Here is a 128,127-nt window from a genome sequence, read left to right on the forward strand (position 1 = left end):
TTCCAGACGACTCCAGAAGCCTCCATCCAGCCTTCCAGGCAACTCCTCACTCATTCCTTGGGTAAAGAGACTCGAAGAGGCCTAATTGGGAGCAGTTTATGATAGGTGGGAATATTAGTAAGGCACTTAAGAGTTATTAACACCTTTTATGAACCTCATTGTTTAAAACCCTGCCATGCTTAATCATTTTAGCACCGTTAAATCAGTATTAACAACACCGCCATGGTTTGCACACCGAAATGTCACCATTTGATAACACTCATGAAATGCAATGACTTGGGAAATCTGGGCAGAACAGGTGAGCTCTCAGCTTCCTGCAAATGAGTCTTCAGCTCTGGAGGCCCCAAAATAAAAAGGAGAGTGGCCCTCCTACCGAGGGCTTAGAATATGCCTCGCACCCTATTGCTTCTCAGCCATTCAGCCATCACTAGAGCAGATATGTGGGGACAAAGCCCCGGAGTGCAGTTTCCAGGCTCTCGGCCTCACGTGGAAAGGTGCTGGCTCGGGTAGTAAATGGCCATCGGCTGTGGTTGGATGGCCATCAGCTGTAGCCGGTGAGCCATTGGCCACTGGTGTGACTGCTGTGGCCACGCTAGCAAAAAATGGGGGCTAGCAAGAAGATGGTGGCTGGCAAGAGTGGAATGCAGTTAGCACGGCGGAGTGCGGGTTGCAGATTGCAGAGAAGTGGACAGCAGGTTGTGGATTGTGTGGCTCCTGCTTCCTATGTCTCCCGCCTGGGCGCCAGCGAGAGTGTGGTGGTGTGACTCCCCTACCTATGGCTCTGTGGGTGTTCCTGTTTGGCCTCACCATGTCCTGCAGTCTTATGTGGGGAGCGGGAGCAGAGACCCCGCAGGCCACCCTGCACAACACATGGAGCAGTGAGCAGGGTCTCCCGCATGACTCCCTGCATGACATAAGGCATCCTGCCGGAAATCACCCGTGAACCCCACTTGGAAGAATACCCTAGAAGGTAGGCCTGGGAGGGACCTACAATCACGAGGATACCTGATGGGCACTGTGTGAACCGAGTCACGTTTTTATCTTTTTCATGGTTGTCAAACAATATAGACTCTGTCTTTCTGGCCTCAGCCCAGAGCTCCCATCCTCAAGAAAGCACCCCCAGACCTGCAAATCCAAAGCAGGTCCCTTCCTCTCCTTCTCTGCTTTTCTCAGACCCTTTTACCTCCAAGATCTGCTATTATTTGAGGTCAATTGTTTGTTTGCTCGGTTACTGCCTGTCTCATCTTACTTCCACCGCAATCATTCAGCCCCTTAGCACTCAGACCCTGTGAAGAGGCAGAGCCAGGATTTGAATTCAGGTTTCTCCCACCACAGCGATTCTCCCCTCTGTACCCTCCTCCAGCATCATAGTCAAGATCAAGGCTCTAGAAACCATGCTGCTGCTGAGTTTGAGTCTTGCCCTCTGTATTTCACCTTGGTCAGCTATAAACCAGGTGACAATGTCCAGCTCCTGGGCTTATCCAGGCATTCGATGGTCTGCAAGGATTGGAACTGTGCCCCATGCAGGGTAAACACTGAATTAGCCATCACTATGTTATCACAATTCTCCAGTTCTCAGCAAGTACCATGGTCCCCAAAACACCTTTCCAACGGCAAATCCAACCTGGACCTCTGGCTTCCCCGTGGGGCCAGCCAACACCAGTCCTAAGCGATTTCAAACTCACTGACTCCTCCCAGCAGCCCCAGGAGGCACGTTCATTTATTGTTCCCATTTGAGAGATGAGACCAAAGCACCAAGGGGCTTAGAAACGTGTTCCAGATAACACTGTTGGTGATGGGAAGAGCCCAGATTCACCCTCGTGCCCTTGATTTCTAGAACCCCCATTAGAATCGCCGGGAGGCACTGCCCCTTGAGTAACCCTTTCAGGCAACAATTCCATAAAGGGCGACGTGCAGGGGTGTTCTCTGCAGTGTGGTACACACAGTGGTGAAAAGCAGACACAATCTATGTGTCCATCCACAGGGGATAGCTCAAATAACAAATGCTGCATCCAATCACGAATGCTCTGCCACCATGAAAGATGACGATAAATCTATATTCAACAGCATGGAAAGCTGTGACAGCTCGTGGGAGAAAGCAAGCCACTAAACAGCCTCCGTAGTGCATTCTATTTTTGCTTCAGTATATATTTAAATATATATGTATATCCCCCCTCCCCGTGTGTGCAAATATGCATAGAAATGAGACTGGAAGAAAACGCATCAAAAATGTTAAAAGCAATGTTTCTGGGCAGTAAGATTCTGGATCCTTTCCACTTTCTGTCTTATAATTTTGGTTTTCTTTCTTTATTTTTATTTATTTATTTATTTATTTTTGCCATGAGCATGTATTGCTTTTATAATTGGGGGCGGGTGGAGATGTAAACCACGATTTATTTTATAGCTACTTTCATTTTGCAAAATGTACAACTTGCTTTCTGTACATAAAGGACAGACCATGGGCGCCTCGCTAGATCCACAGAGAAATCACCCCCTTCGTCCTTCCTGCTGCACGTGTTCTAGAATCTGGAGGAACCGTTATTTATTCAGCCATCCCGCTCCTGATGGTCAAGGGGATGGGATGTCACTCCTATGATTACATTATGCTGTAAGACCCCATCTTTCCCGCAGACTCACTCTAAACGCTTCCTCTTCTCACCATCTTTGAAGAAGCTCCCACCGTGTTCCCCACAAGAGCCACGAGGAAGTCAACTCTACCAATATCCTAATGGACCTCGGACCTGATGCTTTTGCATCCCCACACCTTGATTTCAGGTGAGACCACAGCCCCGTCAGTACCTGGATTTCAGCCTGAAGCAGAGGCCAGCTAAGCCACGGCCAAATTCACAACGCACAGAAACTGTGCGGTAATAAATGGCTGTTCTTTAAGCTGCTCAGTTTATGGTAATTTGCTACACAGCGATAGGTAACTACAACAAGGTCATTCGTTCATTCATCCAGCTCAGCTCTGCTAGATGGGGCTGCAGGACTTAGCAAATAAAAATACACGATGCCCAGTCAAGTTTGCATTTCAGTCACATTTGGGACCTACTTTTGCTAAAAAAATTCTTCACTGTTGAACTGAAATTCAGATTTAACTGCTCATCCTTATTTTATCTGGCGACCCCACAACTAAACCTCATGCAAAACTCCTGAGCAGAGAGCTGAGCCAATCCTTACCTTCTGCTGGGAAGGCCTGTGGAGCAGACCCAGGGGATACCCTGGAAACAGCTCGAAAGGCCAGCTTGGGAAAGGTGAGAACCAAGCCCTGAGCGCCTCTTTTGTAACCCAGATTCTCAGCACCAAGTCCACCCGTCCCTAAATGGAAGAGTCCTGCATTGTAGCTCTCCTGGGCCAGAATGGACCCAGAGCCTGCCTCCAGCAATCCCAGCAAGGACAGTGGGTGGCTGCAGCCCTTTGCACCTATGTGCCCTGTCTCATGGAAATTGGGCCCACCCCTACCACATGGCTCTGCCAGGGTGACTCTGCAGTTCTGCTCACAAAGTTACAAAGGTAAGTAAGATGCAGTCTCATCCCTCAAGGGGGTTATGGTACAATAGGGGACAGGAGGCAGATACCGTGTTTCCCCGAAAATAAGACCTCGCTGGACAATCAGCTCTATGTGTCTTTTGGAGCAAAAATTAATATAAGACCCGGTCTTATTTTACTATAATATATAATATAATACTGGGTCTTATATTAATTTTTGCTCAAAAAAACACACTACAGTTGATTGTCCGGCTAGGTCTTATTTTCAGGGAAACATGGTAGAGAGAAAGAGAGAGAGGGAGGGAGAAAGGGAGGGAAGAGGGATTCATATGTGCAAACATCTTCAGAGGAGCATTATTCACAGTGGCCCAATAGCGGACGCAGCCCAAAAGTCCCTCGACAGGAAACTGTATAAACAAACTGTGGTACAGTTACACAATGGAATACTGCTCAGCAATGAAAGGAACAAGCTGTCCACACACACCCAATAACAACGAATGCTGAATGAAGAAGCCGGCTGCAAAAAAAGAACGTGTTGTATGACCCACACGTATAGAGTTCCAGAACCATCAGTTTAATTTGTATTTTAGAAAACAGGGTAGGGGGGCTACCTTTGAATGGGAGGTCGCGGCCAGAAGGGGTACAGGGGTTTCTGCTGGTCGTGTCCTATTTCTTGATGTGCGTGCTAGTCACATGGCTGTGTTCTCTTTGGGAAAATCCACTCGCCTGGTCACGTGCACTTTCCTGGAGGTGTGTCGTATTTCAATAAATAATGGCATTGTAAAAAAGAGGCAGATTTATCAACAGGTGAAAGGATCTATGAGCTGGGGCATATCCACGCAGTGGAATACTACCCAAGAAAAAAAGCAAAAAACACTGCTACACACAACATGGACAAATCGTGAAATAATTATAACGAGTGAAAAAAGCCAGACCCAAAAAGCACATACTGCATGATTCCATTTATATAAAACTCTAGAGAATGCAAAGTAATCTGTGGTGACAGAAGCAGACCAATGGGGGCGGGAGGGGGAGATTTCCAGGGGGCACAAGGAAACTTCAGGGGATAGAAGGGAGGTGTCAGAGTGACCCCAGAATCATGGAACAAGGGACCGGGAGTGGGGGGATGGCACCTATCGTCACAGTTGTCATTTACTGCCGCATGTCACCAGCTGCTGGAAGGCAGGGCCCAGGGCTGTATCTGAGCACCACTGTCTCCCTGGTACTTGGCACAGGGCTGGGCATTAGGACCCAGTACTGAGGGATGAGTGCTGTATCACCAGGAGAAAGTGTTCTCCTCTAAACATAATGTGGGCTGCAGGGCCTGGTCCCACTGCCCATCTTTGGGGGTGCGTGTTTGCCTGTGTGTTTCTTTGGCCAAGCAGTCACTCACAGCAGATCCAGGGCAGACGGTGAAAGAAAGGAGGGGTGGGAGGGTGAAAGGGCCCAGCTTGCATGACTGAGGCCCCACAGAAGAGAAGCTGGCTTCACTGGGCACTCCCCACATGCTCCCACTGTACCTGCCTCAGCTCCGTTAGTGCCTGGAGCACCTTAACCAGGTCAGTACTAATACTATACCCATTTTACAGGTGAGGAAACTGTGACGTGATAGGAAAGAACTCACGCTCTAGAGCAGAGGACCCCACCCCAGAATGATGTTGCCCCCTAGTTAGGGTTGGCAGAGTTAGCAGAAAAAAATATAGGACACCTGGTTACATTTGAATTTTGATAAACAATGAATCATTTTTTGGTATAAGTATGTCCCCAAATATTGCATGAGATATACTTATGCATATTTTAGGGACATACTTATACTAAAAAGGATTCATTGTTAATCTGACATCCAAAGGTAACTGGGCGTCCTGTATTTTATCAGGTAACTCTACTTCAAGCAGATAAGTGGTAATGTCTGGAGATAGTTTGGGTTGTCACTGGCATCTTCGTAGGGACATGAGAACAGACCCCAGGACGGAGAGTTATCTGGCCCCAAATGTTAATGGCGACACCACTGAGAAATCCTGACCTAGAGTTAGACTCAGGGACCTGCCATTATGGGGTGAGAAGGCAGGAGAGGGAGACCTGGGGTGTCATGCCTCACGTGGAAAGCTCACAGATAGAAACAGAGAGCCCCCCCCCCAAAAAAAAAAAGAAAGAACAGGCCCCTCGTTGCACACCCTGCATGCATGTGTCTGACGGTTGCATTTGTCAGGAGTGTGTAAGTTGATACAGAGGGGTCTAAAAGTAAATAAATAACCAGAGAGGCCCAGATTAGCCATCTGATGGTTTCAGCATGGAGATCTGGTACAGCTTGCTCTAAGCATCCTGGTTTCCTTGGATATGTTGGCTGCGCATTAGCTGTCTCAGGCCAAAAATAAAAGATTTGTGAGAAAGAACCCACAGGAGATTGCTGCTACCGCTGCTGTAACAATCGTCATTTTAAAAACCAGGCACCCCAGCCTCTGGGACAGAGGAAGGCTTAGCTCTCTCTTCCTCGTGTCACAGGAGAGTGCAGGCAGGGACAGAGTGGACGATGGAGCGAGACAGGTGTGAATTCAAATCCAGACCCTTGGTGTAACCAGACAGCTTTAAGCACACGATTTGTCCTCCCCAAGCCTCAGAGACGTGCCTTCCCTGTTCAGTAAGAGGGAAGATGCACCCCATTTCACAGAGTTGTTGGCACCAAGTGTGGCCTAGCACCGGGAGCTGCTTCCAGTTCTGCCAGGATAGGTGGGCACAGACGGCCAGGGCACGCACGGATGCAGGCACCACGAGACACACAGAGATTGCCGTGGCTGGCAGAGGACACACATCATGCACCCACATCCCCATGTCCACCCTGGCTGGTCTTCTGATTCCAAACGTGAGTCCTTCCAGTAACAGGTAGGCACATCCATTTTAAACTCCGACAACCTGGATTCAAGTCCTGACGCCCATCCAACTGGGCATGTGACCTACGCTCTCTGGGCATCGTATTCTGTGGGTTCAATAACGAGGCCCACATCATAGGGTTCTTGTAAGGATCTTGTGAAATGATTCCGGTAGAGACCCTAGAACAGAGCTCAGCGTATAGTGGGAACTCAGGCGGAACTCAGGGACAGTCCAACAGGAGGCCCGGGCCCTCGTGCTGCCCTGGGGTCCGTCCTGTTCATGGTTGTCATCCATCACTGAGATGAAACCCGAGAACCCATACTGGGCAAGTCTGCAATCCTTCCCAGGGAGAGTGAGAGGGGGCGTTCTGGGGCTGGCGGGTGAAGCTCAGGGTTCAGGAAGTCTCCTCCGTGGTCAAAGAGCAAATGTGAGTCCTGGCACTCAGCTTCCTGAGGTCCGTTCCAAAAGTCAAGGGTGACAGCCCCCAGAATGGCTACAATAAAAAGAGTGGCAACCTCAAGTGTTGGTGAGGGTGTGAAACACCAGAAGTCTCAGAGTCTCTGCTGGGGAGATTGTACATGGGTACAATGCTATATCTACTAAAGCCAAGTGCAAGCCCCCCCACCCCCGACGAAACATCCCAGCCCTGAGTGAATGCGCGGCAATGCTGCACAGGTGTGCAGTAAGCACGTGAGACGCCCACAGTGCTCCTGGCAGCCCTGTTTGAAAGAGCCAACAGCTGGAAATGACCAAAATCAACCAGGGAATCAGCAGGAGCATGGACGCAATGAGGTATGTCACCAAAGCTGCAAGGGGAACAAACGTCTGTGACAGAAATGCCAATGAGTCTCCCAGGCTTAACAGTGAAACAGTCAGACACAAAATAGCGTGTGGTCTGATCCTGTCAACATGATGTTCAAGAGCAGGCGATGCAAATCCACAGTGAAAGAAGGCAGAACGGGGGTGACCTCTGCAACAGGGTGGAGTGGGTAGTAACTGAGAAGGGACGGGAGGGAACTTTCTAAAGCGGTGGAAATGGCCTCTCTTAAAAAGTCATCGAGCTATCTACTGCAGATTTTTCCAGATGTGCACCCTATCACAATAACAAACACACAGTTGCGGGGTGGGGAGCCAGAGCTGCACAGCAGGTGGCAGGGTGGACCTGTGAACCAGGACTCCCAAGGTGAGCTGCGGAGACAGACCAGGCCCGTAGGTGCCTTTCCCTGGGCGCAGCTGGAAACTCTCCTCTCTCCATTCGCTCTGGGGAGACCCCATCCAGCCACATGCACTCTGGAGGACATTGCAGGACCGTGGGCCACCGGTGGGGAGCTGGGACCACTTCATGGGGTGGGACACGTGCAGTCACGTGGGACTCTGCCCTCAGAAGGGGCTCTGAGTTCTGCTATCATCACCTTGACATTCTTAATAATTTTTGAACAGGGAGCCCTACGTTTTCAGTTTGCACTGGGCTCCACAAATTACGTAGTAGGTCTTGGTTGGGCCGACGTGATGTTTAGCTAGGTCCTCAATTTCTGAAGGATTGTTCTGTGGCAAGAGAAGCATGTTCACCCTGCCAGAAGCATGAAGTTATGCGAGTCATAATGCAGGGGGACGTCAGCTTAATAAAGGAAGAACAGTGACAGTGGTTCTAAATAAGCTGCCTCCCAAAGAAAGATGAGCAGCCCATGTGATGGGTGCCTGCTCTGTGCCAAGCATCTTCCTGCATCATCGACTTACCCTTCACAATAGGAGGAAATATTATTGCCCCATTTTTCAGAGGAAGAAACTGAGGCAGGTGTAGATGACTTGGCCAGCATCACTCAACTGGCTAGCAGTGAAGACGGGATTTGAACCTCAGTTTGAATGACTCCCAGTTGGTACCCACCATCAGAGTTTTCAGATACTCCAACACCAGGATCCAGTGGAGAAGCTTTCTGCTTTGGGAGACACGACACTTCAGAGCTCAAGGTGGACACTCTGGGATTTCAAACACAGACAGGAGGTGAGGAGAAGAATGCCAGAGCACTCACCCACACTTGCCTGCATGCCAACCCCGAGGAGGCTGGTCTTCAGGAGTGCCTGGCCCTACCTGCGAGCTTCCTTCATGGTTAGACCAGCAAACAAAGACACTCAGGTGCTGGCAGGCACACGTGATTAAAACTAGTTGTGTGTGATGCAATAGGGAGCAGTGGGGACTGTGTCGACTTATGTAAAAAAGTTTAGAAAACTTTTAAACATTAGGCAGGCACCACCAAAAACACTGCAGGCAGGCTGTCTCCAGGTAGTGAGTGCTGGTTTAGAGGGCAGGACCAGGTCTGCCATGCTCATCAGTGTACTCCCACCATAGCCCAGCACAGGGCCTGGGATGCCCCAATGGCAGCCAGTCTATTCAGCCCCCTCTGACCTCTGCCATACAGCAGGGCTGGGCAATGCAGTGGGTGGAGGGACCCCAGCTCACCTGGCTGTGCCTCACCCATCTGATATCCTACTCTCTCCCTTCTTCTCTTTCTTCCCAGTAGCACGGGCCTGATTTATGAGAATTTTCTTAGAAAAGAAAGATTGAGTGCTGGATAAACGTTGGGAAAGTGCAGACGTGATTAAGATCAAGGGCTCTGGAAATAGGCCTAGTTTGAATCTAGCTCCACCCCCTCTTAGTCACAGGATCTTAAAAAAGTTACCTGGCCTCCCACTGCGTCAGTTTCCACATCTGTAAAAATGGGAAGAATGGTAGCACCTAACTTGTCTTTTGCGAATATTAAATTAGAGAAGACTTGTAATTTTTGGAACCGTAAGTCAGATGAGATGTCATTTTATGAATATTAAATTAGGTGCTAGAAATAAAATGCCCATGATGCCTTGCAGATAGCAGGCATTTAATTAATATTAGCTGCTGTTTTTCACTGCATGAAGCTCCCATTTATCAAACACACCTACTGTGTGGCAAGCACTGTGCTAAGAATTGGCCTTTGAGATAATTATTCAAGAAATATTTATGGAGCATAAACCGTAGGGCAGACCCTTCACAAGGCATTTGGGTACCTCCCCGCCATCACCTCTTCCCTGAGGAGCTCAGGTCAGTGTGGGGGAGACGGAGTAAGAACTATGATGGAGCAGAGCTGCGGGGGAGGTATGGTTAAGCCACTTGCCTATGGTTACACAGATAGCAGTGGGGCGGGGGGAGGGGGGAGGCAGGTGCACAGCGTGTCTCTGGTGGGTTTTACCTTATCCCACCACACCCTGCCTGGCACAAAGTAGATGCTCAGTAAACGTCTGGCGAATGGAGGAATGCCACTGGATCCTCATAAGATCCTAAAAGGTACCTGCCGATACAAACAGGCCCCGGACCGCAAGAGGCATGGAGGATGGCGTCCACCTATGCCATTACGAGGAGTGGACACCAGCCCGATGCTCAGCGCCTGCGGCCCCGCCCTCCCGCCGCCACATGGATTTAAAACCCACGCTGCCGCCCCGATCCTGCCCCTCTTCCGCCATTGGGCGAGACAGCCCGCACTTGTGCCCAATCGAATGGCTGCTCCCAGAATCCGAACTTGGGATTGGCCCGACCGTTGTGTCATTTCGGGCTGCTCGTGACGTCATCGGTGTCTGGCACCCCTGCCTCTTCTGTGTCTTGACTGGAATTAAAGGAGCCGCAGGGAAGACGCGGTGTCGCTTCAAAGGCGCTTTTAAGTAACCTTTAACATTTTTTTAAATTTACGTTTGTTGCAGAAAATACAGCAAACAATATAAGGGGCATGTACATCCCATTTAATCCGTTACACAACGCTAACCACTATTAACTATTTGGCATTTCAGTCTTTTTTCTAATAGTATAATTTTACTTGTACAAAATTGGGATCGGTTCTACAGCCTATTTTAAAATCTGCTTCATAAAGAACTTTTCTTTCTATCATCAAATAATCTTTGCAAACATCGTTTTTAACAGTTGGATTATCTTTGACCTTCTTTGTAACCAATCCCCTTTTTTGCCCTATTTTTGTTGCATTTTTGTTTTTAAAAATGAGGACAGGATCACGATTCTTGCCCATAATAATCAATTCCTGGTTATGTCCTTAAGATATGTCGTAGAAATGGAACTAGAGGCTGAGGACACTCATGCTATTAAGGGCCTAATGGTCCGTTGCAAAATGGTCTTGCATTCCTTCAGTGGATGTGTACTGATCAAGTATACGTGCCCGTGCCCGCTGATGCAGCAGCTGTGGCACAGCGAAGAACAAGAGCAGGTAGCCCGTGGCCCTTTCAAAAATACAGTGCCATTTTATCACCTGTGAAGCCGGCTCCTGGGCACGTTTTCCCAAGCCCCATATGAGCACAGGGCTCCCTGCAGAGAAGGTCGGGTCTCTCACTCTGGCAGGGGACGGCACAAGGAGGGCAAGGGTGTTTTCTGGGTGCCATTCCCTTGTGGGGCCTGTTGGGGCATCATGGTGCCCCACTCCTCTGGATTCCAATAGTGCTAGTCTGGTTCTGGAGATGCTGGGGACATGTGAACATCTGTTCCTGGGATCAGACACTGGGGACATGCAGGGCACAGTCCAGCTGGGGCGAGAGACACCGAACTGAGCAACTCACAAATTCATGAACAAGTACCATTTGGAATCACTTCTCCAAAGGGAAGAAGGGGATTCTAGGGTTCCTTAGGATTTTGTTCCGGCCTTGGAGCTCCTGGAGCACAGAGCAGAGATAATTATTAACTTTTTAAGAGCTTGTTTCTAGCCAGGACTGATGCTAAGTACCACCCAGGTAGTTTCTCAAGTAGTCCTCCCAACAGCCCTCTGAGTAAGTGCCTTTGTGATCTCCATTTTAAAGATGAGGAAACTGAGGGCCTGAGTCGTTAACGCTCCCAAACGAAGTCGCACCATTGGAAGTGGTGGCACATACTTTTGTGACCTCAGGTTTGGGCATGAAGAATTCAATGTGTGGGGAATGGATCAATGATGAGTGAGTCCCCAGAGGGTAAACTCTGTGAAGGCAGAGCCTGGTTTGCCACAGTCACTGTGTACCCCCAGGGCCTGGTGCAGCACCTGGCTGGCAGTAGGGAACCGCCTTTGTGCACCCGTTGCTGGCCCAGCCCAGAGCCAGGCGGACCCAGCCCTCACTACGCCCTCTGTGACTGGCCTGGCCTTTGCCCTCACACTCAGCCCCTTCTTCACCAGCATCCCCTCAAACCTAGCCGCAGGGCGCCAGGTACCAGCCTGGCCCGAATGCTGTCTATGCCACCGAGAAGCTCAGTTTTACATTATTAATCACTCCTGACAATAGTAACATGTATCCCTCATGAGAACAGAAACACAGAAAATTTCTTCTGGGGTATTTCTGGTCCATGAAATCAGCTTGAATGATGAACAGTTCCTTCTGGAAGTGCTTCAGACATGGGTTGAACATCTGGAATCTTCCAAACCCCTCTCAGGCTCATGGCAGAAAAGTCAGCTATTCAGTTATTTGTGGTAACCAAAGACACTGCAGGGCCTGGGCTGGGAGTCAGGAACAGGATCCTGGCTGAGCTCTGCACTTCACCACCAGCTGGACCTTGGCCAAGTCACGTCCCTGTCTGGGCCTCAGTTTACCCATCTGTCAGAAGACAGGATTTGGCTCTAATGTTCCCTTCTGCCCACCCCTCATCTCCCTACCTGTCCCAAAGCCCTGTCTTCTCTGTAGAAACGAGTTCCCTGCTGGAAATGACAAATCAGAGGGGAGAGGAGGAGATGGCTGCCCTGATGGGAGGGTTGGGGGTGTGGGTAGGAGATCTGTGGCCAGTTTAGCAGAGCTTCTTTGGCTTGCTGCTGGAAAGCTCTACCATGTGACATTTGTCCAGGAGCTAAGCTCCTGTATCAGCCCCTAAACACACATGACACAATCAACAAAACACACATATCCCCCACAGCATGAATACACATACTTGTACACCCAACACATATATGCAACACACACGTGCACCCATACCCCCACAACACACAGACTACACACACACACCCTCACTGTGAAATACTGTTTCCAGCCCCACTTAGGGGCCGAGGAGACACGAAGTGACCTGCCAAGGTCACCCACGTGGGATTCTGGCAGTAAGTGCCCCGAGTTGCTTCTCTGAATTTGGTCTTCACCTTCTTGCCTCCTGAGCCTACTTCTGCCTTACCCCTCCCAGCAGAGGTCAGCTGGGAGCCTCCAGGGAGCCCATGGGACGGTGTTGCCTGAGTCCATAGCCAGGCCAGGGAAGATGCCAGCAGAGGTGGCGGGGATGGAGGAGAGGGCAGAAACCCCACTTGCTGAGGCTGGCTCTGGGGCCCAAGTATGTACAGTCACATCTCACTCCACCTCACTCATGGGTCAGTGTCCACATCTGTCAAATGGGAATAATATTAGCTGAGCCCTCATCTGGCAGTTGACCCACTGAGCTAACCCTGGCTGGCTATGGAATCCGGATGCATGTCTGCTGAATGATGAAGCAGATGATATGCAGTGGCTAGGGAGGGCCTGGCACCCAGCAAACATTAGCTCTTGTTAGTGTTTAAAAGCAAAACAAGACCAAAACAAAAAACAAAACAAAACAAAAAACATGAAGTCCAAAGATGCAAACCTGGGAACGTTGACAGGCCAATTAAACCACAGGCAGGACTTGGGGAAAAAAATGACTCAGCTGGCAGGAGTTTCCAAAGGTGGTGAGTCGGAAGGAGAGGTTGTTCAACTGCTCGAACTGCCCGAGACTGCTTCTGAAAAGGCGGCTCTGTCTGCGGGCCTCCGGGCAGCAGGAGGTGAGGGGAACACGGCTGGACCTGAGAAGACTGGGTCTGCCTTGTTCCCACTGCCCACTGTCAAAGCCGGCCCTTTGTTGACTGAGCCGGGCACTTTCCACAGTGCCCAGCAGACACAGTCAGGATACAGCCAGCCACCTTCAGCCTTGGCCAAAACCCACACTGGCTGCCCCAGGTTCCTGATTTGCTGCCAACAAGGGCCTGGCACCCAAGTAGGACTGACTACAGGATTTGGGCCCCTTGTTCAAAAATTACTAATTATTAAGAATTTCAAGATGGTGGCAGTGGAGCTTAAATCAAGCACGGGGCCGTGGTTCCTCTACCAGTAGTACCCCGGAGCCGGCCTTGCCCCAAAGCCCAGCCCAGCAGGTATGTGCCACTGGGAGCAAGGCCCCCTAACCAGCTCAGACCGGACCTTCTCTCTCTAAAGAGTCTCCTGTGGCAGAACCAACCCACACTTGGGGCAGACAGTGCACGTGCTGTCTGGAGGCCTGGAAAGGCGTGTCCCTTGCAGTTGCCTGGGGACACACACACTTTTCACAATCCCATGACCTGTAACCGGGTTGGGAAATATGTCCCAAATGCCAGACTTCCTGGAATCATGAGGATTCCTTAGCTCCTCTTCCACCAGGGATGTTGGCCTGGGTACCTGTACCCCTGGCCTGGGACTCTCTCCCAAAGGTCCCACTTCCCCCAGAAAGGCCACCCTGGCCCCTTGGGCTCCAGCTGTGTCCAGGCCAGGTCCCTTTGTATTTTTTCCAGCTCTTGTCTCTCTCTGAAGCCATCACCTGGACTTCCATGTTTACACACTTCTTATCTGTCTCACCTGTAAGAACATGAGCCCCGGGAGGGCAGGCATTTGGACCCAGCCTACGGGAGATGCTCAGTAAATATGAGAATGAATAAAACGCCACCTCCTCAGGGTGGGCTTCCCTGATTACCAACCAGGCCTCTAGCTTATCATTCATTACCATAGCTGAAGTGACCTAGTGTACCCATGGGTTTGCATGTGGGCCTATAGTCCCTCTTGCCTTCCAGAATGTCACATGAGGACAGGGTGCCCAGTGCCCAGTACAGAGCCTGGACCTGAATAGGGAGCATAATATTTACTGACTGAATGAAGGAAACTTCTTTCCCTGACTTGGACACAGGCTGGCTCCGCAGAGGTGGTCCACCCCCAATACCCCTACTCCCCGCAGAGTGAGCTCTCCCACCTGGCGCATTAACACCTCTTCATGTGCCAGGACTGACCGGGGCTCTGTGCCCCTCATTGCTAAATCCCAAGCACCACACAGGGTGGGACCTGGTATCATCTTTGGAGATGCAGTTATGACCACCACGTCTGACACCCCGTATTAGGCCTCAGGAAGAACTAACTTTGGAACCAGGGCAGAGACGACTAACCAGTCCCAGGTACCACCCTCAAAACAGCGGCAGCACATTGTAGACACTCAGTAACTGTGATCAGTACTGTTGCTCCAGACAGATCAACCAGAGGTCAATGTGGGTAGGTTCCTTTTTTTTTTTTAACTCACTGAATTAACTGGTTATTTTTGCCGGCTGGTGGTTTAACCTGGATTGCATAAAGGCTGCCTCATTTCCAAGACAATCAACGTGTGTGTTTTTCAGCTGCCAGACAGGCCAGATGTCTGCAACAGACTTTGAGGAGGGCAGGGGTTGGGCCTGACATAGCTGAATTCCTAGCATTCAGGGCTGGAGCTCAGGGAAAGTTTGTTGAGTGAATGAATGAAGGAATGGTTGAAAGGAGGGACAGTGATGGTGGTCTCCCTTGGCCTAGAAAATGAGTGGGACCGGTGGTCATCCCTAGACCCAGCTGACGTTTTCAGGGACCCCAAAGAAATGCTCAGGATCCCTGCTCGCCCTCCCCCCCGCCCCTCTCCAGCTTATCCTCCAAGCCACAGAGGCCAAATTGCAGCAAGACCTCTCCTGCACCCTGCCTGCTGCTGAAATTGACTCCTCCTCAAGGTGGGGGCTGAGACTGTCCAGCCCACAGTAGGGGGCGCGCCCTGGGAGGTAGGCCCTGAGTGCTCTCCCCATGCTGGTCCCTGGGCTGGGGACTTGTGCTAAGCCCTGCCCTTAGCTCTAAGAGTGAGCTTCTCTCCCCAAGTGATGGTCAGCGCCTTTGAACCTCTTCTGTGCTGGGCACTTGTGGGTTCCCCATAAAACTCCTACCAGTCAATCACCACTGAGCTTGAATCCTCCAGAAAAACAGTTTCCTGCCTGCCCTCCTAAGGGGGCAAGAGGCATCTTTGTGCTCAGTGTGGGGAGAGAACCTACCCACTTCCTCGGCTGGCTTTCTCTGAGTTCTGAAAGACTCTGGTCTGGTTCCAGTCTATTAAAAGGAAATAAGAACTTTGAGACCCGTTTTTCCTCCTTGAACACAAAAATAGTCTCTGTTCATTACTAAAACTCCAGGCATTACAGGGACACGTAGATGTATAAAGAACTAGAAATGTATGTGGTGAGCAGATGCCCCAAGACCTGGGTTGAGCTCAGCCTCCACCATTGTGTGACCTTAAATTAAGCAAGTGACCCCCCAGGCCACTTTGGGGGTCTGTAAAATAAGGCTAATAATATTCCTACTGTGTTTCCCTGAAAATAAGACCTAGCCAGACAATCAGCTTTAATGCATCTTTTGGAGCAAAAATTAATATAAGACCCGGTCTTATTTTACTATAAGACCGGGTCTTATATAACGTAATGTAATGTAATATAATATAATACCAGGTCTTATATTAATTTTTGCTCCAAAAATCGCATTAGAGCTGATTGTCCGGCTAGGTCTTATTTTTGGGGAAACATGGTACCTCTCAGAGTAGGTGTCAGGTTAATATTCCGTGAGTTCCTGGCACACCCTAGGCCCTCTGTAAGTGCCTGTCAAATAAATATTTAGGGAAGGGTCTAGGAGGGACACACCAAATTGCTAAGAGGTGGAGATGTGCCAGGGAGGTAGGGGGCCTCTTACTTAATATTTCAATATCTTTTTAAACCAGGAGAATGGGTTCTTGTAGCACTTTGTGAAATGAAAACTTAATGAAATAAAAGTACGCCTCCGCACTTTCTCCCGCCTCTTTTGTACTTGGGAACCGCCCTCCCCCCCCCCCCCCCCCCCCGCAGCCAGTGGCCCCTCGGGCATCAGACAATGGGTGTGGATTCTCCCCGGGCCCTGCCGGCTGGGACTTTACACAAGTCCCGGACTCGTATTTACATGACAAGGTCTTCGGGGCGTTTCTCGGAGCTGTCCCGGGCGATCTCCTGTCTTCCCCAGTCGCCTTCCTTGGGGTCGGGTTAAAGTGTGCCGGGGGCAAAGTGGGCTAAGGATCCTCGTGGGGCTGCAGATCTAGAGGCGGAGAGTTCCCTGCGAAATCAGGTAATAGGTGATCTTGAGGGCTTCCCCACCCTTTCTCTAACTTCCTTGCCCTGAGCCCCAGGAACCTCGTGCTCCTTTGAGGGTACAGGCTTCCCCCAAAAGCCTGGGTCAAGGACTCGGTGGGGGGCGAGGGGGTGGAGAACGCATCCCGGCTTATGCGGCTGGAACTGCGACCGGCTCACCCGGACCGGGGGTGTGCAGTGCAGAGGTCCCAAACTGAGTCTGTTGGGAAGGGTGCTTAGCGCTCCTCCGCTCCGCGGGTCCCGGGTCTACGCCGGCCGCCTCACTCTGGCCCTTTAAGGGCCCGCCCCCTTCCCCGTCACCCCGCCCCTTGGCCCAGGGAGGGGATGCGGGGGAACCTCGGCAGGGATTGGCGCAGCGCGCGCCCCCTCCCCGGCCCCCGCGCGGTGGGAACCGGCAGCCCCGTCTAGCGCTGACGTCAGACCGTCTGCCAGCCTCCGACCGCGGTCTCGGAGCGAAACCCGATCTCCTTGGACTTGAATGAGGAGGAGGCGCCCGGCTGGGGGAAGCCAGCAGCAGAGGCTCAGCCCCGGCGGCAGCGCGCGCCCCGGCTGCCGGCCCATTTCCCGGACGCCACCCACTGGCACTGCCGACACCCCCGGGGCTGCGGAGCGGCGGCCCGGGGGCGCAGGGGAGCGCGGCCCCGCGCACTGAGTCCAGCGGCGCCCCGGAAACTTGGCGGCGTCCCGAGCCCGGCGAGCCGGGGCGCGCCTTCCCCGCCGCGCGCCTCCTGCATGCGGGGCCCGAGCACCGGGCGCCGGCCGGAGCCCCCCCCGGCCGCCCCCGTGCCCGCCGCGCCGCCACGCCGTCCATGCACCGCTTGATGGGGATCAACAGCACCGCCACCGCCGCCGCCGGGCAGCCCAATGTCTCCTGCACGTGCAACTGCAAACGCTCTTTGTTCCAGAGCATGGAGATCAGTGAGTGACCCCGCATTCCCCTCCCCGGAGGCCCCGTCGGGCTCAGACCCTGAGTCAAAGCGCAGCTGCGGGCGGGGGCCTGGGCCGTGCGCGCGCCCTCGGGCTGTGCGCCCTGCGCCCTGGCTGCGCCCGCCGCGCCCCGGGCGCGCCCTCTCGGCTCGCGGCAGCTGGCGGCCGGCCCGGCTTTGTCCCGCGGCGCTGAGAGCCTGGCACGGCCCCCGCTACCCGTGCCCCGCCCGCAGGGACTCGGACCCTGGGCCGAGTGGTGGAGGGCGGCGGGGCGCCTGGTGCGAGAGGCTTGGGGCGGGCGGATGCGTGAAGTTTCCATTTTATTTCCCTAAGGGGCAGTCGCGATGGAGCAATTAGGCCGGCTCTATATCAACTTTGGCTGGGGGTGGGGGAGTGGCGGGCGTGTGAGACACTGTCTGGCCTGCGAGGTGTCTGGGGCTCCGGCTGTGAGTCTGGTGTGTGCGTGGCGCTGTGTGTCTTGGTCTGTGCGTGGGTTTCCGTGCGTTTGTGGAGTGTGCATGTCTGTATCTCTGTCTGGGTCTTAGCGCGTCAGTGTGTGTGTGTGTCTGGGTCTGTCCCAGGAGTGTGTGTTTCCGAGCCCCTTGCGTCTCTGGGTCTGGGTTCCTCTATTGAGTGTGTGCCTCTCTGGGGGTCCTGGGGGTTTGTGTCCAGGTGTCTGAATCCAGGGCTCAGCGCTGGTGGGTCTGGCCCAACGTGGATTCTGAGTGTGTGTGTCATTGTGTGAGTGTCTGTGTCCCCGACACACCTATAAATATCCTCTGTCTGGACAGCTTGGCTCAGTCTGACTGGGACAGTGGTTACAAATGAGTCAAAGTTTGGGGCTGTCTGTGTTTGGGGCTGCCTTGCCCTGAAAGGAGGAGGAGACCGAGGTGGTGGGGGGGCGGGGGGCGGGGGGTTGAAGCTGTGTGCTGACTCGCCCTGTACATTGAGAAGTTGAGACAAATAATCCTCTACTTCCGTCATACATAGCCCACCCAGGTGGAATTGGGTGTGTGTGTGGGGGCGGGGAATTGACTGCCACCCCCTGGCCTCTGCTTTCTAGCCTGCACCTCCTCCCCAACTGTCCTTTTGGGGACCCCTTGCCTCTCTGAGCTTCAGTGTCCCCATCCTCACTCCTAAACACCCCAGGCGAGGGGGCACACGGCCATTCCCTGCAAGGCCCAGCCTCCCAGCCGGGACCAGGAGCCAAGAGGCAGCTGCCACCGAGCCAAAGCAGTCACTAGGTGACTCATAAGCCAGTTTCCGCAGGCGGCTGCCACAGTTTGCCGCCCCTGAGCCTGTACAGTGAGGCGCAAGAGGTAAAAATAACCCATGACCGTCCCTGCTGGGGCAGGCTGGCTGGCTTGGGTGGTGGGTCCTTCCATTCACCTCGTCCCACTCCCTCCAGCCCTGGAATTGAAAGCCTCACTTCCCCCTCCAACACCTCGCCTTGCCAGGCCAGCAAGGTGCCAGGAGAACCTGACCAGAGCCAGCGTTTGCGAAATTGAGTTGCATTAAACCAGATTGCTTCCCAAAGGCCCTTTGTGAACTTGGGAGGCCAATGAAATACACGAGGATATTATTAAAATATGTTCGCACATGTTTGGAGAGAGTCTTGCTGGTGCTAAATGGATTGCTGCTTAAGTCCCCTTTGTACCTTGTTTTTATCCCCTCCTGTAAAGCTGCTTAGGGGACCTCCCGCCCAAGGGGTCCACGTTGTGTTGAATTTATCATTCTGAGAGCTGGGCACTGTCGGACATTCTGCTCTTGTCCTTCCTTTGGGTTCAATACTTAAAAAAAATTTTGTTCTAATTTTGTCCCACTTGGGCTAATCAGCCCTGATAATTCGGCTGACACCAAAGTGTCATTAAACCCATAGGCAGCATTGAGTGAGACCCTGGAGGGTATTGCCTGGAACCCTGGTCTGTCCAGCTGGCCCCCGGGGTGGCCCATTAGTCACCATGTATTTTTACACAGGCCCCCTACTTACTGGAATGAAAGCCCAGGGCAGGAAGAAGCAGTTTTAAAACGCAGGTATAATGTAACAGTTTGTTGCAAGTGCTAATCAGTTCAGTAAAGGGTCTGCTGAGAAAACCCTAGGACCAGGAGTTTCTTATACAAAAAGATAGGAAGGAAGGAGAGAAAGAAAATTTGAAGAAACGAATAGTGACCACTGGGTTCGCGTGATACGTGCTGGGTGTATTACAGGTGGACTGAAGTTGGGCTGCAGGGCAAGCAGCGTCCAGGTGGCTCCTCTTCTCCAACAGAGGAGATTGCCCTTGTCAGGATCTTTAAGCCTCCTGGGGCTCAGTTTCCTCATCTGAAAAATGAGATCATGGAGGTTGAAATCTCAAATTCTACCATCTGTCACGATGGACCTCTGCCCTCCAAACTCTGGCTGGAGGCTTCTGGACCAGAAGTGGTCCCCCCGCCAATAGTGCTGGGTCTTCGGTGTGGTCTTCGGTTGCCCCAAATTTCAGGTCTAGAAGGAGTCTTGACCAGCTCCGGAGTCACACCATCACTTTATAGATGAGGGAAGGTGGCGATGGAAAGCTTTGACCCAGGTTCCCAACCCGTGCTAGACCAAACCCAGGGTTATTTCTCATGGAGCACACACACTGTCTCTTGAATTTGGAGCTTGGGCCCCAGAATTGGTCCTCCTTGAACTTGGAGGGCTGGAAGAAATCAGTAGCATCCCTTTTGCACCCAGGAGGGTGGGCTGTGGGCAGGCTCTGAGGAAGCCCGACGTCTGGAATGGGCCTGACTTTAACAAGACACTCTAGGAGCCCCCATATTTTCTGAGAGTCAAGGGGTGAGGGATGATGTCTGATGGGAATTCACTGTTTTCAAATCACACCCCATGAAAAAATACACCATTCTTTAAAAAGCCAGGGATCTTGGGATTAAATACAATCGGCTTTCGTGACAACCCACCCAAGATGACAGCTGGGGGGTTAGTTCACTGTGGCTCGTTTTGAGGAAAGGATTCCTCGTGGCACACATTTTTCTTGTTGACCTCTTTTCAGTTCTGCATCTCTTAGAAATGACCCCCGCGTCTTTCTTCTCAGCTTTTGCTTTTGGGGAGCAGGTAGATCTAAGTGCTCTCTGGACAGACTGAATTGTGCTACCACACAGTTGTTGGCACTTGTGGCATTTCTTGAGGGCCTTGGGAGGCTCTCCTGCTCTGGACCCACCCTGCACCCCTGTGGGCAGTATCCCTGGTGGCAGTTTGGGTTTTTACCACCACTGGAGTCACTGAGCCTCTGATTCCTCTTCTCCAGCCAGTTCCAAACAAATAGTCCAAAAACAGCTTTCAGAAACTCACAGGACACCCAGTTTGCTGAGGGTTTGGCTGGCACATGCTATTCATGTCTAATACTCGAACCCAGTATCCCTGGCCTCTACCCACTAGATGCCAGTAGGAGTAGCATTCTACTTCACCCCCCAAAGTTGGAACAACCAAAAATATCTGCAGGCGTCACCAGTGTCCCCTGAGGGGCACATCGCCCCAGCGAGAACCACTGCTTTAGTCAATTATTGGTTCCTCCAAGGAGGGAGGAGGGCTGGGGGGCAGGAGGGCATATCTGAGTTGCCAGAACACAGATGATCCTTAGCTGCTATCACGCCTGTGGTCGCTCTCTAAGCTGTCACCTGCCACTCATTCACTTAGCCTTGACTGAGCACCTGTTGTGTGCAGGAAAGATTGGGGCACCCTCTAGGCGAAGTTTCCTGGTTTCATCGTGGGTTTGCATTTATTTGGAGGAGCGAGACTCGGGCACCAGTGAAAGTTGGTGTTTCAGGATTTGGGTTAAATTATGGGTGTCGAGGGCCACCTGTTTCCCTCATGGGCCCTCTCAGCTGGGGCTTTCAACCCATGTTTTCCGACTGGGTTTTAGGTTGAGGTGTAATAAGGGGTTGCATTTTGACTGGATCCAGGTCAGGCAGTTGGCCACAGCTTCCCAGGAGGTCCAGGATAAAGCCAGCTACACCGCCCGGCGTGGCCCAGGGTTAGGAGCAAGCTTAGTGTTGGTCAGTACACAGGGTAACTAATAGCTTCTGTGTGTGCACACAGACACACACATACATGCATACTCACATGTGCACGCGCGCACACACACACACACACATTGCTACCTCTCTGCCTTTCCTGCCAGCTTCCCTTTGGATGGGGAATGGTTACAGCTTCTCCAGGGCATGGAAGACAAAGAAAGGGAGGAAAGTGTGCACACACATACACCTTTCCCTGAGAGTTGTGCAGACTTATGCACTTCCCCTTGGAGAGAAAGAAGGGGAATGGAGTGGTGTGAGATGCTGCCAGGAGAGGAATCTGTGGGGAGAATGGTGGCTGCCTGTGTTCAGGACAGCAAGGTACATGTCCCCCAACCGCCCCAGAGCTGTGGCTCAGGTGTGCCCACCTACCTGCCCTCGCCTGCTGTCTGGTCTCAGCCCAGGGCCAGGGTTTTTAAACGTTTGTGGTTTGGTCAATAGAGAAAATGTAAGAAAAGGCTCAAGAGGAGGGTCCTGGGGGTAGAGCCCAGACCAGAGGGTCCGGTGGCCTTTTTGCTTCGGGTGTTATCCCCCAGAGACAAAGTGTGCAGGCACCTCGACAGCTGGGATCCACCCAAAGAGAAGTAATTCATACACACTGAATTTTGGAGGCTGTACTCCTGCCAGCCTTGGGCTCCTGCACGGAGCACGGGCTGCTGAGGGAAGGAGATCAAAGCCAAGGGCCCATTTTGTGCTTTTTAAAACTGTCGTGTACACACGCGTGTGTGTATGTGCGAGAGTATGCATGCACACGTGTGGTTAGGGGCAGGGGTGGGCGTCATGTGTGCCTGTGGAGCAGTGAGAGTGGCATCCGTTTTGCCCCAGGCTTCAGGGTGGCAAGTCCCAGTTTTCTCTGGGGTGGGCTGCACAGAACTGGGTCGGCCCAGAGTGGCTACTGCTGCTCCGCTCACCATTGCCACGTGGGCCCCGTGTGGCCAGATCTTTTGGTTTCAGGGACCTGAGCAGCTAGATTTTGTTGTAAAACGCTGGGATTTTTAAGTACTGGCAATTCCTTTTTTTTTCTCTTTCTGAGGGCCCCGTACAACCTGCCTGCAGACCTGGTTTGGCCCGCACACGGCCGTGGGTTATGAGTATGACCTATGGACAAAGGGATCATGGCTCAGCTCGGTTCCCAAACCCGCTGGCTGTGTCACTTTTTGCTGTCGCTTGGCTCATCTGTACAGTGGGGTAGTAACAGCTCTTGTGTGCTGAGGGGTTGTGAGTATTAAAGCTCTGCGTTCCCGCCCTCCCCCCTCCCGGGGGTGAGCCACACCTGTTCGTGAAGTCATGACAACGAAGCATCCTCAACCTCACTTTCCCTTCTGGCGACACTGCAAAGCTAAACCTTGACACCTCGGGGTCTTGTCAGGGTTTTGTCAGGCTGTGGCAGAGGTGTCTGTCACTACTGTGGAAAAAAAGTCCTGGAATGGCTTTCCGACAGGAGCTGGGGCTTCAGCACCCTGGGGTGGGCCTGGAACGGTTTGGGGCATCCCCAGTTTTTCCGAGAGCCACAGCTTCTCTCTTCTGTTTCCAGGGTGACTGATGGATTTTTGCTTCCACTCCTTTTCCTAGTTGGATACAGAGAGCTTATTATGTGCTAGGTACTAGTGATGCATTATTCTCAATCTTCAAAACAACGCTATTACTGATTGGTTGGTGCAGACATGGGAACAGAGAGGGTAAGACACTTGCTCCAGGTCACACAGCCAGAAACTGGTGCTCTGTACACCTAAGCTTCCTGCTCCCGTGATTTCTTCTCCACGACACCACACCGACTCCCTGAGCCCCAGTGTGTTCTTTGCAGGACTTGACATTGCAGTGGCATTTCAGATTTTGCCCTAAGACTGCGAGCCCATGATGGACCTTCCTTCAGGGAAGAGTACTATGAATCACAGAGCTTGCAGTGAGGTCTGTCCCACACTGGCTGTTCCAGGTGCTGGGACCACCAGGGGAGAACACAGACAAAACCTGCCCTTAGAGAGCTGCCATTCTGGTGAGGACACACAAGAAAACATGAGTTCACTTCAGGGAGGGGAGCTGAGAGGAAACCGAAAGGGAGGCACCCTCAAAATCTCTTTTAGGGGAGGCCCCCCAGGCTCCCAGACTGGTCACCCGTGTGGGCTTCAAGAGCACCCCATGAGGCTCTCCTGTCAGACCTGTCACTTGGTATCCAATAGTGTATAATTGGTTATGTCTTATCTGTTCCCTCTGGTCACCAAGCACCCCGGGGTTGGGGACCCTGTCTGTGTTGTTGTTCATTATATCCACCCCCAGCCCGGTAGGTACCTCATATGTGTATGAGGAGGGAAGGCGCTGGACAGGCTTGTAGAAGATTCCAGGCGGGAGAGAATAGTCCAGATATAGATTCTGAAAACCGTCCTTTTTCGGATATGTGCAGAATCCCCCCCGAGCCTCCACTTGCTCCTCCGTAAAATGGTCCCTGCTTCTCAGGTTGACAGGCTAGCTTCCTGAGCAACGCAAGTGCTTCGGGCAAAAGTATTGTTTTTGAATGTTCCAAAGACAGTTCCACTGTTTTGGGCAGGAAGCTGTGCTTTAGCCTCTGGAGGCCACAGAGCTGCAGTAAGGAGCCCCCGCAGAAACCCAGGGCAGACGTGCCTCCCTCCTCAGCCCTGTTGCCCCAGGAAAGGGCCAGGTTTCTCAGCCATCGCTTTAGGGCTGCTGAGAGCATCGAAACGACAAAAATGCATCGCCAGGGCCCTTTCCTCACCCCAGAAGGAGACTAGGGCATTTCTTTTCTGCATGCACTTGCCCCAGAGTTGGAGCGTTTTTCGGTTACTCTCCTGCCCATTGGCACCCACTGGTGGAGCTGGTGTTTGCTCCAATGTGACGGTGAGATGACACATGTTGAAAGGAGTTAGGCAGCTACTGTGACTCACCTTCGGAGGTATCAGGTGGTCATCGGATGCCCCTGGTGTTCCTGCAAATTCTAATATGTTTGTTTTTCACTGGGGTGGAGGTGGGAGGGGGAAGGGCAGGGAGGCTTGGCTTAGAACCTGTGCCTGCAATACACTTGCTAGGATGTCAGAAACCCTGGGCAGTATAGACTCTGTGTTTCTTTCCCTTCATATATGTTTTAACTCCAGTCATTTATTATTGTATCAGTGGGTTTAGGAAATGGCTCTACTGGCAGGAAAGAGACTTTAATTATTTGGTAACAAGTGTAAATTCACCAGTGGCTCTGGGATCTGAATGCTGTGTAAAGTTTGCTTCTGGCTCCCCGAGGCTGGACAGGTACAGCCTAAACCTCTGAACAGTCACGTGGGTTTGTGACACCACCTTGCCTTCTAAGTTTGGAGAAATTGTCCCCCATCTTTTGTCCCTAATAGGGACTGTGGTGGTGATGAGGGAGGGGCAACATGCCCGGTCCTGGTTAGGATTGATCCGACTTTTTGCATGACCTTGGCACAAAGTAGATGTTTGATGAACAGTCACATGGTTGGTGACAGAGTGGACTTACGGTGTTCCTCCGTTTCCCTCATGGCTGCTGGGAGCTTGCAGGGGGTTCTGCAAACTGGTGGCCCTGGGTGGGGTCTCTCTGTGGCAGCTGTCACCCTTTGTCTTCTCTGATGGGGAGTCCTTGATTCTTGGCATGTAGGTCACGTAGGCGTCCGAGGTACGAGAGTCTCTTGGTCCTTTAAGGTTTCCAGAAACTGCTGTTTCCACCCCTGGTGTGGGAGGTTGGAGTAAAAGTGACAAATCCAGCCGTGGATGTGTTGGGGTGGCAGTGATTAAGAACATAGAAATGTGTGCTTTTATATATAAAACCATGTATGTCAGTGTAGATAAATTACGTGTGTGTGTTATGTATATGATGTGTAGAATGTTTTTAAATGTGTGCATTCCACCTACCTGCCAAGGGTGGAGGCTGCTCTGAGATCCCTTCACTGGGACCCCCTCTGGTGTGACTGGGACTGAGCCTGAACCTCCCCTTGGGCTTTGCCCTGGGCTTCCTGAGGCAGGTGAAACGAGGTTCCCAGGCTCTGTCCTCAGAAGCGAGACAAGTTGGGGAGCTGAGTCAGTTTTCCAGCAAAGTTTGGGCCAAGCCAACTGCTCTGTCGAAAAAGAGATTTCTCAGTCTCAGTGGTCTTGGCTACCTGGTCACCCACTGCTCCTCCAGAGTGGATTCCCCAAGACTGCCATGCACCCCACCTGCCTTGCCCATGGTTGTCCAGACAGTGGTACGCGCGGGGCGCTGCCTTAGAGCGTAAACCCGGTGTAAGCTCAGTTTTATTCTCTCCTGTGTCGGCTTGCCCACTAGGGCCGGACGTCCCTGACAGAGGTGCTTTCACACTTTGCAGAAGCTGTCTGATAAGGCTCAGATGACTGCCCACCAGGGTTCATCCCAAGCCTTGTGGAGCGATTCATCCCAGAGGCCACACTTGTATTAGGAAGGCTAAGGCAGCATTTGCATGTAGGCACGACAAACGTTATTTCTTCATCAGCCTCAGTTTCATAGCTGGTGAAATCGCTTTGATCTAGTGATATACCTCCAGTTAATGTCAGTTGAGAGGCGACGTGAGAGTTTGACTCTTGTAGATGCTGTGTTTCAAACGCCTCATCACGAAGGGAGAATCTCTGTTCTATTATGGCAGCTACACGTAAGGAATAAAAAATAAAAGTTAATGCCAAGACGTGCACTGAAGCTATGTATATACGTGCTTACTCCCTTCACACTGACCATGTGGCTACACATTGTAAGGACTTCATCTAGGTCTTTAACCCTCTGGAGGAAAGTAGCAAGTGAAGGGGGCAGGAGGGCCCATGCAGTCCCATGCAGGAATTTGGTGGCTGCCCCCACCCCATTTTGCAAATTCCCAAACCGGCGGGCTGATGTGTGCTGTGGCTGGTCACAGCTCTAACTGCCTAAATAATTTAGCCGGTAATAATTCTGTAAACCTATGAATCAACTTTGCGCAAACACCCTGAGTAATTTCTTTGTTCTTTTCTTTCTACTTTGTAATCGGCGTCTGTAAAAGCCAAAGGTTTGGGCTTGCGGAAGGCATGATTCATTTATTGGTGTCTGTGCGTCCCCGTTATCATTCAGTCATTTCAGAATTGCCGTCGCGGTGAGCCAAGCATGATTCATCCAGGGCTGAGCTTGGCAGCCGATGGGGTCGTGGCCATCGGAGGAAACCGTTTTTTCTAATCTATTTATGGTATGGGAGAAAGAGGTGGGTGTATTGAGATGATAGAGAGGGTATCAGTTACGTTGGTGAATACAACCGATTAAATCACACCAACCAGCCCTTTAAACAGCACTCTGTTTGCTGCTGTTGACCGTCACAATAGACCGCAGCTGAACACACTCGTACCTCGGCTGTGTGTCGCCCGCGTTTATGGACCCCGGTCTCTGAGCAAGCTGACATGCGGGGACGCCCCCGTCAAACCTGGAGCAGGGTTTGAAGTCAGACGCAGAGAATGTTGCCTTTCTCAAAAGTCTGCCCGTTGGGTCCACCATGGGACCGTCTGAACATCTAGGCATAAGGCCCGGGGGCCACTCCTCGGCCCCTCACTTTTCTAACAGTGGCAGTTACTCGATGTATGCTGCTGTCACATCTTCCGATTCTTCTGTCAGGTGTGTGGACTTACACGTGGAGCTGCTGATTTTACCTAATTTTATTAGTTACTTTTGGCTCGAAATAAAATTGTCACCATCTTCCCATCAAGAGGGTAATTAGCCTCGCTTGCTGCATGACCCAGAGGTATAATTATGCATCCAGCTTCCAGTTGTCCATGTAGATCTAGGCCCTCCCTGCAAGTCCGGAATCCAAAAGCTGCTTGCGTTTGCTTGGAGACGGTTTCGTCCTGTGGCCGCTTGTCCCCTGCAGCCTCCTCTGGATGACTGTCCGTCTGCATCACTTGGCTCCATTGTGTCCTGCCCTTGGCATCACTGAACGTGGGTCTGCCTCCTGTATTGGTGAACCCTTGGCTCCTGTAACGCGTCAGTCAGAGGAGCATCCAGCCAGTGTTTATTGAGCTGCTTTGTGACTTGGAAGGTGTGGATCAGGGACCAGTGCGTGGCCCTGAGCCCAGCACACCCCTTCCTGCCCCTTCCTGCCCCTTCCTGCCCCCGCTGACATTGCTAATCCATGCCAGCATCCACTCTCGCTGCGCTCCCGTGTCCACTCCCAGTCACGGCTCAGGGTGTACTCGAGCAATGAAACCGCTGCGAGGTACGTGACCCTTAGGAGAACACCGGAAGTTGTCTGCACAGAGCCATGGCCAGTCAGGAGAGCATTGTGGGCTGCAGGTCACGCAGACGGCGAGGACTTGCTCCTGCTGGCAGCCACCAGGACTCCTGTCCGCTCCTCATGTCATGTGGAGGCCCTCTGGGCTACGCAACAAGTCAGGGATGGTTCTTTCTGTGAGTTCTAAGGATGTGCCATTACCTGGAAGTGACACAGCCTCCGCCTTCGGCTGTCAGGCCTGGGTCCCTCCCAAACCAGGTGAGATCTGGAATGAGACCCCACCCACATTCCTCCTCAGCTCTCTGGGCAGTGCTTCATGTTTCTTTCTTTAAAATCGGGGGTCGCAAGCACAAACGTCACAGAAGCCTCCATTTACCCTGCATTCTCTTCCCCCAGACGTCTTAGCCCTACCCTAAGCACATTGCAGCATTCCTTTACACGCTAGTGAGAATGAGCCCAGGACCCTCTCCCCAGAATAGACTCGCGTGAGTGGGGGCGGAGGTGGGGGTGGGGAAGAAGAACAAGCAAAGTGAGAGGCTGGGAGGCGGTCAGCATTCAGGGAATGGGCACCTAGTGCCTGCACCTTTGTCTGCTTGATCATTTTCTTGCTGTTTGCTGGTGACATTGTGGCTTTTCAAATGTCGGCAATTTCTACTGACAGTCACAGATGCTCACTGAGCACTGTGCAAGCCCGCAGCCCGAGGAGGCAGAGCTACGTACGGCATGTACATACCGGCTGGCTGCAGAGGTTACCCAGCCACGACCTGATCAGCATTTGAACTTGGGCTGTGGGGCTCGAAGCCTGTGCTTTGTCCACCATCCCCTGGGCTTCAGAACCCCCTGTTGTGATGTGAGTGTGTGCCCAATTTCAGGCCTCTCTGCCCCATCGCTCTCAGGCTTTCCAGCTGGGCCTGTGTCCTGTTTAGTCCCCTAGTCCCCTTCTTGGAAGGGTCACCTGGCCATATCCCAGGGCTTAAGGCCACAGAGAGCAGGAATTTGTCCAGTGTCGGGTTGCAGCTGAGGCGAGAAAAGGGGTCACCATGACCTGTGGGCAGCTGGGCAGGGGCTGGGCTCCCTGAGGGGGAGAGGGGAGGACGCAGAGAACATTAGGACTGGTGGGTCCTCTCTAGCCCCTTCTAAACTCTGCCCTTCTGTCCTGGCCGAATGTGAATGTCACCTGGGGGCTCTGAACCCTGGCACGCAGCCAGTCCCTGGGGATGGGCGGAGTGGCCATGCTTCTCAAAACTCCCAGGTGATGCCAGGTGTGGCAGGGTTAAGCCCCACTGGGCTGGCCCCAGGCCCATGCGTGCACTTGGGTAAACTGAGGTCTAATGAGGGAAAGGAAGACCCCAGGCCAGTTTATAGCCCAGAGCCCATGTGATACTCAGAGGAGAACTCCTCGTAATGTCATCATCACAAGGACACCCCGCACTGACGGGGCGGTGCGTGCAGGACGGCGTCCACACTCGCAGGCCTTCCCCTGGCGTCGGGCTGTTAGAATCGTCATCGTCCTAGTCTTCCAGAGCAGGCTGGTCCGTTCTGTCATGTTCTGGACCACGTGCAGTAACAGCTGAGACCCCACTGCCAGTGCCAGCGGGGGAAGTAACCCGGGGTTTGGTGGGCAGAGTAGTGGCCTGGGGCCTGTAGGTTTCTGTCTCTAGTTCAGTTAACAGCAAGGGACAAACTGGGTGGGCACACGATTCCACCAGGACCAGGAGGAGACTCGACGTCCCAGCTTCCTTTTCTGCTCCCTGTGGCTGGACGGTCATGGCCTTGAACCTGGACTTCACTTGGAGCTGCTCCCAACCTTGGCCTTCTGGGTTCTTGGCGACTTACGGGAGGCTTTCTGCTTTACCACGGGTGGCTCGTCGCTTCTTTGCAGGGGTTTCTTGGCACAGGGGATACAGAAGAGAATCAGAGAGAGGCGGGAACAGGGCACTGTGGAAGGCAGAATTTTCCAGACACGAGGTTTTCTTGTCCCTGACTCCCCACATGAGCACTTGCTCGTCTCTCTTTTCCGTGTCATCTTCTCCCCTTCCTCTCTTCTCAGTTTTCTTCTCTGTAAAATGGGCATAATTGAACCCAGGGCTCCTATGAGAAGAAGGAAGACACTGCATCAGACCTCACCAGCTGTCCTTCTCGTCCTGTTGGAACCTGTGTTTCCTCTGCTGCGATGGTTTATTGAGGTATAATTTACAGACACAGAGTGCACAGTCATAAGTATACACATGGTTGTGGCAGACGTGTGTGGGACAACAGTCCCGATCTAGACATAGGACCTTCCTCTCGCCCCGCCCTCCCAGTCTGTACCTGCCCCCTGAGGCCCTCAGTGCAGACTCACTCACCAGAGATCACATTTTCCTGGTATAGAATTTGCATAAGTGGCGTCCTGCTCTGGTTCACTCTGTCTGGCCTCTTCCGCGCAACCTCCTGACACAGGTCCACCTGTGCCACGTGTGCCAGCAGTGATTCCTTTTCATTTCTGAGCAGCATTCCAGTGTGTGCTGCAGTTTTAAACAGGGCAACAGGACTGTGAAAGGGCCAGTCTCAGCCAGAGGAATGACTATCTAATGGTGGAATTCCAGGCGCCTCTGAGGGGGAAAAATTTTTGTAACCTGAAGCTGGACCCCATACTCAGGTACTCAAGACTCTGTCATCTGCCCAGCCCCAGCCTGGGCGGGGGGTCTCAGGGTGGTGGCAGAGCCCTGGGAGACTCAGCAGGCTATACGTCTGCCACCGCCTGGCACAGCCCCACCAGCCGCCCATGCCAGCCGGCCTGGCCACCTCACCTGGCCTGCATTCCTTTGTAGGGAATGAGGATGTGGGTGGCTCCAGACAGGTATGAATCATGTCTGGGGGAGGCGGTTACTCAGAGGCGCTGAGCACCAGGGCCGCGTTCCTGCTGGCTGACGGACAGCTTGGACCTCAGAATGGAGCTGTGTGTCCTGGGGGTTGGGGCATGCCTCATGGGAGAGCGTGGAGCTGGCAGGCTGTGGTCCCCGTCCCTCATTCGAGCATTCTCGGAAGAAGAAAATGATAAGCACAGGGTGGCTTCAGAGTCAGGGAGGTGGTCCAGAATCGTGGCTCCATCACTTCCCAGCTTTGTGGCCCCCAGTCCTCACTTCTTCGTCTGTAAAATGGGGATTTAGTTAAGTGTCGTGACTTCTTTAGTAAGTGTGACAGCACATGGTTCTCTATGCTTGTTTACTGAATGCCTACCGGGCACCAAAGACTATTACATGTAGCCCCTGTGGGAGTTACTATACCAGACCCATTTTTCAGGTGGGCAAACAGGCTCAGAGGACAGAAGTGCCTTTCCCAAGGGCACATGAGTGGTAATTGGCTGTGCTGGATCTGGAACCCATTGAAGCTGTCACCTGTCGTTTCTCTGTAAAATGTGCATAATTGAACCCAGGGCTGCTATGAGAAGAAGGAAGACACTGCATCAGACAAGTAGCTGTCCCTTCTCGTCCTGGGTTTAGAGACATGAACAGACCCAAAGTAAGCTGGTAGCCCATGAGAAAATTCTGGATGGATGTGGATGGGTATTTCAAATGTAATAGTTAGGTACTTAGGTTGATGTATGTTAAGTACGTTAGGAAAAATGGAACAAGCTCCTCACTGATTTCCTGAATGTTATTAAGATAAAGCTCAGTAGTAAAAGTGAGTCAATTGAATATTTATTTAAAATTTAAAATGAAAGCATTGAAGAATTTTAATCCCTTTCAAGGGTTTTTGGAAATGGCAGAAATCGGGAGGCTGGTTGAGGGCCACGTGAAAGAGGCACCTCCACGGTGTCCTCAGGGGCTTTAATGAGCATTTACAGACATGCGCCTCCTGCAGAACTGACACACTTCACTGTTTCTGAGGTCACTCAGCCGTTTGAAGGTCAGGGTCAAGTCGATTCTAATGAGATCAAGGTCACGGGGTCACGTTGCTCTTGGACCCAAGGGGAAAGTCCACACGTGGAGAGTTATGGATGGAGAAGCAGCTCCGTATCACCATAGCTCCTCCAGACACTCGGCTCAGAGCAGCTTCTAGCAGGTGACGCGACGAGAAGCCAGCCCTTTGCCCCCATGGACTCTCACAGCCCTCCCCCACCCCTGGTGTGCAGGGGCGTACACTGAGACCTGGAGCGTCTGTGACCCACCCTGTCACAGCTGTGTGTCTTCTGGACTCTGTGTTTTTTAACTAAGATCTCACATTCTTTTTTTGTAATGGAAAAAAGAAATCTCCTTAATTTAATGGGCCTAGTGCCTGACATGGTTTGATATTTCGCAGAATAGATCTGTGATTTATTGGCTAGCCTCCTAATGCACCCTTTTGGCTCTGGGGAGAAGAGACATAGTGGGAAGCGAGTGAGCAAAGGTGTGTCCTGGCTCTGGGCCTCGTTGGGGTATGTAGGCTCTTTATGTCACACTGCTGTCTGCCAGCCACTGTGTCACCGCACCGTCACTGGTCACTGCTGGGAAATGTCCCGGTGGCGAGGTGTTGGGGGAAGTGCTACCTCCTGTCTGGCTTGGGGTTTGGCAGAGCTGTGCTTATTTCTACTATTTTCTAACCAGTTTGCATGTGACAGGTGGTGGAGGGAGCTGATTGAAGACCCCCACAGTGAGACTGGAATTGAACCTCTTGAGAAGTCTCAGCTCCCTCGAGGGGCCCAGCCAGTGAGGCTGGTCTGGCTGGGGTGAGGCAGGCTCCTTCGGAAGGGGCTCCCAACTCAGAGACCTTCCTGGGCCTGGACCCTCGGTCTCCCATCCTGGCCTGGGTGGGTCTGGTCCTGCAGAACTGAGAGGAGAAGGCAAGGAAGTACCTCCCTCAACCCACTGGCCTTCCTTGGAGGGCAAGCGAGAGCGCGCGACCCTGTTCCCCTGCCCTCTGCTCATCCTGGGGCCTGCCTCCTACCTGACTACCTGTCTAGGAATTTTTATTGCAGCCCACAGAGGCAGTGCAGCTTGGCTGGAATGTGAAGGGTCCTGGCCCAGCAGGCGGCCGTGGGCCTGCTGCTTTGGGGCCTGTCTGGGCTTTGTGCTGTCTCCTGGGGGCCCACTTCTGCCTGGTTGGTTCTGCTTAGATTTTGGTTTGACCGTTGACCGTTTCCCCTGAAACCTCGACCCACAGCAGGGAGTGAGTCAACAGTTGATTAAGATGAGGTGTGAAAGCCTGGGAAATGGTTCTGAGGATTACAGCACCTCGGCAGCCCCATGTGTCCCTGAGAACGTGGCCCAGCACACTCCCTGCAGCACCCCGGCAGTACTTATCACCATGGGTCCCATTGTACAGATGTGCACACTGAGGTTTAGAGGGCACTTGCCTTGGTCTCATGGTGAGTGAGTGGCAGAGCCAGGACTTGAACCCCAGCAGTCTGGCTGCCATGCCCACTAATTTATCTGAGTGTGGGCTATGGGCTCTGCCAAGGGACAGTTACGGTCCCTTATGGATCTGATCAACCTAGCAAATCAGCTGTCAGTCACTGCGAGAGGTGGTGGCCCACTCTGAGCGTATCCAGGTGAGGCGTGGCAGGCGGAAGGGCCCCAGGCTCCAGGCTGGCTCCTGCTTCTGCAGGCCACCCTGCCAGTGGGTGCGGAGCCAGCGGTGCCAGCCCAAATGGGACAGGCCACTCTGCCTCTTCTCCATCTGGCAGCCTTGGCCCTCAAGGAATTCCTCCTGGGGCCAAGAGTGGCCGTGCCTGTCCCCCGCCGGCTGTAGGCCAGGTGGAGATCTGGGCTCCTCTGACGGAGAAGTGGCCAGAGCAGAGGATGGGGTTTTTGGAGGACGACCAGGCCCAGGCACACTGGGCACCAGGGACCACGAAACCCGGGGTTCTCTTCCTTTTTCCTGGCCATCCGTGGTTTCCTGCCTCTGGCCCTGACAGCCCCGTTATCTGCCCCTCGCCCTCTATGATTTCATGGGTACACCTGATCTGACCTAAAGTGCCTGCACCCCGATGCCTACAGCCTGTTGAATCTTCTGAGGGACCAGCCCCAGTATCCAGGGAGTGAGTGGGCACTGAGGACCTGGACCCAACAAGGCGATGGCAGTGGGGCTGGGTGTGGAGCCCAGCAGCCTGGACACAACCCCTACCACTTAGGAGAGTGTCCTGGGGGCTGCTTCCCTCCCCCACTGAGCCTCTGTTTTCTCATCTATAAGTGGGGGTCATAAGAGTCACTGCTTCATAGGATTATAATGAGAGAAAACAGGCTCACCTCAGTGCTGGGTGCATTTTAAATGATCAGGAAATGCAATCTGTTCTGCTATTAAGACATGGTCAGTATTGAGGGAGACACAGCTACGTAAGCCCCGGGACCTCCCTGTGAGAAGGGAGGGGAGAATGGGATGCAAGCCCCTGGCTCCAGTGGGAAAAGTTAAAACTGGAACTTGAGACATGAGCAGGAGTTCTGCCTGGGGAGAGGTTTTTCGGTGGGATTACAGGTACCAGCCCCTCCCAGGGCTCTAATGTCCCCATTCCCCAGATGAAGAAGTAGAGGCACAGGTATCCAAGGCCACACAGTGGGTAGGGGGATGGTTAGGACTGAGCCTGTGGTCACTAGAGGTGGGTGTGAGCCCTTGTGTGCGTGTGTCACAGACAAAATCTAGACCAGGAGATGGGGGACCTGGCTCCAGCCTGTCTTCACTTGGACCTTTCATTTTCCATAGCAGAGGAATGATTTCTTTCGGGGAAAAGTCCCTCCATCCCCGCCCGCACTCGTGAGGGACCCGGAGAGAAGTTCTGGGACCAGAAGCTGCTGTCGTCCCCTTTCTGTGTCTGCCCGGGGTGCCCTGTCCAGCCTCGTGCTGAAGATGCCTCTGGATGTGCTGAGAAGACAAGCTGGGGCGGGGGGGGGGTGCTCCCCTGGTCCCCTATTGATAGGGGGTGGGGCTAGGAGGCTGGGGTGGGTTGTGTACTTTTGTGCTCATTTAGGAACTTCACGGATGGGTTATTTTCCTAGACGTTTGACTCCTTCATTCATGAACTCATTCCCCATGTTTATTGGGCACCTGCTCTGTCGGGCCTAATGTTCTGCAAGTCTGCAGCCATGAGACAGATGGACACACTGGGTGTGGCAGGACCAGCACGTGTGCGGCAGCACTGTCAGAAGTGCTACAGGGAAGGATGGTGGCACTTTGCTGTCAGCCTTGTGGACCGGAGCCGGGGCCGTGCACGAATCAGCTGCAGTGGGTCTTAACTCGGATAGGGGACTTCAAAGGGACAGAGACTTCTCGACTTTTGCTCTGGGGTGCTAATCTGGAAACCTGTGCTGGGCCAGGAACCTGCATTGGTGCGGTTTTCTTGTAGGACAGATTCAAGGTCCTAGGTCCTCTGCTGGGGCACCAGGGATACGGCTGGTTCTGAGGGGTCCGGCCAGCCGGGCTTTCGCTTACACAGCTACACGGTGCATCCTTGAAGCCTTTGTCCCCTGTGCTCCTGAGGACAGATTCCAAGCAGTGGGATCACAGGACCACCGCATGTCTGTTTTTAAGCTTCTGCCTTGTATTTCCAAGTGGCCCCTGAGCACGCCCAGAGCCATGGACAGCCCCCCTGAAGAGATAATTAGCATTTGTCCCTTTTGGGTCACAATGAAAGCCGTGTGAGTCTTCTGATTGTAAAAAGTGATAAATGTTCCTTATTTAAACGAAAGTCAAAGCATTTGATAAAGGACAGAAAAAAGTCAGAATGCCTGTAATCCCGCCCGATCAGTACTTGCTGCTGCTCACCTTTCCTCAGGCCTGGCTCCTGGCACTTGCATTGAAGGCTGATAAAGGGCTGGTACCCGTGGCTAGGAATATGCGTGCCGGCCCCCATATGGTATTTGGGAGGGGGAAGGAGACGTCCCCACCAGCTTGTCTGTGCCCTGTCACAGCTGTCCGGCATCTCCTCCTGGGACAAGTGGGTCGGCGTCTGCTGACTCTCTGGCGGCACCTGGGCAATGAGCTGGTACCTTTCCCGGAGCTTTCAGTTTCTTTTCTGTCAAATGGGCTGATGCCAACATTTCCCGTCTCAGAGCCGAGGTCAGGAGTAAAGAGGTGTTAGAGGGGCTCGACCTGCACCCAGCACACAGCATGGGCCCTGCGACCTCCGGGACCCACGTCAGCCGTAGCAGCACTCTCTATCCATTTGACCTCCTGAATCAGACTTGCATTTGACATTGCAGGCTTCTGCTGGTAACCAAATCTGAAAAGCCACAGATCCGATGCTAGCCTTTCTTTACAGACAGGGGTCCCTGAGACCCAGAGATGGTGAGTGGGGGCCTGGGGCCACACAGCTAGTGGCCATGCCAGGTGTCCATGGATTGTCCCCTCCCCTGTATGGAGCGAAGCCTTCCAGATGCAGGAAGACCCTGGGGTCGCTGCTGGGGACCCTCTACCCTTGTCAGTCCAGAATGCACATGAAGCTTCTCAAGCAGTCGCCATGATAAACCAGTGACATTCGCAGATGCCAGCTGGGTTCAGGCAGTGTCTGAGGGTTTCCTGTGAATCCGTTCCTGTAGTGACCGCCGAGGATTTCCGCATTTCATTTGGGATAGCGTATCCAGCCTTGGCAGCGACCCAGGCCGGATTCCCGGTGCTGGACTCCAGCCACGTCTCTGTCCCAGGAGGGGCTGGTGGTTTAGGGGACCTAAGAGGTGGGCCTGGCTAGAGCCACCCCTCTCCCGCCTCTGCGCCCCGACCTTTCCGCCTGGGAGGCCAGGCCTCCGTCCAGCACACAATGCCCCTTCTCACGTTCAGACTGGCGGTCTAGACACTCACTCTACCTTTTGTTCTGGAGGGTCAGGGGTTGGGGAGCGGCCTCAGAGAGTGGGATTTGGGCCGAGGCAGGAAGAAATCTTCCCCAAGAGAAGAAAGGAGTGGGGGTGGGTGAAGGGACACCAGTTTCAAAGGAGGCGGCCGGTCTCCGCCTGCCTGGCGAGTGACCAGCCCTACCAGCAAAACATGCCCCGATATGTAATGACGGAGGCAGCTCCCAACAGAAATACGCTGTGAAACCCAATCAAGTTGACGCCCACTCAAGCCTCTGTGCCCAGAGCTGCTCAGCTGACAGCATCTAAATAAAACCCACCGCCTGTGCCAGTAGGTCTGGGCCAGAGGCAGCACCCAGCCAGGCCCGAGCCCAGGAAACCCTGTGGGAGGAGATGCAGCTGTGCCACGTCCCTATGGTGTGGACCCCAAAGTCACCTTGTCCCCTGGTCATTGGTGTCACCGCCTAGGAGCTGGCACTAGCCACAGAGCGATGCAGACTCTGCAATGTGATGCTCTGGTTCCAGGTCCAGTTCTTAACCTCTTAGAGCCTCAGTCACCTTGTCTGTGAAATGGGGACAGGGGCGGCCATAGCAATTCCTCACAGGGAGAACCAGGGTGGGGATTTCATGAGCTAATCCACCTCTCCTGCCTGGCACAGTGAGTGCCGTCACTCTTGATGTTGACGATTGTGACATCATTTAGTCTTGGAATGGGGCAGATGCCATTGCAGGTGGACTGGCTGCTACCCAGGAAGAGATGTAGGGGGCAGCCATGAAGCCTGGAGGTTGGGGGGCCATGCCCAGGGTGGGGGTCAGGCCAGGTGGGGCTCAGCTCTGCCCAGGACTTGTTGCTTTGTGCTGTGGCCAGTCACTTGCCCTCTCTGAATAGCCTGTTCCCACCAGAAGGCCCCTCCCAGCTCTTCTGTGCTGGGGAGAAGCCCTCAGAATTGGGGTGGCATATGGCGCTTGTCGCACACTCAGGCCTCAGTACCCGCTGGCCCAGCCTTGGAGAAGGGGAAGCAGGAGTTCCTCCCAGGGATGAAGCTGTCCTGCTGCGGCACAGAAAGTGTACACTGCCTTTGGGACCTTCAAAGCCACCAGGTGGTTGGAGCCGAAGGCGAAGAGGAGACTTTAGAGCTAGAGCTGTGAAGACAGGTTCTGGTCCTGTCGGGGTTCGAGGCATTTGGAGTTGGCACAGGGATTGGGAGGCCCTGCAAGGGTGTAGAGTGGGGGAGGGTGACAGGGCCCAGTTGCTGCCACGTGGAGACGGGGCTGGAGGCAGGGAGAGCAGTGAGAAGCAGTCCTGCCAGGGTCCAGGGCACCAGTGATGACAGCCAGACCAGGTGGGAGGGAAGAGTGGGCTCACGGTTATGAAGACAGAAGTTGCAGTGGGACTTGTACCACTCGGCTTGACCTCAAGGTGCTCACAGCTGAGAAGGGAAGACAGACAGAGGACCTGAGATGGGCCAGGGACACAGGCTGTCCGGGAGCCCGATGAGGGGAACTTGACTTCTGTCCGCGGACAGAGAACCCACCAAGTGGATCTGCTTACGCCTCTCAGGAGCCTTCTGGGAGGCTCTGTAGGTTTGGGGTGAGTTTGGGAACGCAGAACAGAATTGAGAAGGGCAGGCAGGATTGGAGCCTGGTGTGGGCAAAGGTGCAGAGAGGCTGGACCCTTTTGTACATGTTTGGGACGGTCCCTGGAGCCCAGACTCTTCTGTTGCTACCCCACGTGTCCCTGGTCATGTCCTGCAGGACTTCTCATATTTCCTCTAAGTATTTTATCATTTCCTCTCAGGTCAAAGACTCCCCACAATGATACTTGGGAAAGAGCTGAGAAAAAGAGTTTCATTTGTTTGATGGGCAGACTTCCCGGGGCACTGGGGAGAGACAGCTCCCCAGGCCTGAGCTGGGCTCTGAGAAAGAGTGCAGTCATTGATTAGTAATGTCTGCTGTGGTTGCCCGATGAAAGCTGCCACAGGTGTGTGTAGGAGGAAATCACAAGTGCGGGAAGGAACTGGGTTCTTTCCAGTCCTGGCTGGGTCACCTGGGCAAGTTGCATCCCCTCTGGCCTTGGGGTGTAGCCTTAGGTGGCATTGCTGATTCAGCCCGCCTCTGGAGCTCCAGCAGCCCACGTTTCCAGGGCCTCGTCCCTGCCCTGGGTGCAGGGACCACAAGAGGCATCCGTTTCCCAATGCTCGGTTGAACCCCTTGGCCGGTGAGAAGACTGTTCCACATCCTGGTGGTGTATCCAGCCTTGGTGAACCACGACCTCCGGGTGTCTGGGTGAAGTCAGAGGCTCTGCCCGCAGACCCCGGAGCTGTGGGCTGTGGGCCATGTGAGGAGTGGAGGTCAGCAGCAGACTTTTACCCGCAGTTATTACAATTGAGAGCATGAGACTCAACAGGAAAAAGGGGGAGCACTTGAGTGTTTGATCCTCTGACATGTAGGCTGTCATCCCCCCTTTATTTGAGCAGTTTGAGGTCACTGTAATGAGGTCTCTGAGGGTTGTGTCATCAGCACACTGACCTCCCCAAGGGACTGGTGAAGCTAGCTTTTGTCGGTGCAAATAGCAGTCCTGCCAGTGTCCTGTTTATGGAGTGTTTGCATGATCGCCTCTTCACATGTGGGCTCTCACTGCCCCCTCCCACTTCACAGGTGGGCCCACCAGGGCCTTTGATCCTCACGACAGCCCTTCAGGGCGAATAGCTGGGACCCTGTTTCACAGTCGGGAAGCTGAGGCTTGGGGCGGTGACTTGCCCTGGGCCAAGCCGCCTGGAAGGGTGAAGCTGCAGTTCGATCTGTGTGTTGGGCACCAGTGTCCGGACTGTACAACATTGAGGGAAGGAGGGGGAGGCAGGGAGAATCAGAAGCCAAAGGTGCCTGTGACGGCCGGGCACGTACAGGAAGGAAGTGGCTGTGTGACCAGCCCCCTGACAGAGAAGGGTGAAGGTTGGTGGCAACAGTGGCCCCTCATTGGGCACCTGGCAGGTGCTAGGCTTTGCTCTAGAAGTTGACAATCCTGATTCGAAGAGACCTGAGACCCCTATCAAGGGGACCCACCCCTGCTGGCCACCCCTGTGGATGAGCCCCTTTGGCCTGGCCTGGCTGAGCAGAGGCACAGCCCCTAGTTCAGGGCATGTGTGGCGTCGCAGTGGGCATGTCGTAGGGATGTGGCCCTACGCCAGCTCCACCCCCGACACTGTCCTTTCCTGGGAAGCGAGGACGGCCCATTTTCCAGCGACCCTTTGTAAAAGCAGGAGCAGGGGCCAGAACCCCTCCTGCCAAATGCAAAGTTGGAGGTGACACCAAATCCCCCCTCTCCCGTTTATTTTTCTAGGTGCCCCCAGAGGCAGGTGTAGACAAGTTCTTACCGCCCATGCATTTTAATTTAACGCTTTGTGCCACCCTTTAAGTGAACAGCGCTACACAGAAGCTGTCCCCACTAGGTGTTAGACACATTTTAGCAGTCGACCTCTTAGAACAAGAGTGAGAATTAGCTGCCGGTCAGCCAGCTACGCACACAGTCCTATTTTAAGAGAACTTGGAGTGCAGCTCAATCAGAGATAGTGTGTTTTCCCTTTCTTCAGAGCAGCCAGCCCCCTGCCCCCCCCACCCCAGCCCCAGCCACTGGCAGACCCCAAACTAGACCGATAACAGCATTTTCATTTAAGTCCATCTGACAAATCGTTTTCGACGGAGAAAGCAATACTCCATCTTTAAATGGCTACTTTGTCAGCGCGTCTCTGGGCGCTGTAAAAAGTCCTTTGTTATCTGTGTCTAGACAGCATGCCAGCGGGATATTTGGTCTGCACGAACGAGAGAGATCTGACAGGGTTGAATTCATTTACCGGCGTATTTAAAGCAGAATTTCAAAACACTTGCTCATAAACCGCGTTGGGCCCAGACTGCCCTGGCCTCCCCCAGCCCACACTGGAGTTTCTTGTTTCATAATTTTTCGCCTGTTTGGGCAGTTCGCACGGGTTGCAGCCGGATGCCCTGGCGAGGAGGAGACGAGGGGTGACTGTGGCTTGCAGCTTTTTTTCCTTCTCTAATTGTCCTCTTTATGACTGTCTAGACACCCTGCAGATGTACGTTCTCAGGGAACGGCTTTTCCCTCTGGTGATGGGACACTAAGTGGAAAGATTGCAGCCGCCATCCCTCCAACCATTTGACTGCCCTCCCCCCTTCCCCAAACTGTTCCTCGGCGATTCTTCCCTCCCTTAAATTAAGGCACTTCTCCTCCTGGCAGCAGCCTCTGTGTTTATAACACGTTGGCTTGACTGTGCTAATTTTATACCATCACCAAAAAAAGAGAGAGAAAGTGACATCCCAGGTTTTCTCCTCTCTGAAGGGTGAGCAGAGACCCCCCTCATCACCTCCCCACAACTTCCCCCACTTTTTGTTACTCTCTTGCAATCTTTTTTTTTTTTTTTGGTGGCACACATAGACTAATAATATAAAACACTAGGTAGGGGTTGGCTTTTTAAGGATGAAAATATCAGGGCCACTTGAATGGGTCCAAGGTTTGAGTTATTCCAAAGAGATGCATTAATTAACCTCACTGCCATAGTGACTAGGTGCGCGTTGCCCAAGTGGAAAGGGGCAAGTGGTGGGGGTAGAGGGTCTCCCGGCCCCCCGACTACGTATTACCATCCCTCTAGGAACTGAACCTGCAAATAGACATTATTTTGCCGAAGACCAGGAAAGGGACCACTTTGGGCTTCTCCCGACTCTGCAGTGGGTGGGGAAGTCTTCCTGACCACCCCTCCCCTTGTGAGGCAGCCCCAGAACCAGTGAACTGAGCTGTTACAGTGCAACTATATATGTTCAAGCTGGGAGGGGGGCAGAGTGCTCCCTTCTGAAGTAGGGACTGCAGGATGGAGAGGCCGCTGTGCCCTGCCCATCCCCCCAGCAGTACCCTGCCCATCCCCCCAGCAAGACACCCTTACCCCCTCTTGACAACTTGTCCTTGCAGTTGACTCGGATACAAAGCCATAAATTTCCCCTCTCCGCCTGGAGTCATCAATCCACCCTCTGGGTTTTACATGGTAGGGGGCACAAAAGGTGGGGAGGGGGGTGGGGCAGGCAGCCAGCCAGATGTCTCCTGGGATCCCCAAACCTGCATCTCATTTCTGCCAGATCAAGCAAATCCGGCGTATCTGTCTCATTTCCTGGGGGTGAGGGTGGACATTCCGTGTGCACGAGACAGAGACGGACAAGGTACGTCTCAAAACACTCTGGGTTTCTTGAGATGCTTGATTCCTGCCCCCAAAACGGTCAGAGCCCACAGGCAGAGTGGTCTGTTCCACTGCAGCTCCCACTGTGCTGGGCCCGGGTTTGTGACGTGCTTTGTGTGGGCAGCTCAACAAGGAGCTGAGGCCGAGAGCTGGAGAGTGGGGCACTCAGCCTGTTTCTCTTCCTCGTTTTAGCCTGAAAACCTGTAATCCCCTTCTCCCCAGAAGGGAGAAGGCCGCTGATGGGGTCTAATATTTTGAGTGAATATAGTTACTGAGGGTTCTCCCTGCTCCCCCATTACTATAATGTCCATCTTTAAGGAGAAAAATACAAAGTGAAGTATTTTGAGGGTAAGGGGTCTTTTTCAAAAAATAAAAGAGACCAAGATGGCATCACCGGGTTTGTAGTGTGTGCAGACATGCCGCTGGCCCAGCCCCTCCACGGAGTTCCCAAGCAGGAATGGTCCTTAAAACAGGATGGGCTATTAAATATTGGATCCTCAGGCTGGCAGACGTGTCTGCGCTGTAATTGGGTCTGTCTTGGAGTAATTAAAAGAAAATGATGATATTAACCCAGTCACCATGCCGGTGTGGCATAGAGAAACGAGTGGCATCAGTATAGGTTTTTCTCTCCAAAAGTTGGTCCCTCTCAGTACATCAAAAATGCATCCTTGGCTTGAGTTTGGGGAGACTTTTTTTTTTTTTTTTTTTTTTTACTTTTTGAATAATTGATCGTATATCTCCTGGTCCTCTTTTTCTTTTCCCAGAGCAGCAGAGACATCCCCCACCCCCCGCCCCATTCCGTCTAATCCAGTGGCTTCGGTTTTCCCCAGGGAGATGGGAGCTTTGAAAGCCGGGCACAACACACATGCCCCCAAGAGCCCAGAGCCTGAGCGGCAAGACTGGAAAACGTCTCCTTTTTAAAGCTGCAATTTGGGAGGCCTTTCTTTTCTGAAGAGTTGGAGAAGCCACAGTTGCAAGACAGCTGTGGTGCACTGTTTTATTTAGAAGGCGAATCGCCTCTGATTTGTCAGGCAAAACAGGTGTGGTGGGGAGACATCTATTTTCATAATTCTAAACAAACCTGGTGAGTGCCCTGCTTCTCGGTGTGGCCTGCCCATGCAGAAAGCCCAGCTCCCCCAGCAGCGTTTAGCAGAATATTTATAGCTCATCAACTGAACTTCCCTTCATCCAGGAGGAGTTGGTATCTGCTGGCGAGTGGGGACATGAACTCTTGATAGGCAGTGGATTTAAATGTTGTTTTCTTTTTAATGGAGAAACAGGGATCCCAGGCAGACAGAGCAGTTGTGCTTCACCCCTCAGTGGGTCTTCGCAGTTTTTGAGTGTGTGGGGTGCTGGCTAAGGAACCATCTTCCCATCATGTTAGCACCTCATTGTCAAGAGGGGCAGTTAGAGGGTAAACTTGGGGGCACCCCTCTGGGCAAGCAGCTGGCACCCCTGACACTCCAGGAAGACCCAGGACCTGGAACCCTAGTCAGTAGGGCGTTTGTGCTTCAGTTTGCAAGGCAACATAGGGGTCATTGCCCCATTTTATGGATAAGAACACTGAGGCTCAAAAAGAAACAGCTTGCCCGAGGTTATGCGACAAATTGATGGTGGAGCTGGTCTCCTGCCTTCGAGGCAGGGCCCAGAAATGACCCGGACTGTTCAGATTCTTCTCAGGCCTGCGTTTCCAGCTGCAGCCTCAATGTCCTGTAACCTCCAGCTAAATGTAGCCATGTATGTACAGGGGGTGCAATTGATGCAGGAAAGAGGGTGAGCCCGGTGCTTGGTGACATGGCCTGTTCGTCCATCAAATACTTGAACTCCTGTGCCATCGAAGGGGCTGGAGGTGGATGGTGGTGAATGAAAGGGCCTGGGCCTGCCCTCCTGGAGCACAGACTCCAGTGCGGGAGCAGACGGCAGACGTACCGTGTTTCCCCGAAAATAAGACCTAGCCAGACAATCAGCTCTAATGCGTCCTTTGAAGCAAAAATTAATATAAGACCTGGCTTTATTTTAATATAATATAAAACCAGGTCTTATATAAGACTGGGTCTTATATTAATGATTGCTCCAAAAGACGCATTAGAGTTGATCATCCAGCTAGGTCTTATTTTCGGGGAAACGGTAGTTTCAGGTGCCAGGGAGGGGACGTAAACCATGGTCATGTGACCATGCCTGTGGTTGTGCTGGCGAGAATGAGATGGAACCAGCCACGGGGAGATCTAGGGGAGAAGTTGGAGGGGGGGTTCTGCTGGCTGTCGCACCTGGAGGAGGGACTGAGCAGGTATCAGTCTCCTCGTCTGTAAAACGATATTTGACTGAAAAAGACAGAAGTTTCTGACTCTCCTGGGAGAGCCATAAATGACAGTTTTGTAAGATGCTGCCATTGGGGAAACGGAGTAGAGGGTATACAGTCTATCCTATTTCTCAGAACTGTACGGACATCTACAATTATCTCAGAATAAACAAATGTTCTTTAAAAAGTGAAAGGTCTGGGAAAGCCGCTTCCCTCCTAATTGCTGGGACCACCCTGGTACAGGGCCAGGAGCCACAAGCGGTCCCTTCGTATCCTTACTGTCACTGTAGCTCAGGAAGAGAAAACCCCGGAGAGCTTCTCTCTTCTCTCTCGTCTTCACCTGCAAATTGTAGGTGCCAGAACTGGAGTCTCTGGGCAGCTTGCTTGCTGCCCCTTGTGGTGCCTGCCAGGGTCAGGATGCCCCCTGGGTCTCAGGCAGGCAGCTCTTTTGAGGCTAGGCTTTCCCATTACCTCCTGTGCTTGTTCAGCTTAAATGGCTGACGTGTGCTGAAGTCAGAAACAAACCCCTCTGATAGCTGCACCCTGGGCAGACATCACGAAGCAATCACAGCATACTTTGCTGTGGGCCTGGACACAGCCTCATCCCCTGTCTCTGGTGGAACCTTGGTGGGTGGGCAGCCGTTCCCAGGCCCAGAGCTTAAGGAAAACCTGGAGGACTGGCAGTGAAGATAGCCATGCAGAGTCCCCAGACAGAAGACACAGCTTTGCCACTTGGAGGCCACTCTCCAGCACCAGGGCAGCTCTCTGTAAAGACTGAGTGAAGATATTTGGTTTCTTAGGGGCCCTGGAGCTTACCATCTCCTGTGTGTTTGAGTAGAAGGGCTCTCAGTGCACAAAAGCTGGAAGCTAGAAGCTGTCACAAACACTGGCTTTCCTACAGATTGACACCCCATTTCAGAAATCCTTTATCTCCCTCTCTCTTTGACCGGGGCCCCACAAATGGTTGGTTTCCATTCTCCTTCCTCGAGAAGGGCCTGTAAACAATGTTTATGGGGACATGGGCTGTTGTCCCTCACTGTCGCTCACTCACGTGCTCATTTCACAAGCATTCTTTAAGCACCTACTGTGTGCCTGGCACAGACGATGTTTCCACGATCAGAGTAACGGCTGCAGCTCCAACCTTCAGACATTTATAATCCAAGGGGTTAATGAACAGGCACCTTTCCCTAATTTGTCTGCTTTCTAATCAGAGTTTTAGACTGGGTTGTCCTTATTCTTTGAACAAGTCACGTGTGATTTAAGTCTTCGCTACTGTCTTCATATTAGGGCCTCGTTAGGAATCGCTTGTTGCCGCTAGTGCGTGCGGAGCCGATTTTAAGCACCAGGCGCTGCTTTAGCTATTCTCTATTGTCTTGTTGCATCCGGAGCCCTCCGCCTTGGCCCCATGGACCTTTGGACAGGATCATTCTGTTGGGGGAGGGGGTCCTGGGCACTGCAGGAGGTGTAGCAGCATCTCTGGCCCCCACCCACTAGTGTCAGTAGTGCTCCCTCCCAGATGGGACAACCGCAGATGTCTCTAGACGTTCCCTGGGAGGAAGAATTGTCCTCTCTGAGAACCGCCGCTTTCACCCCGTGGGCCTTCCCCTGACGTAGCTTTTGAGTGTGGGCAGGCCGGCAGCCTGCTCATTTGTCAAATGTAGGTGATGACAGGACTCCCCACGGTGGCTGGTTGGGAGCCTTGAATGATAGAATGCACTTAGAGCTCTCAGCACAGCCTCCTGGTCAAACCGTAGTGGCTGAGACTCTCCCTGCTGTGTGTCTGATGGGCAGACGCCAGTCCTCCGTTCATGCATCTAAGCAGGGTTCCTGGGGCTTGTGGTGAGCCTGAAACAGGCTCACCTCGCAAAGATGGGCAAGGCCGTGGCCCTTACGCTCTGGGCGGTGCTTCACGCTGACCCTGACTAGGTAGGTACACCAGTGTGTGGCACCAGCTCCCAGCTTTGTGTGGGTGACTGACTCTGAGCACCACCCTTTCCCTCTCTGGTCCCATCGTTTGTTGCATCTGGTCCGTGTCGGGGGGCTTCCAAGCTATTGCCTCCCCCAGAGACTCCGCACTCAGTAGGCTGGCTCCCCGTTTTCCCGGGCTCATTCGTGACCCCAGTTGCCTCAGGGATCTCGGAGCCACTCAAGCTGCCAGGCGCCCACCCCACCCCCTCCTCTCCCTTCCACCATAATGAATTTAAATATTAGACTCCAGCATTTGCGTTCACGTCTGGGACTTCGGCGTAAGAGTTTATTCGAACCAGTGCTTCCTCCACTGAAGGAGTGGAGACCTGATAGAAATCAGCTAACCCACAGAAGGGCGCTTGCAAAAAATACCTCATCCTGCAGGTTCCTGGACCCGAGACTGAAAGGTGTCATCAGTTCAGTCTGTGGGACCTAGGGGACATGGGGCTCGGCGTGCTGCATTTAAGGAACTTCCACGACAATCCTGACGTGTGGCCTTGTTTGGAAAATCACACGGAAAGGGATACCTGCCGTCATCTTCCCACTCCCCTTTCTGCGTAGCCTCTGCTCGCGTCCATTCCCCCAGGCACTCCCAGGAATTGTCCGGACCCCCAGAGCCGCTACCTCCTTATCCTAGCTTCATTCTGTGTCCCGGAGGCATCGATCTTCTTTCTTGCCCTGGAATTTGACTGTGTTCCTACCTCAGGACACTTGCACTTGCCCTTCGGGCGGCCAGAAGTGTCCCCTCAGCTTTCCTCATCTTTCAGGTCTTGGCTTCAAGGCTACCCCCTCAGACATGCCATCCCGGACACCTCATCTAAGGAGCCCCCCCTCCCGGCAGTCTGCTCAGCACCCTCTTACCTCATCTTCCGGTGCTTGGTGCTTATTTGTGTATTTTCTAGCTCAGTTTTGCCCACCCCTCCTGCAGACCTGAGCCCCATGGGGGCTGACATTTGCTTCTCCTGAGCTAGCATGGGGCCTGGATGTGGAGAGACCAGCACGCATCACAGATCAACGCCAGCTCACCTGAGAAGACAGGTGTGCGGTGTTTGAGAGGAGGACACTCAGGTGTCTTCAGACACCCGTGTCCTTCGAAGATCCCTGCAGCTTGTGACTCTTGTGCCTGCGGTGGCCACTGACAGCGGAGTTTGTGATCACTTTGTCATTGGTGATACATTGATACTTTACCATGATACAAGGACACTTTGATACATTGTATCAGGATATTTGATTGTATTGGGATGCAATGATACTTTATATTGGGGAAAGCCAAGCTACTCTCCTGGGAAAGAAGTTGGAGGTTCTTTGCTGGTTGCTAGGGGGAAGCCACTAGGAGCCAATGCTTTGAGGTTACTTAAAATCTTCTTTCTTCATTTCTAAATTTTAAATGGCATGTTTAGAATTTAACAAACCTGGGAGCCAGACCTGCAAGTTGAAAGATGACAGCCTAGAGATGGTTTCATTTGGCTGGCTGCAGCAGCCAGATGGCAGCTGCTGTGAGCGGGAGACAGGAGGAGGCTGGCAGAGGGGGGAGCAGTTTCTGTTTCGGCTCTTACCCTCCCCCTACAGTAAGCCACCCACCCCGTGCCAGGCCTGGGCCGCGCCCCACAGATCAGTTGAGGCTGCTGGCGGTGACCTCTGCCAGGGTGATGCTAGGGTCCCAAGGGACAGGGCCCTCCAGACTCTTTAAAAAACAACTTTATTTTGGGATTACTGTAGATTCACATGCTGTTGTAAGAAATAGTCGAGCTGTCCACATCACCCAGCCGCTCCCAGGGGTAACATCTTAACACGGCGATAGTACATTCCCACAGCCAGCAAATCGACGTTTGGTATAATCCGTAGACCTTATTCAGATTTCCCCAGTTTACATGCACTCACTGGAGTGAGTGTATATGTGTGCGTGAATTTATGTGTGCGTGTGTGTATGTTTAGTTCTGTGCGGTTTCCTCACATGTAGATTTACGTGACTGCACCACAGTCTAGACACAGCATTCGCATCCCAAGGACCCCCTCATTCTACCCTTTCATGTCCACGCCCACCCTAACCCCTGGTGACCAGTAACCTGATCATCTCTGTACTTTCGTCATTTTGAGAATGTTATGTAAGTGCAATCATACAGTATGCAGCCTTTGCGATTGGCAGAATTCTCTGAACCTGCCAGGTTCTGTGCATGTCAGTTCATTCCTTTTTATTCCTATGTGGATGTGCCCTTTGACCTATTGAAGACATCAGGTTGCTTCCAGTGTGGGGCTGCTACAGATAAAGCAGCTGTGAACACCCGCGTACAGGTCTCATTTCTTTGGGATGAATCCCAGGGGTGTAATTGCTGGGTCATGTGGTCGTTGCATGTTTAGTTTTGCCAGAGACCATTCACTTTCATCAACACCCATGTACCCTGTGACCTCTGCGTAGAGATGTGAGTCTTGGCAAGTGGACCTTGAACACGAATTCCTTCCTCCTTCAGTATTAACGGAGGGCAGCATATGTGCCAGGCAGGGTGTAACTTCCCCTTCAGAGGCACAGTGAGAACAAGCTAAACAAGGGCTCGCACGGCACTTTCTTGCTGATGAGGTGAAATCAGCAGCAAACAGGCACGCACGATAGTGAAGAAATGGTTTCTCGTAATAGCCGACACATACACATATATGTAGCTTTCCTACGTGCCAGGTGCTTTCTGGGTACTTTACAATCCTCAGATAGGCCACGGAGGTGGCGCTAACGTTTTCTCCACGGTGCAGGAAAAGAAGCAGAGGCATAGAGAGCCAGAAGAGGACAGAGCCTGAGAGCCTGGAAGGTCTAGGCTCCTGACTGCACACTGCAGTGCCCGTCCAGCCAAGACAGGCTGCCAGGAGATGCAGAGTGAGGTGACGAGTGAGTGTATTTGGGATAGGATGACCAAAAGGCCTCCCTGAGGTGCGCCAGGACAGAACTGCATATGCCAAGGTCCTGGGGTGGGAACAGGTAAAAAGGCCAGTGTGGCTGGAGTGTGATGAGCAGGGAAAGGAGGTGGGAGGCACAGAAATGAGGCTGCGTGGGCCTCGTAGGTGTTTAACCCGAGTGTGAGTCAGTGATTCAATTGATGTTTTTTTAAAAAATTGCTGTGACTGCTGAGTGCAGAATAGATGGGGGAGGAGGGGAGTTAGGTTATAATGGAGGAAGCAGGGAGATGGGGAGGGACATGCAGGCAAGCCTGTTGCCCTCGAGGGATGACCCCCCAAGTCTTCCCCAGCCTCAGCCTGGGGAGACCCCTGCAGGGTCCCCGTGAGGGTGATCAGCTCCCATTGGAACACAGCATAGGGCCTGGATCCGCCTGAGAGGTTCGCCCCCAGCTCTGCCCTGCGAGGGCAGGAGCAAGGACCCCCAGCTAGCCACTCCCTCCAACATCTGCCGCCGGACCTTGTTTTCCCACGTAGGTCTGTGTCCTGGTACATTTTTCTGGTGTCTTGATTTTTTTTTTTTTGCTGCTTCTCTCTTCTCCCTGTGTCCCAACCAGTTGTTACCATAGAAATTGAACTTAGCGCCTCGGTTTTAGCCAGTCCAGATCGTTCATAAATGTGCGCTGACGTCCTTGTAGCCCCTTTGACTTGCCCTGTCAGGCGAGGCTGCCGGCTCTGTAACCTAATGGTGGCCACCACTTATTATGCCCTTACTGTGTACCAGCTGGTGTTGGGAGCGTGGACGCCTTCTACGAGCTCAGTGAGAGCTCAGCAATCCCGGGAGGTCATACTGTCACTGATGCATGCTTTACAATGGGGAAGCTAAGCAAGGGGCCAAGGTCACACATGCAGAGGTGGCCACGCGTGGATTTGAATCCAGAGCCAACCACTCACGTTCCATAGCTTTGCCAGGCCCCCATGTTGGAGCTCAGAGAAAAGACACTTCGCTGAGCTTCTGCTTCTCAGTGAGGAGTTGGTCAGAACCTTGGTCTTCCCAACATTTGGGATTTGCTGCTTCTGGAAGGTGTTGTTTCAAAAGGAAATGATACCAATGGCTGGAAAAGCCTTGACTGTGGGGTGGGGACCAGGAGAGGCGCTGGTGTCTGGGAGGCTTGTAACTGCCTTGTGGGTCTTCATTTTGCCTGTTGCCTGAAAAAACAAAGAGGAAGAGACTCAGACGGGGTCTCAGGAAAAGACCCCAAACAATCCCATGCACATGTGAGACACCCAGAAAAACAAACAGCATGAGAGAGAAGAACACACATACACAGACAGTCAGAGGGGGAGATAGGCACACAGATGTCCCCAGCCAGACCCCGACTCTCGGGACCCTAGAGAGAGGCCGATATAGACATTCTCTGTCCCACCTACTTGGGGGCCCTGTGGTGGTGACGTCACCCCATCTGGCTCCTCCCAGTCGGTCCTGCCCAGCCAGGGGGACTTTGCAGTGGCCCTGCCAGTGTGCCCAGTGTTGTTCCCTAGAACCTTCCCCCACAAAACTGTTAAACTGGCCGTAAAGAATGCCTCATTCTGGGCCAGGACTCTACCCCGAGTCCCACGTAAAGTGTGAGCTGTGCCATAGCCCGGGACCCCCGGCGCTTCAGGAACCAGCAAGGTAGCACCTGTGTCGCGGTGAGATGACCTTCCAGCCCAGCCTGGCGTCCGAGGGACTCAGGCCTTGCCGTGTGTTGCTCTTTCTAAGAAATGAGAGGAGGTGGAGGAGAGGGAGGGACGGGCCCTGCTTTCGCCGTCGGGGCAGCCCGGTGGGGCAGGTTGTGGTTGTGGCTGTGTATTAACTCTTGTCCACCCTGACAAGAGCGATGGTGGTTAGGACACAGGCTTCAGTGTCCCCGGCCTGGCCACGTGACCTGTGTGAGCTCCAGCGTGTGTTTCGTCTCTCACGGCCTGATTCCTTGCCCCTAACGTAGGGGGACAGTACGACCAGGAACCTGCTGGAGAACCGCTTGGAAGGTTTGGTGACATGACCGAGACTTGTGATTCGGGGCAGGAAACAGGGCAAGTGCGTGTGTGCCTGTCGGACGTGCATTGTTAGAATGGCTTTGGGAGATTTCAGGTCATCCATCGTCTATCCCAGAAATAAATCCAGCCAGGGGCACAGATTCGAAACCTGTTGCCACAGAGAGGACAAATCGTGGGAGGATTGAAAGTGCCTCCGCGGCCCTGGGCAATCGCAGTTCCTGGGGCCGGCCTAGAACCCCCGGCGCCTGGCACAGGTCTGCCACACAGTAGGTGTGCACCAGGTACACGCCGCTTGAATGGATGGTGGGTCTGAGAAGTCCCTGGGGATAGATAATGATGACAGAAGAGAGTGTCTGTCATGGCAAATAAAGTCAGGCACCCCGGGCTTCGTGCGTGCAGGTTGAGGGCAGGCTGCTGGCTGTCTTTCTGTCCCCAGGAGGTGCATTCTGTTGCCATAGGTCCTTCCGCCAGGGCAGGTGTCCTGCCTCCATGACTTGCAGCCACTTTCCCTACATCCAGTTCCTTCTGTCTATTCAGGGTGTATTAGTGTGCTTGGCTGCTGTAACAAAACACCACAGACCACCATGGCTGAAACAACAGAAGTTTATTTTCTCACAGTTCTGAAGGCTGGAAGTTCGAGTTCAAGGTGCTGACACACTGAGTTTCCGGTGAAACTTCTCTTCCTGGCTTGTAGGTAGTCACATGACCTTTCCTCCACGTGTGTGCTAGTCTCTTCTTGTCAGGACCCTCACCCTGTGGGATCCAGGCCCCACCCTCTGACCGCATTTACCCTAATTACTTCCTTTGAGGTCCCACCTCCAAATACAGCCACACTGGGGGCTGAGGCTTCAACATGAATTTGGTGGGGCGGGGGAGGAGACACACAAGACATTCAGTCTGTAATACAAGGTCCCCTTTCCTTCTGATTCAGATGGAGGATTTGAGAAGGTAGGTGACAACTGCCAGCTCTGCAACTTACTCTGTTAGTTAACAGCCCCCAGAGTAACTGTCACTTGTAGGGTTTACCGTGAGCTCAGTGGGGAGAGCCATTTTTCCGTGGATTTTCACATCGGATCCATGAGTGAGGCAGTTTGGTCGTGGGGTCTGAAGGTGGGAGACAAGCTGGAGAGGAGCATGCTGTATCCAGCTGTCCTCGCTGAGCCCCTGCACTGCCCTGGATGGACCAGGCTCCTCGCTGCTTGGCTGACCCTGTATTGACCGCTAGTTGTTTCTTTGCTGCCAGAACACCTCAGTGGATAAGGGGTACCTTCTCTCCTTCGGAGTTGGGAGAGTATTCACCCCACTTCCTCCTCAGATGCGAGGTGGGTGCTAGTGGTGCTTGCTTCTCCAGATGAAGAAACTGGGGCACAGAGAATGAAATAACTTTGTCATGTCACATGGTTGGCTGCTGGCAGAGCTGGGGTATGGATCCAGGCAGACCAGCTCCAGGGCCGTGCTAACCCCTGAACCAATAATACCCTGCTCCAAGTATTTACAGAATTGAATTCAATTCCTGGAGTCCAAGGAAGTGTCCAGCCCTCACCGCCTTCTCCCGTCTCTCCTTGACCTTGGCCATCAATCTGCTTCTCAGCCTCTGTCCTGGCTGAGATGCAAGTAGCTGGGCCCCTCTCCATCCTGAAAGGAAGGGGCGCCCCTGGGTCAGCACAGAGCCCCCTCCCGACGGTGCGCGGCTGGCCGACCCTCAGAGGCTCTCCAGCACGTGGCCTGTTCATCGAGGAGCTATTGGGGAACAGCAGCTGCATTGTGGCGCCCACTGCAGAGTGATGCCTTTTGTCCGAGAGGCTTGGAAACGGAGCCCCCCGTTCACCTCCCTCTCCTGGCGCTGCCGTCTGGGCTCATGTTGGGAAACACCAGGCTCTTGAAAATTGGTGATTGAGAGAAACATGTGCTGGTTTCCAAGGCACACACAGTGCCTCCCGAGTGGCAGGGGCCAGTGTGAGTGTCCTATTGTCAGTCACACCCAGGAACACACACACAGACACACACAGACACGCCTGAGTCTTTCTGGTATGTTAACGCTTTTAAAATCAAAATGATCGATGCTTGTTATAAAAATGCAAACAATATAAAAATACAAAAAGTAAAAATACAGTCCCCCTCTTCCAGAAGTAGCCCTCATTCAACCGTTAAGAATTGTATATTTATCCTTATATCTACTGTAAAAATGGGTCCATACTCTGTGTACTGTCCCAGCTTCATTATTTCTGCTCAGTGATAATTTGCTAACATCCATCCATCATCAGACCTATAGACCCGTGGTTCTCAGCGAGGGTTATTCTGCCACCCAGGGGACATTGGGCAATGTCTGGAGACATTTTTGGTTATCACAACGTGGGGGTGATGGTGCGCCTAGCATCCAGTGCGTAGAAACCAGAGATGTTGCTAAACATCCCACAAGACACAGGACAGCCCCACCACCGAGAACGGTGCAGCCCAAATGTCAGTAGAGCCAAGGGTGAGATGCCCTGCTATAGATTTATGCATCTTTTTCTAGTGGCCCCATTATATTCCATAATGTGATGTACCAGGGTTTGTTTTGTGGGATTTCGATGCACTCTGGTTGTTCACTTTTTTTAAAAAAAAAAGCTCTGCCGTACATCCTTCTGCATAGATGCTTTCCAGCCCTTCTGTGAGTTTTCTGTTAGATATAATCATGGAGGCTAAAATTGCTGAGTTGAAAGATAGCGTGCATTTTTAATTTGGATAGGCACTGCCAAAATGCCCTCCAAGAAGATTATGGCCATCACACTACCATGAGCAGACCACTTGCTCAGCCGTGCCCACCCAATCCCCGTTTGTTCCCTATGCTCCTCAATTAACAGAACACATTCGATGTATTTTAAAGAACTTGCCATTGCACCTCCAACGGGTCCATTGATGGGACTGGATCGCTCACCGTGAGTTCACTCCATTCTGTCAATAACTCTCGAACGGTGATTGATATTTTGCTGACAGTGGGTGTTTAAAGATGTTCGATGTCGGTGACAATAGAAAAAAAAATCCCATTAGTTCTTTCCATTTGGATAATAGCAGGAAAGATAAAAGGCACTGCTTTGTCTTTTCTTATCGAAGGAGTGTTTAATCACGAGGTTCTAAAATGATTACACAGGCCCTCTGCACTCCCCTGAATTCTTATTCCGTCATCCGTTCCCACGCGAGCTTTCAGACCCGAGGCCACAGCTGCACCCCCCTCCGAGGCCCCCGCCCGAAAGATGACCTCGGGACGCGGGGAGTGAAGCCCAGAAGTGAATGAGGCTCCTCACACCTGCCACTTGGGTATGAGAAGGCGGTTGTGAGGGGCCCTTCCCAAACTTGCACAAGGCACGCGGCAGGATATGTGGTGTAAATGATTTATCTTCAAAACCCTTTCAACCTGGCTCCATGTTATTGTCAATTCATGTGCCTTGACTGTATGGTCCCTTGGGCTTCTGGATGCTTCCATCTCCATTGGGAGACACTAGTGTGGAGGCGTCTCTGTTAGGCTCTGGCTGGGGCGACATAGAGCTGAACATCCCCAACCTGAGATGCTGTTGAGCAGAGACGGGGGGATGAGTGAGGGTTCAGTGGGTGATGCCCAGGTACTTGGGAGTCTGGGGGGCGGGGCCCAGGCCCAACCGGGAAGTGCATTGTGTGCACGTGTGTGTACACGTGTACCTGTGTGTGTGTGACAAGGGAGAGAAAGAGGAAGGGAGGGAGAGGCAGCCAGGTGAGGAAAGGCTGGAAGTAGCCTCCAGGCAGTGTGAGAATGGCCCATCTTCTGTCATCCCGTTGCTTTCCAGCAACACGCAGGCCGAGAGGACGCTTTCCGCCCTGGAATGGTCGTCAGTCCAGCCCACTGTCAAGGAGAGACAGAATCGCTGTCTCACAGGCGAGCTCCGTGTCAGGCCACATGCATTTGCCCCTCTCCAGGCAAGTGAAGGGCAGGCCCAGGGCACCATCTGGCACCTGGGTATCACCTTGGGCTCCCCAGCCAGGGACACCTGATGGGGTGGTCAAGCACCCCTCCTTACCCGACCAAGGGCGTTCCCAGGGCCAGTCAGAGGCCACCTCATGGCTGGGCTCCACCACCCACAACCCCAGGCCAAGGGCCTTCACCCATTCCCCGTTCTCCCAAGACGTGCTGCCAGACTCAGGACGATAACATCTCTGCAGGGACACCACCCGGAAAGTGGCTGTCTGTTTTGGATACTGACACATGCTGCTTACATCTTTTTTGTCTCTTTTACTGTAACGGTAATTATACGTGCTTGAAATGCTGCGTGTGCAGCATGCGTCTTACATAGAGGGGCTGTCCCCGCCGGGGGCCTCCCCAGGGCTGCCACGCCTGCCAGTTTCGTGTGTGGCTCGCTGGCCCCTGGTCAGTGCAGACAGTCACTCATAGACATAGGTATAGATGTAAGATTCACTGTTATGTTAAAATATAAATACGTTTGTTCTTTTTTAAAACAAAAATGGGCTCATCCCATTTGATGGCTTCTCTTTCTCTCATCGGGGTGTCTCTCTGCACCAGTGCACGCAGACCTGCTGGCTGTGCTGTCCTTGTTGCAGTGGCCCCTTTGGGGGAGGTTGAAGTGGTTCCCAGTGGTTTTGCCCTTTCATGCAGCACTGCGGTGGGCCTTCTCGACACTCGTGTGCACACGAGAACAAGTGTGATCGTTTATTCAACATATTTATCATGTGTGTCTGCTCCAGGGAAGGCGCTGTCCTAGGTTCTGGGGACACAGAATAAGCAGTCACCTCTGGTGACACTAGCATCCTAGGAGGGAGAGGCAGGAAATGAATGGTTAGACGGGTCACAAATAGCATTCTGGATTAGTGCTACGGAGAAAAATGGAACAGGCCCACGGTCCTGGGGTTGGGGGCAGAGCACTGTCTCAGACAGAGTGCTGAGGGACGCACCGTGGGGAAGTGACGTGGGACCAGAGACCTGAAAGGAAGGCAGACAGCAAGCGTGTGGCTGTGGGGAAAGAGCATTCCTGGCAGAAGGAAAGGCACATGCAAAGGCCCTGAGGTGGGGCTGTGCTTGATCCTTTTACAGAACACGGAGGAGTGAAAGGGAGAGAATCTGAAAGAAGTACATGTGGAGATTAGTGCCCAGAAGTCCAGCTGCCTGGTCAAGGGTTCATACTTGAAAGGGTCGAGAGATTATTTTGCTCTGTAGAGGGACAAACTTGCAGTTCACACTGTCCGTTAGCTCCGGCCCTGGCAGAGGGCACCGGTTCTGGTGGGCTGCCTCCAGTTGCTATGGATTCCGGTGGCCCCAGCCCAGGGCCTGGAGTTCTTGGTTCCAGGGGCTCCTTCCTGGAAACGTTGGCTCCAGATGAACTCATGTAGTTCTCCCCACAATCATGTGAAGTGGGGACTGGGTCATCCTTCCCTTTTTTTTTTTTTTTTTTTTTTTTTTTACCCCGGACCTTGGTGATTTGTCTAAGGCCCCACAGTACATTGCAAAACTGGATTCAGACCTAGGAACCTTAGAGGCAAACCTTACGTTCTTAACCTGTACCCTAAATTCTGCTGTGAGCAGCTATGCAGGGAGCCTCGGGCTGCGATGCCAGGCCAGTCCCCACCCCCTCCCTAGCCAACATGTGACTTGTTTCCTCCCGGACACTGGACAACACTGGATAGTATCTCAGGCTTACGAGCCCAGGTAGTAGGTGCCAGACGCCCAGCTGCGTGCCTGGCACAGTGAGCACTTGGTAAGTGGTGTAGTCTGTTTTTAAAAATGAGAAAACTGGCCTAGATTTGCTGCCCACCTCCCAAACCTCTAGAGAAAGACATCCATTTTTTTTTAACCTATAAAAAGTATGGTCTCACCCACAAGAAGTAAATGTGCTGTTGTGGGTGTTTGAAACGGCACCAGGAGAGCGATCAGAAAGTTTTTCCTTTGACATCTGGTTCAATTTTATTTGAAAATCTGGGGTGGGGGTGGGGGAATGGAAACTGCGTTCTCATTCAAATGCAGTGGGGGTGGGTGGGGGAGGAGGGGCTGTAAATGAAATGGCTGGAACCCCAGGCAGGCCCGGGCTCTGCGGAATGACAATGAGGCCGGCCCTGGCAGGTCTCATCCAGGCAGGCCTAACAAGATTAGATTTTCATAAATTTCAGACAGTGCCAATTCCTAATTCCTCAGTGAGCGGCCAGGAGGCCAGACAGGGCAGCCTGCACGGACTGCTTGTTAACCGGGGAGCGGGGCGGCTCCTCTGAGAGCAGACACAAAGGGGGTGTGGGGGGGTGGGGTCGTCTGGTCTGAAAACCTCCTGTGGGCTGGCAGGAGCCAGGTGGACTCTGGCCCAGCTCTCCAGCTCAGAAATGAGCTCCACGCCGACTGCTTCTCCGATGATTAACCAAAAAAGACAGTGGCAGTTGCACTCACTGGGGATACCGGTACGGACAAGGCCTGTTCTTTTTAGCGAAGTCTACAGCAGTCTTCTCCCCATTTACAGCTGGGAAGTGGCTGGACGGGTCTGAACTGAGGCTCCAGCACTTGGGTCAGCTGGCAGCTCCATCACCAAGAACCGGGGGCTATAACCTCTTTACCTCAACTAACCCGGCCGGGAACGCGGGCTGCAAACCCCAGTGGCACCTGCGACGTGGTCTCCAGTGGAAACCACGGGTCTCCTGTCACATTGAAATCTGCCAGGTCGTGGGGAATGCGACAATGTCCCCACCACAAATGTAGTCCTGCGTGTTCTTCCCACAGCCCAAATCTGGTTGAGTGTTTCATAACTGTTTTGAAATAATTGGCTTCCTTTTTAAGCCACAATTTTATTTTCATTTCATTTTAGTTTAAAAACCATGTTCTGAGGGAGCTGCCAGGGGTACCATGGCAAGGAAGTGGTGAAAAACCCGGGCCTGGGGCTCGTGGGTTCGGGGCCGCTCCCCAACTCGGCTCCTGGCCTGGGGTGGGGCCAATGCGGCAACTCGGGGTGCTGTGGCAGTTAAGGGAGGGACGTCCTGTGGGACGTCCTGTCCTGGCGAGGCGTTTGGCACCCAGGTGATGGCAGAGGAGATGGCAGCCGTCGGTGTCTTTTATGCACTGCTTTGGGCAGGGCCCACAGCTTCCTGGAGGGCCGGCTGCGAGGTTCCTTCCTAACTGTCCTGTGACTTTCCTCCGTGTTGGCGGGGAGGTGGGCACCACTGGCCTCAGACACTGGCTTCGTGGACCGTGTGCTGGGTGGTGCTGCAGGCTCTCCTGGTCTCGACTGGTGGCCAGGCTGATTCTGACATCCTGGAGCTCAGTGGCTTCATCGTCAGCTCCTTAGAACCATTGGATGTGGGGCGGTCGGCCTAACCTGGCCCTGACAGCACGCGTGGGGGTCTGGGCCTTTGGCCAGTCACCTTACCGCTCTCAGCCTCAGTTTCCGCATCTGTAAAGTGGGCGGCGGGGAGGGTGTCGTGTTAGTATGTACTTTATAGAAAGACGGTGAGGAATCTATAGCATGACATCGGTAAGGGATTTAGGGGCACTGTGCTCCACTGTCTCTATCAGATGGGATGGGAAGGATCAGAGATGTGTGTGTACACATCTCAGAGTGACTGTGTGTGTCTTTGGTGGAGAAGACAAAAGGGAGGGTCAGGCCACTGCAGTGAGGCAGACAGACCTGTTAATTTGAAATTATTCACGAGGAAAGAGGATGCTAAATTAAATTAGAGTGACCTTACTTTGCATGTGGAAGATGGGCTTGGTCACCCCTGAGAACCAGCCGTATCCATCACCTACCCCTGGGGGGAAATTATGAAGAAAAATGAGAGCTGCTCCCCCACCCTTCCCATGGCGAGCAGACTAGACACCAGAACAAAATGAGGGAAATGTGATGTTTCTTTCCCAAAGGCTCCTGTTGCCGCAGCCAGGTCCTCAGAGCAGGAAGCAGTGTCCCTGGTGGCCTTGGGTCCAGCCACCACCCTGGGTGACCTTTCTTGGACTGATGTTGCCCCAAATCCCCAACCCTGGGGCAGAGGCCTGCAGGGCACACCCAGCATTGCCAGGGCTTCAGCCCCTATGAGGGGTGCCATTTGTTCCCAGAGGGATGTCAGGAATTGTGACGATGGTGATGGTAGAGCGCTCGCATTTTCCTGCCCTGTTCTGAGCGCCTCACAGGTTGTAACTGGAGCTCACAGAGGTGCCTGTGCCCAGGATCACACACCTGGTTGCTGGCAGATGCAGGAAAGCAGGACAGGGTGTCCTCAGAAGTGCTTGGGTTGTGGGGAGGGAAAGCTAGCAAGGTCCTCTCCCCATCTTAGCTCCCTCAGGGAGGCTGAGGATTTAGGACCCAGCCCTGTTATTTCTAGATGCACAATCTATAGCAGTGTCTCCCCGAGCCTCAGTTTGCTTGTCTGCAAATTGGGTGTGGTGATGGCACCCACCCCGCAGCCATGGGGGAGGCGGGCTCAGAGCTGTGCTGGTGTGAATGTTGCAGCTGTTAGAATCATTACCATAGTTACAGCGAGTAGTTACCATGAGTACAGTGAGTTTGGGCTGTGGACCAGCCCGCCCATCATCCCCTCTCACTCTGTCACTCTTTGTCTGTGACCAGACTGTGGTACTCACAGGAGATTTGGGGACCGAGGTGGAGGTGGTGCAGTGGTAGGACCCAACCCTTGCGCTGTACCATGCAGGGCACTCGGCCCCATGTCCAGGTAAAGGGGAGGTCTGTCAGATTGGGGAAACTGAAGCAGGGTTCCACCTCGGCAGTTGGCAGCTAAGTGACCTGGGGCTTCTCTCCTGGTCAAGTCTGGAAGCCTCCTGCTCTGTGCTGTAGCCTGCCCAGTGCTTTTAAAACACTTGAATGTGTTGCCGGCGTGAAAGGCCGGGCAGCATCAGTTTCTACGTTCCGGAAAGATCGGGCGGGTGGCCACTCTGGGCCAGCCTGCCGGGGGCACCATCCTGTTTGGCCCACTGGGGTTGCAACTAGCAGTGCCTGTGTAGAGGCGTGTGCACTTGGAGGGGGGAGCTGTTGCTCGATTACTGATGCCTGCCGTGGGAGCCGGAGTCAGGCACGGATGCTGAGGCCCAGGCTGCCCACAGGGGCCGAGCAGATGACAGACCCAGATGGGGCCCAAGCACATGGCACACGCCTGTGTAAAGAGGGTGGCCGCCCACTATAGATGCAGATGTCCTCAGGCCTCCAGTGTGCAGTCTATCCCAGCAGGTGCTTGCACGGTGCATTTCCCGAAGAAATGGGTTCACTTTCTGGAGAAATAGGTTCATGTCTCCCCAAGGCAGTGATTGTGGAAGTGCATGGAGGCGGGGGATATTGTCGGCAGACCAGAGCCCCTCACCCCATGGCCAAGGCCAAAACACTCAGCCCAGTGTGTTCTTTGCCATGTGGGTTGAGTGAGTCAACTGCTGGTGGGGGGCCTCTCCTGCCCCCCTCAGCGTTCCCACCCTCCAGCCCTTTGTGCCTGGGTGTGGCCTGGAGTATCCAGCATGGCTTTGCTTAACCCTGTCTCTTCGGGCTGTTGGCTTTGCCCTGGCTGGGGTCAGGCCCCCGTGATCGCGGTCACCTCGAGCGAGGGGCTCCCCGACCGCCAAGCACATCACACAACAGCTGTGCAGGGCACGTGCCCTTCGTCTCTTCCCTTTTACGTCAGGCATCTGGACGGACTCCGGTGAAGTCCAGGGTGACAGCGGCTGTGCCGGCCCTGAGCCATAGCAGAGGCTCGGGAGCCCTCCAGAGTCCCCGTCCTCCTCTGTGGCTTTCAGGATGTGGCCCAGAAATCAGTCGCAAGTTCCCTCTTTCCGAGAGTTGCCCCTTCCTCCCACCATGTGGGTTTCCTGGGTCCTCATGGGGTGGTGGCCCAGGGACCTGTGTGGGCACAGCCTTGCTGTCAGGAGGCCTGTGTTCTGGGGGTGATTCTCTCACTCTGTACTCCAGACCAGAAACCAGATCCTCCAGCCCTCTGGGCCCTGCCTGACGTGGTCAGTGGAGCTGTGGGAGGGTTTCTTCACACCCTCTCGGCCTGCTGGGTCCTCACCCACTGCTCTCTGTGGGCCGCCATCGGCTCTGCTGCTTCAGCCACTGTCCTGCTGCCACCATCTGCACCCCAGACATCACCAGGAGGAGGGCGCTGGCCCAGCCGTGGCTCTGCAGGCCACCAGGACCCGGCACAGGGACAAAGGAAGCCCCACACCACCCTCCCTCCAGGCCTGGCATGGGCAGGGCTCCTGGAGAGCAGGGGGAGGGGGCGGAGGGGTGCCCACCACCACCGTACAGCTGGGGTGAAGAGTGCACTGGGCTGCGGGAAGGGAATTGCAGGCCCCTCTGAGGAGGGAGGGCGTGGGTGTTGCACAAAGCAGGCCTGTGTGTCCCCTGAATGGGTGGCTTTATCCTGGGTCTTAACACACAGGACCTGGGCCCTATGGAATCAAGCCAGGCTGCCCAGGCCCTGGACCAGCCCGTCTGGGGAGGCAGGAGGTGTGGCCAGTTACTGGGTCCGAGGCCAGAGGCCTGTCCTTTGCCCAACCCAGGCCCTGCCCTCCTGTTAGGAAACCAAGGGTGTCTGGAGGGCGGTTGGAGGCTTGCCTGATTTCCCACCAGGCCAGGCCCTGGCCTTCTCGGGGCTCAGGAGTGTCTCACCAAAGTCCCTGGCCAGTTCATCCTCCCTCCTGGCCTCTCCAGAGCGAATGGGGACACAGTCCCACCCAGGGGCCAGAGCCAAGGCCCAGCTCCAGACTGAATTTCCTGGTGCAGAAGCAGATGTCCAGTGATGGTCAGGTGGGAGGAGCCACCAGCGTTGGGCCCTCGGGCTCCATGAGGCTGTCACTTGACCTCTGAGATGGGACGATAAAAGTGCCCCGTACATAGTCAGCCCTGTACTGGAATGCTCAGCCTGCCACTGTTGACTGGATTATTCTTTGTCGTGCGGTGTCCTGCGCATGTAGGTTACTGAGCAGCGCTGCCGGCCCTCTCCCACTAGATGCCAGGATCGCCCCGTTGTGGCAGCCGCTCATGTCCTCAGGTATTACCACGTGTCCCCTGGGGGGCAGGCTCACCCAACTTACTAATGGCATCAGGTAAAGTTGGCAGTTGGGCAGATGTAGACTGTGACGTGAGAACGTGGATTCCCAGAGAGCCTGGGAGGGAAGAAGGGGGCCAGGGCTTCGGAGAGGATGTGGGTTCTCTGTGGGGAAGCTTCTACGGCTGCACCAGCAGCAGCATTGCTTTCCCACTGGAAGCCTCAGGGAAACTGAGGCAGGGGCGTGCGGGGCAGGTCCTGCGGGGCTTGGGGGGGCAGGGCCCTGACACTGCCTGTTGCTCGCCCGTCCCACCTGCTGCTCCCTGCTCCCTGCAGCTCCGTTTGGGAGGAGGAAGAGCTGCGTCAGTGGCCCTGAGGTGGAACCTGTGCCATGGGGCCCTCAGCTAAGTGCTCATTAGTGCCCGGCTACACTGGGGGGTCTTCCTGCCCCCATCTGGGTCAGGGTAGACACATGGCCCTGCTTGGGCTGGGGTGGACTGGCCCCTGCCGGCCGCTGTCCCCTCTGCCATATTACCCCCGGGCCCCCGCTGCGGGGGGCTCTGCTGGCACCGGCCACGGCCAGCTGTCGAGCCCTTCCGCATGGACCCGCCTGAGTCAGCAGAAACCTCCGTGGCTCTGGCAGGATCAGAATAACCTCCTTCCTTTTCCAGCACTTGAGGGCTTTTCCGCCTTTGAGGGGAAAAGCAAAAAACAAAACCAGCAAAAAGAAATCAGAATGACAGCATCTGCAGCCACCAGACTGATTTTTCTGAGGCCTCTTCACTTGGGGCCGAGGGGGAGGTGGGGGATCCTCACACAACCCTGTCCTGTGGAGGGTGGTGTGTGTGTGTGAGTCGTGTGCTATCTGGGTGTGGGTGTGTGTGTGCTGGGGATGTGTGTGTCGGCGGGTGAGGGCTGGGCGTCGGCGCCCTCGAGAGCTCACGTGGCCCCTTGGTCTTGCAGCGGAGCTGGAGTTCGTGGAGATCACCATCATCGTGCTGGTGGTGATGGTGATGGTGGTGGTGATCACGTGCCTGCTGAGCCACTACAAGCTGTCCGCACGCTCCTTCATCAGCCGGCACAGCCAGGCCAGGAGGAGAGACGACGCCCTCTCCTCAGTAAGTGCCCCGCCTCCCCTCTGCACCCTGAGCTCCCGGGGTGGGGGGCTTCCCCTCATTTATGTGCTGTGCTGTCCTGCGTCCTCGATCGCTCTCAGAAACTGGAGGGGTGAGGCTCAGCAGGGAGGCAGCTGGGCAGGCGACCAGGAGGTGTCCTAGGTCCAGGCAGAGGCCCGACGGGACAGGGTGGTGGGAGAGGTGCCCAGTCTTGCACTCGTGACCCAGACAGAAGGGAGGGGCCCTTCCCCCATGACAATGCCCTGCAGGCGTCTGGGCCAGGGATTCACAGCGTCTTGGAGGTAGCAGGTCACCTGGGGAAAGGCCTTCCCTGGGGCCTGAGTTTAATCCCAGCTCCACCATTCCTGGCCATGAGCCCTTGGACCAGTCCCTGATCCACAAAATGGGGCTTCAGTCCCTGTTTGTTGTGTGAAAGGGACTGACGATTATGCCACCTCCCAGACAATTCAGGGCTCGGCACACAGTTCCTCCAGATTCCCTGCACTTTCATGGCCGAACCCTGCCCTGCGCTAGGTTTTCTCCTTCAGCAAATGGGCCAGAGGGAGGGGTAAATGGTTTCCCTTCTCCGCACCCGTGACGCCTAATTGAACAGCCTGGGACAGGAGCTACGGTCTAGTGTGCAGGCTGGGAATTGGAGAAGGTGGCATGTGGGTGGCCCCGGGGCTGTGGGCAGGCACACACCCCTGAGCCCATGTTCGCTGGGCACTGGGAGGACAGTGACAGGACGAGGAAGTGATGCTGGGCAAGGCCACCCCGCTCTAGGGGCACCTGTGGTTGGCGGTGGTGCTCAGGCCGTGGGGCTGAGCCGCGTCCCTGGCAGGTTCGGGCATCTCCACTTGCACCAGGCCACGGCCTCAGGATGTCACTTGGTTGCCAGGGCGAGGAACATCCACTCTGGTCTCTCCAAGCTGAGGTGCCCCACCCGAGGCTCCACGTGTGTCCTGAGGGCACAACTGCTCTGAAGGAGTCATGTGCCCACTTCCAGGGCTCACCTGTATGTTTAGTTGTCACTGCGGTTAGCCCAGGGATAGTGCCACGAGCACATGTCTGCACTTGCAGCAGCCTAGGGACCCCATTTTATAGGGGGGAAATGGGGGCTCAGAGAGGCGGGAACACGAGCCAGAGGCCACCTAGCTTTTAAGTGGCAGTTTGAAGAGCCCATGGCCCGTTTTGTCCTTCCCCGCCTGCTGGGGCAAGTGAGGGCACTTTGCACCAAGGAGAAGACACCAGCCCAATAGTACGTGCTCCAGGTGGGTCCTCCTCCCCTCGGACCCTCAGTGTGTACAGCGGCAGGATGGGTGGGGCTAGCCTTTCTCCTGCCACTATGGTCTCGTGTGGTCACGGGAGGATGAAGTTAGCTGCGAGTGTCGGGGAGACGGCAGAGGCTCCAGCGTGAGGTGTCCTTGCCTCTGCGGTAGGGGAGGCAGCCGGTGGGCAGCACCTGAGACTTCGTGCTCAGACGGAGGTCAGGATTCAGGTTCCCAGACACCTGATGCTAAAAGAAAGCCCCCCCTCTCCCGCCCCAATTTACCCACCTACTTGCACAGGCTCCTGGGAATGCCCGGCTGGGTAAACACAGAGCCTTGTTAGGCCTGAAGTAAGTGTGGCAGCTTCCCTGGGGATCTCCCCACCCCCCACCAGACAGGGCACATCTGAGGAGTCTCAGGGCCCTGTGACCTCCCAGAGAGACCCAAACCCGGCTGCTGTCTGCCTGGGGCTGGGCTCGCCCCTGGCATGGCTGTCCTGCCAGGGCCCCTTTTCAGGCTGACTTCCTGGGAGTTTGTTTCCTCGTCTGTTGGAGGGTGAGGCTCCAGTACAGGCAAACACTGCGGCCTCGTGATGTCACGTCCCCCAGGGAAGCCAGGAAGGACATACTGCATAATGGTAACTCACAGCGACGATCTAGCCACTGCAGTGGCACAGACCCTGGGTCTGAAGGGGCTTGTTCTGGGTGGGCAGGTGAGGCAAGTGTTACCTGTAAAGTCAGGTACCATTCTACCTGGGCACAGGTGGACAGGTGCAGCCAAGCCCCAACCAGAAAGCCTCCTGACTGTTTCTGGGCTGCTCTTGGGCCCCTGAGTTTTGCTTTCAGGCGCCAGTTTGGACAGACCCTGCTTTGAATTTCCTCTCGCTAGCAGCTTTTAATTATTCCCCCCAAAGATTATGCGTCTGGGACAGCGATGGTCACTTCAGCTGCAGCACGCTGGGGAGACAGGTTTGTGCATGAGGCTTGCTCAGCGTGGGCAGGCACAGAATCAGACCAGAGGCTTAGCCAGGCCTTGGATGGGGCAACCATTGTCCTCTCTGTCACCAAATCATCCCTGTATGGTCTGCAGCTCCCACAGGGCCCATGGCCGTGGCCTCCAGGACACACAGCTCCCCCCGTGCCCTTTGTGTCAGGCTGGGTCCTAACCAGTATCCCACTACTTCATTCTTTCAGTGAATACTTATGAGTACCCAGTGTTTGGCTTGCAAAGCTTGGTGGATGGCGGTCCCGTTCACTGAGATGAGGAAGAGTGTCACCGGGGAGTTTAGGGGACGAATTGAGAGTTCCATCTGTCTGCCTGGAACTGCTGAGAGAGCGTGGAGCTCTGGAGTTGAAGGCAGGTCTGGCGCCATCAAGGTATAGACCAGGGGCTGGCTGCCTGCTTTTGTAAATAAAGTTTTATTGGCACACAGCCACACCTATTTCCATGGTATCATTCCCATGGCGTTTGCCCTGCAGCAGCATTATTAGTGGTGTGACAGACCATCTGGCCTACGAAGTAGACACTATTTTACTCTCTGGCTCTGTAAGGAAATCGTTTCTGGACCCTGGTCTAGATGGGGAAGCCATGGCAGGCTGGCTGAGCTTACCGTGAGCAAGAACGCTTTTAGAGAAGGAGCCAGGTGGCGCCTGGAATGTCAGGGAGAGGAGGGTATAAGGTGCTGTCAGGAACACCAGTGGGGTGTCTGGCATTTGCACCTGGAAGGATGTCAGGGGCCATTCACTGAATTAGGGACTATGGTGAGTAGGTCACGGCCTCTGTGGGCGGAGGGTTCTAACTGAGTTCAGTGCAGCCAGCTGGACGTTGGGTTTCTGTGCAGCAGGGCCAAGCTGATATAGGAGCTGAGATGCTGTGGGAGCCTTGGGAGGGGCATCTGGCCTGGTCAGTGGTTCCTGGAAGGCTCTCTGAAACAGGAGGTGACCTCCAGGTATGCACGTTGAAGGGAGTCATGTGACGAGGATGCTGGGTGGTTCTGGGGTCTACGGTGGGGCCCCCAGGCACTGACTGGTGTTTTCTTTAGCTCCCTGGGTGGTGCCACTGCAGTGCCACTGTGCAGCCAGGTGGAGAACCCCTGGGCTAGGGCTCGAGGGATGGGGTGAGCAGTGGTGGGAAGAGGTTGTTGGCGACCACGTCATGTAGAGCCTGGGACAGAGAGCCTCATAAGGAGGGATTTTAGGCAGGGGCTTGTCTGGGTCACATTTGCCCCAAGCCAGCCTTGGCTGCTTGTACCCCTCCCCAGGGCTCCCGAGTCCACGGGGGGGGGGGGGGGAGGTGGATGTACCCCATCTGCTTCCGGGCACACACATGGTCCCAATGGGGGGGGCCATAGAGCCTGCCAGGACCGGCCTGAGCCGAACCCAAGTGCATCTGGAAGCAAGTGGGCAAGGGTTTGGATCTCAGCACAACCTCTTACCGGCTGGGCCAACTCGGCTTGGCTAACTGACCTCAGTTGGCCTCACAGGTTTGTTGGGGGACTTGAGATAGTGCTTGACGCAGCATTACTAATATCAGTAACAAAATGGCCATTTGATGCATTGATGACCATCTTACCAGTAACTATGTACGTCTGCTCTCTGCATCCCCCAGCCTGGAACATACTAGACCCCAATGAGTCTTCATGGTTTAATGCATTCCTGATGGGACAGTTTTGAGACACAGTGCCCCCTAGTAGCCATATAAGAAATTGCAGCCTGCCAAGTAATTCCTCCCCAGACTGCGCTTGAATTGTCTTAGTAGCTGGGAACTCTCAAGGAAAGGTGCCCCCACGGAAACTAATGTGATGATGGATGTATTTATCTTGATTGTGGGGGTGGGTTCCTGGTATACACATAGGCCAAAGTTGTATACTTTAAATATGTTCAGCTTATTATGTATCAGTTATATCTCAATAAAGCTTACGTTAATGTTTAAAAGAAGACATCACCCTCTTCCCAGGCCCAGTGTTTGGGTTTGCCCCTCAGATGAGCTGATCCTGGCGTGGGGTCCTACTTTGCTGACCCTCAGGCCTCTTCCCGTGAAATGGGAATCTCAGTGGAGGGGAGGGGGGCAGTCTTTTTGTCAGTTGAGAAAGGTCCCTGGAGTGTCAGGAAGGGTTTCCAGCTTGGTGCAAAATGAGGGCCCTGATGTCTGCAGAATACGCTGTTTCCTGTCCCCTGGGCCCTCTGTGAGGTGGGATCATTGTCCCCAAGCTCCATCTGGTGGCCCAGGCTGAGGTCAGGGTGGCCTGAGCAGGGCAGGTAATGGGGGTAGGGAGCCTGTACTGTGGCTGGAACTCGCACATCCCCCACAGAGCCTGGGTAGGCTCAAGTCCAGCACCAGCCCCTAGATTCCTGGGGGCAGCCACAGGCCTCGCCTGGAATCTCAGGACAGAGGGTATGAGATAGCAGTGACATGCCCGGCACCTGGCCCAGAAGTGGTGCCACATCCACGTTTGTTGACTGACTGAATCATTTTGTGGCAGAGCAGCTGCGTGGGGGCATTTTGCTTATTAGCTCTACTATATTTCTTCACCTATAAACTAGGCTCACAAGAAGGAGGGCAAGATAGACTGTAAAGAACCAAATAAATACGTAGACAAGATGATTCTAGATACAACAGATACACTGTGAAGGAAATAATCAGATGACAGGATATTTAATGCGAGAGGGCCCTTGAGATAATGGTGTCAGAGAAAGTCTTCAGGGGACACGAATTGAAAAGCAAGGAGTCGGCCACACAGTGGGGTGGCCAGTGCATAAGCCCTGAGGTACACAGTTAGCTTTCTGACGCTCTAGGTAGCGGGCCAGCATGGCTGGAGAGAGTGGTGATGGCACCCGACGTTTTCATATGCTCCCTGAGGGCGACGTGCACTCCAGGTGGCTTGTATGCGCCACTCCTTAAGCGCTAGAATTCAGTAACTTGCCCAAGGTGGCACACCGAGCAAGAGGTGTTCAAGGCCAGGAGGGCTAGGTCGGGCCAGACTTCCTTATCAGCCGGTTCACCAGTTAATTTAAATTTATTCTAAGGCCCACGAGAAGCTGCTGGAGGGTTTGGAGAAGGAGGGCCCCACGAATCAGCTATATGTTTTGGAGAGCGGCAGTAGTGGGAACTGAGCGAGTGACAAGGCAATTGTAATCATGTCCCGGGGGAGTCCAGAGCCCAGGCCGGAGCAGTGGATGGGGATGGAGAGAAGTGGATGGTACAAGATCTAATTCCAGGTGGACCCTTTGCTCCCCCATCTCGACCCATCCCAGTGACATGTCTCTCTCCTCTCCACACAGGAAGGATGTCTCTGGCCCCCGGAGAGCAGCGTGTCAGGCAGTGGAATCCCAGAGGTGAGCCCCAGCGCTGCCTCCCCTCCCCCACTCCCTGGCCCCCAGCCCCGTGACCCCACCTGCCCCCCAAGCCGTCTGTAGTGGACCCAAAGCCCCCCTTCACCAGGACAGAGGTGTCTCCCCACAGCTGGACAGTGTGGCTGCTAAAGGGCTACACCTGTGTCCTTCTCTGAAGAACTCTCCTTAGCTGCTGGGACCCTCCCTGCCTGGACGGTGTATACTCCTGATCCCCCGCTCCTCCCGCGTCCCCAGGAAGCAGCCCACAGTATCTGCTACCGCCGAAGCCAAAGGCCGCCCTATTTCAACCCTGTGGTGGTCACAGTCAGGGCTCCCAGTGGTCAGGCTGAGGCTGGGCTCCAGGCTCCGCTTGTTGCCAGCCCTGCTCGCTGCCCTGTCTCCCTTTCTGCAGAGAACAGCATCACACGCAGGGGTCCCTGCCTCAGGCCCTGCTTCTGGGGGGGCCCTCACTCTGCTCTGCCCCCTTCAGCCACAGGTCTATGCCCCACCGAGGCCCACCGACCGCCTGTCCATGCCCCCCTTCACCCAGAGGGACCGGTTCCACCGCTTCCAGCCCACCTACCCCTACCTGCAGCATGAGATCGACCTGCCACCCACCATCTCGCTGTCGGACGGGGAGGAGCCCCCACCCTACCAGGGCCCCTGCACTCTCCAGCTGCGGGACCCCGAGCAGCAGCTGGAGCTGAACCGGGAGTCGGTGCGTGCGCCCCCCAACCGAACCATCTTTGACAGCGACCTGATGGACAGTGCCACGCTGGGCGGTCCCTGTCCCCCCAGCAGTAACTCGGGCATCAGCGCCACGTGCTACGGGGGCGGCGGTCGCATGGAGGGGCCGCCCCCCACCTACAGCGAGGTCATCGGTCACTACCCCGGGTCTTCCTCCTTCCAACACCAGCAGAGCAGCGGGCCGTCCTCCTTGCTGGAGGGGCCCCGTCTCCCCCACGCACACATCTCACCCCTGGAGAGCACAGCTGCCTGGAGCCAAGAGAAGGAGAAACAGAAAGGACACCCTCTCTAGGGATCCTGGGCGGCGGGGCCGGGGCCGCGGTGGGTAAAGAGGAGAACTACTCCGCACTTCTTAGAAGAGACAGGAGGACGGTGTGACACCCAGGAAATGGCACATATCACCAACCTCTCCCCACCTCTCTGTGTATAAATATTTACATGTTCTGTCTGGTCTGAATGCACAAGCTAAGAAAGCTTGCAAAACAACAGCAACAACAACAAAAAAACATGTTTCTTTGTTGAGCCCTGTCTTGAAGGCCATAGAGAAAAAAAAATCCTCCCCTAGTCTTGTTTCTAGTTGAGCTGCGTGCGTGAATGCTTCTTTTCTTTTGTTTGTTTATGATGGTTTCACTTAACTTTAAAGACATATTTGCACAAAACCTTTGTTTAAAGATCTGCAATATTATATATATAAATATATATAAAATAAGAGAAACTGTATGTGCGAGGGCCAGGAGTATTTTTGTATAAGAAGAGTCCTATTAAAGAAAGTTGTTTTCTGAACTAGAAGAGAAAATGGCCATTTTTGAGTGCCAACTCAGAAAGTGTGTATTACCTTGTAAAGAAAAAGAATTACAAAGCAGGGGTTTAGAGTTATTTATATAAATGTTGAGCTTTTGCACTATTTTTTATTATAAATATGTCAGTGCTTGTTTGATGGAATCTTCTATCATGTCTGTTGAGACTTGTAAGGGAGAAATGTCGCATTTTGACGTCCGGCAGAGAGGGCGGATTCCACACAAAGTTCGGAGAGAGGCTTCCAGCCCGGCTGCTTTGCTGCGAAGTGGAAGCTTCTGTCTAGTGATAGGTTATTACCTCGTTACACATTCCCTCCCGAGGGGGATACATTTTTATCCCTCTGGGCCAGAACAGCCTTTGGATCGCAAACATAGGAAAATTACTCGAGGCACCAAATTCTAGGTGGAGTGGCTTTGCCTTTCCCAAAATGAAAATAAACGGTTAAGGAATTTTAGTTTTTCCTCCTATTTTTTTTTCCTTAACCTTGAAGGTCCCCCCGTAGGAAGGGACTAAGCTGTTGCTGTGTTGGCAGAGACACACCAGAGGGGTGTAGACAGCTTGTTTGTGTGGAGTGCTTCGGTGATGAGTCAGCTGGCTCCAGAATTGGTCAGCCAAGGTTGGTGCAGTCCACTGGCATATAGGAAAGGCCCAAAAGTATTAGGAATATGACCTCGTCCCTGTCCTTCTCTGTATGTATCGATTCTCACTTAACAGGCCAAATAAACAGAAGACCAGAGATGAAAAGGTGACACGCGCAGATTTCTCCCAGGACACGCGAAAGGGTTGAAACGAGAAAGATGGTCAAACCCACTGCAAGCCTGTGATTGATGCTTTAGAAGCAGAATTCTCTACCTTCTCTCCATTTTCAGTCCCTCCCCCCAGAGATAGTCGTGTTTGATGTGTTTATTTATGTGTGTTGTCATAAGCATCTTTCTCAGACACAACTCTTGTTTACCAGGATTTTACTGAGTAGTTTTGGGTGTGGCGAGACCCCTTGTTGGTGGCACGCAGGTGAAGAAGCGTGAGTGGGCACTCGTGTGTGCGAGTATATGACAGAAGAGTGGAGTGGGGAGGTCCCTTGGCATCCACTGGGACAATGGCTGGAGCAGGAGGTCCCGTGGGGTGGGGGACCCCCCCCCAGCTGGAAGAGCAGCCCTGCCACCCTGCACCCCCCTCCACCCCATGGAGGTGTCTTCATTTTCAGCAGAATGCCAACTAGCAGACTAACGTAAGAAAAAGGTATAAGAGGCAATAACTGTTGTTTTTAAGCAACTTTTGTATTACTTGAAAAACAAAAACCCAAGAACAGTTTTGACGTTCTGACCATTTGAACTCTATTTATATACATATTTTAAGAACGTGGTGACCAACAGATGAACTTGTCATTTGAGGGTCCGCTGACCAAGTCTGGCAGAAAGTGTTTGTACCTTAACAATAAAACCTGCCTCTCCGTGGGGTCTTCAGCCTAAAATTCACTTCTCTCTCAAAGAGGATTCTTTTCAAAGGTCATGCAGAGAAATCAATGTAGTTTGTCCTGAAAGGTACAGGGACACATTTATAGATAACCTTTTTAAGAACCATATCTTTGTGGAGCATCTCCCTAGTGCCTTACTGAGGAAGCGGTCGACTCTCTTGTCACCGGGCCAGGCGTTCCTGGACAGTACCTGGCTCAGCCGGGACTGGCCTTCCCGTTCCTGGTCAGCAAAGGGCTGCTGCTGCTTTTCAAACACCCCCCTCATCCTCGTGTCTCGTCCCACCCGCCCTCCACCTTGGATGAGCCTGGCTTGGTCAGGCAACCCGTCCATCCTCTCTTGTCAAGTACTGTGTTTAACACCCCTCTGGCTCAGAAACCTAGAATGGGCCTCATCTGTGCGTAGCGTCCGCCAAAAGCCAGTCCGCAGCGTTCCCGAGGTCCTCTTGAGCCAAACTCTGAACCTTGTTGCTTGGCGGTGTGCTCTGTGTCTGCTCTGTTCACAGCGAGTTAGAAGGAAGCAGGAGTGTGTGACTGACCTCAGCTGGCTTGAGGGCAGAGCACGCCCCTCTCTGATCACACCCCAGTATTGCGGCCCAGACCACCATGCTGCAATCAATGTCCCTGGGCTTCATGCCCAGCAGATGACAATTGCAGACGTTCATGGTGGAGTGGCTTGTCAGAGTCAGGGTGCATCCCAAGAAAAGCGGTGGTGTGTATTTCTGGAAACGTATGCCGTAACGAAGCTCTTGGTGTCTCTGTGAACCCCAGAGTTCTGGGGGCACACTCTTTCCTTTGGGTGTTGGCTGTCATGCCATTATCTTTAAGAAGCCTTTGAGCACCTCTCAGGAGGCCCCCTTTATTCAGTAGAAAGTTGGGGGTCTTCACAAGTGGCTGGTTGGAGGGGGGACCAGGTTGGGCTCAGAACATGAGGCAGAGCTCAGCTTTCTCTAATTCATTGTTTCCTTGTTTCTCTACTTGTCAATCATCACCCCGCCCCACCCCACCCCTACCCGCAAAGCCAGGGTCTCTGCAGGACTTAGCAAAGTCCACTAAGAGCTTTCATTCATGTTCCCCCAAAAGCCCAGTGTTTTTTCAAAGAGCTGAAAGGGACTCCTCTCTCCGCCCCACATCCGGTGATGCCGTTCCCTGTCCTTGTTTGTCTTTTCTGTGAATTGTACGTTTCAGAGATTTTTTTTCCCTCTGTGCAACATAAAGCTTCCAGGTCCATAAAACATCCCGATGATAAGGAAAGAATTTTTTTCCCCCCTGAAATCCACGCTTCAAATTTTGCTGTGCTATAGAGCTGAGAAGGACGCTGGGTTCTCGTTTGCCTGCCTGACCCCCTAGCGGTTTTGAGGATGGCTACACGCTTTCCTGTGGCGTTCTTGGTGTTGGGACCGCCCTCCTTTGCAGCCCTGTTCCCCAAGTTCTGTTAAACTTCTGTAAACTCTCCGTGGCACGTCGCTGCTGCGTAAGACTCTGTATTTGGATGCCAATCCACAGGCCTGATGAAATCGCTTGTTGTGTATCAATAATCATTAGTGGCAATGATGACATTCTGAAAAGCTGCAATACTTATACAATAAATTTTACAATTCTTTGGAATGAGGCTTTTTATTTCTTTGGTCGTTCCCCTGCCCCTACGTCCCTCAGCAACAACCCCAGGACTCATTTAGTGGGGAGAAAGCGATCCCCCAGAGCTGCTATGTGACCTTCAGCAATTCTTCGCATCTCTCTGTGTTAGTGCAGGGAACCCAGTGAAAACACTCGGCCAGGCAAGTGGTTTTAATATGAGGGGTGGTATTTGGGTTAAAAGAATTTCCAAAACATTGCCTCTGTGAGGACAGAGCCCCAGAAAGCAGTTTCCAGGCTCTGGGCCTCACACAGAAAGGTGCTGGCTCAGGTAGTAAATGGCCGTCAACTGTGATTGCATGGCCATCAGCTGTGGCTAGTTGGCGGTCAGCTGTAACCAGTGAGCCATTGGCCACTAATATAACTGCCGTGGCTATGCCAGCAAAAAAATGGGGGCTGGCAAGAAGATGGTGGGTGGGCCTGCAGCGGCGCAGTGAGGGTTGTGAACAGTGTGGCTCCTGTTTCCTGTGTCTCCAACCCAGCCGCCAGCGAGAATATAGTGATATGACTCCCCTACCTATGGCTCCGTGGGTGTTCCTTTTTGGCCTCACCATATCCTGCGTTCTAGTGTGGGGAGCGGGAGCTGAGACCCCGCGTAACTCCCCCAGGCCGCCCCACATGACAAATGGCGCAGCGAGCAGGGTCTCCCGCACGACAGCCTTCTCTTCCTCTCTCTTGGAAAATCATTCATCACCATAGCATGATGAAAGCTCTGATAAGGTCTGCAAGAAAGAAACTATCTGAGGCAGGGTTTTTTCCAGAAGTAAACTCTGACCTGTGCCCCTGTATCAACGGATGTATCACAGTTGTCTCCCAGGGGAGGAGACAGCTCGGAGCTGGGAAGAGACAGGGTAGGAGTGGAGCACAGAACCCAGAGGGTCTGAGTAGGGCACCCACGACAGGAACACATTTATTTCTCCTGAACATTTTTAATGTCTGATAAAGATTTTTTTAAAAAAATCAGCCCAAACAGAGTCACTAACCCACAGGGATGAGCTCCTGGATCACAGAGGCTTACAAACCTCACACTGGATCAGGGCAGAACTGAGCACATCTGTTCCCTCTCTGGTGCAGAAAAACCTCAGAGATTACAAAGAATTGGGGAGAAATCTAGAAAGTTCATTTCTCTTCAGTGGTGAGGGCAGGGCAGGCACTGTGGTGCTATGGCCCAGCCTGGCTCTGGAGTCCGAGTACCTCTTACTAGCAGTTGTTCCCTGACTGACCCTCAGTCACCTCATCTGTAGAATGGGTTGATGGTGGTGCCTGTGAGGTGGTTGCACCTGGTGTCTGATTAGATAATGTCTGTAAGTCCTCAAAAGGGTGCCTGACACATGCAAATGTTAACTGCTCCCAGGGAGGGTTTTCATATAATCAAATGTCCTTGGAAGCTTCTGGCGCAGTTTACAGGTCCTGGGCAGAGCACACCTCCCCCAGGTAGTCAGGGCAGGAGAGTCTTGGGTTCTAATAGAAAGGAGACCTCCCCCCACCCCCTTTGAGTACAGCTGAAGCAGATATAACTGTATCAGTCCCGAGTAATGACTGAAATCAGAATGGCTAATATTTACTGAGCATCTACTCGGTGCCAAGCACACTTGACTGAAGGTGGCTGTCTGGGCGCTGGGATGGCTGCTGGGGGTGGCAGGTCGTCAGACTCAAGCCTCGACCTCAAAGAACTGCCCTGGCACCACAGCACAAAATATGGTGAGGGCAAGAGTGGGCTGTTAGGAGTGAGAGGAAGGCTTTTGAAGGCTGGATTTTGAGCTTAGAGATGTTAGGAAGAAAAGAAGGGGAGAGGGTGAACGAGGCCCCAGCATGAGCAAGGGTCATGAGAGGACTCCTCCGGGCTCCTGCCCAGCACGGCAAAGGGATGCACTGGAGGGGAGGTTGAGACACTTAAACCCTGCACAACAGCCAGGAGGGTGGTGGGCGTGGCCTGAGAAGGGGTGGGGCACAGGGAAGTCCAGTGATTAGAAGCATCACATCATGACTTGACTAGGAGAAGGGCCATCGTTTCCCCGTACAGCCAATTTGATAAGCGGGTATCATACACCCACTGTGTGCCAGCAGCACGCCGGCTCCTGGGACACAGCTCAGCTGTGACCGTCTGGATTCAGTTGTCTCTGCAGCTTTCAGGGTGGAGGTTTGTCCTGCAGTCTCAGTTCTCTGGTGGGAAAGAAAAGTTTATCTTTAGTTTGTTCACCTTTTTCTTCTTGTAAGGATAAGAGTGATGATTTCCAGTCTATTTGCATGTCAGAACTGAAGACAGAAATTCCCTGTCTGTCTGTCTCTCTCTCCTCTCTTTAATTTTTAAAAAATGAGATGAAATTCATTTACCATAAAATTCACCTTTTTAAACGTACAGTTCAATGGTTTTTAGTCTAGTCACAAAGTTGTGCAATCATCACCACTATCTAATTCAAAAACACTTTCATCATACCCAATGAAACTCACTCCTGTTAGTAGTCACACCCTCATTGCCTCCTCCCCACCTCCCAGCAGCCACTAATCTACTTCCTGTCTCTTTGGATTCGCCTACTTTGAACATTTCATGTAAGTGGAGTCATGCAATATGCAACGTTTTCCTTGTATTATGTGTCTGGTTTCTTGTACTTTGCAGAATGTTTTTTAAGGTTCATTCAAGTTGTAGCGATACATTCTTTCAGGTCGAGTAACTTCCTATTGTGTGGATATACCACATTTGTTTATCCAGCCATCCGTTGGTGGACATTTAGGTAGTTTCCACTTTTTGTCTATTATGACTAATACTGCCATGAATATTCATGTACAAGTTTGTGTGTGGACACATGTTTTCATTTCTCTTGGCTATAAACCTCAGAGAGGAATGAATTGGCTGGGTCACATGGTAATTTTAACTTTTGGAGGAACTGTCAAAGTGTTTTCCTTATCAGCTGCACCATTTTACATTCTAGGAGCATTGTATGAAGGCCCCGATTTCCGCATATCTTCACCAACATTTCCTATTTCCCTTTTGAAAAATTATTATTATTAGGGCCATCTTAGTGGGTGTGAGAGTTTCTCGTTTTGGTTTGATTTGCCTTTCCCTAATGACTATTGATGGGGAACAGGGTTTCACTCGCTTATTGAACACGTGCATCTCCTCTTTGGAGAAATGTCTATTCCAATCCTTTACCAATTTCTTATTTGGGTGATTTGTCTTTTTATTATTGAGTTGCAATATTTACTTATGTATTCTGGATACTAGATCCCTGTTAGACATACAGTTTGTGGAAATTTTCTCCCATTTTTTGGTGTTGTCTTTTCATTTTCTTGATAGTGTTTTTTGAAGCACAAAAGTGTTTAATTTTCATGAATTCCAGTTTATTTTTTTCTTTGGTTGTTTGATTTTGTTTGTTTGTTTTGGTGCCATATTTAAGAAAGCATTAGCCAAATACAAGGCTATACAGATTTACACCTGTTTCTTCTAAGAGTTTTATAAGTTTAACTCTTCTATTGAGGTCTTCAATCTATTTTGAGTTAATTTTTGTATTTGGTAAAAGGTAAGGATTCAAATCCATTCTTTTTCATGTGGCTATCCAGTTTTCGTTGTCTCACTGGTTGAAAAGACTATTCTTTCCCCCCTTACATTGTCTTGGCATCCTTGTCAAAAACCAATTTACCATAAAGTATTGGTTTGTTTCTGGACTCTCAATTCCATTTCACTCATCTATACGTCTATCCTTGTGTGTCTGTACTGCACAGCCCTTCTTACTGTAAGTTTGTCATAAGTTCTAAGAAGTATCTATCCTCATTTTGTTACTGTATTTCAAGATTGTTTTGCACATTCTGGAACTCATATGAATTTGATGATCAGCTTTTCAATTTCGGCAAAATAGCCAGCTGGGATTTCAATAAGTATTACACTAAATCTGTAGATTGATTTGGGGAATATTGCTGTCTTCACAGTGTTAAGTGTTCCAATCCATGAACACAGGAGGCCTTTCCATTTATTTACATTTAATTTCCTTTCAGTGATGTTCTGTTGTTTTCAGTATATAAGGCTTACACCTTTTTTTTGTTAAATTTATTCCTAAGTAATTTGTTCTTCTTGATTCTTTTGTAAATGACATTGTTTTCTAAATTTTGCTTCCGAATATTTCATTGCTGGTCTATGAGAATACAGTTGATTTTCATTATATGTAGTAATATTGTATCCTACAACCCTGCTGAACTTGTTTATTAGGTCTAAATTGTTGACTCTTGTAACTGAAAAACAACAGGCTAGAGCTGAGCTACACCCACACCACCCAGTCCAGATGTGCACACCTGTTAGGATGCTGTCTGTCTCTACTATCAATCTGCTCATCTGTCTACAGTTTCCTCTTTCCTGGTACCATGTTCTCTCCAGTTTCATTTCCTGACAGCTCTAAATCAAGAGGGAAGAAAGGAGTTCCCGATTCTTCCACCCAAAGTCCCAGAATTGAATCTCCTTGGCCTGGCTTAGGTTATGTGCCCATCCCTGAACCAATCACTGCAGCCACAAGAAAAAAGTGCTCTGATTGGCCACGTTTGGGTCACATGCCCTGCCCTGGACCTGGAGGTGGAATCAGCTACCCACCCTCATGCCCCTGGATCGAGGAAGAAGAGAGGTGATTTTAACAGAAGAAAGGGGTTAGGTGCTAGGTAGCTAATGAGAGCAGATGCCATTACAGTGGACAGGTAAATGCATTACTACTGAAAAAAGAAAGCTTTTTATAAACACTGCAACACTCTTGCGGGGTACAGACCATGCCTTCTCCTTTGCACCAAGAGGGGAAGGCAGAAGTACCTGAACCAGCGCCATGCTTTTGACTACTTCAATTTGGTTTTGAGTTGATATTTGTTGAAATTATTTCAGCATGTGTGTCTGGCTTCCTGTCGCAGGCATAGATGGAACGTTCAGAGTGAGGAGGAATGTGTGAGCCAACGAGGGAGACAGAACACACAGGAAGTCTGTGCCAAATCAGCATCTCATTTTCTTTAACACTTTGTACAGTTAGTTGTCTCGAAGTAAAAGAACTGTTTCTAAAAATATAACAAAATATTATAAAAGCTTCACAATCAGATAGTTTGGAACAAATGATGGGTTTAAATGTGCAAATACATTTTTACAACAAATACCATCCATGTAAATGTGTGTGCCCATGTGCAGATGTGTGTGTGTGCATGCGTGCTGGGACTCTTTGCCTCAGCCCCCCCCACACATCCCTTCCCCCCATCTCCCCTTCCTTCCTCTTTGCACCCCCTTCTTGCCATGACTGATAACCCTGAAAGCAGAGGGCTGAAATCATGATGTTCAGTTTATTAAAAGTCTATTATTGAGCTCAAAATAAATTTGTCCTCAAAAGCATCTAACTTGATAAAGTTCAAAAACAGACTTTTGAAATTCATGAAGTTAGACTCCTGCCTTCTCTTTATAGGTGTGGCAGATGCAGGGGAAGCCACAAAATGTGAGGTCTGGGGCTGGCTTTGCAGTCACTTGATGAGATTGGGATCCCTCACCACCCTGTCTCTTTCCAGCTAGTGAACCTTTCAGGGCCTCAGTTTCCAAGAAGAGTAACTCATGCAGAACTGTCACAAATGCCGTGGGCATCCCACCCATATCCCCTTGGCCCTTTCCATGTCTGTCTACCTGGGTCTAACCTCCAGCTGGAAGCACCTGTGTCCCGCTACCTGAGGCTGTCTCTGGCTTCTGGAAGCTTCTCTGCTCAGCATGCAGCAGGCTAGAAGTGTTGGAAATTGATGCCCCTGGCAGTAAGTAGGCTGCTCCAGTGATGGGAGTGGGGGATAAACACCCCAGCTCCCTTGTCCTTGGTGAGGGACCCTGAAATAATACTCCACATGCTCCCAGTGGTCCCAGCACTCCCCGAGGCACTGAGCCCCAGTTGCCCACTGAAGTCACCTGTTTGATGGCCTACCCTTCACTAGTCTCCACCCTTCCCTTGGCCTACTTCCCCATGGCCCTCCAGTGTTTCCTGCCCTCACGTCTCAAATAAACTACTTGAACGCAAATGACTGTCTCGGATGTGCTTCTGGGGCACACAGCCTCAGATAGCAACAAACTGTACAGTGGGGGTCACGAAGGAGGCTGTCACAAAATGGCACCTTGACCTTGGACCTCCTGTCTCCAGAACTGTGAGAAGAAATGTTTGTTGTTTAAGCCACTTGGTCTGTGTTGATTTGTGACAGCAGCTGAACTGACTAAGACAGGTACACGCAATCCAAGAAACCTTAGAAAACAACTCAACACCCACGTTTACCCAGACAGTCCTGAAAATTCATACGCAATAGCCCAGCATCGTCCAGCAGAGAAAGTACTGCTTCTTATCCTGTAGACATGGCAACACACCTGCTCATGGCAATGGAGATACGTGCTAAGAGCGTAGAGTCTGGAGCCTGGGCTGGAACCTCTCTCTTCCACTCACTAGCTCCGCATCTTGACCAGTTTACTTAGTAACCTCTCTGAACGCCAGCTTCTTGCCTATTAAACGCAGATTCAATACTACTTTCCTATCTTATAAGATTGTCTGAATGAGTCTATGAAATAATGGAAACCTCAGGAAAGAGGGTTCATAGCAAGCTCTAAATAAATGTCCATTGCTGTTCAGTCACTACGTCCGTCAGGAAACATCCTTGCTTTGAATTTTAGAGTAGGGAACCCATTTAAAATGAAAAGAAGTAACAAGTTAAAATGTAAAAGTGTTTTGCTCTTGCCCCAACCCCTACCCCAAGCTCTGAAACACCCACCCATACTTACTCCCGGCCACAACCTGAGGGGCTCCTGTGTCTTATGAGGTGTGTATCCTCATTTCCTCATTTTACGTTCTGGGCATAGAAGTCTTAGCACCTTAGGCTTCCAGATGCCTTTGAAAATATTTGAGTTCCTACATATAGGGGGGAAAAAAAGCATTGCAAAATCAGAATCAATGAATGTTTAATTAAAAGTCTAAAAACCTAATATTATGTCAAGTTCATTAACTGTTCTGTTTAGTCATCATAAAAATTTCATTATACTTAATTATATTTGAAACAAATTTATAGGTGAAATGGTCCCACTTTGCAAGAATTCCCAAGAATCCTGGACACTCAGTGGAGAATGTTTGGTCAATTGTAATTAAATGAATTTCTTGTAGGTAAATAATTCAGCAAACAAAATTATCAAAAAATCATTTGATTATAAAAATAAAAGTTAGCTGTGAATTGATTTCAATATATTTGTCGGGATGTGGAGAAGGGCTTTCCAAAAAGAGTTGGTGGGGGAGGAAGAGTGTGAGAACTGCCCAGGGCTGGCCACGTCCCCTCTCCCCTTGAGGACCATCTCCTGCCACCTGTTCCTCAGCACACAGGGCCATCTTTCCAAATCCCCATCTCTCCGTGGGTGAAAGTCCTCCAGGGGCCCTTCCTTTGCTCCTGGGGAAAATTTCTGGCCCCTGTCCATCTCCCCAACTCATCTTCCACCCACCCAGGTCTCCTTTACTGGCCAGAGCTACAGGGAGTGGTAGTGGATCCGGGACTCAGCCTAAGTCACCTGCCAATCCCTGGATTGGGCAGTGTGGCCTCTTCTGAAGCCAGAGTGGAAGGGGAGCCAGGAACCAGGGAGGGGGCTGTTCCCCTGCTCCCCCCCTCCGCCGTCCACGGACCCCAGCATGCGCCCTGAGATAAAGAAGGCACAAAGCATTATTTGGTGAATAATGACCAGATGAATAAGTGGGACTGCTCTGTCACCTCGGAGAGGCACAGCTGGAGACCACATAATGCTGATAAGACTAGTTCCTGTTTATTGCACACGTACTACATGCTCAGTGCTCTGCTAGCACCTTTGGTACCTGATCTCTTCTAACCTTTGCAACAACCCCATGAGGTAGGTTCTGTTATGAGGAAGAAGCTTTTCAGAGGGAGACACTGAGGCTCAGAAAGAGCAGGGACTCGTTCCAGACACAGAGCTTAAAGGTGGGGTGCCAGGACCAGAGCCCTAGGTCTGTCTGACTCTAGTGGACACGGGTGACCCATGGAGGCCCGCCGAGTTCTGCCTTGCAGGTGGTGAACAGAGCCAGGGCAGGCCCCGCTGGGGCTGCCTCGGAGTCTGCTGCCTTCCACGCAGCAGCTTTGCTTGGACTGTTTCACTCCCTCTGCCAATGGCTCTTGCAACCTTGTCCCTGTCCCTCTCTGGCCACCTCTGGTTCTTTGCCCTTTGCCCCTGACCAAAGACTTGTTATTATCCACATTTGGTGCCTTCTGACCTTTCCACTCCCACCCCTGAGGTGAATTCACAGAGGAAATGTCAAAAACAACATCCAGGCTGCCTGGGAGAAAGGAGACTGCGGTTTGCCAATACAATGTGCAGTAAAAATATCTCTCTTTTAAAAGAGAGGGAGAGAAATTTAAAGACTCAAGATCAGTAATGTGCAATTATCATCCGGTTTGGGCGGAGACTTCTAATGGTTTCCAGAAAAATACAAGCTATGAAAACGGAGAGTGCATTCCAAAGCAAAAAGAGATTTGGGCTCCAGCAAACAGGGATGCCATCTTGGAACCTCTGTGGCCTTTGAGCGCCTTCCCAGATGGAGTAAGAGGCACCAGCATCTCGCCTCCCTTCCTCGCCCCTTTTGCTTCCACACTGGACAGCAGGCTCTGAGAGCCTGGAAAGTGCTTCTGAACTCAGCCTCCGACCTGCTCAATACATAGGCCCCAGTGAACGACCATACCTAAAGGTACAAAGATGTCCTCACTGTCTCTGGGGGGAACAACAGAGCCTTGCAATGGCAGGGACAGCCAGGTCTCCTCCAATATCTGTTGTCCCCTATTTTTTAAGTAATAAGCCACCAATTTTAGCTGGGTGCCTTGTGATCCAGAATAACGACCATCTTCCCCAGCCTCCCTTGCCAGGACATGAAACTAATGGAATGTGTGTGCAACTTGCAACTATTCTTAAAGGGGAGATACCTGTCCTTTTCCCTTTTCCTCCCTCCTGCTGGAAGGAATGCAGATGTGATGGCTGGAGCCTGAGCAGCCATTCTAGAGCATAAGGCCAACCTGGGAGTGAAGGCCATACATGGCAGAGCAACAAAATAGAAGGGCCTGGGTCTCAATCCCGTGGTGGCCACGCCAAACCTGGACTGCCTACCAGGCTGTTAGAGGAGAAAGAAAGAAGCATCTGAACTGTTTAAGCCACTGATATTTGGGTTAAAAACAATGCTTATAGTCAAAATTACCTTGAAAATCTCTTAAATTGAGAAAAGAAACACAAGATAATCTAAATCTTTAAAAGCGAGGGTCCCACCCAGTGTTGGTGAGACGCTCCCAGCAGGTTCATGGCTTCCATGAATTCCAGACAGCTGTGGAATGCTCCAGGAGGGGCAACCCATCCACATTAAATTGTATTTTTTCTCTCCCTCTTTATTTTTTATTTTATTTATTTTTTTTTTTTTTGCCTAGGGCCTAAAGTTGTATTGTAAAGATGTGTCACACTTTCTAACTTATGCAAATTTTGTGAGCACCAACTAAGTGTCATACAGATATGCTTTTTCTTATTTGCCATCTCAGTTTTATAGTGAAAGAAACTGAGGCTCAGAGAAGTAGTGACCCACAGCTAGGGAGGAGCAGGCGGCAGCTCAGACCAGACCTGCCCTGGAGAAGACGGCGAGGCAGAATCTTTGTCCAGGTGGCACCTCCCGGGTCCCTGGCCTTTCCAGCACAGTGGTTCCTGCTGCGCATCCCTAAGGACCACTCAGACCGCCAGTGCTCCGCGCGGTTTCAGGATAGGACAGAGAGACACTGGGGACAGGAAGGGGCCCTCCAAACACTGCCCAGATGCCCAAGAGGGTGCCAGCCTTCGCCGCTGAAGCACAAGTGGTACTTCCAGAAACCAAACTGACCCTCAGGATGAAGCTTGAGTCCCTCAGCCTGACCTGCAAGCCACCAGGCCAGGCACCTTCCACACGCAGGGAACGAGGCAAGAAGCCTGAGCAGGAGCGGCCAGGGAGAAAGGGGGAGAAGCCGGGTGTCGGGCCAGACGGAGTCGGGGTTTCCCGGGGGCGGGGAGGGTGGTAGGTGGGAGGACCCTCCTCAGGCGGAGAGGGACCAGGCACAGGTGGGCCGGGGTGAGTGGGCGCCACCTGCTGGCCAGTCCGAGCACGGCGCCTGCCAACGTCCACCGGGGGGCTCAGCCGGAGCCCCCTCCCCAAGGACGGGCGGCTCCACAGTCTTCCTCAACACCCGCGACTACCTCGCATTTAAAATTACTATTGTCAGTTCATACGGAGATACACGTTTCTTCGGTTTTACATAAGACAGATACAAAAGCATTATTGTGGTTTCCTGTTTTTATTGTGTTGACCAACACTTCCCCAGCCTCACTCCGCCTGGCTGATAACATCACCTGAACCGCTCGGCCCCGCCCCCAGAGATTCAGATTTAACTGGTCGGGCTGTGGACTGGGTATCAGGACTTTCCCTGCTTGCTTAGCAAAGCCAGCTTGGAGACGAGCGTCCAGCACCCCTTGATTTCCTCGCTGCTATCGCTGTTCCTAGCCCCTCCCTTTGCAGAAATGCTGAGCCACGGTCCCCGGAGGGAACGCGGAAATCCACGAGCCCGCTTCGGCTCCTGCACTGGGACTCTGAGCCCAGGGATTTCCGAAGCTGAGTTCTTGACCCGCTTGGCTACCTCACACAAAGCCTTCTCCTCTGGAGGCCTGTTTCCCCTTCTATTACCTAAAAGAACAGTGGCCCTGAACTGCTTGAGGGTCACGGGCCCTTTGAAAATTTATGAAAGCAATGGGTCCTTTTTCCAGAAACATGTGGGTGCCCAACTGTGCTTATGACTGTAGATGGCACTGGTGGCTCTGACTTCTCAGCTGGATTAACCCCTTAGTCCTCACGACGACCTCCTCACTCACATAGCTGCTTTTATTAGTTTTACAGGTGAGTAAAAGGGGGCACAGAGAGGTTAAATAACTCACCCAAGGTCACACAGCCAGTAAACGGTTGGGGAGCTGGGTTAGAATCCAAGAATCTCTGTGGCCTTGGACAAGTGACCTCACCAATCTGAGCCTCGGTTTCCCCTCTGAGAAAAGAGGCCAGTACTAGTCCTTACTTGGTAGGTGAGCCAGAAGGGCGCATGAGATTGGGAAGGACACAGTAGGTGCTCATTAAGGACAGCTGTCATTTTGATACACACACAATCTCAGGGCACCCACCCAGGAATCTTGGCCTGTGTGTTGGGGGGGGTCAGGGTGGGCATCAATGGTGTGGGGACAGAGCCCCAGAGAGCAGTTTCCAGGCTCTCGGCCTCACATAGAAAAGTGTTGGCTCAGGTAGTAAATGGCCATCAACTGTGATTGCATGGCCATCAGCTGTGGCTAGTTGGCCGTCAGCTGTAACCAGTGAGGCATTGGGCACTAATATAACTGCCATGGCTACGCTAGCAGAAAAAATGGGGGCTAGCAAGAAGATGGTGGCTGAGCCTGCAAGCGGCACAGTGAGGGTTGTGAACAGTGTGGTTCCTGCTTCCTGTATCTCTACCCCAGCTATCTATGGCTCCGTGGATGTTCCTTTTTGGCCTCACCTTATCCTGTGTTCTTGTGGGGAGCGGGACCAGAGACCCCGCAGGCCGCCCTGCACGACACATGGGCACCCGGAAGTTCGGGGAAGCCCCTGGCCCCAGGGGATGCTCTAGTCTTGCCAAGCTCATCTCACCCACGAAAGTCTAGTCACAGGCTTCCTCTTGCTCATCAATACTGCTTTCGGTTTTGTTTCTTTCAAAACCACTCACCCCTGTTTCATTTTCTTTTCCTCCACAAAGCTGACAAATGTGGGCAGGCTAGGCTTCTGTTTCCGTGAAATGAAGAGCTGATACCTGCCTGGTTGGAGCTGGCCTCCCTTCACAGCTGCCAGAAGCACCGGGCTTCACCAGACGAGGACACCCAGCCGCAACCTGGCTCACCCTCTCAAGGCCACAGTGCAGGAGCCTACAGCTGTCCCCCAGTCCCCCTGCCAAGCAAACCGGGACTTCCAGCAACTGCTGTCAGCATGGCTGAGGCCCCTGCGGACCCAAGTGAGACAGGTACTTTCTTCTTTCTAAGGAACAGTGGGAATCTGGGTGGGACTGTGTGGGGACAGAGCCAGGAGTGCAGTTTCCAGGCTCCCAGCCTCACATAGAAAGGTGCTGGCTTAGGTAGTAAATGGCCATCAACTGTGATTGCATGGCCGTCAGTTGTAACCAGTGAGCCATTGGCCACTAATATAACTGCTGTGGCTACGCTAGCAGAAAAAATGGGGGCTAGCAAGAAGATGGTGGCTGAGCCTGCAAGCGGTGCAGTGAGGGTTGCGAACAGTGTGGCTCCTGCTTCGTGTGTCTCCAACCCAGCCGCCAGCGAGACTATAGTAGTATGACTTCCCTACCTATGGCTCCGTGGGTGTTCCTTTTTGGCCTCACCACATCCTGCGTTCTTATGTGGGGAGCGGGAGCAGAGACCTGCATGACACCCCGCGTTACAGACTGGCACTTCTCTCTCCGGCTCCTTCGCTTGTCCCAGATGGCAGCAATGATAGCAACACACTTGCCATGCATTGTGCAATAACCTCGGCGGTAAGTACAAAGGTGTTTCCCTTTCCCACGAGATCACCAAGGCCCTGTGGGGTGAAAGGACTTAGAGCATCAGGCTGGTGCCGGGGCTGAGCACCTGGCTTCCCACTCATTTCGAGAAAGAGCAGAAGCAGCTTTGATTAGAAGTGCACACTCCCCCGTTGCGTTCTTCCTCAGGTAACACTCCCAGGAGGGTACCAGCGAGGGTGCTCAGCCGGGCGGTGAACCATTGCTGCATTCTCCAGCCACCACTAGGGGCTTATGGGCTGTGGGCTGAGGGTGGTGGGGGCTGGAGGTGGGGGTGGGTTATCATTAGCTCATTTAATCCTCACCACAAGTTTTGAAGGAGTTGCTATTATCCCCACCTCACAGATGGAGAAACTGAGGCATAGAGAGTTCACACACCTAGTAGGTGGCAGAGCTGGGGCTCAAACCCAGGAAACCAGCCATCAGAGAACAAGAATGAGGAAAGGAGGGGTGCTGGGAGGGGTGCTGGCAGGGTATGGTTCAGGTTCCTGTCCTACTTCCCCGTGGGGGACGGACACACGGGGACTGGTCAGTGGCGCTTAGGAACTCAATTTTCCTTCTTCCCCAGTGGGTTTTCCTCTCCTGACCAACTTGTCGCTTATACTTCTTCCATTTCACAACTTCCCATTTGTGGGAGGACCCCGCCCTTGGGGGATGGCCTTCATACACATCTCCGACCCCACTCCTCCTTTGCCAGCAGGAAGGTGGAGGCGGGCAAGGAAGAGGCTCATCCTGGCAGGCTTTTCAAGAATCAAAACTCTCAAAAAAAAAAAAAAATCAAAACTTTTCAAGTCGAGGCAAAGCCGGATGTGTAGTGGGTTGGACGAGGCTTTCTCGTGGCTGGGGTGGCTGCTTGGGGCAGAATGTGGTGGGTGAAGGGCTCGGCTCCTCAGGTGTTCTCAGTGCACCCACCTACGCGCAGCGAGGACAAACACGTTCTGACCACAAAGGGAAGCCACAGCGCCCAGCTGGAGAGCCAGCAACTGCGTTGCCCCTCCCCCCAGAAAACCCCAGAAAGCAAAGGCTCGGATATGGCCACCGCCCTGGAAGGCAACCCAGATCCACCCAAGAAGGGCCCTGCTTTGCATTACCCTTGGGGTTCTTGGGGGCAGACACTTCCTGGTGACAGGCTGGGCTGCCACGCACAGCTGCTCTGTCCCGCTCCCCAGGCGCTGCTGGCCCGCTGCTGGCCCGCGTCTATAGGATCCTGTCCTCTCCCCGCAGAGCAACTGTCCCGGGTTTGTGGGGTCCTGCCCAGGAGGAGCAGGGGCCCTTGGAGAGTTCCTCCTGGAGTCTCGAGGGATCCTGCTTAGGGTCATTCGTCTCAGGTGGGAAAACACAGACATGCCATGGGTCACCTGGGCCGACGTCTGTCCCAGTAGTGGACGAATCCACTCACTCATTCACTCACTCATTCATTCATTCCCGTGCCATTTCCTGAGCATCTACTGTGTGCCCAGCACTGCGCTAGACACCAAAGGTACAACAGTAAACCAGGGAATTGTGACGGGAGCTTCTTGGGCTATTCTGCAGGGGACACACACACATACAATACCCCACCCGGTCAGGGCATCCAGGACAGCTTCCCAAAGGAGATGGGGTCTGAGTGAGACCTGCAGGTTGAATAGATGTCAGACAGGTGGAGGGGTGGGGAAGTGTATTCCTGACAGGGAACAGCATGGGAAAAGGCCCAGGGGTGAGTGGGGCTGAAAAGAGCCCGGATGGGTTGGCACTTGGAAGGAAGTTGAGGGGGCAGTAAAGACGAGGCGGAGTGGTCAGCAGAGCCAGTTCTCGCTGCCAAGTCGAGGGCGGACTGGAGGGAACCTGATTGGAGTTGGTGGACTTGCTGTCACTGTAGAGATGATGACATAGAATAGAGAGGTGGAAGCAGAGAAGAGAAGAAGGGATTCGAGAGAGCCGGAAACAGTATTTCCAGGACTCTGTGATTTGGCATGAGAGAGAGGGAGGGAGGGAGGGAGAGAGGGAGGGAGGAGAGAGAGAAGAGAGAGAGAGAGAAAGAGAGAGAGAGAAAGAGAGGGGGGCAGAGAGAGGGGGGAGAGAGAGAGAGAGAGAGAGAGAGAGAGAGAGAGAGAGAGAGAGAGAGATCCGTTTCTGAATGTCGCGAGGTTTCTGGCTTGGATGAATGTGACACCACCCATATGAGGATGGTGAGCCCGGGAGGATTCTGCAGGGAGGATTCTGCAGGGAGACGGAGGCAGGGATCCGGGCACAGAGGCATGCCTCCCAGGCAGGCACTCTGCCTCACTGCCCTGCCCTCTCTCCCCTCCCTCCTGCTCTCCTACCCTCACTCTCCTCATCCTGCTCCCTCCACTTCCCTCTCCTCTGAAGACACCTGAGAGCTGAGCGGTCCACCTGCCCTCCACGGATTGCTCACAGGGGGCAGAGGACCCGCGGAAGGCCTGGGCACCTCGTCTGGCCACGAGGTTGTCCGGCCAAAGTCATTTCTGACCAGCCCATGTGCCCCTCACTGAACGAGGGTGGTGTTGGCAGATGCCTGCTCAGGCCTCTGCCTGGATCCCTCTCACGGGGCTTCCCCTGCCTGCTGAGACTCCAGCCCCAGCTCCACTGTGGGGCCCTCAGTTCTCGCTCTGCCCCTCTCGCCTCTCCTAGACCTTGAGCAAAGCATCCTGCGGGTGCTGAGGGATGCTGGCTCCCCCGTAGAGATTTCCCAGCTGTTAAAGACATGCCAAGTGCCCAAGAAGAAACTCAACCAAGTCCTTTACCGGATGAAGAAAGAGTCGCAAGTGGCCCGCGTAGGCCCCACAATGTGGTGCTTGGGCGATGGTGGGACTGGAGAAGTGGTTCCCGCAGAAGTGGCCCAGCCCAGCCAGGGTAACCTGCCATCCTGGGGGAGCGGTTCTGGCACTGGACAAGCTCGGATGTGGGCCTGCGTGCGAACACAGTCGCTGTCCTTCATGGGTGCGTGATGTCCCCTACCCTGCCTTGATTTCCTTTTCTGGCCAATGGAGATAACACTAAGGCTGCTTCATAGAGTTGCGAGAGGATTAGATGCAAAGCGCTCAGCCTAGTGCCATCACATAGTCGGTGCTCCGCAAAACATTAATAACAACAGAAAATAGTGATGATGCTAACAGTAATGATGGTAATAACAGAACCCTTGACATCGCATTAGATCCTCTGTTCTAGTTCTGTGGCCCACAGACCAGAAGCACCGACCTTTATCAGGTACTTACACTGGGCCGGTGCGGTGCCCAGGGTTCCCCTAGATGGTATTAGATGGTGTTAGATGGTAGTCGTCCCCTTTTCTCAGAGAGGTGTTGGTAGCAGGGAAGCCACACGGCTGGAACGTGGCAGGACAGGATTTGAAGCCAGGTCGGTTCAACTCTAGAATCTGAGCTTGGAAGGCCGGTGCTCGGGGACCCACTATGGAGCGGTCCAGCTTGGTCTGTAGAGTCACTGTCCCGTCCTTTTCCTCTGCCCCTAACCCATCCTTTTGTTCTGCAGCAGAGAGACCCCAGCAAGGAGCAGTTGCAATCTCAGAGAGACCTGGCTCTCAGCTCAGTGAACAGCGTAAGCAACCTGGTTTCTTTTCAGCTCCTGGGACAGGGGCCCCACTCCCTCTCACCCTCAAACCCTCCTTGGCCACTGGACGTGCTACGAGGGTTCAGGGGCCTTGCCCCCCACACTGAGAGGCTCCCACAAAGTTTTCAGAGGCAAGACTCAGTTCTCTGCCCTGAAGAGGCTACATGCCGAGAATTCATTTCTCTGCTCTATAGCTGACATTCACTGTGCACCTACTGTGTGCCAGGCACGGCTCAGAGCACTTGATGTCCATCGCTCCATCCCTGGTCCTCAGGACAACCTGTGTGTGAGGGAACTGGGCACAGAGGGGCCAGCCCAGCCCAGGGTCGCCCAGCTAGTGAGCAGTGGAGCAGATTCAAACTCCAGGGGTCCTCCTTAATCCCTTGCCATCCTGCCTCCCAGAGGAAAAGATCTATAGGTTTCTGGAAGCAAAAGGGCCCTGTAAGGCCCTGATCATTGCCAAGTTCCTGGGATTGAGGACAGCAAAAGAGGTCAACCCAGACTTGTATGCCATGATGGCAAAGCACCTTCTGGACCATGACCAGAATTCAAACGCATGGAAAATTTATCAACAAGGTAAGCCCTTACCTGCTGCCCACACCTGGCTAGGCAGACTTGTGAAGAGAAACCCCAACACCCAAACCTTGGTCCTTGCTGGGCACCCCGCTAAGCACTTTGCCTGTTCCACCGGTCAGACGCTCCCAGAAATTTTCAGTGGTCTTGCTGACCGGTCACTGGAAGGGGTTCCCAAGAAGGGAAGGGGGGGTCCTGTTGGGGGAAGTAATCAGGGAGGACTTCCTGGAGGCATGGCCTCAGGCTGCAGTTGCAGAAGGTGGAGAGGGTGGGAAGGAGGTAGCCCACTCCTAACTGTATCAGCCCTGGGTGCAGGGCTCAGTCTGAGTTTGCTAACAGTTTTCTGTAAGAACTTTGCCCATCCTGAAGTGTTGAAGTTGCTGGAAGTGAAGGCCAGGCTGGGCTCAGATAGCCGCAGGGTAGAGTCCCAGGGCTGACTTATCTGTGAGGTGCAGCAGACACAGGCCTAGAACCCACAGGACTTTTACGGGTCCATGAAAATGTTCTAATTTCTGTTAAAATCAGAAGAAAAAAGTGAATGTTACAATAATAATGAATTGCTAATAATGACTCTAGCCTAAATTATATTTGTCTTTATCCCAATGCAGTCATAAAAATGTAATTATATATATATATGAAGGGGCTTACAAAGGCACAAGAGTCTGGGCCCATGAAGGTGGGAATGTAGCCCCTTGGGTGAGTCGGAGAAGCCCCAGGCCGGTGCTCCCTGGCCCACGTGGGGCCCATGCTCACGGTAACCAAAGGGGTCTCTGCATTCTGATAACTTGTGACAGCAGCCAGATTTTAAACACTGGTGACAAATGCAAATTCTTTTTTTTCTACAAGGAAAAATTTATAAACCAAGATAAAATAAAAAAGACACGTGGAAAACCAAACAAGACCAGCAGTCCAAGACTCAAGGTCACTAACAAATCCAAATTCTTAAAAGTGCCTTGTGAGCCAAACAAAGCTTATCCGGTGACCAGAAACAGTCCGTGGACAGCCACCGTCAGCCTTTGCTAAACGGAGGGGTTCCTGCAGCTCCGCGGTCACTGCTGTGTCTGCCTCACAGGGAGGGAAGCAGAGGGTGGGGGAGCAGGGAGGCTCCAGAGGTCCTCCCTGGGTGGCAGAGGATACAGGTAGGGCAACATACTGTGACGATGTCCACGGGAGGCTCATCGGAGATGCCTGTGGCATTTGTTAAAAAATATACTGGTTCCTGGGTCCCACCTAGGACCTACTGATTCAGCACCCCCGGGGTGGGTGCCTGGGAATCCGTGTATTCAAGCTCCCCAGGAGACATTGGGGCTGCCAGCTGGCATTCAGAACCGCTGACCCCTCAAGAGGTGCAAAGGGATTGAGTGGAATATTATTTAGCAGAAGTTTCTGGAGGAAGCAATCGGTCCACCACAATCATTTACCAGCAAAACCCCACCAACGTGATCAGCCAGAATGCCCCAAACAGCCACATTTCCATTCAGAACTCTGCAGCCATCCAGATCGGACATAGGAACACCATACTGAACCAGATGGCTTCTGGGGAGAATGGTGAGTCCTCTGAGAGACACCAGAAGGGACCTCTAGGGGGCAGCTGCTCTCATCAGGTGGGGGCAGGGAATAGGGAGGGGCATCCAACCCTGCAAGGAGATTGAAGAGATCGCCAAGGTCCTCCTTAGTGGCCTTCCTGAGAATGAGGAAGTCTTTCTTCATGCCTGGATCAAACTTCTCCTGCTTTCCCTTCATTTCAATACCTTTCGCCTCATTTTTAATGGCGCCCAATACTTTCCTATGAGAAACAGTTCGATTCACTCTCCCTCAATAGAATGTCGCAAGGGGTCATGGTAGTATTTTGTTTGTCCTGAGACACACTGTTTTCTCCCATATTTTAACATCTTGGAAACTGGAGTGTTTCCTAGTTTGGATGAAATACAGTCCTGCAGATGAGTGCTTACTCTGTGCAGGCACTGTGGTGAGAGGGGACAGGGCCACCCCTCCGTTCAGCTATGGGACATGGGTGGGAGCATCAGCCCAAAAGTTGGAACACTCCCTGTGACCTCAAGAGAAGCCTTCCCCACTTTGGACCTCAGTTCGCCCAATTGTGAAATGAGGAACTTTGTCCTAGAATCTATGTCAATGTTTGCTCTCTGCATTCCCCCTTCCCAATTTTAGCCACACCCATGTCTGCTTATTTAATTAATGTTGTTATATGGTTTACTTTTTCGTTCTGCTCAAATTTATTTTAAAGTGAACTTGTATAGCATTACCTTATGTTGGAAACCAGGAAGGTTCCCATAAAAATAAACGCTGAGAGAATAAAACAGTGTCAAAGGCTACAAGCATCGGGTGTTGGGCATTACAGATGTCCTAACACCAAAGGGACTTTCTCCGGATGGGCTCAGAGGATTGATAAGGACTAGGAAGCAGAGATTGTGCTGTGTTTGGTTTTCGAGTGCCCCCGTGACACCCCAGGCACCAGCAGTAAAAACCTGGGGCGAGCTATGCTAACTGTTCTGCTGGGCCCATCTGCTCTCCCACCCAGAGCTTGAAATAATCATTCCCTGTCTGACGGTGTCCAGGGAGAATCCAGAGGCCAGTCTCCTCTGTCCGGCCAGGACTTTGTGTGTGTGGGTGTTGGGGGGGTGTCAGAAGGGGTAGTCAGGTCAGAGGTCATATAGCTCTGTTTCCTGCCAGGCCCCACAGCTCCCCTCAACCTCTCTCTACCGGCATCAACTGATCCATCAACTCAGGACTCCCTGGCTGGATCCTGGGGACCCCAGGATATCCGTGTGGAGAACTCTGAGCTCAGACGGGTACAGCTGGGACACGGCAATGAGATGAGTCTTCATAGCACCCCGACCGCGGGACCTGCCTGCAGCCCCTCTGGCAGGGGCCCAGGTAATGGGATCACGCAGCCATCCTGACCCAACCCCACCCTGTTTGGCTTCTCACTAGATGGGACTTGAGCCAGTCTTACAGGAACAGAGGCATGATGGGAAATTCCTTTCCATCCACCAGGAGGCTGTACCGCAGTGTAAAGCAGGTTCCCATCCCTACTATCCACCTCAGGAAACCTCCACTTTTTTCATTTGTGCAATGGGCATGGAGCTGCAGAGGCTGGGCCAGATGAAATGGAGACAGAGGAGATGGCCGACTGGAATGGCATCTAAGGAGGGTGGAGGGCAGGAGCCACCTAAGTACTGGGTGCCCTACTAAGTATTGTCGATAGGGACCAGAGGGCCCAGGTAGTGTTCTCCCCATCACTGGTAATCCAGAGACAAGCTGGAGGAGAAAGACAGCAGAGAGGCCTGAGACAGAGGGAGAAAGCCAGGGACGCAGTTTCCAGAGAGGGAAGGCTGGTGAGGTCAGGGGAGCTCTGTGAGGTCCAGCAACAAGGGGTTGGTGGTGACCTGAGGGGACAGAAGGAGGACGGAGAGTGAGAGAAAGCAAGACTGAGTGTGGAAAAGTCTTTTCTGAAGTTTGGGTAGGAAAGGCAGGAGCAGGACAGCAGGGGTTGGGGACTGGGCTGGGCATCAGGTTGGGCACCACAAGATTTTAACCAAAGTCAGCTCAGGCGGGTGAACAGCGTGTGCAGAGGTGTCACAAGAGGCAAGGTCTCTGCTGTCTACTGAGCACAGCGGAGGGCCAATGGGGGGAAGTCAAGACAGTGGGCCATGAAGGATTTAGAAGCCAGGCTAGGGGTACAACTCCAGGCCGCCACCCAGCTGCTCACACATCCTTCCCGCCATCTCTCTTTGGTTGACCCATAGTCTCTGCCACCACTGGCTCAGAAGCTTCATTTGAAATTCCAAAGCCCGCACCAGGACCTCACACCAAGGGGGATATGGAGAGTGTGGCCCAACGAGTCCACATCCGTTCCTGCTTCCTGGAGGATGCTGTCATTGGCAATCGCAACAGAATGAGAGTCATCACGGGGGCAGCTGGAGGAGGAGGTGCAGGGCCTGAAGACAGCGACGGGGACCCTGAGGAGCCGGCAGATGATACCGGTAAGCCTGGACCCTTTGAGTCTCCCATTTCCCAGAGTCTGGGAGTGAGTGGGACATCATAGCAAAGTGGGTGTTAGAGGGTGTGGGATCAGATTTTTCTAGCCTGAGTGGCCTAACCCATCACTGAGCCTGTTTCTCCACCTGTAAAATGAGGATGATAAGAATAGTCTGACCAGGCCACATGCCCATGAAGCTGGCCCTCCTTGGAAGGTTCTAGAACATGATATCCCACCTCTATTCTCACCTGTCCCCCCCCCCCTTAGTCACCCAGTCCACTGATTCTTCCCAAGAAATAATGCTGGAACCCCTTTAAGCTTCTTCCATTTTTCAAATATCAGGAAGAAGTAGTTCATTCATTTATTCACTGACTGGTCCCACTCTCGCCCTCAAATGCTCCCTCACTTGGAGATACAGCCATGAGCAAAACAAATAAATACTTCCTCTTATGAGGGTCATAGTCCAGTAAGGAACAGAGACAACTCAAAAAGCAAAGCAATCAAGCTTTTCAAAGAAACACAACCACTGTAAAAAAAGAAAAGAAAAAGAACCTGGGCAAGTTGGGGAAAAGCTGCCATAGCCAGGCAATCAGAGAAGGCTCTGGGAGGAGGTGGCATCTGAGCCAAGGCCTTAGAGGAACAAGGAGCCTGCCCAGCAAAGATCTGGGAATGGTATTGCAGGTGGAGGGAACAGCAAAGGCAGAGTCCCTGAGGTGGGAACAATGGTGACTTGCTCAGCATCATGGGTATGTAGGATGCTGGGGAGCAACAGGCAGTGGCCCGATGAGCAAGGGCGGCAACTCTCAGAGCCAGGAAGCCCAGAGCAGTGAGCTGTGGCACCCCCAGGAGAGCTTCGAGCGGAATTTCAAAGTGTCACTGAAGACTGTTTGTGGACAGAGTAAAGGGCGGACTTGGGGGAAGCAGGGAATTACTGTAATGGTCCAGGGGAGAAAAGAAGGTGCCTCAGAGATGGGGACACAAGGCCAGTCCACCTGGCAAGCCCGTGGCCAGGGACAGTGGCCTTGGTTATTTGACGTGAGGTGGCTCATGCATTCCTTTGGCAACATCTCTTCCCCAGGTCCTCACACAGAAGCTGCTCAGCACAGAGGCCACGTCCCTGACAACGAGAGTCCCGCTGATGCTGACATATCCATGCTCACCTTTCACCTGGAAGCTGTGACTCTCAAACGCCGGGATCTGGAAGCTACAGAAGACAGCCCCTGAGTGGACGGAACCCCAGATGCGGGGTCCCCAGGGGGAGGTGGGGTGCAGAACAAAGAGTCCGTGGATGGACTTGCTTCAGGGGGGTCGGGAGGGAGCCAGTGGAGGCTGGAGAGCCCCTGCACTGTGCCGCCACGTCCCATAAATGTCCTTGTTGAACTTCCTGCCTCATGATGCGTGACCAGCATGAGTCAGCACTTGGGCTGGGCCAGGCGGGGTCTGCGGGGGCCAGGAGCAGACTGAAGGGGCATCCCCCCCGGGGTGTGAGATGAGGTGGGCTGACGGGTGCAGGGCTCAGGCCACATTCCCAACTCCCTCCTGGACCACCTTCCATCAAGGCTCCCACTCTCTTCTCCTCACTCGAGACCTGAATTCCTCAAGGCCCATCATGGCATCCTAACCTCTTTACCACATGATCTTTCTAGAACCTTCCTGCCTCAGCCTTGATCTCAGGATTTCTTAGCTGAACCTCCAGAGAACAAATCTCTGCCCTCCAAGTCCTGGTGGAAACCACTGACCCGCTGTGGGTCAGGTGACCTCTGTTTGAAGCCATTGGCCAGCCCGTGAGTCAGGTGACCTCTGCTGGCCAATCAGCAAGGAATGCTTATTCTAGACCAGATTCGGTGCTTGCTGGGGGCTGAGTTCTCTCACAAGAAGTGTGAGTGCTGGGACATTTCCAGGACCCAGGAGTGGGGTGGGGACTGGAGGCCATTTGGGGAGGCATGATAGGAGGAAGGTGGGGAAGGATAGAGGGAGGTGACTCACTGCCCTGTCATTGCTTCGTTACTTGTCTGTCTCTCTGTATTCATCAAGACTCATCTGGTTGTAAATGACAGAAAGCGGGGACCCACTTCAGCACAAAAGGGATGTTTGGGCTCATTTAACATAGACAAGTCCAAGCATAAAGCCTGCTTCAGAAATGTCCATCAGCCAGGCAGGCCATTGTGGAATAGGATTTACACCCTCCATGGGTGCACACACAGGTTCCTGTCTGCAGACCCCCAAAGCCACACCCCTGCCTCAGGTGCGCCTTTCTCATCCTTTGCTATGTCTGGTCCATGGATAATGGCCTGGGCATCCAACACCCAGGAGCCATGTCCCCCAGGGCTAATGTCCACCTTGGGGGTGGGAGTGGGGGTTGACTCATCACTGGGCCTCAGTAAAAAGAAGTCATTGAACACATTTTTATCTCCTTTCCCAACTCCACTGGGAGGGTCTCAAGGGCAGGTGCCCTGGTATGTTGATCACCGCCTGGACCAACACACAGCACTTACAGTGTGTCCCCTAACGGGGAGTCCGAGGGCAGGGTTTGAGCTCCCGGATCCAGTCATTCCTGAAGTAGACTCCTCTGCACTTGTCCATTAGACGAGCTGGCATGTCCCCTTAGTGTGCAGGTCAGGTCTAGTCTAACGTGGTTTCCCAGGGCAGCGTGTTTCTCTCCTGTCTGTCACCCCTCTCCTTAGCTCGATGCCACTCAGCCCACAGGTCCCAGCTGAGACGTGACCTCATCCAGGAAGGCTTCCCGAGCTCCAGCCAGCGCCTCATCTCTACACCTGAGGCCTCCTTGCTTCCCCATCAAACAAGTGACTCATTGCCCTGTCATCGCTTCGTTACTTATCTGTCTCTCTCTATATTCATCAAGTCTCATCTGGTTGTAAATGACAGAAAGCGGGGACCCACTTCAGCACAAAAAGGGATGTGTGGGCTCATTGAGCATAGACAAGTCCAAGCATAAAGCCTGCTTCAGAAATGTCCAGGTCAAAGAGTGCAGACAGTGTCTTAGGACTCAGCCTTCCTTTCCCCATCTTTCTGCTCTGCTCTCCTCTGGCTTGGCAAAGGTGGCCCCTGCAAGCTCCAGGACTCCATGCCACTAGCTTACTGCCCAGTAGAAGGAGAGCATCTCTTCCCACTAGCAAAAGCCACATTGGATGGCTTTGGTCATGTGCCCACCCCCCAACTGGTCAGTGGCCAGAGCAAAGGAATGCTGTGATTGGCCAAGTGGTGTCATATGATCTCTCCCTGGCACCAGGAAGGGAATCAGCTATATCCAATCACATAGCTTGAGGGGAAAGGATGGATGGTTTTCTAAAGTTAAAAGAAAAGAGATGCCACCAGACAGGTAAGAACCTCAGAAGTCCTCTGTCTTTCCCCAGCATCTGCTCGGAAATCCACTAGGCACAGGGGCCTGTCGTTTCACTCTTGTACCTCCACTGTATGCTGGACAGGTCCCTTCACTGACTACCTCCTGTGTGCCAGGCCCTGGGCCTATATATAGAGAGAGAAACAAAGCGCTGCCCTCAGTGGGCAGTTCACAGTCAGCGGTGGGGGGTGGGGCACAGACACCAGCAGGGAGTCTGGAGTAGGAATAATCCCCAGGAACTCAGGGAGGGAGGGCCAGGGGCCCAGACACTGCCTGGAGCATCTTGGAGGCTTCCTGAGAGAGGAGGAAACGCTGAGAGCACTTTCTTCAACACCTGGCAGAGACAGGAGGTCAGGTAGGGTGGGAATGGGATTCTAGGCAGGGGCACGCCCGGCAAAGGTACAAAGGTCAGAACAGGATGGATTTATTCAGAGCAGCACAGCCCTTTGGGTGTTGCTGGGAAACACACAGCAAAGGAAGTAGAAGTGGCAGGTTGGCTGGAATGGGAAGCAATTGATACTGGGCTCTAAACACGCACAGCCCCACCTTCACACGTATCCCAGGGAGAACTGGGCAGGTCCACGCCACAGGGAAGCTGGATTCATGGGCTGGAATCCCATGGGCTGGACTTGCCCGGCCTCCTGGGGCCAATTTATCTCAGCCACCATGGTGACCTGGGCCCCCCAAATCGTGCCCGCCTGGGATATCTGGTTTGCAAACTCGCCACCAGGGATAAGGGGCTTGAAATCAGTTTTGGCTCATTGCTTTTGGCGTTGTCTTTTTTCCGCGGTGAGATGAAAACCAACCACTTGACTCAAAGTGTGCCCAAGGTCTGTGGTTAACCAGGCTCATCTCAGCAGATGGTCTGAAAGCATCTCAGAACAGCCTCAGCTCCCACTGCCAGCCCAAACCGAACACTCATTTTTCTCCAGCAAGATTTCCCTTCTCTGTATAATTAATTTGTCATAAACATGCTGACAAAGCATTGCCAGCAGTTAATGGAGACTGGAGGTGAAGGTCAACGCTGGTCTCTTCAGGAAGGAAATTAACTAGCTACCATTAAAAGCAGAAGAAGATGATTAAGTCCGTCCATCCCCCAGCCCTTGGCTGTCACTAGCTCATCTACCCGCCACCCTCTCTTCTGTGATGATATATGCACACAGAACTTGCAGCCCCCAAAGATGGATGGGGGTAGCGGGTGGGGAGGAGGAATTTGCTCCATGAGTTAGAAGTGATTTTCCAAAACATCCACGACCTGCTCACAAAGGCAATTCTATTTTCTCATTCCGGGTTCCCTACTCATCTCAGGTGAGTCCAGATGGAGTCCTCACCTCTGGGGTTATAGCAGACAGACAACATTAGAGGCTTTGAGCAAGAAAAAAGAGTCTATGAAGTAATTCAGGAGCATTTGGGCTGCAAGTGACAGAAACCTGGATCACCCAGGCTTTAAAAAGGGACTCTATTTGCTCATGTAATTGGGAAATCAAGGGATACCTAGCTTCGGGAATGCCTGATCCAGGGACTCAAGTATTACTTTTACATGCCTTTCTTTCTGTCTCTCTGACTTTCTCTATCTCTCTGACTCTATGTGGTCACCAGTCACCCAAGGCTATGGCCTGCCAACTTAGCAAACAAGCAGAAAGAGAATTCTTCAAAGCAAATACTGCTGGTAGAATGTCCCAGGAAGGATTCTGATTGGTCAAGCATGGGTCACATGCTGATTCTTGAACCAATCAGGGAGAATGGAGTACTGTGATTGACAGATATGGTGGGGAAAGTGAGGTCATCCACAGGGACCTGCTCCCCAGGAAGGAGAGGGAAGGGTTCTGCGCTGGAAAATATCAGGCATCCACTTCAGAAAGGAGGTGTGGGTGCTTCTTGCCAGAGTTCCCCAAATATGGAAGGGCTTTCTGTATTGAAGGAAAAAGAAAGCATTTCATTTGAGGAACAATCATGGAGTGGGGTCACTCTGGAAATTGGTGTAGACACCCAATCATTTAACCCTCTTTGTGCCCTCTGTTCCTACTTTGCACAATACCAAGAATTCCTCTTCTGCCTCTTTCATAGAATATTTGGGGAACAAGGTGCAATCAGTGGGCACATGTGGTTTTAAATTGGGGAGTATGCATGGTGGGCAGGTGTGGGGGTCATTAGTCACCGTAAACCACAGAAAATCCTACTCAAACGGGATTTTTTATTTAAAAAGGTATTTCACAAGACATTTGAGAAAAGCTTCCAATATGGAAATCAGACAAAATGCAAACAAACATAGGAGGAATTATGAGGAACTAGAGAAAATGCAGTGAACAGAAGAGAACTTCAATGCTCTATCATTACCACTCTCCAAGAGAGGAGAGGGTATCACAACCAGAAAACAAGAATGGTTTGCTCAAAAAAAAAAAAAAAAGAAAGGAAGGAAGGAAGGAAGGAAGGAAGGAAGGAAGGAAGGAAGGAAGGAAGGAAGGAAGGAAGGACTTTAGTTTAGGAGAATGAGGGCAAGCTCCTTCACATTTGAAGTATGAAAGCTGAAGAAAAATTACAAACAATAGAAGAGTTGGAAGAAAATGTTGAGAAAAACTTTCCCAGGGGCCGGCCCGTTGGCTCAGGTGGTTAGAGCTCCGTGCTCCTAACTCCAAAGGCTGCCGGTTCAGTTCCCACATGGGCCAGTGGGCTCTCAACCACAAGGTTACCAGTTCAATTCCTCGAGTCCCGCAAGGGATAGTGGGCTCTGTCCCCTGCAACTAAGATTGAACACGGCACCTTGAGCTGAGCTGCTGCTGAGCTCCCGGATGGCTCAGTTGGTTGGAGCACGTCCTCTTTACCACAAGGTTGCCGGTTTGACTCCCGCAAGGGATGGTGGGCTGCGCCCCCTGCAACTACAAAACGGGCAACTGGACCTGGAGCTGAGCTGTGCCCTCCACAACTAAGACTGAAAGGACAACTTGAAGCTGAACAGCACCCTCCACAACTAAGATTGAAAGGAAAACAACTTGACTTGGAAAAAAAAAAAAAATTCCTGGAAGTACACACTGTTCCCCAATAAAGTCCTGTTCCCCTTCCCCAATAAAATCTTTAAAAATTTTTTTGTTTATAAAATGGACAATGAGAGAGGTAAGAAATTTATAAGGTTGAGTAAGCCCTGTATTTCATTAAGTGGAGAGTGTGGATAGATAAAGCGGGAGGCATGAATTAACAACAAAAAAACCCTGAGAACCACCAACAAAAATGTTCCCAGATTAAATATCATGAATTTCTAGATGGAAAAGTCCTCCTAATACTTGGCACAGTGACCATGAAAGCCTCAGTCGATCACTCCATTCTCCCTGATTGGTTCACAGAGCAGCATGTGACCTATGCTCGACCAATCAGAATCCTTCCTGGGACATTACGTGCACATGGTTCAGGGTTTTGAGAGGGTTACATGAGATGATTGGGGCCACAGCTGGCCAGGCTACATGTGGTAAGAACTCAGTAAACAATCTAGAGGGGGGTTGGGGAGCTGGGTGAAAAAGGAGAAGAGATTAAGAAATACAAATTGGTAGTTACGAAATAGTTTCAGGGATGTAAAGTGCAGCAAAGGGAATATAATCAATAATGTTGCAACAACTATGTATAGTGCCAGGTGGGTACTAGACTAATGGGGGGACCACTGCATAAATTATATAAATGTCTAACCACTGTGCTGGACACTTGAAACTAATATAAAATAATACTGAATGTCAACTGTAACTAAAAAAAAAAAAGCAATTAAAAAAAATAACTTTAGTTCAGTGGTTCCCCCTGGGGCCCATTTTACCCACATCCTGCCCTCTCAGGGGACTTGTGACATGTCAGGAGACATTTTTTATTGTCACAGGATAGATAGGGGCAGGGGGTAATGTCTCATTGCTGCTGTAACAAATTGCCACAAATGAAGAAGTTTAAAACAACACAAACTTACTATCTTATAGCCTGGAGGTGAGAAGCTCCACATGGGCCTCACTGAGCTGGAGTCGAGGTGTCAGCAGAGCTGGTTCCTTCTGGAGGTTCCAGGGCTGAATCTGCTACCTTGCCTTTTCCAGCTTCTAGAGCAGCCCACCGCCCTCAGCTGTGGGCCCTTCCTCCTCTATCCTCAAATCCAGGAGCTTCCCATCTTCCCATCTTCCTCCCTCTCTCCCTCCCTCCCCGCCTCATATGAGTACCCCAGTGATTATTTGGGGCCCACCCTGACAATCCAGGATAACCCCTCATCTCAAGTCCCTAATCACATCCGCAAAGTCTATTTCTTCATATAAGGTCACATATTCACAGAACTGGGGAGTAGGACACGAACCTCATTGGGGGTGGGGCACGCATTTACCCCCCCCATCACACAGCTAAGCAGGACAGCCCCCACCACCAAGAATCACCAAACCCCAGATGTGAGAAAGCCTGCCAAAGGTGATGTCGTCATTACTGATATCATAAAAGTAAAGGATCGCAGGGCGTGACATCGCCGCAGCCCTGGCTGTAACCTGAGCGTGACCTCAGGTAAGTCCCATCACCTGAGCCTCGGCTCCTGCTCTGTAAAACAGGCAGAAATAAAGACAGCGCCTCCCCACCAGTTCACCGGGAGGGTTAAAGGAGATCGTGCACAGTGATTCTTAGCCCTGGGCACATCTGTCCGGACCCAACCCCAGCCGATTGAGGACAATCTGTGGGGATGAGGCCTGGGCAGGGGTATTTTTAAAAACTCCCCCTGTTACCTCAAGGAACCCCCAGCTGGGCACACAGACAGACCACCACATAGTGGTGACCCCAGCAGCCCCACGGGTAGGAGCAATCCCCTCCCCCCAGCACCACCAACTGGCTGGTCTCTGTAGCAGGAGGGCTTCTGAGGAACGAGGAGCCCCAGGCAGGTGCCAGCCATATTCCAGATGGGACCCAGCCCCCAGCCAGCTTCTTGCAGCCCAGCCGCCAGCTGAGCGGGCTCTCAGCCTTTCACAGCCTTGGGCCGAGCGCCCTCTGCTGGCCATAAGCTGTCAGGCCGCTGGCCGGCTGCAGCACTGGCTGAGCTTCTGAACTTACCTCCAGGGTCTCCCCAAAGTGGCCAGACACACGACATTTCTTCATGGTTTTGAGAGATGCACACATCTGAAGCCTGTCCACAGACACCAGGTTAAGTTCCTGCACTTCCAACTCTAGGGGGGCTACCTTTCTGCTGATACCAGTGCCCTCAAATAAAAAGCAGTGGTCTGCAAGGGCTGATTTTCTTTCCTCTAAGCTAGGACCCCCAGAAATCCCCAGCCCAGCTCTTGCAGGAGCCTCAAAGACCTTATCTGCAACCTTTCCGGCAGCATCACAGCCCTGAGCCCTGAGAGTAGCTGACGTTTATGGGACTCCTGCTTGCAAGGGAGACTTACCCCATTTCACACGGTGAAAATACTGAGGCACAGAGAGGTTAATCTCTTGCCCAAGATCACACAGCCAGGATAAAACCCAGGGAACAAAGTGGGTGAAGACAACCCACGTGGGGGTAAAAGAAATCTTTTATGCGTGGAAAGCCCACATCATGCTTGGGAAACACTGCCAGTCTGGGAGGTGGGGACGTGTGGTTGGGGGCCACCACTGAAATGTGGTGCAGGACCCGAAGTGTGACAACCCCATGTGAGTATAGTCAGCCTGCATGTCCTCATGTGGCCACCTCGTGTGTAAACGTGATCATCATCCCTCTCAAGATGACTTTCAGGATGAAATGGGTCCGTGTCAGCTCGCAGAAGTCTCTGTAGCAGTGCTGTGGCTAACTGTGTCCCCTGCATCCTGAGCTGCCCCCATCGCAGGGGCCGCCCACTCCTCTGCATCCTGCCCTCCCAGGTCCCCTCTTCCTCCTCTGACTCCTGGGGTCGTCTGGGCTTCAAATCTAACAATCGGCTCACATAGGATGGAGTCAGAAGCCACAGCACCTCTACTTCTCTCTGGTCCAGGCCTGGAGGGCAGTAACTTCACCCTCTGGGCTGTGACATGCCCTGAGTGACCTGCCACCTTGGACCTCAGCACGCTGACCCCCCAATGTACACACAGCCCAGCACCCAGGGCTAAGCAGGACCTCTCCCACCGTCCCACAAGCATGGTACTACCCCCACACTGCCAGGCGTCGCCTCCTCCCGCCAGCCCAGAGGAGAGAACGCCCCCACCCCACTCCACCCTAACAATACCTCTCCATAGGGCAGCCAGGCCTGAGCCCCATCGGGGGTCAGCCACTTACCAGATGCATGACCTTGGAAGTGTTATTCGATCTCCTTGAGTCTCAGTTTCCCCATCTGCAAACCAGGGGTTAAGTGAGATAATCCACAGCAAGCCCTAAAGCAGTGCCTGACATGCAGTGAGGGCTGAGGGGCTGCTGTCATCACTGCTCATGGTTCCCCGCACAGCCCCGGCCACACCTATAGCAAAACGTAGATTTAACTTGGCGTAATTTAACGACATCCTGTACCTGGGACTCCCTCCGTGAGCTCGTAGGAGGTATCCTGACCCCTTCTGCAGGTGGTGAGAATGGTGAGGAAAGCTGATATTTACCAAGAGCTGGCCGCACACTGGTCCCCGTAGGAAGTGCTTTACAGAGTCGCTGTTTAACCCTCAAACGGCCCTATGAAATGGACAGACTGGGATTTTTGTCTATATACCAGATGAGGAAACTGAGGTGGGTCAGCGGCCACTATGGTGCAGCCACTTGGGGTGCCATGATGATTGTCTCTGAGCATGGATTTGTCAGCACCCCTTCCCATCACGGCGCCATCAAGGGCTTTGAAGTTTGTCTTCCTCAAGGGAAGCAGGAACAGAAACAAACAAAAAAACCTCTGGAAAACTCACTTTGTTCCTGCAACTCTGACCTGCGGCTCTGAGTCTGCCTGAGTCACCCCCTGGGCACACCCAAAGTGCGTGCGCAGCTGCTCAAATTATCTAGTAAAAGAACAATCACGGATACAGAAAGAGTTCCACCATCTAGTGCTGTGTGGGGCACACCCCCAGTATGGCACAGACCTCTCTGTGGGCTACGACTCACTTTTGGGATGAACATATATCTGCGTGCGGAGAGAGAAGTCTGGAAGGAAGTCAATACACATGTAAAGAAAGGCTCACTCTGGCTGCAAAATTACAGGTGGTCGGTTTCTTTCATCTGTCTCTGGCTCTTCTGCTTTATCTGCAGGACACGTATAGTAACTGGGTGGCTACAGACATGCCAGAACACAGGAGACGTATAGGGACCGTCTTCCTGTGCCCTGGACACTGTGGGCCCTGACCTGGGCATCCGCCATGGCTCTGACCACCAGGTGGCACCCCTCATCTTTTTTTGCAAACTGAGCCCATGCTTGCACTTAAGGGGGCAGTTGGACAGGGGGTCAGTTCTTGGCCTCCACGTGGAGCTGAACTCAGCCCAGGACCCTGGGGGGGAGGGGTTGGTTCCCGAGGTCCTTCCCAGAGCTGGATCTTTGGATTCTAAGACGCCCCCTACCCCTACGCCATTTCTGTGGACCCCCCAATCCCTAATTTGGCCATTCCTGCACAGCTACCCGCTCCACCCAAATGTGTGTGAGTCCTCCAAGTGACCTCTGTATCCAGTCCCTGGAGGGGCTTTCAGGATTCATCTGTCCTGGCCCCTCCCAGCCCTCTCTGACACCCCCCTTTCCCGTAGGGCTCCTGCCGGTCACACCTCCCACCCCCTCCCCCTGGTCAGCACCTGGAATCCTGACAACTTTGTCTCTTGCTGCCTGTCTCTCTTGCCTCTTTCTGTCTAATTTTCTTTCTCTGTCTCTGTCTGTCTCTCTCCCTTTCAACACCCCCTGCCCCCTACAGGATGACATCTTTTGTCCAGCAAAGTTCTAAACACCCATTAAAGCCCCTCCACTCCACTCCAGCTGTTGTTGGAGCTGAGCGTGTCCTCCGGGAAGAGAGACTAGTTAGAAGAACAAGGAAATAAATTACCCTGTGTGCTCAGGAGGAAATAGCTAAGAGGTGTGACATGGAGTGTCTGAGGTGACAAGAAGGGCTTCTCTGAAGAGAGGAACATTTGAAATGAGACCCCAAAGATGAGTCAGCCAAAAAGTCAGCGAGAGGAGAAACAAAGCCACAGGGAGAGAGTGTGCAAAGGTCCTGGAGCAGGAAGACGTGAGTGCATTCAAGGCTGGTGAGGCGACAGAAAGAGATCAGGGGACGAAGCCTGAGGGGCCAGCGGGGTTAGGCCAGTCCTGCACACCACGTTAGGAGTGGTTTCGAGCAGTGAGCTAACCACAGAGCATTCTCAGGAGGGGAGAGTCTGGCGCAACGTATATGAAACATACAGCACAGGAACACCCCTTTCCAGCCTCTGGCCTCTGCTTGTGCAGTGCCCTCCACCTACATGCCCTTTCGTCTCACCTCTGCCCCTGGAGCTCCACCCAACATTCAACTCCACCATGAAGCCTTCCTGGGCCCTTCCCTGAGTCAATATTTATCTTTCTGTCCTACAAACTCCACCTCACACCGATGGGTCCCTTGGGGTCTAGCTCAAGGCCCTTGCTATGTTCTCAAGTATCAGCACTCCCCTGGGGCCTGGGCTTGGCCAGGTGACCCTCACAACCCAGGGTGGACTCCATAGCAACGCCAGCAACGCCCGGACGTGCTGTACCTGGAGGGCAGGTATGGCCCAGGAATCAGCATTCCACTGCTGCCTTGCCAGGGGCAGACACAGGCTGTGAATGGCTGAACTCAGTGACACACCTCTAACTGAGCCCGGTGCCTGTGAAGTCCGGAGGCCCAGAACCGAGAAGGAGCAGTTCCTGACTTTGACCCTTTGCAGGACCAAGGGCTGCAGGGTAAATCGAGGCCTCCGCATCCACCTTGTCCGGAGGGCAGGTCTGTGCCCCAGAACTGCCTCAGCAGAGCAAACCCCCCAGGCTGTGGGGCCTGGTTTCTGGTCTGCACCACACTCACACTTGGGCAGAAGTGAGAGACTTAGCTTGTGGCCTGTTCCTTCCACCAAACCGTGGGTTCCTAAGGACAATGGCTGTGCCCTCACTGTCAGACCCTCATTCGGGGCCCCAGGTCGCCTGTCCCTTCCATCCCTGTGTCCAGTCTATATGGCCCTATCTCCTCCTTCCTTTGCAGTCCCTCTGATGAAGCCATCACAGTGGGCTTGCATCTCAGATTCCTGGGGACCCCAGGAAGACTAGGGTGCGCGGTGAACCCCACAGTATCCTCCTCCACTTCCCTTTGGCCTGAGCTGCCAGATGCCCCCACACAGAGTCAAGCATGTGGCCTTGAATCTACAGGAACTTCACTCCCGCTGGCTGTTGACAAAGCCCCAGGTCTCTGTCCAAGTGCTGACGTCCTGGCCCGTGTTCCATTGGAGTTGACGGGTTAAGCATTGATTTTTCTGGCTGATTCTGGCTTCCAGCAGGGGACATCTAAGGGATCTGCCAGAGGCTGGACATGGCATTGATGGCCAGAGGTTTTCTGCCTGGTGGGGGGCTGCCCCCCCACCTCCTGACCCTCCTGCCCTCTCCTTTGCTGACATTCAGGGCTCAGACCAAACCTCCCCTCTGTCCTCAGCCCTGAACCTCAACCCCAGCCCCTCCGCCTGTGTGTCCCGTGTGCCCCCACCCTTTGCCCACCTGGTCCCCCTCCAGCCTGCCCTCCCTTGGTGAGGGGTGGGGCAGGGCCAGGGCTAAGCCATGTCCCCCTGGCCCTTCTCACTGCTATGAGGTGGTCCTGCCTCCTCCTGGGTGAGAACCAGGCCTTCTGGGTCTTGTCTCCTTCCAGTGCCCCAGGAGCAGGGAAGGGCCCAGCTGGGTGGCTCCCAGGACCCAGGCAGCTCTTCTCTCTAGAAGATTCTCCTGACAACACTCACTTGTTAGTGCCCTCAAGCCTCCCCCCGATCCCCCTGGCCCTGCCATCTCTGGTCCAGCCACCACCATCTTTCTCCAGACACTGCAGCAGCCTCCCTGCTGACCCCCCTCCATTCTCCACTCAGAATCCAGAGGACTTGGAAATGCAGCTCCAGTCCTGCCACACACCCCCTCTGCAACCCTCAGTGGCTCCCCATTACCCCCTGAATTCATCCCTCAGGCTAGCTGGACCCACACATCCAATCCCCCACCATCTCCCTGCCCCTGCCCCCCAGCTCTGCACACCAGACACGACGACCACATCCAGCTCCGGCCGGGCCTCTGGGCCCCTGCGTAATGCTGTTCCCTCTCGTGGACGCCCTTCCCGCTTTTTCATGTGGCTACAGGCCTCCGTTCAGGTGCCCTTCTTCCAGGCAGGAGGCTCGTGCCTCCCTCTCCTCTGAGAGTCGCCCCGGCCTCCACAGAGGTGCCATCTTGGGGCTGCGTATGGCCCTGGAATTGACCCTCAGCTGCCTGGTAATTTCTCTTGGGGATAGCTGTGTTAGGCCAATGTGGGCCTGGGGTGACAGAGGCTGTGGGTGTCCCCGGGACAGAGCAGAGTGGGTGGGCCAGCTCCCTGTCTTGCGCCCGTGAGGACACACTCCACCTGCTTCTCGGGCGCCCTCCCAGCAAAACTCCCGTCCACTGCAGCTGTTGTTAGTGGGTCTCGAGCCTGTGCCAGGGGCGACCCAGTAGGGTCTGCACGTCCCCGAGATGCCCCACCCACCCCATGTAATATGTCATGGGGAACTGGCCACGGGCCTGGGGTCCATCTCCATCTCCAACCCAGGCTGTCCCATACCTGGCTCAGAGGTGGCAGAGGGGCTTCGGGTCCAGGCACTAGAACCGGAGGCCCGGTTCAGACTTACTCTGCCATTTGCGGCCTGCGGTCCTGGGCCAGGAGCTGACCCCAAGGAGCCTCAGTGCCCCTCACCCTGAAGTGGAGATAACTGATTGTACTGCTCAGGGGGTGCCAGTGTTAGATGGGCAGATGTTGAGGGCTCGGGATGGTGCCTGACGTGTGGCACGCTCGATAACCACGAGCATGTTTTTAAAAACACACCCTTCTACCGTACCTGTCTCCTTATTCACGTTTGCACCTGGCGTGCCTCCCCCTGCCAGGTGCTCAGTCGATGTTTGGAGGACCAGCACCCAGTGCTCTGAGGAGACCCCGGCCCTCCTTCTAGGTGGCTGGGGACTTCTGGGGTCGCTCCAGCTTCTGTTTCTCATCTAATCTCGTCCCACTCCACCTTGGCCCTGGGAGGGAGCACGAGGAGGGAGGTGCGACCCCAGCGCCTGGAGATCACCCCTTTCCCACTGACCTCTAACCTCCCTTTCCCTCTGGCAGGTCCCGAAACACACCCACTAGAATGATCACGGCTGGACTTCATGCTGGGCCGAGCCCTCCTGCGGCCTGGAAAAGTCATCCAAGCAGAGTCCGGATCCCAGGCAATGATTAATGAGCTGGCTCAGGCCGCATCTCTTGCTGGAACCTTCCGAGCTCTCAGAGACACTAGCTTTGGGTTAGCTGGGGTAGCCCCACCTGTCCTGGCTCTATCCCCACTGCTCAGGACTTCGGTCAAGCAAAACACGGCCTGCAAAGTCCTGTCTGAGCAGGAGGGGGCTAGTACAGAGGATCCTGGGTGGACACCCCCACACACCCACACACCCACACACCTGCCAGGACAGCAAAACTCCCCAAAGCCGGGTGGCACCCAAGGGTGGGGGTGGGGTGGGGGCTAGTGTTTTTCTCAAGTGCACTACGACACAGCACTGTTTTGTCTTTGCTTATTGGCTGGTTTTGAACCTGATGCCTCCCTGGGGAGGGGGCTGCTAGCTCACAGGCTGGAGCCCAGTGGGCAGGAAATCGTGGAGGGAGCTCCCTTAGCTCGGCCGGCCCGGACAGCACTCCTCTGAGCTGCAGCTCTGGCCCCAGAGCCAGGCCCCCGTCAGGAAGCAGCCCTATCCGAGAACGTGCGCCATGCAGGGTCAGGGTCGGCATGGCCTACTGGGTGCCAAGCGGGGCACCCCACTGCTTTCCCCCAGCAGCCTAAGGGCGGGGCGGGGCAGTGAGCAGTCATTGTTGTAAAGCTTTGCACGCAATCGCGGAACACAGCCGCTGATGTTTTGTCCTGAGCCCTGGTGCTTTGCAGTTAGGATATCAGGACCAAGGTCCTTCCCTAGCGGGGGTGTGGGGTGGTCCAGCCTCTGCCTGGCCCTTCCTGCTGGATCTCAACCCAGCACACTGGAAGCCGAGCGTCTCTGGGCAGGTCAGGTGCACATTCCTCATCTCCAGTGCCACAATCTCTGCTCCTGTCCTAGGCCCCGGGACTGGACTTGGGAGAGGGAGCCACCAGCACAGCTGTAGCTTCCTGCCATCCTGCCAAGGTCGCACGATTCAGCTTTGTCCTCTGAGGTAGGCCAGGTCCCCAGAGAGACTCTGGCGTCTGGAAGACATAAGGTTGGCTGCAAGGTAGCCGTCTCCCGCAGATGTGCCCCAGTCCTCCTTATTATGTGGACCCCAGTCCCAGCCCACGTACTGGCTTCTCCCCCATAGTTCTTCACTCCAGTACATGTACCCCCTTTGCTGGTTGAAGCCAAAAACTGACGTGTCATCTTTGGTTCTTCTTGGTCTCACCACCAACATCCTAGCCATCTCCAAGTCTGTCAGCTCAACCCCCAAATTTGGCCTGAATCTGATGCCTTTATTCCACCCTTACGGCCCCCATCTCTGCCCTGAAACCCCTCTTCCCTGGGATGGAGACCCATTCTGTGCCTCCCACCCATCCCTGCACGGCAGCCAGAGGGAACCTTTCAAAACTGTAGGTCAGGTCAGGTCCACACCCTCATCTCCACCAGAGGCTCTCAAATTTGAGTGTGTGCAAGAGTCTTGTGGGGGGCAGTCCTGGGCCCCACTCTGAGTTTTTGATTCAGTGGGTCTGGAGTGGGGTCGCACACTCAGCCTTTGTATAAAATCCCTGAGCACAGCGGCTGCAGCGAGGGACCACAGCTGCAGAATCTGGTCTGCCCCAAGCCTGTGCTGCCTGCACGCCAGAATCAGATCCAAACTTCAGCCCTGCCACAGGGCTGGGTGTTAACTCACAGACTCAAGAAGCGGACCACCTGGAGTCAAGTCCCGGCTCTGCCACTTCCTGTGTGTCCTTCGTCAATTCACTTCACTTCTCTGTGCTTCAATTCAGTTTTCTTCCCTGTAAAGTGGAAGCAATAATAGTGTCTCTTTTCCGGGGTTGCTGTGAGGACTAAATGAGCTACTACTGTTTCAGGCTGGGTTCTCCCAGCAGCAGATCGGAGTGACCCAGGAAATGCTATGGGAGCGGTGGGGAGGGGAGGCGGGGAGGGAAGGCTCGCAGCAGGCTGGGTTACCTGTGTGGGCAGCTGGAGCTCTGGGAGCCAGTGCGAGGCACACCACCCATCACCTTGAGATGTCTCTCCAGCCGGGAGATGTCACACACCCCAGGCAGCCGTGGGTGATGGGGAAATGTGGGGTGTGAGCAGCTGCCCACAGGAGGGAAGAGCAGCTCCAGGGCCCCAGAAAGCCCTCCAGCCCCCAGCCTCATGGGGGTTTGCTGGTCACCACTGGGAGAATGCTGGCAAAGCCTGGGGGAGACTGGTGTCGTTCCAGCTCCCATTCGAAGTCCCTGACGAGGGCCCCAGGCCCTGAGCCCCTAACCAAATCACCTTCAAGGCTGGCCCTCCGCTCCAGACCCCTGGTCATCCTCCTGCTCCCCTCACAGGCCGAGTTTCAAGAGCCTTCGCACTGTCTGTTCCCTCTGCGCCCGCACCGTTCCCAGCCCTCCACAGGCCTCACCCCCACTGCCTCCCCTGCTCAGAGAGCGCTTTCCTGTCTCCCCATCTAAAACTACCTGCAGGCTCATAAATTTAGATGCAGCTGTTTTTGATACACAAAAAATTAGATAGATAGAGATAGATAGATAGATAGATAGATAGATAGATAGATAGATAGATAGATAGACTAAACCACTGCACTAAGTGACTCTCAATTCCCTCTCTCCCTTCACTCCCAGCCGAGCATGTCTACTCTCCATCACCACATGTGTGTCCCTGTGAACTGGTTTATGGTCTGTCTCCCTCAACTAGTCTGTTTTATCTGAAGATTCTAGAAGCTGTAGTGTTGTCATCTGGTCCCCAGACTCTAGCCAACATAGAGTGGCATTTATTGAATGAATGAATGAATGAATGAATGAAGTACTTGAGTGAAAGTCAGAGAAGCAACAATGTCATCTCAGGAACACTGGTTCCTGAGTTGATATTACAAGGCTTGGATCCTGGCTCATTCCTCCTGACCCTCGTGCTTCTCCCCCTCCTGGGGGCCACTAATGCCCTTTGACCTTGGGAGCTGGAGGAGTTGACCTTAACAGTATAGGTGGGAGCTCCTTCTAGCTGAAGGTTCTTGAGGAACCCATTGATCTGGGAACAGCCTGGACAGAATAAAAAACATCTGTTCCCTCCTCCACCCTGGGGATGCCCCAAAGCCTAGAGCACTGGTTAGGATTCAGTGTGGTGCATGGAGTAGAGAAACCAGGGTAAGACTGGAAGTCACGAAAGCCCAGGTCCCTTCTACCTTGTTGCCCCTCTATCCTCAACACAGACCTTCTACTTCATAGTCCAAGGTGGCTGCTTGTGCTCCAGCCATCATGTCCCCATTCCAGCCATCAGGAAAGAAAGGGGTGCACACGGGCTTGCTCTCTCGCTATAAGGACACTTCCTAGAAGGCCACACGTAAGACTTCCACTTACATCTCATTGGCCAGCACTTGGTGGCACATCCATGTGCCCTGCAGCTAAAAATTGGGGGCTTCGTTGCTGAAGGATATGGGGAGAATGGATGGTATGGGGCAGCTAGAAGCACTATTATTCTTTTGTTCACCTACTTTGTGCCAGGCCCTGGGGCAAAAGCAGGGGACAAGATGGAGAAAGCCCTGAGTGACAACTGACACATTCCAGACAGACAAGAACGGGACAACACACACACAGTCCAGGTGCCCACTGGGCCAAGCCCTGGGAAGAGCATGACACGATGAAAAGAGCAGCGGGGAGAGGGGTTAAAACCTGCCCCAAATGAAACAGAGGGGGCCTTTCTGAAGAGGTGATATTTGGACAGAGGCCTGAGGGATGAGAAGGAGCCGTTGACCTTTCCAAGACTGAGGAAGTGGCTTTCACTCCCCAGCTCAGCCACGGTGTGGCCCCCCACCCCCCGCAAGTCCCTGTTCCCCTCTGAGCCTGTTTTCTCACCAATCGAATGTGAGCGGTCACCGCTCTCTCAGTAGGTTGTGGAGGGGAGAAGGGGTAAATCTTGTTCACAGGACAGGGGTCTCCATGAAGAAATTGAGGCTCAGAGAGAGACCGAGAACCTTGTTCAACATCAGTGGTTCACGGTGGGGAGAGAGGGGTTGGATTTTGTCCCCCCAGCCCTGGGGACATGTGTCATTGTCTGGAGACATTCCTGGTTGTCATAACTGGGGAGGGGGCTGCTACTAATGACATCTAGTGGCTGGAGACCAGGGATGCTGCTGGAAACATCCTACAAACAGTCCCCCACAATGCAGCTCTAAATGTGAGAAGCCCTGTCCTGCGCCATCGTCCATGGAGAAGGAGCAGAGCCCAGGTCTAAATGCAGGCTCACTGCCCCAAAGCCCACTGTTTGTCTTCTGCAAATGTTTTCCAGAATCCCCACCCCAGACCCCTTCTGTGTACCCTGGATGATGGGGTTTAGATGTCTGCTGTCTTCACAAACTCCTGCAATGACTCAGACATTCACTGAAGTTTAAAGAGAGCTAAACTTTGTGCTTATAAAGTGCCAGGCACGTAGCTGCCACCCCCACACCAAAATCCATTACAAGTTTAAAGTACAGCTATTATTTTTACAGCATTGCTTAGAAATGGCTCGCAATCTCTAATTTGCTAAATTGATGTGTATATTGACTAAATAAATATTCGGCACGAAGCCCGAGTTCCCCTCCACACTTATTAATCCTCAGGAAATGGAAACACAAGACACGAAATGAGCTTTTGCTCAGAGCTGCAGACAGGAATACATTATGTTGTTTTTCAAGCGTTTGGGGACCTGACTGCAGCAAAGGCAGCCCAATCGCCAGCCTCCAAGGTTTCCATGACGCACTTGTCTGCCCTCAGACGTGCCTGTGTTGCTAAGGCTGTTTCATGAACTTTGGAAGTCTAGGACAAGAAACTTTTAACTCAACAGGGGAAAATGTGGGGTGACTGACTTTTGGGGAGTTGATTTGAGGGGTCAGTGGATGGCACCAATATCCGTAAGAAGAAATCAGGGCTGCTGGCAGGACCTGCTGAGAGAGAACCTGGGACAATTCCCTTTCTCCCAGGACCAGGGCTGCCAGCGCTGTCAGCTCTAGGGAGAGGGGCAGGGGAGGTGGGGGAACATGTCCTCTGTCAACACGCCCCCCCCCAGGAGGAAATGGGGTGCAGAGCCTGTGCAGTTCCTGTGGACAGAGTTTGCTTTTGGCTTGCCCACCCTGGGGGGCTTTGACTTCGGGGATGTTGCTAAGTCCTGGGGCTGGCTTGTACCAGGACAGAGAGGGGGTCCCAGACACATGGGGAGACCCAGGGGTAGGGGGAGGGTCTTTCATGTATTCACTTCTACAGGTTTCCAAGCCCAAGGGACATTTGCCTGTGGTGCTGGCTGGCACTGATGCAGTGACAGAGCCAGAATTAGGAGAGAACTGACCGTGTGAGAGTGGGGCCATGGGTGGGGTAGGAGGGGATGTTTTCCTGAAGACAGCAAGCGCACAGCACTCCTTTTGCCCTCCTGGGGGCATGCAGATCCCAAGAAAGAGCAGTTTATTGAGTCCAGCCTCCAGGAAGACAGCGTAGTGCTCCCTTACCAGGCAAGACACCAGACAGCTCAGGGCTTCCCCTCCATGGAGAGGCCAACCCTACATGCCAGAGACTGAGGGGCCCTCAGTGTCCTGGTCTGTCAGATGAGAGTCATGATGGGACCACCCTTGGTGATTGCAGCCAGCACCTCGCCACAGCAAGCAAGCTTCCCACTGCAAAAGGCAGTGGTGATTCCTCCCACGGGACCCACGTCTACTGACAGATGGGACTGGCGGATGGGAAGGCAGCAGAGGCCCCTCGGCAGCCTTTGCATCCTCAGGGTCTCCCCCGAGTGAGCCTGTGGGACCCCAGGATGGGACAGCTACAGAGGATGCAGGGGTGAGGGAGGAGAACACACAGACATCTCCAAGTGAGGCCCCTCAACTCTACCACCCTCCAGGAACAAGGAGAAGCCAGTGCAAAGGCCCTGGGGTAGGGTCTGACCTCAGCCAGTAGGCAGGAGCCTGGGTAGCAGGTGGGACTGTGGCCTGAGGCAAGGACAGAGGCAACCAAGATCGGATCACGCAGGGGCTGTGGCCACGAGCAGGAGGAGTTTGCATTGTCTCCCGAGTGCCAGGGGCAGCCACCGGAAGGTTTTGTAAAGGGCACATCTGAGCGTGGGCCTCAGCAGCCCTAAGATCCAGCAGTGCCATGTGTGGGGTATTTACCCAAGAGACGTGCCTGGAAAGACCACTACAGGCATTCACAGCAGACTTATCCCAAACGGGCAGAACTGGAAACAAACAAGGGGGTCACGAATAGGGGACTTGTTCAACCGACAGCGGTGACACTTATGGGGGGGGGCTGCACAGTGCGAAAGGACGCTCAGCAAATCAAGCAGAGCCCAAAATTGCACATAGAGGGTGAATCCCCATCTGTCACAGATTCTGTGTCCCATGGATAAGGTGACACCTATCTCTAGGGGTAGCCTGGGGCTGGGGGGGTGGGCATTAATAGAGAAGGGCAGAAGGGAACTTTCTGGGGTGACGATGGAATGTTGTAGACCTTGATCTGGGTGGTGATACACAGGTATCCAAACCCATCCCACTTTCCACTTAAGACCTGTGTGTGTTACTGCATGTCAGTTATGCCTCAATAAAAGTATCTTTAAAATAGGTTGTGCAGGTGGGTTTGGGGTCCACGATCTCTTCTCCACTCTCTTTGGAGCTTCCCAAGTTTTCCAGGCAGAAGCAGAAGTTCTGTGCAAGTGGAGAGAGGCTGGTTCCGGATGTGGGGGCTCCTGAGGCCACCGTGCCTGCCTTCCTGTGGTGCATCCATCTTGTTATTGCCAGAGCTGGGGAATTGCTCCCGAGGCGGAATCTTGAATATTCATCTGATTTACGGCCCGCTGCCGACAGCTTTATGAATCCACCCACCAATACCTGCAGCACGGTCATCAATCTTCCCCCGAGATTGTGCTTCTGCCAGTAACTCATGAATTAAAGAGGCCCCGGTGGCCCCCACGCCTGCCCTCCCCGCCTTACACGGTGCGTGGTGATGGAAGCAGGACCTGACCAGAAGTCAAAACACTGTTACCATCTTGCCACAGCAACAGCTCTGGTGACCTTGGATGACTCTCTCAGGCTGTCTGCAGCAAGGAAGAGAAACTCAGCTCTGCCCCTTCCCGGCTCTGAGCCTCAGTTTCCCTGGCTGTAGACCCCGCGGCAGCACCTGTGTCTGTTCCCTGGGTGGGGGGGGGGGCTGAGGCAGGATGGACGCGTGAGCCGGGGTGAGTGCAGGACTCTTCCTAGCATTAGAGCTGGAGACGTTTGCAGGAATGAGAAAGATGGTGACACTCCCAGCCAAGCCCCTCGCTTTTCTCATACACCAGATGGGGATGAAGGCAGCATTTCCCTTGAGGGCTTTTGGGGGGACTCAGGGAGGGATGCCCAGCACCTGGCCAGCCCCCGACAGGGAGCAGATGGTATGATTTTTATCCAGGAAGAAACAAATGTCACAGGCTTAGCTCTGGGCTTGGAAGCAGCTCCAAAGTATGTGCAGAGCCCACTCTTGGGCAGGGGTCCCTGGATGAAACACTGTTGCCCCAAGCCTGGGCCGCGTCTGGCTTCCCATGAGCCCCCCGCCACGCCCCGAGACTGCCATGGGGACAGCACTCAGCACATGGCCCCAGGGTTGATCAGAGCTTCATCAGACATTGCTAACATGTGCAGAAGCCTCAGGAGGGGCTGCCCTCTCTGGTCAGCAGGTGGCTGGGAGGCAGACTGGTGCATGCAACCCACTGGGCTCAGACACACTGGGGTTCAAATCCCACTCTGCCCCTTAGCACCCAGTGACCTTAGCAAGGCACTTACCCCTGGACCCCAGAAGCTGGATGTTGGGGTCACACCTGCTTTGGAGGGTAGACTGGGAGTTCAGGGAGGCTGCCTATTTTAAGTTCTTCTCTGGCACATGGAGTCCTCAGGAACGGCAGCTCCATAGTTTTACTGATTGTCCACTGGGCGCCGGGCGCCATGCTGGGCGCTGGGGTTGGGAATAATCAGTCCTGCTCCTCAACATATGATCCTTAGTCCCTTCAGATCACAAACAGCTCATAATACCTGTCCCCAAGGACACGCAGAGCGGTGCCCCACCCCCAAGTCCCGGCTCCTGTCTGTGCAACGTGGCAGCCTCTCCTGCACACAGAGGCTTCAGGGCACCCTTCCTGGACCTCGCCTCTCCGGGGTGCTGCTCCTCAGCTGGGCTCTTGGCTGGGCCCCCCTATGGGAGGGCTGAGCACCCCTGCCCCAGTGGTCAAGGCAGGGCCCCCTTGTCTGACAAACTCTGCCATGCAGAGCTCCAGGACACAAGAGGCAGTTATCACCAGGAACACCCCTGTGTGCCACGTGCATTCAGAACACCTGCCTTGCACCCCTTCTTTGCACCCTCACTAAGAGGCAGCTTTTGTTATTATCCCCTTGAACAAAAGACGGAGCTGAGGCACAGAGAGGTGAAGTGACTCACTCAAAGTCACACAGCTCAGCTCAGAAGTGGCTGTTTGACACCAGAACCCACACTCTCACTCTGACCCTCCCTGTCTACTGCATCCCAGTTCCAGCTACTGCTCCCCCCACGAGTGTCCATGGTGGTGTCAGGGTTCAAGACGAGACTCCCCTCCTTGGAAATGACCTGGATGACCTGGGGAGTCACCTCGCCGCTCTGACCTCAGTCTCCTCCTCTGCAAAACAAGAACAGTGCCCAACCCCCAGCTGGGTATGGCTGGACTGAGTATGAAGAGGTGCCTAGAGCCCGGAGCACAGCATTGGGCCATGGGGACTGCTCAATAAGCCTGCCCCCCCCCCGCCCTTCCCCCTGCTCTGGCATGAACCCAGACCCCCTTTGGATCAGAAATTGGGGGTTGAGATGTCCACCAACCACTAGCCCAGCTCTGGAGGGAGGGGGTGCCTTGGAAGGAAGTGAAGTGGGAGGCAGAAGCCAAAGCTGGGGGCACCAGTTTGCCTACTGGGCCCTCCCTGAAAAGGGGCGGAGGGAGTAGGCCAATGCTCACTGGGGGAAAAGTCTCGGCTTCTGGGAACAGAACTTTCCAGGAGCTTAGCCTCTGCTGCTAGGGTTCTAACCCTTGGACTTTTCACCTTGGCAGCAGCTCCCTGACCACGCTGGCAGTGTTTCCCCAGCGGGAAGGGGTCAGATATATGGTGTGTGCATGTGTGAGTGTGTGCGTGTGTGTGTGTGTGTTTGCATGTGCGTGTGTGTGTATGCATGTACACATGTACTCATGCACACTGGGGCAGGAGGTCAGCACCAAGGCAGCCTGGCCCCTGGAGTCTCAGATGTAGGTTCCCTCCTGGTACTTTCTCCTTGCTCTCTGTCCTCATCCTCCTTCACCTCTTGCTCTACAGGCTGAAACACTGGTGGATGGATGAATATATTAGTGAGTGGATACCTAGATGGGTAAATGGAGGTCGATGGATAGATGACTAGTGAATGTGTACTCATCCAGCATCCATTCGTCCGTCCACCCACTCATGCATCCATCCATCCATCCATCCATCCATCCATCCATCCATCCATCATCCATCCATCCATCCATCATCCATCCATCCATCCATCCATCCATCCATCCATCATCCATCCATCCTTCATCCATCCACCTCTGTGTGTGCACACATGCGTGGCTAGGTGGATGGAGAGTGGGATAGTCCGTTAGACCGATAGATGGATGGGTAGCTGAATAAATTAATGGGTGGATAGATGACGGGAGGATGGATGTTATAATGGACAATTAAATGAATGGACAGATGGATTGCTAGGTGGCTGGGACCACAAACTAAATGTTAAGCTGCCTCCTTCCCGAAGGTGGCAGATAACAATTGCTTCGGCTCCTGCCTGGCCCCCCATGCACTAACAGGGCCGCAGGGGCCGGAACACTGCAGGCTTCGCAAGCTGCTCATTAACTGACTCACAGAGCTGTTCACCTATTTGAAATCAACAGGGTAGCAGTGTGACATTTAAGATTTCCTCTCAGCAATCCCTTGCTTGGCCTTTCACGGGACACGGCACGCAGCTGCTCGCTGGCTTGTGTTCTCCTTCAAGACCCCCATGTACAGTAATGGGCCTGGGTTCCCCAGGGCTAAGGGGCGGTGTGCCCTGAAAAGTCAGGGGCCTCCCCACCCCAGCTGCCTTGCCACATTCTCTCTCTGCAGCACTGCCACCAATTACCTTCATTACCTTTCACTGAGGGGGTTTCACTGATAATGTGGTGGTAAGGAAGTATTGGAGCGTTTCCCTGACAACCAAGTTTTTAAACACAAGATTCTTTGGGGTTTAAAAGCCACTTTTCATCTAATTTCCCCCCTGAAAATTAGCTCAGAACTTTTCAGATGCTGAAATTTTTAGCATAGCAGCAGGCTAGCACTTATGTCTGAAACCATAAAAGACTTAGATTTCTCCCCAGCCAGACTCAAGACCCTGGGAAGCTGTTTGGTTTCCTCTGCCACTTTGTTCCCGGCGGATCAGCCGGGACTGCGATGACCTTTGTGAAATGACCACGGAGAGTGACGTTTTCCGTCAAGCTCCTGACACCAGCCTATTCTCTGGACGTGGGTTGTTCAAGGTCCCTGCTGGTGGGGTTCTGCCCTGAGCCCCTGGGACAGCCGTGTCTGGGCCTGGACCCACCGACAGCTCTGGGCCCATCTCCCCACGTTGAGGACAGTGCCCACCAGCACCCCCAACGCAGAGGGCGTACAATATCGGGGTCAAATCTTGGTCGAGGTTTTTCTCACTGGGTACGTCCCATCACCAACAAGTTTCTGTGCCAACAGAATGAGTCGTAGCTGAGTTACATGGCCCAGCTCGTCATAACTGCGCCAGCCTGGGGGTACCCTCTCTACCTTTCTCCTTTCCCCATCATCCACACCCTTTACTCTGACTAAGCCACACCTCCATCCATCCAACCTTCAACCATCTACACAGCATCTACCCTTTCTTTACCTTCCATCCCCTCTTTCAACACACTTCACGCTCGACCTACTCTGCTTCTCACTTACAGCCTGTAACCCACCTGGAATTCTTACACTTTGCCCCGTAGAGCTTGGCGCTCCAAATGTGATGTCATTTTATGAGCACTGCTCAAACGCCACTTCCTCCAAAAAACCCTTCCTGACCCCCTTTCTGGCCTCTGAACCTTTGTAGCAATCTGTCTCCACCTCTGAGCGCACCCAGCTTCTCTGCTCTGTCCGGCTGAGCAGTTATCTTGTCTTGGGAGTACGTGGTATAGTGGGAAAAAGTCAGGCATAGCTCTTTCAAATTCTGACTCTCAAAGCTTCTTGGCTGCGTGACCTTGGTGAGAAGACGGAAGGGTGGATCAAGCATGGATGCAGAGGTTGCACTGATCGAGCCTACGGAACTTAAACAAGCTCCTGAGTGCAGGTTGGAGGGTCCATTGGATAGATGTGCGCAGGTGTGGAAGGTGTGTGCGATGCACAGGTGGTCGGAGGATAGAAGAATGGATAACGAAATGGAGGGGTAAAGGGCCGGATTGATGGAAGGAAGGAAGGAAGGAAGGAAGGAAGGAAGGAAGGAAGGAAGGAAGGAAGGAAAGAGGGAAAAGATGAAATGCAAATGCACTTTGGGACCCAGGAAGAATTATAAAGTCTGGGCCTGGACCAGGAGGCTGACCACCCTGAAATTCTGAATGGGGCCAAAAGGGAACCTGTGGGTGCTTACCCACAGGAAATATTGCTCCTGATAACTTGAGGCCTAAAGTTCTTCAGTGACCCTGGGAAAAGGCCTGCGCCCCCTGTAGGACCAATTCATTAGGGAGGATAGTCCTGACCAGCTCATCTAAGCCCTTAGGCCGACTCGAAGTGCCAGGCAGTCAGAGGGCATTCAATAACTAGTCATTGGAAAGTGATGGATTGATCTTGGAGACCGGCCATTCTAGGGCGGCACGGCCGGCTGGGACAGCACAAGCATTTCACTCATCAGAGCATATTCTCTCTGACTCAGCAACAGGAAAACCTGACCCTGCTAACTAACCAGCCAGCCCAGATGCCAGTCTTCAGCAGTTGCTCCCCACGTTTGTGCACTGAGTGTCACCCACATGTCAGAGGAGCCCTGGGGCACTTGCCTCCTTCCTGGAACTAACACCCCTGGTACAAGGAGGTTTGGCTTCCTGTGACCCATCTGGAAGGACATGTGAAGGACATGAGGCCAGATAAGGTCAACTCAAGGCAACCTGAGTTATACCTCCGTTCCCGGGAGTCAATTCATTCGTGAAACCAGGGAGACTCCGTAGATAGAAGACCCATCCTGTGGATGCATTGGGTGTTGAGCGTCAACACGCCTCTTCTGCACAAATTTAGAAGGCCATCGGACATTGTCCCTTTCCAGGAAGGATAAATCTCACTAGATGCTGATTGCAGACACACTCAGAGGCCACAGGAAGGTGCAAACACGTAGAACTTGCCCTCTGAGCCTCCATGCCAGCCTGCAAGGTCTGTCCTGACGTGGCCATGCAGTCTCTCACCTGGGTGGCTGGGAGAAGGTGTGCACTGCACAACCCCAGGGGGCGCCCTTCACACAGACGGTGTGGAAGGGGCGGTGGGTTTAATGCTTCATTGTGGGTGGTGAGGTTGCAGGCATCTGGTCCCCCCGTGTGGGGAAAGACACACAAAACTTCCTAACATAACTCACTGAGCCTTGGGGGGAAATAAAGACAAACTTACTTTGCCTTATCTCTAAAGGGTTTAGCTAAGCGCCAGGTACATAATGAGCACTCAATAAATAACCATTATTAGGGGAGGAAATCAGACAGATCAGAATTTAATTCTGCCTCTGCCGCGCAGATTTATTGTGTTTCTACTCAGGGAAAAAGAAAGAAAGTATCTCAACTTTCCATCTCCCTCCCTCTCCCAGGCTGACTTTGCGGCAGTGTCCTCTCATCCCCTTTTGCCTGCAGCCTGTTGAAAAAAAAGAAAAAGAGAAAGCCAGTCTGGCGTGCTTGGCTGAGCCTCTATCTCTCCAGCCCACAGCTCCCTCCAACTTTGTGTTTAATTTCCCTGGGTCGAGAGGAAGCGTCCCGATGATCCGACTTAATTCAAAATGTAAATTTCATCTCCTGTGGACTAATGGCTCTGAGCTCCGCTTCACATAACGGGGAGCAGCTGTGGTGTGAGTCATCCCAGCCTCCAGCTCCCCGGACTCTGCTCTTAATGGTGATGAAGTTCTGGCCGAGGCTTCAGACAGAGAACCACAGACTCCGTGCCCACCGAGGCCGGACCTCAGTTCACCTCTGAAGGCAGAGTTTTCTATTAACAGGGAAACGATGGGCTGGGGGTTAATGGCAACCCCAGGGGCTGCGCTCAGCCCAGGAGGTTCCAGCTGGTTCAGACCGGTCTCTGGGGCAGTGTGGGGCAGCCCAGGCTCCTGTGTCCCCTCACCCAGATTCAGGAGTCCCGACAGAGAATTTCATCACAAACCAGGGCTCCCACTGGGTGCAGGGAGCTGTCTTCACCCAGACTCTCCAGGGACTGGCCCTCGAATGGCAGCCAATGTGCTGGCTCCCCTGTGGTTGATATGGTCCCTGAGCTGCTCCTGGGCCACAGAGCAGGTCCCCTCTGCCTCCCCAGGAGACACTAAGGACTTCTCAAAGCCAGCCGAACAGCCGTTGTCTGAACTCCCCCTTGCCCCTGGAGACCAGCAGCAGGGTGGGAGTGTCCATCTCTTCTCTGTGGCCGCAGGGGAACCAGGCTTTGGGCCTTGACGGCAGCTGAGGGGACCTGGGGCTTGTGCGAGTTTGAGCCTCCCATTCCCCTGGGTCCTGGCATTGGAAGAAGTCAGCTGTATGTGAGGGGCAGACAGTGACACCCCAGTGGGACAACGAGGGAGTGGAGGGCTTCCGGGGTGAGATGGCAGCCATGCTGATGAGCTGCAAGTGAACTACTTGGGGAGTGGACGAGGCTCATGGCCCCGAAGTCAGCCCACGTTCTCCCCGCACAGGGATCCGGGGTCACTAAATCCTCATTCTAAGGGCCCCACTGAACAGCCGCGTCACTCCGACTTCATGACCAGTTGGAGGTGGAAGGGACTTCTAGGGGGCAAAGCAGGGGACTCTGAGGCTCAGAGAAAAAGGGCCTGTCCCCAGGCCACACCGGGTACTAGTGGCTGCAGCGAGTCCTTCTTTCCTAGCCCAGAATCCGTTCCATAAGCTTCAGCCGCCGGAGATGGGAGAGAAGGAGAGTGGATCCCCTGCACGGCCGGCACCCCTGGGCCCAGGGTACCCGTGTCTAGACGTCCCCGACACACTGACATGAGCCAAACCCTCCCTTCTGTGGTCAAGCCAGTTTATGTGAGTTTCCTGCTCCACTGTCAGAGCTGGGGTGAGCTTTCTGGCCTCCTGATTCTGGGGTTCTTCCCTCTGCTGAGCCCCAGTTCAGGTCATGGCAGGGACTCAATGCCAGTGTCAGCTTGGAATTGGAGGCTCCTGGTGATCCCAGCTCTGCCACCTGCTGGCCTCACATGACTTTTACAGGCTTCTGCCCTGGCCTGTTTCTCCTCCGATGGTTGGGTTTTAAGGTGTTCACCATCATTTGGAGAGATTCAGGACCTGGCATTAAATGACATTAAATCCCATCAGGAGAAACGCAGTTCCTTTCCTCTGAGTCCTCCTAGTTCTGTCCGGGAGAGAAGCTCAGCGGGCTCCTATGCCTTCCTCTTCCGTGGTCATCTTCTTTTGGACAAAGTGGACACAGGCCTCCAACTCGGAGCCTTTGGTAAACAACTGGTTTCTAATGCGAGTTAAGAGACAATTTTGTTTCCACTGTCTTTATTCTGTTTTTAAACCTCTTTGTGGAGGTCTAATTCACATACTACAAAACCCACCCACTTAGGGTGGCCGGTTAGCTCAGTGGGTTAGAGCGTAGTGCTGATAGCACCGAGGTTGCCGGTTCAATCCCTGCACAGGCCACTGTGAGCTGCACCCTCCTTAAAAAAAAAGAAATTGCACCCACTTGTAATGTACAACTCAGTGGCTTTTCATATAGTCACAGCACTGTGTAAGCTTTTCCACGGTCTAATTTTAGAACGTTTTCATCACCCCAAAAGAAACCCTGTCCCCATTAGCAGTCACTCCCCAATGCCACCTCCCCCTGAACGCTGGCAACCAAGAATTTACTTTCTATCTCTGTGGATTTGCCTGCTCTGGACATTTCATATAAAAAAAAATCACACACATATAACGTGGCCTTTTGCACCTGCGTTAGTGTTGTATGTATGTGGTTATCTTATCCAGAGATGCTGGTTTTTTACCGAATGGTTGGGATGCAGTGTTTTCTCCTAAAGCAAATTTCTTTCAATCTACTGATTTTTTTCCTACTTCAGTGAATTGATTATTTGCTCAAGTTACCAGTTATCCACAGAAGGTGGAATGTGCACGAGGATATTTGGAAAACACGGCAAATTCTGTTCGGGGGCCTGGGGGTCCTTTGCTAGTGATTCTCTGGTTTGGGAAGCTTTCCTCCCCCTCCTCTCTCCAGGAGCCACCAAGCCCCTTCCTCCATCCTCCCTGACTATTCTCCAAACCTCACTGCATGGAGGAAAGATGGGGGGCACAGCTAAGTCTTTGCAAACAAACAGTTCATCCCTCTAGTCAACAAACTCAGAGGGGCAGCTGTGGTTCCAGCTTCTCCCCAGTCATTTTTTGTCCGGAAGCAGCATCGCCGAGTTTAATTATGCAATTAAAGTCATTTTCCTGGGCTGAACAAATATTTACAGCATATTTTGCTGCAAATTGCTTCGCCTGGAGAAAGGTTCTGCCATTCAGGCTGGCGTGCCTGGCTCACATTCACACATTTGCATACCCCATTACCAGGGGGCCAAACTGCCAGCAGGTGGCAGACAAGCGAGCCCCCAGGAACCAGCGTCAGTGCAGAGACGTGGCAGGTGTCAGCCAGGCAAACGTGTTCTTGTTCCCGCCGCGGTGCTGCTGTGGACTGATGACGTCCGTTGTTCCTCTGCGGCAGCCCTAAATCCTGGCTCTGCGGCATCAAAGGAACCTCTGGGCTCTGCCCTGGTGCTGGGGGGCCCAGATGGCAGAGAACATTGTGGGGGGAGCAGCTCTGTGATCGTCAGGACCGTGTGGATCGTGGGCCGGCCGCTCTTCCTGTCTGTCATCTGTGCTGCGTCCCGGAGCTGGTCCTTAACAAGAGCGTGGGTGGAATGTCTCCCGAGGGCCCCACTGTGTTCAGCTTCCTGTGCGAGCTGGGGCAGGAAAAATCAAGGCAAAACTTGAGAAAAGCTGAAGAAAGTCACATTCTTTCTTTTACTCCCTCGTCTCTGTCTCAAGCCCCCATTTCACCCCATGGAGGGAACTCGATCGTAGTCCCTTGGGCTGAGGTCAGTTGACTCTGGGTCTTCTCAGTTTGAGGGCAACTTCTCCCCAGTTTGCAGCAAAGTTTTGGGGTTGGGGGGTTGTGTAGTATCAAGGCATCAGGCTGGGGGGAGGATAGCAGTGACATTCAAAATATTTAACAACGTTGGGGCAGTGACCACTTGGAGATGACCCAGAGCTGGCTTTGGGAACCCCTCAGCTGTGTGGAAAGTCTGGGGGTCCCGGGAGAGAACCTGGGATGGATGAATAAGAACCATCAGGGGGCTGGGGCAGTGGCTCTCCAGCGGCCAGACAGGGGTGATTTCAGCTTCTCCCCTCCAGCCCTGCCACACTGAATGTCAGCCCTGAGTGGAATTGAGGGCTGGTCCCCTCTCCTCCACCCTTGCTCTGGGTGACCATGTGCCCTGTCCTCAGGTGAGGTCTGTTCCAGTCAATGTGTGCTCTGCCCCCTCCCCCAGCTACTTTGTACCCCTCCCAGGAATAGCACTCTCTCCAGTGCCACTCTGGATCCCAGAGGTCTTGGCGGCCCTGTCTCACATCTTCTCAGTCCGGACATGTCATGCCACAGTTTCTCCTTTCCCCACACACAGCAGAGGGACGATGAGGCTTAGCTTCCCCTGGAAAGGGTCCCCATTTCCCATCCAAACAGGCAAGGCTGTCCTGCCCCTTCCAGGGCTCCACCTGACAGGGACACAGGCCTTCTCAGAGATACTCTGGGCATCCCACCCTGCCCCCTCTCTCTTCAGCTCTTGGTCTGGCCACCGCTGGAGAGGGCCAAGGTGACACTTGGGAGGGGCCAGGGCTCAGGGTCAGGCCCGAGACCTCACCCTGCTTCCCGTGCTTCTGGCTGGTGAACTCACGTAGGCAGTGTGACCTCTCTGGGCCCAGCCTCCTCAGTACAATGGGAGTGACTTCACCGTCTCATGTTCTTCTGGGAGGATGGCTTTCCATCAGGTACGTGGAGGGCCTGCCGTGTGCTGGACACATATGAGGCATCCACCAAATTGCCAGTGACCTTGCTCAGGGTCTGCCCGGTCTTGGAGGGCTGTGTGCAGAGCTGCCGCCCCATCCCACCACTGACAGGGCTTTGGAACAGGGCCTGGCTCGCTCCCTTCTGTCTACCATCAGACCTGGCATGGAATGGCCCCTGGGAGGGTCGTATTTGTGGGTCTAAACAAAGTGGTGAAAATACAGATGATGGCAATGCCTCCCCCAACCCAAGCCAGCCTCCAACCTCTCAGAAAGATTCCACCTTTGTCCACTGATGTGCCCATGCAGGGGGCAGTCAATATGCCCACGAGAGCTTTGGCCCATGTCAAACTGCCCACCCTCCCTCTGGTGCAGCCCCCCGAGCCCCGCTGTGTCCACATGGAGCCCTGAGCAAGACGGCAGAGGAAAATGCAAGCACTAAAAAATGATCAGTTTTACCCATTTTGTGTTCTTGCTGCACAAACAACACACAATTCATTGTAGAAAAATTGAGAAATATGGACAAGCCGAAAGGAGACTTTTTTAAATGACCTGTACTTCCAGAAATCCCAGCTGTTACCGTTTTATGGTGTATCTTTTCAGAGCATTTCCTAGGCATAGATATAAAAATACTCAATACACTCTCATTATCAGCCTTTTCACAGGATGGCAGGTGGCCTGTCAATAAAGTATCTTCTCAGAGTCATTCCAAGTGGCGGCCAGTGGTCCATTCTGAGAGGGATGGCAGTTCCTTTAAGCAATCCCCTATTGTTGGGCACTTGGGTTGGTTCCTATTTTGGAGCCATGATAAACAACAACCCCTAATGAGCATCCTTGCAGCTAAATCTGTGTGTGCTTCCATGGTTTTCCCTCAGGACACATTTCCTAAAGGGAAAATTACTGGGCCTATTGCTAAGAATTTTGTTAAGATGTTTGAAGAGAGGGAAGGTGGCCACCCCTGGGGGAGGGGCCTCTTGCTACACGAGGAGAAAAACGCTCCTGATGTTACCAATTGACTTTGCTCTCCAGCTTTTTCCTGAAGTTGGCAGTGGGAATGGGACTCAGGGGAGGCTGCACAAGGCAGATTTCCCCTCCTGAGTCAGGGTTGGTCACTGTGGGAAGCGGAGGGGTCCCTGCCCCCGATGTTACACCAGCACAGCTACACTGAAGCCCGGAATAAAACAAATGAGAAAAGCTGCCCTCACTGGCCCTGCTGAGCGCCCGGTCCCTTACCTGCTTCATCTCCCTTGATCTTTTCAACAGCCCTCCTGAGAAGGTATGGTTATTATGCCCATCTTACAGCTGGGGAAACTGAGGCTCAGAGTTTATGCAATCGCCCAAGGATTCACCACTGCTAGGAAGAAGAAGGGTGGTGGTTCACATCCAGACCCTCTGAACCCCAGGGTGTATGCTGAGCTGGGCTATTTAATTTCATCTTGGACCCCAGCAGGGCTAGTATTACCCCCTGGCACAGATGAGAGTGTCAATTCAGGTGACACTGCTGGCCAGAGGCAGAGCTGGAACGTGTCCAAGGTTGCCAGTGTTTACTACCCCCTGGGAAAGGAAGGGGCAGGAGAGAGGAAGCACATGCTAGCCCTTTGCCACAGATGACCTTACCTGGTGCCCTGTTACTGCGACTGCTAACAACAATGGCAAAGCAGAGGTCACGGCTCTGGCTCAGGGCCCTCTGCAGGGGAGCAGGCCCATGCCCTGTGGTCTTAAGGCTCTGGAAGGAACACCCATGTGGCACTGGGTTAGGGTGGGCCTGAGAAGTGAGGGACAGAAGGGAGGGAGAGGACCCTGCAACCCCTGACTCCCAAGTTCAGGGCCCACCATCCCAGCCCTGCCCCGCCCGCCCGCCATGCTCCCCCCAACTCCCCTGCCACCTCCCGTGAGCATAGGGACAGGGATGTTGACAGGTTCAATATTTGTTGTGTACCTACTGTGTTCTGGTCTTTAACCCAGACGCCAGCACGGAGGTCAGGGGCAGCTCCTACGTTGGATTCTAATCAAAGACGTCAGTCCCAGTGTTGGTTTGGGGCCACATGAGCAGGGACGACCGGGAATCAGCACACTGGGTTTGCACTCCCCAAACAATGAGTCACTCACCCTCCGAGGGCCTCAGTGTGGCTTCCTGCAAACCAGCACCACAAGAGAATGTGGTGGAGTCCTGATTATTACAGCCACAGGTCCCAGAACAGAAACCTGT

At 53.2% G+C, this 128,127-nt stretch overlaps 2 protein-coding genes and 1 long non-coding RNA gene across 11 annotated transcripts; 2 read left to right on the forward strand and 1 right to left on the reverse strand.

The window, feature by feature from the left end:
* Positions 1-16,322: 16,322 nt before the first annotated feature.
* PMEPA1 (prostate transmembrane protein, androgen induced 1) lies at positions 16,323-73,201 on the forward strand. 4 transcript variants are annotated; one of them, XM_074318203.1, is made up of 5 exons: positions 16,859-17,453; positions 61,790-61,866; positions 62,827-62,981; positions 68,527-68,580; positions 69,068-73,201. In XM_074318203.1, the coding sequence occupies exons 2-5, from the start codon at positions 61,857-61,859 to the stop codon at positions 69,614-69,616; spliced, it is 768 nt and encodes a 255-aa protein (XP_074174304.1). In that variant the 5' UTR covers positions 16,859-17,453; positions 61,790-61,856; the 3' UTR covers positions 69,617-73,201. The 4 variants fall into 4 exon arrangements, with proteins under 4 accessions (XP_019604141.2, XP_074174304.1, XP_074174303.1 ...); XM_019748582.2 differs by lacking the exons at positions 16,859-17,453; positions 61,790-61,866 and adding an exon at positions 16,323-16,512; XM_074318202.1 differs by lacking the exon at positions 61,790-61,866 and having other exon boundaries at positions 16,861-17,453.
* A 2,499-nt stretch (positions 73,202-75,700) lies between these two features.
* ZBP1 (Z-DNA binding protein 1) lies at positions 75,701-95,351 on the forward strand. 5 transcript variants are annotated; one of them, XM_019748585.2, is made up of 9 exons: positions 75,701-75,778; positions 85,025-85,285; positions 88,466-88,774; positions 89,321-89,386; positions 89,801-89,974; positions 91,349-91,519; positions 92,663-92,866; positions 93,739-93,975; positions 95,050-95,351. In XM_019748585.2, exons 2-9 carry the CDS (start codon positions 85,252-85,254, stop codon positions 95,193-95,195), a joined length of 1,341 nt encoding a protein of 446 aa, XP_019604144.2. In that variant the 5' UTR covers positions 75,701-75,778; positions 85,025-85,251; the 3' UTR covers positions 95,196-95,351. The 5 variants fall into 5 exon arrangements, with proteins under 5 accessions (XP_019604144.2, XP_019604148.2, XP_019604146.2 ...); XM_019748589.2 differs by having other exon boundaries at positions 75,703-75,778; positions 85,025-85,984; XM_019748587.2 differs by having other exon boundaries at positions 75,703-75,778; positions 91,352-91,519.
* A 3,400-nt stretch (positions 95,352-98,751) lies between these two features.
* LOC141568301 (uncharacterized) lies at positions 98,752-110,417 on the reverse strand. 2 transcript variants are annotated; one of them, XR_012491423.1, is made up of 6 exons: positions 110,317-110,417; positions 108,576-109,660; positions 108,290-108,470; positions 103,556-103,610; positions 102,379-102,451; positions 98,752-99,242 (listed from the first exon to the last, which is right to left on the reverse strand). It is a non-coding gene; the product is annotated as an uncharacterized LOC141568301 (long non-coding RNA). The 2 variants fall into 2 exon arrangements; XR_012491424.1 differs by lacking the exon at positions 108,290-108,470 and having other exon boundaries at positions 103,556-103,733.
* Positions 110,418-128,127: the final 17,710 nt, after the last annotated feature.

The sequence above is a fragment of the Rhinolophus sinicus genome, linkage group LG13 (assembly GCF_036562045.2).
Source record: "Rhinolophus sinicus isolate RSC01 linkage group LG13, ASM3656204v1, whole genome shotgun sequence".
NCBI classification, from domain to species: Eukaryota; Metazoa; Chordata; class Mammalia; order Chiroptera; family Rhinolophidae; genus Rhinolophus; species Rhinolophus sinicus.

What these genes read in the sequence shown, in the direction of transcription:
- PMEPA1 (XM_074318202.1), top strand. Translation starts at nt 17,345, where the DNA reads ATGCACCGCTTGATGGGGATCAACAGCACCGCCACCGCCGCCGCCGGG. An exon ending in GTTCCAGAGCATGGAGATCA is followed by an intron (nt 17,454 to 62,826) that starts GTGAGTGACCCC and finishes TTGGTCTTGCAG; the next exon opens with CGGAGCTGGAGTTCGTGGAG. An exon ending in CAGGCAGTGGAATCCCAGAG is followed by an intron (nt 68,581 to 69,067) that starts GTGAGCCCCAGC and finishes TGCCCCCTTCAG; the next exon opens with CCACAGGTCTATGCCCCACC.
- ZBP1 (XM_019748585.2), top strand. Translation starts at nt 85,252, where the DNA reads ATGGCTGAGGCCCCTGCGGACCCAAGTGAGACAG. An exon ending in TGCGGACCCAAGTGAGACAG is followed by an intron (nt 85,286 to 88,465) that starts GTACTTTCTTCT and finishes CGCCTCTCCTAG; the next exon opens with ACCTTGAGCAAAGCATCCTG. An exon ending in CCCCTCTGGCAGGGGCCCAG is followed by an intron (nt 92,867 to 93,738) that starts GTAATGGGATCA and finishes GTTGACCCATAG; the next exon opens with TCTCTGCCACCACTGGCTCA.